The 124,977-nt window shown below is 57.6% G+C and overlaps 2 protein-coding genes across 8 annotated transcripts; one reads left to right on the top strand and one right to left on the bottom strand.

Moving 5' to 3' along the window:
* Positions 1-5,037: 5,037 nt before the first annotated feature.
* Positions 5,038-36,341, bottom strand: ZBED4 (zinc finger BED-type containing 4). 2 transcript variants are annotated; one of them, XM_042948155.1, is made up of 2 exons: positions 36,320-36,341; positions 5,038-10,197 (listed from the first exon to the last, which is right to left on the bottom strand). In XM_042948155.1, exon 2 carries the CDS (start codon positions 9,848-9,850, stop codon positions 6,347-6,349), a length of 3,504 nt encoding a protein of 1,167 aa, XP_042804089.1. In that variant the 5' UTR covers positions 9,851-10,197; positions 36,320-36,341; the 3' UTR covers positions 5,038-6,346. The 2 variants fall into 2 exon arrangements, with proteins under 2 accessions (XP_042804089.1, XP_042804088.1); XM_042948154.1 differs by lacking the exon at positions 36,320-36,341 and adding an exon at positions 35,517-35,628.
* An 11,929-nt stretch (positions 36,342-48,270) lies between these two features.
* BRD1 (bromodomain containing 1) lies at positions 48,271-90,999 on the top strand. Of its 6 annotated transcripts, XM_042948150.1 has the most exons (13): positions 48,271-48,305; positions 51,549-52,929; positions 65,648-65,804; positions 71,619-71,750; positions 72,004-72,132; positions 72,582-72,894; positions 74,641-74,901; positions 80,173-80,670; positions 87,069-87,204; positions 87,548-87,675; positions 88,120-88,229; positions 88,518-88,672; positions 89,817-90,999. In XM_042948150.1, the coding sequence occupies exons 2-13, from the start codon at positions 51,563-51,565 to the stop codon at positions 89,998-90,000; spliced, it is 3,570 nt and encodes a 1,189-aa protein (XP_042804084.1). In that variant the 5' UTR covers positions 48,271-48,305; positions 51,549-51,562; the 3' UTR covers positions 90,001-90,999. The 6 variants fall into 6 exon arrangements, 5 of the variants coding, with proteins under 5 accessions (XP_042804084.1, XP_042804086.1, XP_042804083.1 ...); XM_042948152.1 differs by lacking the exon at positions 48,271-48,305 and having other exon boundaries at positions 74,641-74,844; positions 80,566-80,670; XM_042948149.1 differs by lacking the exon at positions 48,271-48,305 and having other exon boundaries at positions 74,641-74,844.
* The last annotated feature ends 33,978 nt before the right edge of the window (positions 91,000-124,977 follow it).

Raw genomic sequence — 124,977 nt, 5'->3', positions numbered from 1 at the left:
GCCCCGAGCCATTTCTTTTTTAAAAAAATTAATGAATTAACTTGTTTAGTTTTCATTTACATCCAAGGTAGTTTATGTAAAAATGACTTCAGGAGTAGAATCCAGGGATTCATCCCCTACACATAACACCCAGTGCTCATCCCAACCCATGTCCTCCTTAATGTCCCTTACCCATCTGGCCCATCCCTCCACTCCCAACCTCTCCAGCAACCCTAAGTTTGTTCTCTGTATTTAAGAGTCTCTTATGTTTTGTCCCCCTCCCTGTTTTTATATTACTTTTGCTTGCCTTCCCTTCTGTTCCTGTTTTGTTTCCTAAAGGGCCCCACTCCGTTTCTAAAGAGATCAGAAGTAAACAGTACAAAAAAGACGTCGTCTGAAGTATACCTATGACACAATTATGTGCCCCAAATTGATCTGTAAATTCAATTAAACAATCAAAATACTGTTGGGATCTTTCGTGGAACTTGGCAATCAATTTAGAACTTTTAGAGCATAAAGTACCATGGAAAATTGAAAAGCTGAGGGGGAGGCGTGGCACTCTGGAGATCAGGCCACGGTGCCGGGGGCAGGGGGACAAATGGGAAGAGACCGGCAGAGTGGACAGAAGCCGACCGGGGCGCGCAGGACAGTCGGTCTCTGGAGAAGCTTTCAACCCCGGAGACCACGTCTGAGTCTCGAGGGGAGCGGCAGCCTAGGTGTCCCCGCTCGGGACGCGAGCACGAAGGCACGATGCCTGGGTCTGTGGCAGCTGTTTGGAAATGGAGGGAGGACAACTGGAGGTCCAGGCCCGGGGCCCTGTGGCCCCAGAAGCCTGTGCTCGAGACCCGGGCCCGCCAACAGTGGTGGGGTGGCCTGTGCGGGCAAGCGTGTTCCTGGAGGGGCCGGCACGGGCGCCAGGGCCAGCCCGCCAGCAGTGGGGCCCGGTAGTGCCCACGGCAGGGGGCTGTGTCCCCGCACCCACCTCACCCTGGCCCCCACCCAGCTGTCGCTCAGCGACTCACTTCCCGAGGTTAAAATTCAGTAGGTTTATAAATACAAGAAACTCCTTTCACGGTTCTGAATTGGTGACCGTGACAGAGTGCTTACTGAACTGTAAAACCCCAGCGCCAACTGAAAACGTCACGGGAAAAATTCCCGGGTACAAGCCCAACCTACGTCACAAAGTATGCAAGCGAGGATGAGGCGCCACGACAGCGCGATGTGTCCGCCCCGAAGCACGGAGGGGGGACGGCCGTGCCGCCGGGAGGCCGCGCCATCGGAGCCTGGGCGCGACGGCCCAGAGATGGGCCCACGGGAGGAGCCGGATCTTTGACAGCGACAGGAAGACGGGGCTGCGACACTCGTGCGTGTGGACGCTCGCCTCCCTCCTCGACGCCCTCGGCCTTCACCCCACCTCTCCCTCCACCTCTCCCACCTCCGCTTCTCCTTGACCAGCCCGGCCCAGCAGTGCCTCTGCAGGGTGGAGGCCGACCCCTCGCTCCTCCCCTGCACCGTCCTCGTCCCCTGGGGGCCACGCACCACTGCCAGTGCCCGGCCCGGGTGAGGGGTGGAAACTGAGGCAGCCCAGGTGGGGGGGAGAGGGGGCGGGACCCGTTTCCACACTGAAGCCCACGGCCCATGCCGGCCGTGTTCTGGGGTTTGGGGGTCCGAGGACGGTGTCGTCCACCGAACGTGCAGCTCTCTGGAAGCGCTTCCTGCCTGGAGCCCGCTGACTGCTGTGCACAACCCAGCACGACCTGACGGGCTCTTCCCTAGCGGCCAAACGCCCCCCCGTTCTGGGCCGAACCCGCCCCCGTTTACTGTTTGCTTCTTGCTATCTCATGTGTTCCTTCCTTTCCTTCTTTTGGATTAAAGCGATTGTTAAATTTCTTTTTTTTAACTTTATTTATTTGTGAGAGAAAGAGAATCCCAAGCAGGCTCTGCACTGAGCCCAACATGGGGCTCGATCCCACGACCCTGGGATCATGACCGGAGCCAAAACCAAGAGTTGGACACTCAATGGACCGAGCGTCCCAGGTGCCCCTGAAGTATTGTTAATCCATTTTTCTCCTGGTCAGTTTCTTAAACATTTTTATTGCCTTTAGTGTCTGTCTTTGAGAGTATGTGCATCTGAGTCTTTAGAATTCGGGTTCCTACCTTTACCGCCTCTGGGGCCGCAAGGGCCCCACACGGTCCCTTCTCTGCTGCTACCTGTGTGACACGCTTTTAAGTCTGGCTGTATTTCAACCCTGGAAAGATGTTCCTGTTTCGGAGTCATTTCGATCTCCCCACTTTTTACCCAGAAACGTTCTCCCTTCTGCCCTCTGTCTGGAGGGCTCCCTTTGGGGCATCTCAGGGAAGGGCTGGTGGTGACAGATTCTCTCAGGCTTGTTTTGTCTCAACGCCCGAATCCTGTCTCATCTTGAGGCCCCTTTCCAGGAGCATGAACTGGGCTGGCCGTTACTCCTGAGGACCCTTGGCAGACGCGCTCCACAGCGACAGCCCCCGCGGCTTCTGTTAGAAAAGTCTCTGAACGTGAACGTGTCTTTTTTCTCTGCTTTTCAGATTTCCTCTTTGTCTTTGGTTCCCGGCACTCAGCTGTGATGTTTAGTTTTAGTTTATCCTGCTTGGGGCTCAAGGCACCTGACGCGGACGGCTGAGGTCTGGGTCAACCGGGCACAGCCCCGGGCGTCCCCACCCTCGACGGCCTCTGCTGTGCTTCCTCCGGCACCCACCGGGTCCCTGACCTGTCCCGTTTCAGTTTAAGATGTCCCTGTGTTGACGGATTGTCACTCGCTGGTGACAATCCCTACCCTTCCGTCAACTTTCCCAAGTGGATTAATCACAAGTCCGAGTCTGAAAACTGGATTGGGTCACCCGTGACTCTTATATTTTCTCAGCAAGAGTCCGAATGAATTACGTAAAGTCACAGAAGCTCTGGATCTTTTCACCGAAAGAAACAGAAACGTTCCTCTGGGCGGAAAGGTTACCTTGGTGCGGTCGAGCCCGCTACGTGCAGGCTGGCCTCCCGCTGGCCCGCCAGCTCCCGTGGGGACGCTGTGGCTGCAGGGCCCACATTTAAGCTGGACTCTTCCCGCAGATCCTGGGTGCCTGCCCTCTGCAGTTCTCAAAAAGCCCTTTTTAAAACCCTGCTTCCTCCGGCCTGGCTGGTTCTCAGGGAGCCCTGGTCTGCCACCAGCTGCTGCCTCAAAGCCAGAAGTGGAGGAGAAGGGAATTTTAACTTTAAAGAAGGCCCAGTGTTTGTTTAACATACATTTATTCACTGAAATGAGATCCCGAGCTCATTTCATAAGGGCTTTCTCTTACGAGTGACTGGAGAAATCGAGCAGCATCTGAAACACGCAGCTCACGATCTGGGTTTGCGTGGAGAGCAAAGGCGGGAACACGGGAGGACAGACCCACTTTCCTGAAAAGTCTCGCCACGTCCCCCTCGCTCACTGCTGTCAACGTGGGCCGTTCCTTCCTGCAGGACCGTCAGCAGCTCAGGAACACACACGGTCTGCTGTTCCCACAGTGCCCGCGGCACCCAGTTCCATAAACACCTGCCGGCCCTGGCGCAGGACGAGCACACGTGCTCACGAGGTGGTGAACCTCCGTGCGGCCGGCACCCGGGGGGCCGAGCTCCGTCCCCCAGGATGAGCCCGCGCTGTCCGCAGCCCCTCTGAACGCCCCCCGTGCACACGGTCACTCGGCCTCACCGGACAACAGCAGCCCGGCCCACGTGAGTTAAGGGCTGGACAGAAAGGCAGACGCGCTGAGAAGCAGGAGAACAAGTCTGTCCTGTGGACGCTGAGCTCTGTGGGCCAGCGGCTCTGCCATCGCAGCTCAGGGGCGGGGTGGACCGCCGGGCTGCGCTCCAAGAAAACCTCCCTGAGCAACAGCGCAGACCGCCGGCGGGCTCCGAGGAGCAGGGACCACGACCCCTTTAAGCACCGCCACGCGCCAGCGGCCGGCCTGGGCCCCTCGGTCCCAGAGCGGACCGGTTACATCCTGCAGGTACGCTGTGCTCCCTTGATTTGGGGGCACAATCCACGATGCTCGGCGTCCCCCGATTCTCACGATGTTCCCTCTCGGGACAGAACCTTAAGAAAAGCAGGTCAGCGGGTTGCCCCCTCCTGCGCTCGGGCAGCCCCGCAGCCAGGACGGCTGGGCTCCAAGCGCCTCCGGGGTGCAGCCCTGCTCACCAAACTGGGAGGCTGTCCCAGCGGGGGCCGGGGACGACAGGGTCCATGGTCCTTGGGCGGACCCTCCCACACGCGGAGACCGGAGTCAATCCTGGAAGCGCGAACAGAGGAGGAGGAAAGTGCGCCAACACCCGTCCCAGACGCTCGCCTGCACGCAGAGGAGCACACGGAGCCTGCCCTGGCCCCGACCCAGCCCCCCCCCGGCCCCCCCCCCGCCCCCCCGAACTCACTAGCAGCCGCGCGCTGCTCTCCGTGTCCCAAGTGGGGGGCGCGAGAACTCCTGCGGGGAGAGCCGGGGGCTCCAACTGAACTTGGCAGCATCCGTCCTGGCCTCCGGGACTCACTTGGTGGAGCTTGGTTAGACCCCGGGTGGGGAAGACTGGTGAAAGCCTTCCATACGGCATCGCTCTCGACACCTGCGGGAATTCGTGCGGAAACCATGGCAGCGCGATCCCCTGCTGTGTCCTTGGTTGGCGCTCCTTGGACATTGGCACAGAGGCTGCCATCGGGAGACGCGTGCACCGCCACACGGCAGAGACGCGTGGGACGGGCGTGCACGCGCGCTCAGGCTACACGGCGGAGGCGACCGTGTGCTGCCCACCAGGTTCTCCCGCGCGCCAAATGCGTAACAGGGCTCACTGTGGACACAAGACCCGGAGGTCTCGCCAGGTGGTTCCCGTTATCAGAAACGCCACTGTGAGAACTGTGTCTCCACCGCACCCCGCCCCCCCTCCCCCGGCCCCCGCCGTCTGGGGCCAGGATGGAACCAGTGTCAAAGGCTGCACGAGTGTGGTTCCCCACAGAGCAGGACCCTTCTGTCACCCTAAGAATAAAAAGCCAGAGTCCTCCAGCAGAAAATTGCAAATAAAAAGTTTAATTTCAGAAACTGAGTTCGCCGTTTATAAATACACTAAAACATAGTCAATGCAAATCCAGATTAATAACAGGTACAGGTTTTTAACAAAACAATTTTTCTAAAAGGTCACAGGCAAACAAGTGACTTGCTTCATCCAGAACATTTAATTGGTTTGACATAGGAAAATGAACCCTTTTCTGGACGTTGCAGCAAAAACTGTGAAGACGTATCATTGTTCAAACAATCTGACAACTGACGCTTCATTCTGATGTCCTTGGGATTCTGAAACGCCCCCGTGATGGCTGACTCTTCCCTATTATATATAAAAAAATCTAAACACCTAAGGCTATTCTTACAACTGCGATATAACAATCTTCTTCCCTGTTAATAAGCCATCTCTTCTAAAAAGAATTTTATACATAATTTGATCAAAGTGGGGTCAGCGGGGTCAGTGCACAAATTTCAAAGGATAGCTTCGTGGTGTCGCGACACCAGGTCCGAGGCTCGGGGCGTCCCCGACAGGACCGCCGTGAACTGGCCACTGCGCGCGGCCGACGGCAGGCGTCCGGGGGCTCGTGATCAGCGGTCGGGGCATCTCGGAGCGAGCCGACCGTGTAAAACCTGAATGAAAAGCATGAACCGGAACCCTCTCTTTACCACATCACTACACAACCAACATCGCGGGACACATCTAAACTTGGTTTTGTCTTCAAATGCCACACCTCTGTTGCAGTAAACAGGTATGTTCCAGAATATTCTCTGTACTCCTCGACATACTTTATAGAGCCTGCAGTTAAAAACTGCTCAGCCAGGATGGCTTGAACTCCACCTCCTATTTACAGATTTCATTAAACAGCCACAAAAGCTGTTTTGTTGAATTAAAGCAATTTTTTAACTAAAATACAGTACCTGATTTGTGGTTTTTACATAATTGAATAAAAAGCCTACAGGATAAAATCGTTTGCATCTTCTCTGCCAGTCTAGTAAAACAAATTACTAACCCCCAACTTTTAAAAAACTTTACAGTTACGAATGAAACCCTAGTCATCGTATTTCATGATCGGCAAGACAGGCTCTCTGTAGCGGGCCGAGAGCCCGCGGTGACACCCGGCCTGCGGTGCTGGGAGTAAGGCACACGGAGACATTACAGTGAAGCTGGACGGTGAGGCTCGTGCCACCTCAGGGTGCCGGCCGCGGTGTCCCACGCGCCCCCACCCCCACCCCCCGAGCGCGCCACCACCCGGGGACAAACAGCTGGTGCCTAGTAACCAACAGTATTTTCCGTTCGGTGGCTCCGCGGTGAGTTTCAATACTGAAAGTATATTAAGGGAAGATTCACTTTCAAAAAGATGAGTTTTTCGAAGTGTTCCATCGTGAGCCTGGACTGGCCAAAGCCTCCGTTCTCGGTGGGTGTGCCGAACAGCCTTTCGGAAGGGACGATGCTCGGGGGGCAGCCCAGAAACCTGACGGCCAGAGCGGAGAGGCCTGGCCAGGCCGACCTCTTCAGGCTCCAGTAGGTGAGGGGGTCACAGCTGTGTTCGAGCACCTCCTCCTCCAGATACGCAAGCACCATGTCCTCGGGCACCTTCGTCTTCTCCTTGGGGCCCTTCCTGGTCATCTTGGCCACGAGCGACCACAGGTCTTCCTCCCCAACCGAGTCTCTGGAGGGGGAGCCTGGGTGGCACCCGTTGGAGACGGGCGCGTCCTCTGAGGTAGAGTTGAGCTCCTCCAGTTCCCTGATTAGATCCTGCTTGTACTGCGTGGCCTCCTCTTCCGAGAACAGGGAGGCCTTGTAGCGGGGGTCCAGCAGCGTGGCAAAGACGTACCTGGGGTCGTGGAGCGTGGCGGCCAGCCGGCTCACCATGGCCTCCTTCAGAGACTTGAGCATGGTGTCGATGCCCATGGTCTCCTCGAAGAGCATCTCGATCTTCCTGTTGAGGATGTGGATCATGGGGATGACCTGGCCGAGCGTGGACGCGTGAGCGCTCATCTCCCGGCTCGCGGCGTCGAAGGGCTTCAGCGCGTGGCACACGGACTGCATGACCTCCCACTGGTCGCAGCTGATCAGCTCTCTGAAGTTGCACTCGACGGACATCTCGTTGATCGCCCGCTTCTGCTCGATGAGCCGCTCGAGCATGTGGAAAGACGTGTTCCACCTGGACGGGACGTCCTGAATGAGGTGGCGCTGGGGCAGCGCGTACTCCTTCTGCAGCTCCGCCAGCTTCTCCTTCGCTTTGGGCGACCGGTGGACCCGCTCACATATCTTCCGCGCGATGCTAAGCAGATTCTGGACCATCCGCTGGCTCTTGATGGCCTCGCCGACCACGAGGTCGACCGTGTGGCTGAAGCACTGCACGCTCGCTCGCTCCCCTTCGCTCAGCGTCTTCCCTATGCTCGGGTTGTCGGTGACCGTGATCCCGACCTGAAGGCCGGGGGACGTCACCCAGGCCTCCCACCAGCACTCGAGCTGCTTCCTGATGCCGTTGCCGCCGTAGTCACAGTCGACCTGCGACACGTCCAGGAGGGCCGAGCAGTGGCGGTCCTCACGGTACGGCCGGGACGACGACGCGAAGGTGACCCAGTGCGCGGTGAGCGTCAGGTACTCGCGGGTCTGGTTACTCATCCATATTCCCGACGTGAAGTGGACCACGCCGCTCTCCGCCTCCTTCAGGTGGGACATGACTATCTGCTTCACATTATCGTACATGCCTGGGATGGCGGTCCTGGAGAAGTAGGAGGGCGAGGGCAGGGAGTACTGAGGTTTCAAGTATTCGAGCAGCCTGTTAAAGCCAACATTGTCTACAAAAGAATATGGCTGGAGGTCAAGTGCAATCATTTCGGCTATGAGACTTGTGATTTTTTTGGCAACCGGGTGGGAATCATAAAACTTCTCGGCGGTGTCATCCAAGGAAGAAGCCCCCGACAGCTCTGCGCCCGGGGGCCCGCGGAGGCCGGGCGAGGAGGGCCGCGCGGCCCTGGGCGCGTCGGCCTTCAGCGCACTGCCGTGGAACCTCTGCAGGTGCCGCAGAAGGCAGCTGGTGCCCAGGTTGGTGGGCTTCTTCCCCCTGCTTATCGTGCGGCCGCAGTGCAAGCACACGACTTTCGTGGGGTCTGCGGAGCAGACGGAGAAGTGGTTCCATAGCTTGGAGGTCTTTTTGCTGTGAATGGGAAACATAACTTGACTGTGTTTGGAAACCGTCGCTGGCAGGTCCGTCAACCTGGAGGAGGAACCCTCCGCGGAGGCCAAGGTCGCGTACGGAGCATCTGCCAAACCCGCACCCAGCAAGCCCTTCTGGCTCCCCACGACCTCGGGGTGGCGTCGGTAGAGGTGCCTCATCAGACAGCTGGTGCCCACGTCGCCCCTCTTCCCCCGGCTGATGACACAGGCGCAGTGTCGGCACACGGCCTTGAGGCTGTCCGTGGGCGCCAGCGAGAAGTGATGCCAAACCTCCGACTTCAGCCTCTTCATGACCTTCTTGTTCTGCTGGAACACGGCGCCGGACTCCAACAGGCCGGGGCTCAGCCCGTCTCCCTGCGGCTTCTCGGGGGAGGACGCCAGCAAGGCCTCGCCCACGTCGTCAGAGGACAGGGCCGACGCGTCCTCCGGGAGCGCGTCCCCGGGGTTCGGACGCCCCTGCGAGTCCTCGGCCGGCCGGTCGGGGGACGCGGAGGGGGACTCCTGGGCCAGCGCCCCGGGCGAGGACGACACGGAGCCCGGGCCCCCCTCCGGGGGCGGCAGGGCGGGCAGCAGGGTGGGGGGCGCGGCGTACGGGGGCGGGATGCCCGGGCCGCCCCCGTTCTCCTGCAGCGCGATGGAGCGGTGCGCCCGCCACATGTGTCTGATGAGGCAGCTGGTGCCCAGGTCCTTCCCGTTCTTCCCTCTGCTGAACTCGTTCATGCAGTGGATGCACACGGCCTTGGAGTTGTCCAGCGGCGACAGGTAGAAGTGCTTCCACACGGCAGACCGCCGCCGGGACCCGGACGCGCTCTTCGGGAGCGGGGGGTTTCTCTCCGGGCCGTTGTCCGAGGTCTCCTCGCAGTGGAGGGTGGGGAGGGGCGGCGGCCCCCCCGGGGCCTCCTCCCTGCCCGCCTTCTCGGAGGCGGACGCGTCGGAGGGCACTTCCTCGGGGGAGACCGCGGACTCCTCCGCCGCGTCGTCGCGGGAAGGGGCCTTGGACGCCAGTCCGGGGGCGAGCTTGGCGGGCGAGAGCACGGCGCCCGGGTCCCCGGCGTCGGCGGGCGCCGGCGGCAGCCGCGGCGGAGGCGGCGAGAGGGAGGGCGGGGCCGGCACGCCGCCGTTCTCCGGGACGAGCACCGTGGGGTGCGCCCTCCTCACGTGCCTCATGAGGCAGCTGGTGCTCAAGTCCTTCTCGTTCTTCCCGCGGCTGAACTCCTTCATGCAGTACGTGCAGATGGCCTTCGTGCTGTCCCGGGGCGAGATGAAGAAATGCTTCCAGGCCGGAGACTTCTTCCGGGAGCTCGCGCCCCGGCCGGAGAGCAGGCTCTGCGTCACGGCCTCCATGGCCACGTCGTACAGCGTGCCGCTGTACTGGGAGAACAGGGACCCGTACTCCTCCTCCTGGTCGGCAGGGAGGCGCTGGCCGGGGGGCTCGCGGCCCCCGCCCGCCCCCCCGGCCTCCGCCCGCTCCCCGCCGCCGCCGGCCCGTTTCCTGTCCTGCTCGCTTTTAAACTCCACTCCTTCCAGACCGTGATTCGGGAGTCGAACATCTTCCCCTTCTATTTTAAAATTTCTTTTAGCAGAAACAAACTGGCCATCCCCCTTGGGACGAGGCTCCTGGTTATTCTCCATGACTGACCATAACTATTCTGGCTGCTTCGTCGCGTCACCTTAGGTGGGCGTAAACCTGATCCAAAGGCTCATCCGCACCCCCAGACGTATGTCGCCTTCAGCTTTTTCAAAACGATGCCGTCTTCCCAGACGCGCATGAGTGTGGCCGACCGTCAGTCTGACTGGAGAAGAGGGCCTGTGACCGGCGAGCGTGCCGTCTCATCTCAGGGCGCGGAGCACCGCCTGCCAGGGGCCCCGGCACGGCCCGCCGCTCGGCACAGACACCAGCTGACGCAGCGCAGACCCGCGTCCTGTCTCGGAGACCGGAGCGCCGTCATCCCGACAGCACGATGACCCTTGTGCATGATCTATCAAAGAAGACGAGACGAAGGTTAGCTCTGACCTGAATCATACATTTCAAATCTATCCTATTGCTGTGAACAGATCGGCAACGCGCAAAGAAAAGATTCTATGACGGTGAATTAAAATTAAAAAACTTGTTCCTTGACGTTTTACAGTCCCCTTATACGAGGCAAATACCTTAAAACTGCAAAATAAGCACAAAATAAAGACATGAATTTAAATTCCAACTGCCTATTCATAAAGGGTTGCAGGACTGAAAGCACGCTAACATGGCGTAAGAGGCCGCTGGGTCCCCGGTGTAAGGAGCCGCCGGAGACCCTCCCTCTTCCCGCCCTGCCGTAAGAGCCAATACGCAGAGCAGGGACTGAACCCAGCTAACCTGTCAGGTCATCAGGTCACAGACTCAACACCGAACAGAACAGAGAAAGCGGGGACTCCCAGCATCTAAGAGGGGAGCCAAGTCCACGAGGGCCGAGCAGCATCCACCCCGAGTGCCGCGGTGCCGCACGGGCACCGGGCACCGGGCAGGGGGTGGGATCGGCCCCTGGGAACCCGAACGCTGCGCAGACATCAGGAGCCGGTCTGCAACCGCGAAGGCAGGCGCGTGGGCAGGATGGGTGGGAACAGGAGGTGGGGTCAGCACACAGGGACAAAGTGGACACGTGGGGCTCACGTGGGGCTCACGTGGGGGAAGGAGCAGCTAATGGGAAAGTACAGGAAGGGGGCACAAATACCAGCACCAGCGCGCTTGCCAGTGAAGAGTGGACCCCGGCAAAGTACAAGAAGCTTACTTTTTTTGCTACAACAACCAGGGGTTTGTTATAAATACAACCTGCACAAAAACTTAAAACTATACATAAATCAAAACCAGAATGGCCCACGGGAGGACAAAAGGCTGATGTCTGACGCTTTGGCTCAGCCAGCCCCCAAATAAAGACCAACAAGGAGAAATCGAGTATGCGCGAAGCGAACAACCTGCGGGAAGAGAGGGGTGTGTGTCACACGGGGTGGCCACGGAGGCCCCGGGTCAGGGAGGACAGGCCCCCTCAGCGACACTCGGCCAAACCCGAGCCGCCCGGGGCGCTGGGGCCCTGCCTGGCTGGGAGGCCGTGCCAAGCCCAGAGCAGCGCTCGCGCGCCAGCCCCGTGGGGTCACTTGCTGGCTGCCCGGGCCTGCTGGGCTGGGGTCTGGCCCAGGTGCTGCCTCAGCATCCGAGCGGCCCGGGGAGAGGACGCGGTTACTGTCTGGCCCCAGACTTACTCCGTGGCCTCCAGCGTCTGGGCAGACACAGCGTCCTCGGCCACCACGGGCCCACCCGGCCCACCCGGGGCCGGCACGGCCTGGATGAGGCCGCCAAAGGGCACCGGGTGCCCAGGGCCGACCATCTGATGAGGTGCCAGCCGGCGGGGCCTGCGTCCCAACACATGGTGAGGAACACTTCGTCCTCGTCACAGCAGCTGCAGGACAGCCCGGGCCCTGGGGCTCCAGCTCAGGCCCTGCCAGGGCCAGCTGGCCATCTCGGGTCTGCCGGAGCCAGCGCCAGCCAGCCACTCCCCGCAGGGGCGGACGGCCCTCCTGCCGGGGCCTCTGGCCACGGGCGGCGGTGCTGGTGGGATGTGAGTGCCGAGAGCCACCCGGTCTGTACCCCTGCCCGTGCCCCTGCCTCGGCCAGCTGCCCGGCCCCTCGACCTCACCCGTCAACGTGTGGCCGGGCACACAGACACGGACGCCTGAGCGGGGGCTGAGCCGGGCCCTGCCGCGCAGACCGAGGCTGTCCACGGGCAGTGCCCACCGGCGGCCACACCGAGCAGGCGAGCCATCGCCGAGTGCAGGAGCCACAGCGGCGACGCCGGCCCAGAAGGCGTTCCGGACCAGCGCGCTTCTGAGAGAAGGAAGCACGGTCGATGGTGATGCCGCAAGACCTGCTCACGCGAGCCCGGCGGGCAGAGCAGGGTGGACGGTCGCCCTGACGCACTGTGCACGCCTTTCAAAACGGCTACTCTCACCAGAAGCAAACACAGGTTCTTCAGAAGGCATCCCAAAGAACGAACTCCACAAAGTTCGGCCACATGGTCAGAATAAAAAATAAGCTTGTGAATCCCTATCAGTAAGCACACAGGAGCAGGCCACCAGGGGCGGGAGTCGGCAAAGAGTGCAAGATCACTACACAAACTGCATTTCCAGAACACTGCATGTAATTACACGGTTCACACGTATAATTACACAGAGAACACAGAGAACGAAGAAAAATGAGCAAAAAGTATGACGCTATAAAAACGAAAACCCAGATTTGGAGGAGACTTTTTAAGAAGTAGAATTACGAGTATATACAAAATCAAAACATCAATGAGACACCCACCAGGACGGCTGAAATCAAAAAGACAGCCAGTGACAAGCACGGACACAGATGTGGAAAAACACTCATCCACCACCGGCGGGGATGAAGACGGTGCGGCCTCTTCGAAAACCACTCCGGCAGCGTCTCAAACGTAAAGTCGCCCGTGACCCAGCAATCCCGCTTCTGTGTAAATACGGAGAAGTGAAGATGTGTGTTCACTCAAAAACCTGTACGTGGACGGCATCAGACAAAAAGCGGACACGACCCCCCCACCCCACACCCATGAGTAGATGAAAAACGTGACGTATTCCTCTAATGGCAAGACCGTGCTCACCACGACACAGACGAACCTCGACGAACCTCGAGGTCATCGAGCTACAGGAACCAGACATAGAAGACGGCACACCGTGTGCCCGAATTCATACGAAATGTTCAGAGAGAGACAGAGGAGGGGAGAGGAGGCCAGGGGGTGCGGGAGCACAACGGCAATACTGCTGACGGGCTGGGGGCTTCCTTCGGGGCGATTACAAATTCTGGGATCAGTTGCAACCTTACCAATATACCGCAGAAAGGTTTACCTGTGGTGTGTGAATGACATCTCAATAAAAAGAAATTATAAATGCGTAACTACAGAATGAAAATAAAGGGAAACGGGTGATTAAAAGCAGCTGAAGGAAAAAATAATCAACTGAAGACGGAGCCAAAGAAGTTCCCAAGAAGGCAGCGCTGCCACGGGAGCAGACGGGAGACACGGCGCGCCGGCTAGTCACACGGTTGAGAAGCAGGCGGGGACGGAGAGGTGGCATCTGATGGGCTCCCGACAGTGTCCAGAACGACGGACAGATGTGGAAATACATGCAAGCATAAAATACACCACACAGACCGAGGGACAATTATCTGAATCTTGATCCAAACTGACACGTTAATGAAAGCGAAGAACAAGGTGGGAGAGAGATGTCAAGCGGTGAGACGAGCTGGAATCCAAAAAACATAAATCTAAAAAATTATGAAGACAACTGGAGAAACCTGAACACTAAGTGAGCCTCTGAATCTATTAAGAAAGTATTTATGTGGAGAGTGAAAATGGTGTTTGGTCTTTTATGTTCAAGTATTGACAGATGAAGCGATACGCTGCTGGGGTTTTGCCTGAGAATAATCCAGTCTGGGGTGGGGGCAGGCAGAAGCTACAGATGGAACGAGACTGACCGCGTATGGACGATCATGGAGCAGGCGCAGGGTGGCGGTCACTGGGGGCACTTTACGGTTCTCTCTACTTGTGGGTATGCTCGAATTTTCCATAATGAAAAAGATATCTTGTAATGTTTATTTTTGAGAGAGAGCATAAGTGCAGGGGAGGGGCAGAGAGAGAGAGAGAGAGAGAGAGAGAGAGAGAGAATCACAAGCAGGCTCCATGCTGTCAGCGCAGAGCCTGACATGGGGCTTGAACCCACAAATCCTGAGATCATGACCTGAGTGGATGATCACGAACTGGATGTTTAACTGACTAAAGCCACCCAGGCGCCCCCTTAAAGAAAAAGACTTTAAAATCAAAGACCAACAACTCTCCTAAAAGTAAATGAAAATTCCTTTTAAAATTTTAACAAATCAGATTCAGTAGTAAAAACGTGTAACACACCAGGACTAAACAGGGCTAATCCAGGACTACAGAGTTCATTTAACATTTGAAAATAAGTCAATACAATTCACCACAGTAAGGAAAATGAACAAAAACCATACCATCATTTCAGTAGACGCAGAAAAAACATTGGATATAATTCAACACCCAAGGGCGCCCGGGTGGCTCAGTCGGTTAAGTGTCTGACTTCAGCTCAGGTCATGGTCTCACGGTTCGTGGGTTCAAGCCCCGCGTCGGGCTCTGTGCTGACAGTTTGGAGCCTGGAGCCTACTTCTGATTCTGTGTGTGTGTGTGTGTGTGTGTGTGTGTGTGTGTGTGTGTGTCTCTCTCTCTCTCTGCCCCTCCCCTGTTCACTCTCTGTCTCTCAAAGGTGAATAAATGTTAAAAAAACCTTTTTTTAATTCAACACCCATTCATGATAAAAATTCTCAGCAAATGAAAACCAAAAGAAAACTTTATCAACCTGATAAAGGACATACAAAAACAGCCTGGAGCCAATATCACGCATGCTACTGACAGAGGCGGAGCGCCACCCCCCCAAGATCAGCACAGGACAAGGGTGTCTGTTCTCCTTGCGTCCAGTTGGCACCACACTGGCAGCAGGAGCCAGGGTGGTGAGTCAAACAGAAGAAACAAAAGACATACGAACTGAAAACGTAGATGTAAGACTGTCTTCATTCATATTAAACATGTTTGTGTGGGTAAAATCATAAGGAATCTACTAAAAATAATAAGTCATTTAGAAAATTATGAGATACAAAGCAATTGTTTTTGTATAGAGAAATAATTGAAAGACAAAAAATTTTTAAATTCTACATTTAACATACAAAAATATAAAATGTGTACAGATAACGTGAAAATGTGCGTAAGACTGTAGGCTGAACAGTGAAACAATACTAAATCGACGGAGTTCACAATGTGGAAAATCCAATATTGGTAAGACATCAGTGTTTCCTGAACTGACCTATAAATTCAGTACAATTCCAATCAAAATCCCCCAATTTCTTCTTTTTTTGCCATAGCTGATAAGCAGAGCTGACAATTTATATGGAAATATAAAGAACCAGGAATAAATAAAATAATAATTTACTCTTGTGTAACACAGGCAGGTGCGGGGGGCCGAGCCCCAGTCAAAAATCTGCATGTAACTTCTGACTCCCCCAAAACAACTACAAACAGCCTACAGTTGACCAGAAAAACACAGTGACCCTGAACAACATGGGTCTGAGGACTCCTTATACACAGATTTGCTTCCCAGTAACCACAGTACAGCGCTGTAAGTGTATTTTCTCTTCCTTAGGATTTTCTTAACATTTTCCTCTCTTCCTTAGGATTTTCTTAACATTTTCCTTTCTCTAGCTCACCTTACTGTAAGAACGTGGTGTATGATAAATGTAACACAAACAGCCGATTAACACACACTTTACAGGTTATGTGTATTTTGAAGAAGAATGGAACTGGAGGACCTACAGGGAGTTCTGCTTCTGGCCACGAAGGAGGGGGGCTTACCCGCTCACATTCGACAACTAGCGCACCAGATAAAACACCCAAAACGATGTTTTCCAGACGTGGGACGAGAGGCAAACTGGAAGCACCGGACGGCGATCCAGGACGCGGAGAGCGACGGTCAAGCTCGCCGCCTTGAGCACAGCCTACCGTGCAGGGAGCGGGACCCGACGCGGCCCTGGTGCTCCCCCTGCGTAGTCTGGCTGGAACCTGCACACAGAGCCCGGGAGATCCGTACAGGGTTCCCTTGTCCCAGGCTGATGGATCTGCGTCAATTTAAGGAAACCGTTCTTGGAGGATCAGTGGGAAAAGCCGATGGAAGGACCGCCTGGGCTCCCAAGAGGAAACAGCAAGAAACCCAGCAGGAGGCTGAGAAGAAAGGCCGCCCGAACAAGCCAAAGAGGGGCACACTGCAGCTAACGTAGTCGTACCCCAAAACAAGCCTCAGCGGCACCGAAAGGAATGTATGGCGTCCCGCGCCCAATAAAGGAAATGAGTGTTCAAAATGGCCGACATCAAACAAAAATTACCAGATGCACGAAAAAGCGGAACATGACCCCTAACCGGAGACAACCATCAGTAGACAGAGACCCAGCTATGACATAGATGATAAAATTAGAAGAACGTTAAAACAGGTATTATGAATATATCATTTGAGGTAAACAAAACGATAAATGTGATAAGGGGAAACTATAAATGAAATTTCTGGAGACGAAAATACGGTATTTGAAATGAAAAATATACCAGATGGGGTTAACAGCAATTTAAACACAACAAAAGACCAATAATTATGAAGACACAGTGATAAAAATAAAACAGGATGGGGGCGCCTGGGTGGCTCAGTCGGTTAAGCGTCCGACTTCAGCCAGATCACGATCTCGTGCTCCGTGAGTTCGAGCCCCGCGTCGGGCTCTGTGCTGACAGCTCAGAACCTGGAGCCTGCTTCTGATTCTGTGTCTCCCTCTCTCTCTGACCCTCCCCCCGTTCATGCTCTGTCTCTGTCTCAAAAATAAATAAATGTTAAAAAAAAATTAAAAAAAAAATAAAACAGGATGAAACAAAAAGAAAAACAACTGAGAAATTTAAAATTTGTGCATCAGGGGCACCTGGGTGGCTCAGTCAGTTGAGCATCCAACTCTTGTATCACCTCAGGTCGTGATCTCGAAGTCATGGGATCGAGCCCCACATTGGGCTCCATGCTGAGCAGAGCCTGCTTGGGATTCTCTGTCTCTCCCTCTCTCTCTGCTCTTCCCCTGCTCACGCTCTCTCTCACAAAATAAACTTAAAAAAAAAATCAAACAACTTTGTGTATTAAATGAGATTATTGGGTGAACAAATGCAGAATGAGAGAAAATATTTGTAAATCATGTATTTGAGAAGGACTTAATACCCAGGAGAAACAAAGAACTCCTACAACTCAACAAGGACCCAGTTCAAAAACGGGCAGAGGGCTGGACTAGACTTTCTCCAAGGAAGATACACAAAGATGCTCCGCACCATCAATCGTTACGGAAGTACAAACCAAACACACAGGGAGAGATCACTTTGTACCCACCAGGAGAGCTAGCACTAAAACACAATAGTCAGAAAGAGATGAAGAAAAAGTGTTAACGAAGATGCGCAGAAATCGAAGTGACGTTCCTCAAAGCCTGACAAGGCTGCGTCTCTTACGTGCCTTTCTGCCCTTTGCGTCTTTGTGAAGTATTTGCCTGAGCTTTTACTAGGCTGGGTGTTTTTTTTTTTTTTTTTAATGTCTATTTATTTTTAATTCTTTTAAATGTTTGTTTATTTTTGAGAGGCAGAGCATGAGTGGGGGAGGGGCAGAGAGCGAGGGAGACACAGGATCCAAAGCAGGCTCCGGGTTCCGAGCTGTCAGCACCAAGCCTGACGCGGGGCTCAAACTCACGAATCGCCAAGATCGTGACCTAGGCCGAAGTCGGACGCCTAACCGACCCAGCTACCCAGGCGCCCCGAGTGTCTTCTGTTTTTTTTTTTTTTTTTTTAATTTTTTTAAAATTTATTTTTGAAAGAGAGAGAGAGAGAGAGAGAGCATGAGTGGGGGAGGAGCAGAGAGAGAGGGAGACACAGAATTCGAAGCAGGCTCCAGGCTGTGAGCTGTCGGCACAGAGCCCGACGCGGGGCTCGAACTCAGGACCGTGAGATCATGACCTGAGTCAAAGTCGGACGCTCGACCGACCGAGCCACCCAGGCGCCCCGAGTGTCTTCTGTTCCAATGAGGCGACTCTGGGTGGGCTCCCGGGTGGGCACTGGTCACCAGAAAGACCACGCCATGATTAGAAGCTGGGATTTTCACCCCTGCTCCCCATTCTCCAGAGAGGGGGACGGGCTGGGGGATCCAGTTAATAACTGATCACGCCGATGTGACAAAACCTCCATAAAAATCCCCGAAGTGTGGGCTCCAGGGAACTTGTCGGTCGGTGAGCACGTCCGTGTGCCGGGAGGGTGACGCGCCCCAAGTCCACAAGGACAGAAGCTCCTGTGCGCGGGACCCTCCCCGCACACACCCTGCACCTCTCCGTCTGCTGTTCGTCTGTGTCCTTCGTCGAACCCTTCCCTACGCGATCGACGGACGAACGGCGCCAGCGTTCCCCTGAGTTCTGTGAGCTGCTCGAGCAGGTTACCGAACCCCAGAAGGGGCTCACGGGAATGCCATCTGGAGCCGAGTCGGACAGAAGTCGTGGGCAACCCGGAACCTGCCAGTTGGGAATGGCGTCTGAAGAGGGGGGCAGTCTCGTGGGACTGAGACGCTCCCTGGGGGATGGGACGCTGACTCCGGGCAGACGGTGTCAGAACGGAGTTCAGCTGTAGGACACCCCGTGGGGGCTGGAGAACAGGTCACTGCGGGGAAAAGCACCCACACATTTGGTGGCCAGAAGCGAAGTATTCTGTGAGCTCAGAGTAAGAGTAAAGGACAAACCGGAGAGCCTCCCTAGACACACAGATAAAAAGATGCTTTCGAAAAGGCAGGGATTTGGGGCGCCTGGGCGGCTCGGTCGGTTAAGCGTCTGACTTCGGCTCAGGTCATGATCTCACGGTCCGTGAGTTCGAGCCCCGCGTCGGGCTCTGGGCTGACGGCTCAGAGCCTGGAGCCTGTTTCGGATTCTGTGTCTCCCTCTCTCTCTGCCCCTCCCCCATTCATGCTCTGTCTCTCTCTGTCTCAAAAATAAATAAACGTTAAAAAAAATTAAAAAATAAAAAAATAAAAAAAAATAAAATAAAAGGCAGGAGTTGCCAGATTGAATAAAAAGCAAGACTAACTCTGCCTACAAGAAACACACTTTTTTTCTTTTTTAATATTTATACTTTTGAGAGAGAGAGAGAGACAGAGCATGAGCAGGGGAGGGGCAGAGAGAGAGGGAGACACAGAATCCAAAGCAGGCTCCAGGCTCTGAGCTGTCGGCACAGAGCCTGATGCGGGGCTCGAACCATGAGATCGTGATCTAGGCTGAAGTCGGACGCTTAACCGACTGAGCCACCCAGGCACCCCAACAAGAAACACACTTTAAACATAAAGACACAAACAGGTTAAGAGCCAAAGATGGAAAAGGCATACCACGCTGATACTGATCCACAGAAAGCTGCAGTGGCCACATTAGCCTCCAATGGAGACTGAGAGGGACGTGCCAGGGACAACAGGGATGCTACGTAAAGTGACAGAGGGCCAGCTCATCAGACGTGCACACCGGACAGAACTAAAGGGAGACTAGAGTGAGTCACAATTACAGAGATTTCAACACGTCTAATGCAACAGTTAGCTCAACGAGCAGTCAGTAAAGATAACAGGAGTTTTACGGACACTATATCACATGCCCCGAGTGACATTTATTGAATGTCCAACCAACAAAAACAGAACACATGTTATTTACAGGTACACAGAACATTCATCAAGATCAACTGTTCCAGGACAATAAAGCAAACCTCCGTAAATGTGAAAGGTCTCCGATAAGAGGGGGACTGAACGAGAAACCAACAACAGAATGATATCTAGAAAAATCCAAAATATGTTCAAATCAATAACCCTTCTATATTAAGCAAAGGGTCAAAGACAAAAATCACAAGGACAGTAAAACAAATTTAATCGCAAAGGAAGCAGAGAGAGAAGAAAACAATAGAGAAAAGACATGAAATCAATGAAACCAAACACTGGTTCTTTGGAAAATCAATACAATTGACAAACTTCTACACAGACAAAGACAGACATCACCACCACCAGGAACGAAAGAGGGGTGCCACCTTAGACCTCGCACATGGTCAGGATGATAGGGGAATACACAAGCAACTGTATGACTACAAAATCGGCAACTTCTAGGAAACCAACAAACTCCTGGAAAGACACATTACCGAAACTCAATAGAGAGATGACCCGAATAGCCTTTAAGAAATTAAATTTGTGGGGCGCCTGGGTGACTCAGTTGGTTAAGCATCCGACTTTGGCTCAGGTCAAGATCTCACGGCTAGTGGGTTCGAGCCCCGCGTTGGGCTCTGTGCCGACAGCTCAGAGCCTGGAGCCTCCTTCGGCTCCGTCTCTCCCTGTGTGTCCCTCTCTCTCTGACCCTCCCCCACTTGTGCTGTCTCTGTCTCTCTCAAAATAAATAAACCTAAAAAGTTTAAAAAACAAAACAAAAATACCAGAATGATGAAATCAGCAAAACCCAGATTACAGGAAATTCTTCAGGAAACAACCCAGTTTCCTTAACAAACAAATTCCACTTGAAACCTGACCTGAACTAGCAAATCTATATAAAAATATTTTTTAGACAATGTGGGAAATTTGGATACCAGGTATGTGATATAGAGATTACTATTAGTTTTAAAGCTGTGATAAAGGTATTGCAAATACAACTTTTGAAAGAATGCTATCTTTTCTTTTTTTTTTTAACACCTTTTTTTTTTTTTTTTTTTTTTAATTTATTTTTGGGACAGAGAGAGACAGAGCATGAACGGGGGAGGGGCAGAGAGAGAGGGAGACACAGAATCGGAAACAGGCTCCAGGCTCCGAGCCATCAGCCCAGACCCTGATGCGGGGCTCGAACTCACGGACCGCGAGATCGTGACCTGGCTGAAGTCGGACGCTTAACCGACTGCGCCACCCAGGCGCCCCATGAATGCTATCTTTTCAAGACACTTACTGAAACACGTCCAGGTAAAATAGGATTTCTGGTGTTTGCTTCAAAATAACTGAGGGGGGGATACAGCTAAACGAATGGCCACGAGCGAGCAGCTGCTGCAGCTGGGTGACGGCGCGTCCTAATCTCTCACTTCCGTGACAATTATTTTAAGAAGGAAAAAAAAAACCCCAATTAGACGGACTGCCGACTCTTCAAGAGAAGCAATGTGAACCAGGAGACAAAGGAATGGTACCTTCAAAGTTCTGAAAAAAGGCCAAACCAGAATTCAACGCTCAGCAAAAATATTCCTGCAGAAACTGATCTAAAATAGAAACCCCGTCAGACAAGGCAAACGCCGGATGTGCCTGTACCGAAGGAAAGGCGGACGGGGTTCCTTCAGGCGGGAATAACGCAGCCCCGCAGGGAAGCTCAGTGACGCGGAGACGACGACAAGAATAATAAAAATAGGGGCGCCTGGGTGGCACAGTCGGTTAAGCGTCCGACTTCAGCCAGGTCACGATCTCGCGGTCCGTGAGTTCGAGCCCCGCGTCAGGCTCTGGGCTGATGGCTCGGAGCCTGGAGCCTGTTTCCGATTCTGTGTCTCCCTCTCTCTCTGCCCCTCCCCCGTTCATGCTCTGTCTCTCTCTGTCCCAAAAATAAATAAAAAACGTTGAAAAAAAAAAAAAAAATAGTGGTGGGTGCTCGGTACGCCCCTCACACCTGGGGACCCGTGCTTCTCGAAACTGATCAGTGGAATCAACTAAAGCCATCAAGACACCCGCAAACCTACGCGCATGTGCATCGTGAATAAAAACCGTAGTTCACCCTGATAGCTCCCACCTCAACCCAACACCACAGATCCTTGAGTCTCCCCCTTTCTGCATCTGTGGCTTCTTTTTCTGGCTCCCGCTATCCTTAAAGATTTGCCCATTTGCTCAATCCTACAACATCCAGAAAGTAGTTTCAGAATACTAACGCGGACCACCGAGGAAAAACAAGCGTTTGAAGTCGAGACGGTGATTTATAAACGTTTGTGTCCGGGCTTGTGGGTTTAGCACTGGGTCCAAGAGTTTCTTGGGTCGGTCTTCCCTCTTAAACGTAGTTATTTTATTCCTTTGAAACACAATTAGGTTCACTTGTTTCTGTCGATAACACAGCACAGAACTAGAACAGCAAAACCAAGATCTCGAGGAGGACATCACCAACGAGGCAAAACCAACAAGCAATTTCCTTCACTCCAAAACAGAAGCACAGAGAACAAACCAAAAACGTGTCCAAGGCCTACGTGTACGAGGTAGCAGCCCTGCACGGGACGGAGCCGCCCGGGGTGACACGATGGCAACCGCAAAGCAGCCGCAGGTATTCACTGGACGTCCGGAGGACGGCGTTTCCCGCCCCACGATAAAGCTGATGTGTGTCGGCGGTCCGAGGTGAGGTCCAAAGAGGCTGGAGTGGAACAAGCGGCCAGAAACTTCCTTCCGGGGCAGAGAGCTGCGTGGAACTGCTGGGAACAGACTAAACGGAGCAGCTTGGGGAGAAAAGCAGCAAAGGGTCGAGAAGGGGCCTCCGAAAGCCAGCCGCTGCTCCAGAGCGTCAGGACGAGGGCCTCTGGAATCCGCGTCGTCCGCGTCAGACCAGCCAGCGCTCCAGGGCGGGACCGGAGGCTCAGGACACAACTTGTGGCGTCGGAACTGCCATCCCCCTTCCCCGCGGGAGCCATGGAAGCACCGGCCCTGCAGAGTCCCACTCGGCAGCTCGACCGCTACCTGACCTCCGTCACGGGTCCCTCGAAAAGCCCCGTTCACAGGGCACGGCTGTCACCTGAGCCGATTCAGAGCTCGCTTTGTGACAAAAACCCTTTCCCCGGGGAGTCTGTTGAAAACAGCTGCCAAGGCCGCAGGGCCGGCTGGGGCCAGCAAGCGCCTGGTCACAGGTGTAAAGGGAAGATCCGGGGAACAAGAGGTCTACAGGGAGCTTTGAAAAACTCTGGCCAACTCCCAGGGATGCAGAGGACACGCATGTGCAGAACGGTGCACGAGCCCAGGAAAGATGTGAGCGGCCACCCCAACCCCTGCCCTCTGGCCGCAAGCAGAGGGTGAAGGTGACGACAGAGTGCTCCGGGACAGACGCACACACACAGCCCCCGGCAGGGACGGCAGACACACCGATTCGAGGCGTTTAAGGAGGTCTCGGACCAGGGGTGGGGGGTCGGGGGGAGGAAGTCTCGGACCAACTGACCACTAGGCTCACCAAGCAGAGACAGCAGTGGCCAAACGCTACAAAGAACACAGACTTTCTAGAATTAGTTCGGGAAAGCCATGGAAGAAATAGACTGAAACAAAACAAAACTCCAGCCACAAAAACAAACACGAGAGGGAGGAGGATCTGATGTCGTTTTCAACAAAATCAAAAGTATTACAAAACATGCAAAGAAGCAGGAAAGCATGGGCCATACACAGAGGAAAACAGTCAAAAGAAACTGTCCCTGAGAGGACCCAGATGTTAGACTTTCTAGACAAAGGCCTTAAATTGGGCATTATAAATGTGTGAGCTGAATTAAAGGAAACAATATACACAGACGATGTATAAAACATATAACATCTCATCAAATAAACATCAACATACAGAGAAAAATCATAAAAGAGAACTAAGCAGGAATTACGGGATGTTGAACTGCAGGACAATGGACACATTCACTAGAGGAACCAGCACACTTGAAGGCAAGTCAGCGAGAACAGCCACGTGGAAAGCCAGCAGGGGAGCACGGCCCTCGACACACCTGCCCAACATGGCCCACGTGGCCAGAAAACACGGGTTACACTTCAAAGGGCCAAAACTATACAAGTGTCCTTCACCCACAATGCCGTTAGGTTATAAAACAATAACAGAAGGGAACTTGAGAAATCAATAAATATTTGGAAATAAAAGCACATTTCTAAATGATCCGAGTGTCAGAAAGAAATTACAAGGGAAATTAGAAAGTATTTTCATCCAAATGAAAGTAACACACCAAAATTTAGATGTTGAAGGGCTCAGAGAGAAATTTATAGCTTTAAATACCTGTATTAGAAAAGAAGAGGGGTGCCCGGGTGGCTCAGTCGGTTAAGTGTCCGACTGTAGCTCAGGTCATGATCTCACGGTCCATGGGTTCGAGCCTCGCGTTGAGCTCTGTGGGGACAGCTCAGAGCCTGAAGCCTGCTTTGGATTCTGTGTCTCCCTCTCTCTCTGTCCCTCTCCCGCTCACACTCTCTCTCTCAAAAATAAATAAACATTAAAAAAAAATTTTTTTTAATCTTCCCATAAAGAAAATCGTAGGCCCGATTAATAGCTTTACTGGTGAATTTTATCAAACACTTACAGAAAAAACACTACCGACACTCCATGAATTCTTTGAAAACAGAAGAGGATGGAAGCCTTTGCAGTAGAATGAGCAGAAAGAGGCCACACCACCTCCATACCAAAGTCAGGCAAAAACAGCAAGAAAGAACAGCTCACTACATACGCAAAGGAAGCCCCACGTTTTTTCCCACAGTACAACAGGACTGCAGAGGGGGGGGCACCAGGAAGCTAGAAAACGTCATGTGAGTCGTAGCTCCTTACATTTCAGAAAAGCCAGTATTATATAAAAATAAACGTGGCAGACAGAGTGACAGGGTATGCCGAGTTACACGGCAAGGAGGAATTCTTAACCAGGCTGCACGTGGAGTTCAGTAAGATCATCCTGGATTGTTTGGATGGACCCAGTGTGATCGCAAGGGTCTTTACAGCGGAAGGGGCAGGAGAGAGACAGGGAGTGACGCCTTCAGAAGGAGGGCCGCGTGACGTGGCCCTGTTGCCTCTGACGATGGGTGCCCATCGGCCGCGGAATATGGGTGTCCTCCAGACAGCGTAAAAGGTGAGGAAACAGACTCACCACTAGCGCCTCCAGAAAGAAAGGCAGCTTGCCGACAACACCTTGATTTCAAGCCCAGTGACACCCGTCTCAGATGTGACCTCCAAACTGATTTCAGCCAAGTTTGTGATAGTCTGTTAAAGCAGCACCAGAAAACTAACACGATAAGCGACAGAGAGAATTATGGCCAAATCTCACAAAAGGATGAGAGAAAAAATAACAAAGAGCAGAAAGCATCCCCTAGGAGGCTCAGGTGGTTCACCTCTGACTCTTGATTTCAGCTCAGGTCATGATCCCAGGGTCACGAGATCGAGCTCCATGTCCGGCTCCATGCTGACAGCACGGAGCCTGCCTGGGAATCTCTTCCTCTCTGCCCCTTCCCTGCTCATTCTCTCTCTCTTTCTCTCTGGGGGGGGAAAAAAAAAAGGCAGAAAGCATCTCTACAGATAATGAAAGCACATCAGAAAAACATAACCTCAAATCAAACTATATGAAAACTGTAATGTATTTCAAAAGAAACTAAAGATATTTAAAAATAAAACAATGAACCATCTAAGTCAGGATAGGAGAATACAGAGATGAGATTATGGATCCTAAGAAAATATTACAGGGCGCCTGGGTAGCTCAGTCGGTTGAGTGTCCCACTCTTGACTCCAGCTCAGGTCACGATCCCACGGCTCGTGGCTTCGAGCTATGCTGACAGCATGGAACCTGCTTGGGATTCCCTCTCCCTCTCTCTCTCTGCTCCTCCCCACTTGCCTACATACTTTCTCTCTCAAAAATAAACAAACAAACATTAAAAAGAAAAAAAGAATAAAAACTAAGCTAGAAGCACCATCAGAACAAGTAAACTCCACAAATGATCACTTAAGACAAACAGCAAAGAAAAATAATTTTTTTTTAACGGAAAAAAAAAGAAGGACTAAAAAAGACTAGAGAAATGGACTGAAAGGCTGATGAGAAGATCCAACAACACACGTAATGAGAGCCCCTCTCCTCCCCGTAAAGTCGGAGGGGACAAAGCAAGGGAACAGAACACTGAAAACTTAAAAACCTTTCCTGAAGTAAAACTTGTGAACCTACATATTGACAGAGCAAGCCGTGTGGATGAGAATCCATGCCCAACAATTAACACTAAAAGAGAATGCCATTCTGGCCAAAAACAGAGTCACTTATATTGGAAAGAAAGTAAAATTATCATGCATTTGACAACAATGTTTTATGCTAGAAGAGAATAACATATTTAAGATATTCAAAGGAAGAAAATGTGAGCCGAGGACTTTATATCCAGTCAAACTGACTTTTTAAAAAAATCTTTTAATGTTTATATTTATTTTTGAGAGCGAGAGAGAGAGAGAGAGAATGTGTGTTGGGGGGGGGGAGGGGCAGAGAGAGAGGGAGACACAGAATCGGAAGGAGGCTCCAGGCTCTGAGCCATCAGCCCAGAGCCCGATGCGGGGCTCGAACTCACGGACCGCGAGATCGTGACCTGAGCTGAAGTCGGACGCTTAACCGACTGAGCCACCCAGGCGCCCCAAAAATAAAATCTTTAAAACGCATTTAATATGCTTAAATCTGAGTTCATGGGACGCCTGGGTGGCTCAGTCAGTTAAGCATCTGACTTCAGCTCAGGTCATGATCTCATGGTTTATGAGTTCAAGCCCCACATTGGGCTCTGTAATGACAGCGCAGAGCCTGCTTGGGATTCTCTCTCTCTGTCTCTCTCTCTCTCTCTCTCTCTGTACCTACCCAATTTGCATGCTCTGTCTGTCTGTCTCTCTCTCAAAAATAAAAAATAAATACGTCAACAATAAAATCTTCAACTGGTCACCTTTGGAGGAAGATAGAAGATGGATTATTTTGAAACCTGGCAGAGAGAAGAGCCAAGCATTTATCTCGGGTGTCCTATGTGAACCCGAGCCCTAGATAACCAAACGACGATGACAGGGTTCTCTTACTGGAAGTCCAGCTCATACACGCAGCTGCAGTAACGGCAGGAGCATCACCGCTTTGTCACTTGTCTGGAATTAACGCACGTCGTCCGTGCGTCGTTGGCTGCCAACATCGAAAAAGAAAGACATTGCGCGTTAGGTGTCTCCTGATGGACCACAACACCCCCGTGAAGGAGCCTTGCCGAGTCAAACCCGAATCCGATCAAACCTCTATATCCAACCACCCCTTTCCAGGAAACCAGGGAGAGATGACACTACACGGGAGGACCGCCATCAGCGAAATCCAGACTGTGAGAACCACAAGCCCAACCACAAAAAACTTCCACGGGAGGTGGGGGGCGAGCTACAGATAATACTGAAATGCCATCTAAGTCAACAGGCAGAACTTAACTAGGACTTGGAGGTACGTGATTCGGTCACAAAACTACGAAGAAAAGCAAGGACGGACTTGCCACAAAAGCCAGGCTGGCAGTTACTTCAGTCAGGACGGCGGGGGGCGGTGGGGGAGACACGGATGAGGGGTCTGGGGAGCCAGCAGAAGTCCGTTTCTTGACCCAAGTGATGGTCACAAAAGTGTCCACCTTATAACAACCCATCAAACCACACGCTTACTTCCTGGTTTCCGCGTCTGCGCTATACTTTAAAAAGGTTTAAAAACCCAAACCGTATGAAACCATGTTGACGAGGGTGCTGTGGTGTTGGTTCCAGGGGCCAAGAGACTGGCAGAGACTGGAGAGCCCGGGGACAGGCCCACGCACAAGGTCTGCACACGGCAGACTTTTGACGCTGGAGACGCTGGAGAGCAGAGAGCAAGGAGGATCTTTTAAATACATGGGGCCACGACAATTAGATCTCCGTGTGGAAAAAATGACAGCTGACCCTAGTTCACGCCATCCCCCAAATCGACGGTCACGCTAAAGGCAAAACAATAAAGAACGTAAGATGGAAAAACATTCTTACGACCTTGACTTAGAGCAAAACAGAACTACCAAGGGAAGATGGACAAACCAGGCCACATTAAAATTAAGAAACTTAAAAATCAAGGAAATACAAATGAAATCCAGAACACCATACACCCTGTAAAGCGGCCACACACACACACACACACACACACACTGAGCCAACAGTGCCAGGGGCCGGACTAGGACACGCAAGCCCGGCCACCCTGGAACACACTGCAGCCCCCCACGCTATCGTGTGACCAGTCACAGGGTCACGCCCACAAGATGCCTGGAGACCTGCAACAAAGGACAAATCCAAAAACGTTTGTGGCAGTAATCACAGAGGTGTGAGTGGCTCCCGACCGCAGATAACATGTTGCGATAGATCCGTGCGTGGGATAGCCCACAGCCACGACAACGAAGAAACTGTCCTAATATCCAGCAACCACGACAGTGAGCAGAACACGCGCTGCATGACCCCCGTATATGAACGACAGTGGCACAGGCCCGGAAAACAAGGGACTTTGGGACTGGGGAGCACGGGGGTGGCGTCCATCTCTCGAGCTGGTGACGATTCACAGAGATGAGCACTTGTCCGCGTGTCTTATGCTTCACGACACAAGACTTACACTCTGGAAATCACCCACACAGCCCCGGCAGCTGCCCCCAGTGCCCACCACGGTTGCCTTCCTGGCGCACGGGAGGTCGGCCAGGACCGTGCCCGGTGCAGGTGGCCGCCCACACAGACACACGTCTACAAGGGGATGCGCAACTTAACTGCAGTCATCGTGAAAGGCTTTCACTTTCTATTTTATACAGTCCTCTGTTGCTTGACTAATTTTGTGCATATTATTTCATAATCATAAGTAGCAATGATATTGCTAATTTAAGAAAACCACTGTCATCTGATCTAGCAGCTTACTACTAAAGAAAATCAGCTTTTCCTACTATTTTGGTACAAATTAAAGGGGAAAAAAAGAAGCGTGTTATCTTTGGTTTTCAAACCACAAAAGGATTATGCTACTGTGGCAGTTTTGATCAGTCTGCATAGATAAAAAGGACCAGTAGGTTTTTGCCACCTACCCCTGGAGAGGATTTCTCTGGATGGTTCTGACCCTACTCTCCAGCAAACAGAAACAGGGTGACCAATGACAACGTGTCAAACCCAGAATCCTTCTAGAACAAACTTCATCACCCTGTCCACGGCTGGCTGCCGCTGCTTGCAGCCCAGGGCCCCCGGGCCCCCGAGATAGGAGGCCGTCCCAGGTCTCTGCAGCCCCTGGGGCTCCCTGATGCTGACTGAACATTGAACGATTAAGGAAGCGATGGCCCCCTCGGAAGGTGCGACAGCAATCTCAACTTCCAGAGCGATGAAGGGCGGGGGGGAGACAGAAAGAAGGCACCCCAAAACCAAAGTTCCTTCAACTTACGGTACGTTTCTTAGCTTCAAAGACAAAAATACCAAAAAGTAAACGGTAGCTTCAGAGGTTCCTTTCCATAGGCTAGACAAAGTAAGACGTATGGACGTGCTCGGACTCAGAGAAGTTGCTGTTCTTTTACCAACGGGACGAAAGAAACCACCTTCCAACTCCACGGCGCTGAAGTCCAGAGCAGAGTCAGCGTCCGGGGGGCAGAGCTGCCCGGCTGTCACCCCGGGGCCGCTTGCTAACACAGCCGTCTGTTTACCGATCTCAGACACTCTGGGCGCCAAACAGCCATTTTAGTATTTTTCATTTCTCACAGCCACATCGAAACATATTAAACGAACACCCCTCCGAGATACCAGGTCTCACTGGGTCGGGCCGGCAAAGACCGGGTGCCGGACACACCCTCCGTCTGCGGGGCTGTGACAAGCCTTCAGGGGACCACACGCTTGGAGGGGAATCTGGGAACCCCTGCTACAGTGACATCCTTGGACGCAGCAATCCCACCGCGAGGACCAGACCCCAAAGACAGCCCTCATGCAATATAAAATAACACCTGCCAAGGCTGGTGACTGCAGCGTCCTACCGAGGCCGGACCGCCACTCCAACACCCGTCGGGAAGGACGGACACATTCATAGGTGCCGAAGAGAACAGCGAGGCACACACGCAGTGTAAGAGTACCTGCTACCTTTTATGAAAGACCAGCCGGGAGCTACACATAGACGTGTCAATACTTGGCTTTGCGGGACGAAGCAGACACAGAGATGACCGCCTGTAAACAGTAGAGGAAACGGGACGGGGTAGAATTTCTGACGTCTTCCATAGGATTTTGACTTTTGAGCCGGGTTATTATTTTGAACGTAAAAATAAAATCTAAAACTTCCTCATCTGAAACAAACAAACCGAATTTTTTGTATCAAACGAGCAACATAATGACAGACAAAAGAATATCCATCAAGAGGCTTGTTTTAAAACGCACTGTTTTATTACTAATACGTACTAAGAACAAAAGGAAAACCCTCAAAAACAAAAGCACCTTATGGGGGCCTGGCTGGCTCAGCTGGAAGAACACGGGACTCTTGATCTCAGGGTTGTGAGTTCGAGCCCCACATTGGGTATAGAGATTACTTAAAAATAAAATCTTAAAAACAAACAAATGCGAAAGCACCTTAAACTCGGCTAAGTAGTGTCGTTAGTAGTAACCCAGTATTGTAACATCACACCCTATTTTATGTATACTTGTCCATAAAACAAGTAATTATGCCAATGATATTAAGAATCAAGATTTTTGGGGCGCCTGGGTAGCTCAGTCGGTTGAGTGTCCAACTCTTAATTTCGCCTCAGGTCATGATCCCAGGTTGTGGGACTGAGCCTCGCACTGGGCCCCAGGCTGCGCATGGAGTCTGCTTGGGATTCTCATTCTCTCTCTCTCTCTCTCTCTCCATCTGCCCCTCCCCACCCCACAAGCCTGTGCACGCACGCTCTAATTTAAAAAATGTATGTATATAAATCAAAGAAATTAAGTAAAACTTTAAAATAATTTCAAATCTGTACTGAAAAACTCAGGATGATCTTACAATGTTTTAAAAAAATGTTTCATAGTTCTGTCCACGAGACAGGTGCTTAGAGCAGCAATCATGCGCAAACACAGTGAACACATCCAACACCCAGGTCTCGGCTTCTAAACACTTTTCTGCACTAACAGGGAGCAAAGCACTTTGGAGCAGTGGCTGATGGCAGGTCGGGAGAGGGAAGGAAAGGGCCAGAGAGGTGCTCTCACAAAGATGCCGAGTGAGGGGCAGGGGCCACATCGCGGGGGCTCACAGCTGCTCAGCTATCACCGCGTGAACGCCGAAACACAGAAGACATTAATAGACTCTAATGCAATGAGTAAATAAAAATCCATCAGTCTGCACTGATACTCAAAACAGAAAAAGGAAAAACAAAAGTGTTTGCCACGGTGAAGGTATGACTGTCTGCCCCCCTGACGAGCGGTGATAAAGGGAGAGGGCCCGGCGTCTGTCCCCTCTTCCCAGGATGCCCGGGTGAGAGGGACACGGATAAAATACACAACATAAGGAAGCCGGCCTCGGTGGCAGGACGGCCTCCGAGAACGGCGCGGCAGGCGGCATCCCCCTTGGGAGAACGTGCCGCCCGACTCCCACCCTCTTCCCGCCAGATCACAGCACACGGGGAGCCAAGTTAAATGACACAGTGCAAAACAGATCCCGAACACGAGGCACTCACAAGACGACCGTCCTAGCCTCTTCAAAGAGTCAATGTCGCGGAAAACAACTGGGGTGTGGGGGGTATTATTCCAGAAGAACAGACACTAAAGAGATATGACAGCCAATGCAATGACACAGAGTAGGCTCTGGTTTGGAGAAATCAGCTACTGGTTTCAGAGCGGCCGGCCCACGGGTGCGAAGAGACCACTGTTCCACGTTCTAGACGTGATCAGCGATGGTGCTGCTGGTCACACAGAAGAGTCTCCTTTTGCCTCTTCTTGGGAGAAAAGGGCATTTAGGGGTGAAGCGCTGGAAAACACGCAATTGCCTTTGCAGAAGTGCAGCCAGCGCCAGACGGGCCGAAGGTGGCGGTGATGGCGACACGCCGCCAAGCGCTGTCAGAAACTCCACATGTAACCTTGAAAACACTGAAGCGTATTTGCATCCAGCCCTCCGTGAGCCGTCCAGCGCCCAGGGAATCAATGAGCCACAGCGACAGCCCGCCCGGTTCACACCTGGACACGACCGTCTTCCCACAAGGTCATAAACCGGGACCAGGTGCACGTGGGCGAGTCACTTTACACACCCCGAGCGGGAGTAACCGTAACCGACACGTTCTAGGGCTGGACACAACACCACGCGCCTCAAAGCCGGAAGTTCCACCAGGGCCGCTGCGCTCACACAAAGGAAAAGGATCATCCAGTACCAGCTCCACGGATGTGGGGGACAGATCCGAGAGCACAGACAGCTGCTAAGGGTTAACCTCAGAAACCCAGAACCAGAGCCCTTCCCGTGAGACGCGGTCAGACACGGCGATAAGGCTACCTTGGAAACAAAGCACATTCCAAAGCAAGCAAACAGACTGTGCTAAGGTCAGCCGGTCCCCGTGCTGTCCCTGAAACGTTCTGGGTGGCAGACCAGGGCTCCTTGGTCGGTTCCGCTCACTCGTCTCGTGGGTCCCCTTTACCCAACACCAGCACCCTCGCTCGCTGCCTCCCCCTTCCCGTGCGGTCCAGGGCGGTCCCGCGAGGGACAGGCTGAAGCTGCTAAGAGTCCTGAAAGCGTCCTTTTACCTACAGGATGTGGAACACGGCCTCTGTGACAGGGAGACCGGAGGCGTCCGGGAAGAGCTCCCTGCTCCCGACGCCGCTCCCGCGAGTGGAGAGCAAGCGAGCAGACCCCGAGGGGACGGTCAGTTTGCGGCGGCCGTGGGTAAAACGCAGCCCCTCACGCTTCACCTCTGTGGGGGCGCTGAAGCAGGACAGAGCACGTGCGGGGCCACCCAGACGGAAGAGCCATCGCACGGAGGGCACTCGGGTGGGCCAGCAGGGCACAGCCCCCTCACCCCGCTCCCCAGCCCAGGAGCAGCGGTTTCCAGGGCACTCGGACCGCTGGGGAAGGGCCGGGTGTGGCCGCGGACAGGCCTTCACACGGCAGGTGCCCACGAGGGGCGCAGCCTGCCGCACACCGGGCGGGACCCGCGGGACTTGGGCTCAAGCAGACGGGTCAGCCTCTCCGCCACACTGCCCCTTCTTCCTCGGGGTCTCCGTCTGTAGCCCCCAGACCCCTGGGCTCGGACTCCGTCCAAGAAGGGGTCTTCCCGGAACGTACTTCTCAAGCAGAAACTGCCCTCACCTCTGCCTGCACCTGCCCGTATTTTCTTGGCCGGGCCTTCTTCTCTGGTGTAAGTCTATGCCCAGCGTCACCGCTCAGGTCTCCTTTTCAAAACCACTACTGCCCCCCGCAGGTAGAACCCTGCTAGGTACCGCGTGAGAGGCCGGCATACCTCACAGTCAAGCACCTGTCCCTCTCAGGAACCCCTGCCTCAGAAACACGGAGCACGAGAAGGAAAGGCTTTATTTTTCTCCCGGCAACGCTTCCAGAATTTGAACTACCCACAGCTCGTTGTCAAATAACCGGCAAGGAAGTGATGTGAGCTATTTCAGAATGAAGAAAAATCCGGGCGATGGAAAGCGGGGTGAGGGAGAAGGGCAGGAAAGACAGGGCTGTACCAAGGGTGAGCCCCTGGAAGGGGAGAGGACCGGAACCCCGTGGAGTCCAGACCCCGAGGCCGCAGGACGGTCGGGGCCGGCGGCGCACTGTGACATTTCCGCGCAGCTAAATTCAGTAAAACGCAGAAGGTAAGTGAGAGCCACGGACTCCGGCTGCTTCTGTTCTCAAGCCCCGAGATTCAAGTAGTGTCTTCAACGCCAAACAGTAATTAGAAGAAAGGCAGTCCGGCCTCGAAACGGTGTGTCGTGTGCAGAGAATGCTGGTGAGGAGGAGTCCAAGGGGCCGCTGGCCACCCGTCCGAGGCCCCCCGCACCAGGTCCGCGCCACGCCCGGCGTCACGCACCTGCTTCCCTCCCCTCACCACGCGATCATCGCCGCAAGGGAGTCAGACCGCAGTCTGGAGACCACAGGAGCTGGCGCCAGGCAAGGAAAACCGCGACACGAGGTGCAGAGAGGCCTCCCCTGCCGCTCAGTCTCCAGACTCTGCGCCGTGGGGACGGGGTCCGGATGGCAGGTCCTCGCGCTGCCTCTGCTCCGTGAACCCTGCGTGCCGCTGCACCGCAGCGGAATGGGATGCAATCAACCGCTCCAATAACTTACTTTAAATCTCCCTCCGAGCTGTTAGGACGTTCTTTCCGCAGCCTGTGTTTTGCGCCAACCTCCTTACTTGCACGCAGGGACGTTAGAGAACAGTGTTTTCACACCCAAAATACCAGGAATAGCCAGAACGGTATCAGGAAGGGGTAGCTGTCAAGGAGACTACCTGTCAGGTAGACTGAGTCCAAGCTCCCTTCTGACACAGGAGGCTGACCGGGTCCCATGGAACTTCTGAGGACGCCCAGAACTTCTCTTACCCCGTGCTAGGTCTTTCAGTGAGAAAACATTAAGCAGATATGCCCCGAGCAAGGGTCAGGGAGGTGAGCACAGGGATGGGCGCCAACACCCCACAGGAAGCCCTCCAAGGAGATAGAGTTCAGCTCCTGTGAGCACTTTCCTCTCAAAAGAAAACTTTGTTGAGTGACCAAAATTAACTCCTAAGTGAAATCTGACTTAGTCAAAGCACTTTTTTAAAAACTCCAACTAACTCCTTCCAAGCCTCCCAATTTTATCACCACAATACAGACAAAACAAACATTAATATTTCTAATAAAAAGTCACCAGGATGCCCTTGCCCTAACGAACTGGCCTCGTTCAAGCCTGAAAAGCATTTTTTTTTTTTTAAACCATGCACTCGATTTACTCAGAGTTGACTTCAAAACAAATAACTTCCCTTTTTTACAAAAAGAAGAATGCCAACAGAAGCTGGTCCTGATGCCTGGCGGAGACCTCTTCCAGAGAGGCGCGCGGGGTCCCCGAATGTCACCCCAAACCCGCCACCCGCGGAGGGCGCCAGGGGGTCGCCAGGGCTGGGCTGGGGGAGCCCCCGCGCTGCAGGCGCTGCGGGACAGAGACACAAATGCCCGGGTCCGGGTCCAGACCAACAACCACAATTGAAACCCGTGTGAAATTACGCTTTGCCATTTGATTCCTGCCTTACTGATTAAATCTGAACGGCGGTGCCCAGAGGCACGACGACCGAGGGCCCCGCAAGCGTGCGCCTCCTAAGACACTAGGACGACGGGCCGTCTCTTCCTGGAAATACCCCTGAAGACGAGCTACACCGAGAAAAAACCCCAAATGCGATTTGTAGGGCAACTCGCTGTGGTGATGGGGGCCAAGCGCTGGGAGAAGGCGCGCCCAGGACCCCCGGCCCCCGGCCCCGCACCTCGGGGCTCCGCACCCCGTCCCGGCCGCACCAACTTTCTACCACTTGAGATGTTTTGTCAACAAAATCCTGCCGTCCGGAAGACGCGTCTCGGGCGCAACCGGCGCGGCCCGCCACACGCCAGCTGTCAGCCGGGGGGCCGGGGGGCGCAGGGCGCGGGCCGGGGTCGCGGGGCCGGGGCCGGGGGTCCCGGGGGCGGGGGGCGGGGTCGGCGTCGACCCCAGCCCTCCGGGCACCGCGGCCGAGTCGGGGGCGCGGGCGGGGTCCAGGCCACCGCAGGCCGCGCCCCCAAAGCCGCCCCCGGCCCGGCGCAGACAATGTCGCGGCGCCCCCAGCCCCCCAGCCCCGCAGCCCGACCCCGACCCCACTTCGACCCCCGTCCCCTGCCCCCGTCCCCGTCCCGGACCCCGACCTCCGACGGCGCACCGGGACGGTCGGGCCCGGGGCGCGAGCTCGCGGCCGAGGCACAGCCCGCTTCGGCCGCCCGCCGCGCACTCACCGCGGGCGCTGGGCTCGGGGCGGCGCGGCTCCCGCCCGGCTGCGGACGACGGCCGGCGCGGGCGGACGCTCCCATTCATTAGCCGCGGCTTTGTCTGCCCCCGCCGGCCCCTCCCGCCGCCGCCGCCGCCGCCCGCCCGCCGCCCGCGACGCCGCCGGACGCTGCGCCCCTCCCAGAGCCCCGCGCGGCGCGGGGCGGGGCCGGGGGCGGGGCCGGGCGGGCGGGCGGCACCAGGGAACCCAGGCGCGACTGTCGGGGCGAGCCCGAGCCGACCGCGCAGGCGCGGTCTCCGCCCCCGCACCCGGCCGGAACGACCACGCAGGCGCGGCCCCGCCCCCAGGCCGGAGCGGGCTTGCCACGCAGGCGCAGTCCCCGCGCGCCGGCCCCGCCCCCGGGCTGCTGCGGACCGGCCTCTGAGGCGCCGATTCCGCACGCCGGCCTTGTGCCCGGGCCCGGCTGAGCCAACGGCGCAGGCGCAGTCCTCTCGCGCCGGCCCGGTCCCCGGGCCCGACTGGGCGACGGCGCAGGCGCAGTTTGGGCGTCCCGGCCCCGCCCCCGGGTCGGCTGGCGGGTGGGCGGCTGGAACGTCTGCGGGCGGTGGCGGGTCTGGCGGCCTGCGCCGCATTCCTGGGTCGCCTGTTGGCGGCGGCCCGCTCGCGGTGGCCCGGCGCCCGGCCCGTCCTGCAGCAGAGCCGCGGAGCCTCGGGGCGGGGACCCCCCCCCCCCCACCTGCGGCGGGCGCGGGGCCGACCTTCCCGCGGGGCCCACGGTCGCGGGACGGCCGCGCCGGGAGCCCGGCTTACCCTGAAGCCGCGCCGAGTGTCCTCCTTCGTGCATGGTGCTGCGAGGGCTGCCGCGGCTTCGTGCGCCGTGCGTCTAAGCCCTTAATTCTAAGACGATAAGGTGCTTCCATGCGCGGCCTCGCTCACTGCAGCACGGGGATTAAAACTTAAGCCCTGCGGGGGGCCGGGGAAAGACCCTCTGTGCAGCGCCCGGCGCCCCGGCGACCTCGTCCTGAGCAGCCCCTCGGGGGAAGGCCCGGCGCCAGCAGGTGCTGAGCGCGCGGGAACGCGGGCGGGCTTCGGGGTGTGTACGCCTCTGGACGTGTAACGTGCAGTTGCCGAATACAGACTTGTGTGCGGGCCGCACAGATGGTGCACACTGAATTTACCTTGTGTTGTGCGAACGTGAGACAAGCGTGCACTTTACAAAGTCTGAACGATTAGGTGAGTAGGCTGTGCCCGCTCCCGCCCAGCGCCCGGCACGCCTCCACGACCCTCTCCTCCCGGGCTGCGCCCTCTTGGGCCGTTCCTTCCTCTCCAGCCTCGGCGGGTGGGGGCTTGACTTCCGTGACTGAGCGAGGCCGACTGGCCTTAGGACCTTCACAGACCCGCTGTAACGCGCTTGTCTGCTACCAAATCCCAATGGCAGCGACTGATTTCTTCTGTTCTCGCTGATGGGTCCCACCTTCTAGAATGCTGCTGGCACAGAGTCCTGGTGGACCCTTGTCATACAGCTCAGGGGGCAGCATACGTATTATGGCCACCGTCCAAATCCAGCCAGCCGTCTGGTTTGTTTGTTTTGTTTTTATGGCCTCGGAGCTAAGAATATTTTCTCACTTTTCAATGGCTGGGGGAAAATCAAAATAAGAATAATATTTCATGACGTGAAAATTACAGGAGATTCAAACGTCAGTGTCCTGATGGAGTTGTACTGGAACAGGACCAAGCCCGCCCACTCACGTCCTGCCTACAGCAGCTTTCCCAAGGCACAGGCCAAGTTCAGGAGTCCAAAGAGACACGTGACCGCAACAGCTATGAATACCTGCTATCTAGCCCTTTGCAGAAGTTGCGGACTCCTGCTCTGGATGAATGAACAGCCTCCTGCCTCATCCCTGCTGTGGTCACCTGTCTACTGACACCCTCGGGGGGCTCTCTGTTTCCCCCAAAGCCAGAGTTCTTACAGTCGAGGTGACCAGGCCCGCACTGCCCTCCCTCGCTGACCTGACTCCAGCCACACTGTCCTCTGTGCCCCACCTCAGGGCCTTGGCTCTGGCTGTTCCCCCCAACCGGAAAGCTTTTCCTCAATTGTGGCTGCCTCCCCCCTCACCTCTTCAGGTCTTTGCCCACATGTCACTGTACTGGGGAAGCTCTCTCTGACCACTCTGTGAGGCACGTCCCTCCCCTCACCCCCTCTCCCAGCTTCGTGGCCGGCCTCCCTGACTACAATCAATGCTCCGAGAGCGGAGGGCCTTGTTTGTCGTGTGCACTGACGTGTGCCACCCAGCACGAGAAGACCAAGCACGTCCTAAGTCGTGGCAGATGTTGACTGAGTCCCCACGACTGCCAGGAACCAAGCTAGGTGGGGACGTGAAAGGTTTGCTAGCAGAACGGCAGCGACTCTTCGTCCCTCCTACAGGTCAGCCAGGTGTGGCCCGCGCTGACCCTTCGTAGGAATGATTGAGTCCACATGGCGGCCGTGTAACTTAATGCCTGAACGGGGCACTCTGGGCACGAAGTGGAGTGCTACTTCTAGTGGCGAAGCCAGCACCAGCACAAACTGGAACCGTCCCAGTGAGTCGGGATGCACGGTGACTGCATCGAACGGCTGTGTCCATCCATTTAGTAAATCTTTGATGAGCACTTTCCACCCTGTGCCAGACTGGGGCAGGGTCGAGAGGTGAGGGCTGGCGGCAGGTGGACGCCAAGCCTGGCCTGGGAGGGGGAGCTGTGGCCGCCGGGGTGCAGTTGGACAGTGACAGCAGCTGAACCCCAAAGCTCTATACTCCGGAATCGACGTGCTCTCAGTACTCCCCGCATCCGGGTGTCTCCATTGCTGCTCTCCCCGGGACCTCTCAGGCCTCCTGGGGTGGGGGCTGGAACGGAGGCTGCAGGGCCCCCGGGACCAGCAAGAGGGAGCGCCCCTGCGGCCACCACCTGTGAAGTGTTTCATCTTCCCTTCGCTGTTAGAGGCTAGAGAACTCCAGACCGCTGATGTAGATGTGTGAGGGTGTCCCCACAGTTTGCCTCCGGGGACTCTTGGCCTGGAGTGACCTTCCTTTTTGGGGGTAGATGAGCTTCCGGAAAGCCTGCCATGCAGCCCTGAAACCTCGGAGCTGTGCCAGATCGTTCTTGCCTTGGTGACGTTGATGTCATGACGCCGCCAGCCTGGGGAGTGACGCGGCCAGAAACAGGAAGGTCCAGAGGCCCCTGGCACAGAGTAGGTGTGCCGTGAACACTGGCTGCCTATAGCTGACATCAGGACAGGCGACCCAGTGTGCCCGGGGCCACCGCCCCGCCCCCAGCCCCCAGTCCCCAGCCACAGCCCTGCCGCTGAGACCTCAGGGCTTCCCTTTCCCCACCTCTCAGGTGATGTAGTGAGGGGCATGAGGACGGCGTGAAGCAGGAGGGTAGGAGTTGTGCCCGCTGGAACCCCCACACCTCCAGACCTGCCCCTCTGCTCCGAGGGTGGACGGGTCCTGTTCAGGTAGGGGCCCAAAGGGGGAGGCACCTGGCTGGCTGGGAAAGTGAGGACGAGGAAGCAGCTGGGAATAAGCCCTGGGAGGCTCCATTGGGGTTTGGCCCCTTCCTGGGGTGTGGAAGAGGGGAGTGGAGGAGAACTGGGGATGACCGTGTCAGGTCGCTCATGGTGCGGGGAGGTGCTGAGGTGATGGTCCAGGGGGTGGACCGTGGCATCTCCAGCAGACCCTGCAGGGACCTAAGGACAGAAATGCCAGAATTGGCAAGGGACCCAGGCAGACAGGAGCTGCAGATGGGGCACCAGCAGCAGTGATGACCTCAGGGGAAATGGAGTGAAAGCCGGAAGCTTACAGCAGCGCCTACCTGGAGGGGCCTTGTGGCTGGGATGGGGTCCTAGGGAGCACACAGGGCATCAAGCACCAGGGCCCTGGGCCAGGAACCAGCTCCTGTGGTTCCTTACAGCTTCCTTACAGGAACCAGTAAGCCGAGCAGGAAGAGGCCAGATCAGGAAGGGGCTTGAGGGTCTTCCAAGGTTGGAGAGGGCAAGGGTCCAGGGAGGAGGAGAGGCGGTAAAGCCAGACTGGATGGTGACATAACCCCGGGGGAGCAGCTGTGGCTGCTGCTGGAAGGAGCCGAGGGAACCCAAGAGGCGTCCTAGATAAGAATTCGGAAGGGATGTGCCGGTGGGAGCAGACCCCGAGTGGTGCAGGGACTCGGGTGGACGCCCGCACTGGCCCCGGCCTTCGCTCGGGAGGACACCAGCCTGCGGCAGCTGGCTCCATTTTATCTTCCAAGGTGGAAATGGCTTTGCAGTTTATGGCCATTTCTAGGGTTGCCGGATGTAGCAAATAAAAGTACACATGTTGTGTGGGACATCTTCACACTAAAAAATTACTTATTTGAAATTTGAAGTTTATCTGGGTATACCGTATTTCCTCTAGCAAATGTAACCATAACAGGTATAAATAATCCAGCTAACACGAAAATAAAAAGTGAGAACTCTACAATCCCACCCCAAAAGGGTAATCTCAAAAGCAATTTGATGTGTATCTTGCCCAGGTTTCTTATTTTTTTTTTTTTTTTTTTTTTTTTAATGTTTATTTTTGAGAGAGAGAGACAGGGCGTGAGCAGGGGAGGGGCAGAAAGAGAGAGGGAGACAGAGAATCCGAAGCCAGCTCCAGGCTCTGAGCTGTCAGCACAGAGCCCAACACGGGGCTCGAACTCATGAACCGTGAGATCATGACCTGAGCCTAAGTTGGATGCTCAACCAACTGAGCCACCCAGGCACCTCTTACTTCCCCGTTTTAAAAGTTGTATTTAGTTGGATGTACAGAGAGAGATGAGTGCACATCATCTACTCTTGAACCAGAAGTCCCTGGTGTTATTTTTTCGTTTTACTTATGTAACTATTTCTTCAACGTATTTTTACAACAGCTTTCTTAAGATATAATTCACATACCATACAATTCACTCATTTAAAATGTACGATTTAATGGTTTGTAGTGTATGTGTGGGGTTGTGAAACCCTCACCACTCAATTTTAGAACACCATCATCCCCAAAGAAACCCCATACCCATTAAAAGTCAGTCCCCATTTCTTCCTCCCCTGAGGCCCGACAACCACAGATATGCTTTCTGTGTCTATAGATTTGCCTATCATTGACATTTCACATAAATGGAATCATTCAATATGTGGCCTGTGGGCATCTTTCCTTTGCGTAATGTTTTCAAGATTCACCCATGTAATTTCAGTACTTTGTTCCTTTGTTTGTGGACACATAACATTTTATCCGTCTGTTCATCAGTTGACGGCCATTTGGTTTATTTTCACTTACTGACTATTGTGAATAACATTGCTGTGAATCTCCCTGTACGAGTTTCTGTGTGGACATGTGTTCTCATTTCTCTGGCGTGTATGGCCAGGAGTGGAATTTCTGGGCCATATGGTAACTCTCAGTTTAGCATTTTGAGAAACTGTGTCCAACCATCTTCCAAAGCAGAGGTACCTTTTTGCATTTCCTCCAGCAACATGTGATGGTTAGTTTCCCCATATTCTCACCAACACTTGGTATTATCTGACTTTCTTTTTTAAAATTTTTTACTTGGGAGAGAGAGAGAGAGAGAGAGCATGTGTGAGCGGGGAAGAGGAGCAGAGGGAGAGAGAGAGAATCCCAAGCAGGCTCCATGCTCAGTGTGGAGCCCAACATGGGGCTCTATCCCACGGCCATGAAATCATGACCTGAGCTGAAACCAAGAGTTGGATGCTTAACCAACGGAGCAATCCAGGCGCCCCATTATCTGACTTTTTGATTCCAGCCATCCTAGTGGGTATGAAGTGGTTTCTCTTTGTGGTTTTGATTTGCATGTCCCAAAACACCAATGATGCTGAACATTTTTTCATTTGCTTATCGGTCATTTGTGTATCTTCTTTGAAGACGTGTCTATTCAAGTTCTTTACCCATTTTTAATCTGGTTTTGTTGTTTTTTTTTTTTTTTTGGTTGTTGAGGACTTTGGCTTTTATTTTGAGAGAGATGTGGAGCCGCTGGAACGTTCGAAGCACAGAAGTGGCAGTATCACTTGTGCTGCTGTGTAGAGAAAAAGTACATAGTTTCACAGGTAAAACGGACACTAGTTGAGATACTGAGATAATCCAGGTGTGAGATAATAGTGACTGGCCCTGGCATAGTAACAGGAAGTCCTGACACAGGGCTGGTTCCAGACACATTTTGAAGGGAGGGCCAACAAGATTTGCTAATGGATCAGATGTGCCCAGTAAGGCAATGCCTCTCGCGCAGGAAACACGGGGTTACCGTTTACTGAGAAGGTGGGTTAGTATCCTGTGGCTGCCATGACAAAGTGCCACAAACTGGGTGGCTTAAAATAACAGAAATGTATTGTCTCATAGATTGGAAGCCAGCACTCCCTCTGAAACCTGCAGGGCGGGATCCTCCCTGGCCTCTTCCGCCTTCCAGTGACTGTGAGTCTTGGCATTCCTTAGGCTTACAGCTCCATCTATCCAGTTTCTGCCTCTGTCTACATGGCCTTCTCATGGCCTGTGTCCAAACTTCCCTCTTCCCATTTTGACACCGGTCATTGGATAAGGACCCACCCCAGTGACCTCACCCTCCCTTGATCATCTGTAAAGGCCCCATTGCCACAAGGCCCAATTCACAGCTACTGGGGTTGGGATGTCACCGTATCTTTTGGGTGACCCAGTTCAACCCATGAGAGACGGGGGAGGCAACAGAGGAGAAGTTTGGGGATGAAGGCCGGGAGCTGAGTATCAGGCGTCTTGAGTTTGAGATGCCTATTAGACATTGTAGGGGGATACTGAGGGGAAGCTAGATATAGGAGCCATCAAAGCATTAGTTTCAAAAAGTTAAAAATATGACTCCACAGCTCTAAAGTGAGAATGCGTCAAAGATTTATTTAAATCATTAATGAGGAACCCGGCGCGATGATGAGGCTAGTTTCAAATACTGAAGACGGAAGGAAGTATTGACAGTGGCTGAAGACGAGCTTGCTTGAGTAAACCTGCTGATTTAGATTAAAACCGGGTTAATACTCTGTAGGGCCGTAAAACTGCAACCTCTTCTAGTTGTAATCATTTTCACCAGACAGAAATCATTTCTATCACTTACTACTGAGCAAAATTCATTTGCATTGTTATCAGACAAGGATCATTTTACCTAGCTGTGTGTTTTCTACAAGGTGAAGTCTACCCTCAATGAGTTGTAAAAAAAAAAAAAAAAAAAAAAAAATCATCATCGATAGTAAATAGCAAGTTGAACAGGTGCACATTCTAGAGAATAAAAACAAATTTCCCTTGGCAGTTCTGCCAGACGACATTCAGCCTCCCACCAAGGGACCCGCCACCATCCTTCTTACCCATTCTTAAGTTTTGGAAAAGTTTTATTAGTCCCTACGTGTGATGATAAATTCTCTACGAGGGTTATTCTTGACCACACAAAGCTGGTCTTCCTGTGTTTGGCCTTGATTCACCTACACAGGTGCTGTAAGATGTGGTAATTAACGTGTATGAGCCTCCTTTTTGGGCTGGCACATCTAAGTCATATGGTGCTACCCAAAGATCAAGGCCAGAAAATCAACTTCTGTTTGGAGATGTCATCATTAGGAATGTGAGGTTGAGCCTCTATTATGCCTGAGATTTTTCTCTCATTTGCCCTTCTATTCCTAGGTTAGGAAATGGAACCAAAGTAATCTCCCTCTGATTTGCCTGCAATACCTGTGCAAATAGGGAAGTTCGTACCTTCTCAAAGACCACGGTGTCTGTCATAGTTCCCATTTTCCTTACTACTTGTACGATTAAGACATGGTACACTGTGGGACAGGCACCTGAGCAGTGCGGGGCAGAGGATTCTGTGGGCATTGACCCAACACAGATGCTACAACCTTGTGCCTAAGGTGGGTGGGTCATACTGAACGTATTCTCAAATGAGACACCCGCATAAAGCCTTGGTGGCAGTTTGTTTAATTATATCTTGGTAAAAAGGACTGATTTTTATTGAAACTATGCAAATAACTAAATTTTATTAAAAGCGTCAGTAGAAACTATTTTTCCTGAGTTCTGAAGTGAGACGTTCTGAGTATGTTGTGTTTGTTTACGGAAGCACAATCTACTATAGAGATAGATCAAGCACAAAGAGAAAGGGTATTATCTGACTTCTGCCAGAAAACAGAACATGACAAAATAACACCAATGCCCTCTCCTTGCTTTTGTGGGGCTCAGGCTTTCGGCTGTACATCTTTCGGAGGTGCATCGAACAGAGGCGGGGTGGGGGGTGGTGGTTGGTGTGTCTTGGGCCAACTTTCCGGCTGGTACAGCCTCAACACACGTGGAGACAGCTATGAAGTGAATGCGTAGGTTTTTCATTGTTGAAAGAGTTCAACAAAAAGAGGATGGAATGAAATCTGTTGGATTGGAAGTGGAGCTACCAGTGTGAACGCCAAGGTTTGTTAACAGGTATCAAAAAAGATACGGGGTTTGTGGGTACATACTCAGCCACATATTTCCTACCTCACTCTGTTTAATCGTAAATGGAATCACACTCTACATTACGGTCCTGAGTTACTCCCACTCGGCATCGTGTCTGAGATTCAGCCACATGGCTCAAGCGGTACAGTTCATTCACTGCAGCCATCGTGTGCTGTTCCATTATATGGACGTACATCACTTTGTCTTATCGTCCAGGGACATTTAAGGTATTTTCCCTCCCAGTATTTTTGCTACTAAAAACAATACTGTTTTGAACTTTGATGCACATCTCCCCATGAACAAGGGCAGGTTTCTTTGGCATACTTTCAGGCACGGAAGTACCTGGGAATATATCAGCTTAACCCTCGAGCTGGGAATTGGTGTGCACATGTGCTCATGTATTCCTTCCTCTTAAAATAGGACTTTGACACTTCTATCCCCAGGAAGCAGAGGTGTCTCTTGAATCCGGACAGGCTTGGCCAGAAGTGATGCTATGTGACTTCTGGGGCTATGGTATGAAGAGTGATAACAGGTCCTTACTAGTTCTCTTAGAATTCTTGCTCTTGGAACTTGGCCACCATCCGGCTCAGCCCATAGCCTGAACGGGCCTACTGGCCATGCATGCACCATCTTGGACATGGGCCCTCCAGTCCCCAGTAGGGATACCCTAGTACCCTAGGAGATCTGTGTGTAAAGGGAACGACTATTGTTGTTTTGAGCTATGAAGTTTTGCAGGTGCTTTATTATGCAGCGATAGATAACTGATACACGTGTCCAACTTCACTGGGTAATGCCTTATTTTTCACTAAGGTAATGGTACCACCTGACATTCCAGCCAGCAGGGTATGCATATTTGTTGATCTACCTTCCTGCCATCCCTGGGTTTAGTTTAACATTTGTGCTCATTTGGTGGTTTTAGTTTGCATTTTTGAAATTACTGGTGAGGTTATCGGCCCTTCCACATTCTTCTCTGCAAGGACCCTGATTATGGGTTTTCCCCGTCATTCGATTGGCTTGTTTTTTTCTTTAAAAAAAAAAATTAATTTTTTAAAATTTTATTTTAAGTAGGCTCCTCACCCGATGTGGGGCTTGAACTCACAACCCTGAGATCAGGAGTCATACACTCCACTGACTGGGCCAGCCAGGCACCCCTGGCTTGTTTTTCTCTAATGGATTTGAAAGTATTCTTCATATATTCTGGACACTGAATAATTTGCAAGGTATATATGTTGCAAATATTTTCTAGTTTTTGTTTTTGTCCATTCTCTTATGGTCTTTTGAGGAACAAGAGTTGTATGATACATACTTTCTATCCTTTTATTTTCAATCTGTGTGACTTTCTCAGATATATTTTTCTGTAAATAGTATTTAATGATATATGCCATTTCGAGAGTCTCTTTTAATACATGAACTTAATGTAGTCATGTTTGTGATTACATGAATGCTTGGATTTCTTCTTGTCATCTCATATTATCTTCCTTTCTGATCATGCATTTATCTTTTTCTCTTTTCTGATTTGTTGATACTGTCAGTCTTCATTTCAATTCCCCACCAACTCTGAAGTCTTCTAACAATACAAGAAATTTAGCGTGCTTTTTCCTTCCTTCTCTGACCTCCCCTTGCCATATGTCATGTTAGGCTCATCTGGGATTTTCTCTCCAGCTGTTATATGATTTTCTTTCAACCATTCCAACTGGTTTCTTTGCTGGCATCCATGTCTTACTCTTGGATACGCTTTTTGTTTTGCTAGAATCTATCTTCCAGCTTTTTTTTTTTAATAGACTTTGTGTATGGTGAACTTGGATGTTCAGACTGTGAAGACACCTTTATTTTGTGGTTCCACAAATGAGTTTCACTACTAGGAGTTCTAGGTTCAATTCTCTTACAATTTTGACAATTGTGCTCCCTTGCCAGTTGACAATCAGGTTCAGTCTGATTAAAGAAGATCCTTCTTCTCTGCAGGTTTTTGAGTTACTCTCTTTACCCTTTGAATTCCAGAATGTCACTCTGACGTGCCTCTGTGGGTGTTTTTTCTCCACGTGTCCTGGGCATTACTTGTCATTTGAGAAGTTTCCTGTGATCATTCTCCGTGTCCTATTCTGTGAGGTTCTCGTCGTCTTCTTCGTGAGCCTCTTACTTTTGCTCCGTGTTGTAAGATACTCCAGCCTGTCCGTTTGCATCGGGTCACCCCAGGTTGAGGACAAGGGATGCAGGCCCAGCTCGCTTGTCCTCCACTACTGGATGCCCTGGTGAGTTCGGATTGCGGTAAGCAGACATCTGCAGAGCAGAGGAGGTGTTCGTGGTGCCTGGGTGCACATGTGGTTGCAGCCCCCCCGGCAGGCCAGCCCCTTCTCCACCCAAGGGTGTGTCTGGAGGGGACACCGGCTTCAAGGGGGGAACCTTGGCTGCAACCCTAAGCGACTCTCCAAGCCGTGGCCTCTCAACCTACAGGCTGGGTGCAGTGAAGCTCGAGCAGCAGTCAGCAAGAGGACACGTGGGTGGTCAGGGCCAGCCCGCCCACTCTTGGTAAGGCCTCTGATGGACCCTGCCCTGTTTGCCCATATGAGGAGAAGACCGTATCAGCTCACAAGGACCCAGCCTCTGCCCTGGGGGGGGGGTGTCCCTCTCTTCCTGGGGGGCCTCCCCTGCAGCCACAAGCTGGGGGGCCCCTGCCAGGTCCTTTCCCCCAGCGCCCCAGGGTCCTTTCATGGTCACTGTGCTGACCGCCTAGGCTTCTCCCTGGACACCTCAGGCTCACCTCTGCCCAGACAGTGCCCCTCAGTCACCTCCACCTCAAAAATCCTCTCCCTCCCAGCCCAGGGTCCCCGTGCCCCTCCGTCCGCTCACCCCTCAGGCCCCAGCCCAGGGTCCCCATGCCCCTCTGTCTGGTCACCCCTCAGGCCCCAGCTCAGGGTCCTCTCAGGCCTCAGCCCAGGGTCCCCACGCCCCTCCGCTCACCCCTCAGGCCCCAGCCCAGGGTCCCTGCGCCCCTCAGGCCCCAGTTCAGGGTCCCCTCAGGCCCCAGCCCAGGGTCCCCACACCCCTCCGTCCGGTCACCCCTCAGGCCCCAGCCCAGGGTCTCCGCGCCCCTCAGGCCCCAGTTCAGGGTCCCCTCAGGCCCCAGCCCAGGGTCCCCGCGCCCCTCCGTCCGGTCACCCCTCAGGCCCCAGCCCAGGGTCCCCGTGCCCCTCAGGCCCCAGCCCAGGGTCCCTTAGGCCCCCAGTCCAGGGTCCCCGCAGGCCCCCAGCCCAGGGTCCCCGCGCCCCTCCGTCCGGTCACCCCTCAGGCCCCAGCCCAGGGTCCCCGCGCCCCTCAGGCCCCAGTTCAGGGTCCCCTCAGGCCCCAGCCCAGGGTCCCCGCGCCCCTCAGGCCCCAGCCCAGGGTCCCCGTGCCCCTCTGTCCGGTCACCCCTCAGGCCCCAGCTCAGGGTCCTCTCAGGCCCCAGCCCAGGGTCCCCGTGCCCCTCTGTCCGGTCACCCCTCAGGCCCCAGCCCAGGGTCCCTTAGGCCCCCAGTCCAGGGTCCCCGCAGGCCCCCAGCCGAGGGTCCCCTCAGGCCCCAGCCCAGGGTCCCCGTGCCCCTCTGTCCGGTCACCCCTCAGGCCCCAGCTCAGGGTCCTCTCAGGCCCCAGCCCAGGGTCCCCGTGCCCCTCTGTCCCGTCACCCCTCAGGCCCCAGCCCAGGGTCCCTTAGGCCCCCAGTCCAGGGTCCCCGCAGGCCCCCAGCCCAGGGTCCCCGCGCCCCTCAGGCCCCAGCCCGGGGTCCCCTCAGGCCCCCAGCCCGGGGTCCCCGCGCCCCCTCCGCCCGGCCGCCCCTCCCTCCCCGGCCGGCGCCCCTCAGCCCGCCCCTCCCCCGGCGGCGCGCGTCATGGCGGCGGCGGGCGGGGCGCGTCTCGCACGCAGCGCGCCGGGCGGAGCGCTCGCCGCATTGTTTGCTTCGCTGGGGAGCGAGCGAGCGAGCGAGCCGGCCCGGGCGTCCGACCCTCCCCGCGCCCGCGCCCCGCGCCCCGCCGCCGCCGCCGCCGCCGCCGCCGGCCGAGCCCCCCCCTCCCCGCGCCGGGCCTCCCCGCCGGGCCCCGCACCGCCCGCCGCCGCCGCCGCCGCCGCCGCCCGCCCGCGAGACCCCGAGAGCCCGCGAGCCCGCGGCCGCCGAGCCGAGCCGGGCCGGGCGCCGCCGACAGGAGCCCGCGCCCAGAGCGGCGGCGGGCCGGGCCTGCGCGGCCGTTGGCGGAGGAGCCGCGGGCGCCATTAGCGCCGCCTTGGCCGCGCCGGCCCCCCGCGCCCGCCGCCGGGCTCCCGCGGCCGCGGCCCCGAAGGTGAGTGGGCGGGGGCCGGGGCCGCCGCCGCCGCCGCCGCCTCGCCCGCCGGCCTCTCGGGTGCCTGTGCCGACGCCATGTTTGGCGGCCGCGGCGGGCGGCGCATTGTCCGCGGGCGGGCGGGCGGGCGGGTGGGCGGCCTGAGGGCGGCCTGGAGGCCGGGCCGGGCCGGGCGGGGGCGGGGGGGAGGGAGCCGAGGTGGCGAGGAGGCCGGGGCGGGGGAGATCGGGGAGGCCGGGGCGTCGGGGAGGCTGGGCGGGGAGGCCCGAGAGTCCGGGTGTTGGGGTCGGGCTGTTGAGGAGGCCGGGGTGCCGGGGAGGCCGGGCGGTTGGGGCCGGGGTGCCGGGGCGCCGGGGCCCCGGTGTCCGGGAGGCCGCCCCGCGCCGGCCGCCGCGATGGCGGGCGGCAGATCGGGACCCGGCAGCCGGCCCCGCGTGTGGGCCGTGGGTCGGGCGCGGCGGCCCCTCTGCCCCAGAGTCGGCGTTTCAACGCGGCCGGGAGTCATTGTGCCCGAGCGGGTCGCATTATGTAACAGATACAGTCGGTTTGTTTTGCCAAGACAGGAAACTCCCTGTAACAGGGCCGGACTTTAAACGTTTCCCAGCAGAGAAGCCGGGGAAGCCGCGCGGGTCTGGCCGTGGGGAGGTGGGTGGCCCCGGACCGGGCTGCAGGGACAGTCGGTCATCCCTTCGTCCCTTCGTCCCTCTGACTGTGGGGAACTGAGCCCCGCTCGGCTCCCTTGGACCCTCGTAGGAGAAGTGAGCTCACCGAGGTGTGATTCGGGGAAGACACAGCCCCTGTTAGGGCACACTTGAGTTTTGACACAAGTACGTCCGCCCAGGAAACTGCCACGCCCATCCCGAAGGTTTTCGTCACCCCGAAGTTTCACCCCTGCCTGGGTGGGCTTGGGGAGTTAGGGTGGTATATGCCCTCACCTGCTCCGCCAGGCGCTGCCCCGAGCTCCTCGTGGGAGGTCGGGCAGTGTTCACACCAGCGGGAGCCGGCTCTGGTCCTGTTTCTGCTTTAGCGGGAGCAGGGCCGGGACAGTTGAAGTGACTTGTTCCCAGCCAGGCAGGAAATGAACTGATTTGAAGACGTTTGCTGCTCCTTAGCGTGCAGGCCTCCTCTCTGGCGGCCCACGCGGCTTTTCTGGGTGTATTTCACTGAATCACGGCTGGAAAGGCTTCTGGTCCTCGCTGACCACGTCCTGGTGGGACTGCTTGTCCCTCTGCAGAAGCGCCAAGTGTGCTTGGAGCCACATGGCAGTGACAGAGGGTGTCGGGAAGCCAGGAGGCAGGAGCAGTCGGTCACTCTGTGCCGCTAACTGCCCTCCTGCCCCGTCACGGTTCCGTCTTCAGACGCTGGAGCTGCCGGGACCGTTGTTAGGCGAAGTTCGTGTGCAGAGTGCTTGAGGGGCCCATCGGGAGAGCGTGGGTTGTGGAGGCTGGTTACAGATAGAGCTACCTGGTACTTTGGCGGCGAGGAGAAAATTACGTGTTTGCTTTTAATCCGCTGAGTAGCCGGTTGTCACTTGGACCCCGTGACCCCATCTCAGTAATGACGTGCATTAATGTAAAAATTAATGACGTCCGTCCCCGGGGGCATTAGGGTCCCCTCCGTGTAGGCTGTGGTGCTGACACCCCGGGGGCTGCACCCAGTCCCCTTCCGAGGGCACTGCTGGTGCAGGACTGGCTGGTCGGTGACTTTGTGGCCCATTTCTGGGGGGCCCGGGGTTGAGTGGGCGCCTGGAGACCCCTGCCACGCAGGTGAGTTGGGTTTTGGCCGGCCAGAGTGTTTTCCGGGCTTGCCCTTGCAGGGAATTCTTGTTAAATTTCAACGTAAAACGTGGGTTTGTATTTGACGAAGATCAGAAGGGTCTGTCTTAAAAAGCGCATTTAGGGTTCGCTGGGATTGCCTTTTGGGGCTTACCAAGCGCTCCTTGAGGACTTTTCCGGGAGATCAGCTAGGCTGCCTTGAGGCAGTCAGGTCCCGGGGGCGCCCCCGTGCCGGCTTTCCCAGTCTTGGCGTGTGTAGCAGTGGGCCTGGGGCTCCACTGTGGAATGTTCATTTGTAAGCCAGTCGCTTAAAGTCATTTTGCTTCCAGTCAGTACAGTGTAGTTGTTTGGAGGGAGGAGTCCTCGGTCCTCGGCATCATTTCCCAAGGTGACACTTGGCTTGGCGGGTGGTGGTCCAGACCCCGGAGTCTTCACATGAGGGAGACTGAAAATAGACTCGGTTACTGAGTCGGAGGGTGGAGCTCTGAGAAGAGCAAGTTCTCCTAGAGCTCCGAGGCCAAGATTTCAGGCACCTGAGCCCCTGCCGGCCACCCCGGGGTGGGGGTTCCCCGGGCAGCGTGTGGTTCTCAGGGGCGGCCCTCAGTGTGGCGCGAGGGCAGAGATGCCCCCTGTGGTATATGGCACGTCTCGTCTGGGTGTGCCGGAGGACGAGGAGGGCACGGCCCGGTGCCACCGTTGGGGCGGCAGCTGAGGAGTGGCCTTGTGGGGGCGGGGCAGGCTGGCTGGGCTGCGGGGGTTTCTGTGGTGGTCACTCTGGAAGCTGGGCGGGGGCCTCCCCGGGTGAGGTCGGCCCCCCAGACCAGTACGGGGCTCCTCTCTCTGGTCCCGATGTGCTCGAGTCGCCCTGTATCTCCACGTGGGTGTGGAAGGCGCGTCACGGAGAGGACGGACGGCTGTGCTCTGTGCTGTCACCGCCTAGGCTCCCGGCACCCAGCGGGGCTGTTGCACTGGGCTGCAGGGGAAGACCCTGCGAAGGGGAGTGCTGGTCAGGGGCGAAGGAGCCGCCGAGCACGCCTGCCCTGCTGTCCTGCCTTTGGCGCCTGCTGGGGTCCGTCCCTGTGTGTGGGCTTCTCTGGGCTCAGGGCTGGGGCTCCCTACTCGTGAGGGATGTTGCAGTCATCGTGGTGACCTGTCAGCTGGGTCCAGGAAGGTGCTCGGCGAGCTGTGGGAATCACAGGGCGGCCCAGAGGCTCTTGTCCCTCTCAGAGGCCCCTCCTCACTCCTCGTCCTCTCCTCTGGTCCGGGAGGGACCTGGTGGGGAAGGTTGTCGGACACGATCGTGAGTCCCGGGGACGAGTGATCTGGGACTCCGCAGAGAGGTGTTAGCTGGGAGTTTCGTTTTGATTGAGCTTGGGTTGGTCGGTTAGCTCTGCCCCCGGCGCGTCTGGTGGTTTTCTCGTCCTGTGTCTTCTGCACGGAGCTAACTTGGCCTTTCCCTCTGTTTTAGGGAGTCAGTACCAAATGAGGAGGAAAGGACGATGTCATCGCGGCGCTGCAGCGAGACACCCTTCCTCCCCGTGCAGTACTAAGCACTCCCCCACGCGAGAGACCCTGACCTACGCGCAGGCCCAGAGGATGGTTGAGATAGAGATCGAGGGGCGCCTCCATCGGATCAGTATTTTTGATCCCCTGGAGATCATACTGGAAGATGACCTCACGGCGCAAGAAATGAGCGAATGCAACAGCAATAAAGAAAATAGCGAGAGGCCACCGGTGTGCTTAAGAACTAAGCGCCACAAAAACAACCGAGTCAAAAAGAAAAATGAAGCCCTCCCCAGTGCCCACGGCACGCTGGCTTCGGCCAGCGCGCTTCCCGAGCCCAAGGTGCGGATCGTGGAGTACAGCCCGCCGTCCGCCCCCAGGAGGCCCCCGGTGTACTACAAGTTCATCGAGAAGTCGGCCGAGGAGCTGGACAACGAGGTGGAGTACGACATGGACGAGGAGGATTACGCCTGGCTGGAGATCGTCAACGAGAAGCGCAAGGGCGACTGCGTGTCGGCCGTGTCGCAGAGCGTGTTCGAGTTCTTGATGGACCGCTTCGAGAAGGAGTCCTACTGCGAGAACCAGAAGCAGGGGGAGCAGCAGTCCCTGATCGACGAAGACGCCGTGTGCTGCATCTGCATGGACGGCGAGTGCCAGAACAGCAACGTGATCCTCTTCTGCGACATGTGCAACCTGGCCGTGCACCAGGAGTGCTACGGGGTGCCCTACATCCCCGAGGGCCAGTGGCTCTGCCGACACTGCCTGCAGTCCCGGGCCCGGCCCGCCGACTGCGTGCTCTGCCCGAACAAGGGAGGTGCCTTCAAAAAGACAGACGACGACCGCTGGGGCCACGTGGTGTGCGCCCTGTGGATCCCGGAGGTGGGCTTTGCCAACACGGTGTTCATCGAGCCCATCGACGGCGTGAGGAACATCCCCCCGGCCCGGTGGAAACTGACGTGCTACCTCTGCAAGCAGAAGGGCGTGGGCGCCTGCATCCAGTGCCACAAGGCAAACTGCTACACGGCCTTCCACGTGACGTGCGCCCAGAGGGCCGGCCTCTACATGAAGATGGAGCCCGTGAAGGAACTCGCGGGCGGCGCCACGACCTTCTCTGTCAGGAAGACCGCTTACTGTGACGCCCACACGCCCCCGGGCTGTACGCGGAGGCCTCTGAACATTTACGGGGAGGTGGAGATGAAAAACGGTGTCTGTCGAAAAGAGAGCTCCGTCAAAACGGTCAGGTCCACGTCCAAGGTCAGGAAGAAAGCGAAAAAGGCGAAGAAGACGCTGAGTGAGCCCTGTGCGGTCCTGCCGCCCGTGTGCGCCCCGTATATCCCCCCTCAGAGGTAAGTGCGTGCCAGCGTGGGGTAGAGGAGGAGGCCGGAGGGGGGGCCGGGGCGCGGCGCGGCTGTGTCAGAGGATCTCGCGCCTTCTGCTTACGTGGCCCTCCGCTGGTCCCTGCCACGCGGGGCTCGGGGAGCCCAGGGCCACGCTGACTGCAGTAATTAGGGTCGGGGGCCCCGAGCACTGCGGGTGCGGTCACCACCTTTGACGCGGTAAGATGCCGGTCCTCGCTCCGCTTCCCCACTGAGTTGGAGAACCTTGTGGCGCTTTATTTGGCTTTGTTACTATTATTTATTTTTTAACCTTTGTTTTTATTTTTGAGAGAGACACAGAGCACGAGCAGGGGAGGGGCAGACAGAGAGGGAGACACAGAATCCAAAGCAGGCTCCAGGCTCTGAGCCATCAGCGCAGAGCCCGACGTGGGGCTCGAACTCAGGAACTGCGAGATCATGACCTGAGCCAAAGTTGGACGCTTCACCGACTGAGCCACCCAGGCACCCTTTATTATTATTTTTTAACGTTTACTTATTTTGAGAGAGAGAGACCGAGAGAATGAGAGAGAATGAGAATCCTAAGCAGACCCCACACTGAGCAGAGCCTGACACGGGGCTCAGTCTCACGGACCATGAGCTCGTGAGCTGAGCCGAAACGAAGACTCAGGATGCTCAACCGGCGAGCCACCCAAAGCCCCCGAGAACCTTGTAGCGTTTAAAATGAATCTGTCGTAAAGTGAAGGAGGGTAAGACAGGCGCGGAGATCAGAGTGGGGCTGACGGGAGCTTCACGGAGGGAGACGCTGGTCTCCTTCCTGTTGTGACAGCCTTTCTGGGTTTCCTGACCATTTCCTTCGCGGTGTGGATGTTGCCCGGTCCGTGTAGGGCTCTCCAACAGAGCAGTCTGCAGTGGTTGAGGATCGCAGCGGTGGGGGGGTGGGGCGCTGGGGGGGCTGGTAGTGGGGTCAGGCCCTTGGCCTTGCTCTTACACGTGTCACAGAGGCCAGTCCCCACCCAGCTGTGCCCACTTTGGTCCCTGCCCTTGTTTCCTCCTTGCTCCTCCTCCTGCTGCCGACTCGCTCTTACTTCGTTCGGAATGTGAGGTAAGTCGTTTGGTCTTAGGCCAGAGCCTGAGGGTGGGACAGCAGACCCCTCGCTCAGACGCTCCTTGAGCTTTGAGGCTGCAGCACGCTTGATAATAGGGCACGAGGGCTTTAAAACCCTTCGGTGAAGGAAGCGAAGCGTTGAGGTGATGAAGTCCGCCCCTGAGAGCAGCTTGTGGGGTACCTGTTGTTGCTGGACTGCGGATCGTTGGTGAGTGAGTCGCGTGGGGATCGAACCTGCGCATCTCACAAGTTGAGCGTGTGACAGACTCGCGGGTGTTTCAGTTGTTGAGAAGTAGAACGTTCAGCAAATTGAAGGGTAGCTTTTGGTGTCGTGCTTCTGCGTATCTGCGGTGGGAACACCGGCACGTTGCGATTGGACATCGTAATGTGGTTTTAACGGGTCCTGAGTTTCGTCGAGCTCACCGGTTCGGTTGTAAGGGGCAGTGGGACCTCAACGTTGGAGTGCTGTTCGATCCCAAGAGTCTGGGCACTTACTTTGTATTAAGAGTTAGAGGTGCGTTTTGTTTTTTTTTTTTTCCCCCAAGTGAAGTCTTCTAGAGCAGCACATACTTCTCGTAGAATCAGTAGATTCAGACAGAAGTGATCAAAACTGCTCGTCCTTCTTATCCGGAGGAAACCATTGTTGAAACCAAGGTGTGTCTTTGCAGATCAGTCAGCTGGACTTTTAAAAAACCATTTCACTTGCGTTTCTAGCTGTGGGGCAGAGAGTGTGAGATTTGCGTCCAGAGCTTCTGTGGAAGAGCCCCGGGTCTTAGCGTTTGCTGTAATGGAAGTAAATGAAAGGGAAGCCACGTGACCTAACAAATTGAGAATCCAGAAGGGTCTGGTCTCCCTTGGCCGTGCCCAGCGCCTCGTGGTTGCCCGCTCCTGATGAGCGGTGCTGAGGAGGGGCTGGCCTGTGGGGCTGCGGGGCCACTTGCAGGAGAAAGCATTTCCAGTTGGAAAATGTGGGCGCTCGCAGGTCCTGGGTGACCAGCCCGACGGACAAAATGCCGGCTTCGGATGTGAATCTTTGAAAGCGGGTGATATAGTTAGTAAACCACGCACTGAAAGTGTAGTCTGGCCCCTGTTTGTTTCTTTTCTTAATTTAGGAATAAAATTGGTTTCGGTTTGGAGTAGAGATAAAAGATGTGGCTGGGGAGAGATTCGTGGCCTTGCCGTGTGGATCGCCCAGACCTGCTGGGCGACCTTGATGTTGTGGGCCACAGCACCATCCTTGGAAGGTCTTCTGGTCGCCCTCGGCCGGTTGGTAAGCTGTTGTTGGACCACCCTGTGGGTGGTCGGGGCAGGTGCTGGGGTGGCCCGGGCTCGCCAGCCGCTGCGCTGATCCTGCCGTGGCCCACGGTGTGGCCGGTCTGGTGGCCCCTGTTCCTGGGGGTGTGCGCGAAATCCCACTCCCCTCCCTTTTTGCCTTCCCTTCCGAGAACGATCAGCGTCTTGGCTGTGCTGTTCTAGCTCTTGAGTAGCCGCTTTTCCCATTAGATCCTTCTCTGGTCCCTCCTCCGTTCCTCGCTGCTTCGTGGGGGAGGGAGGGACCGGTTGAGGCTTGTGAGGCGAGGGTGCAGGTGGGGGGGCGGTCAGGGACTCACTGAGTTGCCCCAGAGCTCCAGAGCTGGTAATTCTCTCTTGTTGCCCTTTGGTGGGAGTCGCTCTTTATGTGTGGAGGAGAGTGGCCTCTAACGAGCAGAGGCTGATGTGCGGTGTTGGTCCGGACGTTAGCCTGGTCCTCTCGGCCACTTGGGTCGTTTACATGTGCGTTGCTCGGGGCACGCGCGCCCCTAGTGAGTTACCTGAGTCAACGAGAAGGGTGGAGGGAGGATCGGGTCCACAGCCCGATTTCCCGGAGGGTGCTGCGCCCTCAGACACCGGGTGAGGACGGAAACGGGAGAGTGAATGCTTAGTAGCCATTCGACCGAGGGATTTTATGTTTGCTGAATAGAACTGTGGAAAGTCCGGACTTGAGTTTTGTATGTCTTTTTTTCCCCACGTTTCTGGCCCTTAGCGTGACTATGATTTAGAAAAGTTCTGTTGGGCTGTGGATTGGGGAAGTGAGGGAGGGGGTGGCTCGGCCCTTCCGGGCAGGTGGAGGCCCTGCTCTGGCCACCCCACAGCTGCACGGGCCCCTGGGTTTGCCTCCTGGACGTGGTGCCGGAGGCAGGTCACGGTGCCCCTGCCGGCATCGGGGGCGTCGGGGTCCTCGGGGGAAGGGCCTGCATGGTGTCTAAAGCAGCAGCTGCTCTGGAGAGAAGCACCGAGAACCAGACCGGAAAGCGAAGCGTTTGGTTTGTGAATCGAACGCTACATGGAAAAGCAGGGTGGTCGTCTTTGCCCCCCGCCGCTCGGAAGCTGGCACGCCGAGAAAGCGCCACGGTGGTGGGCTTCCCACGCGCTCTTCGAATATTCTCGTTCCCACCCGCCGTGACTTCACGAAGTGGACTTCCCCGCTTTCCTTGGAGGTGAATTCGGATGGAGGCGCTGGGCGTCTCATCCCGCGAGTACGTCCGCCCCGGGGTGCGGCTTCCCCCCGGCTCCGGGCGCCGCAGCCTGCGGAGGGTGCTCTTCCCGGGAGGCAGGATTGCGGCTGCCGTGCAGGCTGGTTCTGACCACGTTGCTGGGGCGGGTGGGAAGAGTTCTGGTGGGGACTCGGTGTTTCGCGGCGTGTGGGCAGGTGTTCCAGCACCTTGTGCTCGCGAGGGCAGCGCTGCGGGCCGCGGTCCACGGTCACCCGAGCGTCTGGATACCTCGGCCTGTGCCCTGTGCGGCCCCTGCCTCGCTGGCCCTCGGCCTGGGTGCCTTGCTCGGTGGTGGTCTCTGCAGGGAGCTGCTGTGCTCTGCGCGTGCGTCCTCGCCGTCTCTCGGGGCCTGGGTCTCTCCCTCAGCGTCCCGGGCCTGCAGAGCAGGCGCTCAGTCCGTGGGAAGAACCAGCCGGAGTAGCGACTTTGGTCCTTTCCGTTCACATGCCTTGTGTTTGCTCACTTTGGGCAGAAACAGGATTGAAACTTTTTAGAAGTTTTCTTTAATACTAGCCGTGGACGAATGCCACCCAGTGTCACCACTGCCGCAGCCTGGGTGTCACCTAGGCTGATAAAGTGCAAAATGTGAACGGTGCGCACGCCGAGTCCGGACCCGTTCACCGCGGCAGGTGGACGGATGGTGTCAGGACTGCTGATGGGGCCTCACAATGGCGCGCTCTCCACAGGCACACGTGGAGACTGGGTCGGGTTGGGGGTCATCATTTCGGTTTTTTATTTGGAAATAGCTCTAAATTTATAAAATGCTACAAAAATAAGAAGGAGAGAGACACTCAAATCCCAGGGTTCACCCTGTACACAGAGGTGGCCCACGTGTCCGCACGTGTGTGCCGGGACAGGGCCGGCCTCCGGGCGAGCACATGGTGAGGCTCGCCGTAGCCTCCCTGTCCTCCATTCAGGCCCCGTCCCGGTCAGGCTGGCCGGCTGTGATCTGGATGCTTCCGGAGCTACTCGAAGGTTCTGAGACTGGCCATTTTTGGAGAAGACAGCCCTTGTGCCTTCGCAGAGCCAGTGAGCATTGTTCTGGGTTTGTCTGGTGTCCATGGAGGTGCCGTGTGCCCCCCCTCCCCCCGGAGGTAGTGACATCCCCCGCTTCTCAGTGACCAAGGTGTTGCTGGAGCCTCCACGGGACAGTTTCTGCTTTTGTGTTCTCCCGGCTCGCGGCCTGAGGTCTGGGAGGCCCTTGGAAGTGGCGCCAGCTGCCCGGTACCTCTTCACACTGGCCCAGGGTCCCGCCTGTTGGTCCTGTTCCCCAGGAGGCCCGGAGTCGACCACCTCAGCCCTCCAGTTTCTCGTCAGTGGGCTCCTTCCCCTCTCCTGACCTTGTGATTTCAGAGGTCTGTCCAGCAGGACCTGGATGGGTGGGAGGGGAGCATCTGGTGGGTGGCCCAGCTGGCTGTCACTGGCAGCCTGACCTTGGGGGACTCGGCTCTTGGTTAGTTAGCTGCAGACGGCCACCTCACCGTGACCTTGGGTGACACATGCGCCCCAGCCATTTCTGGGCTTTGCGAAGGGGTCCTGAGAGGGGTCTTGACCTGTGTTGAACCGTGCAGGAGCTTCTCCTGGGAGCCACATGGTGCAGAACCACTTCCCTCCCAAGGCAACTTCTGGCCTTTGCAGGCCACAGGGGTTGGATTTCACTCTTGCCACCTTGACCTCCATTTGACCTCTGAGCTGTTGCAAAAGTGAGTTGTGTCCCTCGTAAGGACTCAAGACTGTGTTCTTTGGGAGGGTGGGATCTAAAATCAGACTCTTCAGGGATGGCCCCAGGGCGTCACGAGCACCGTCTTTCAGTGACTGCCACGTGGAGCTTTTTAGTTGCATTTTTTTTGTTTCCCACAGTTTTTATATAAAAAGTTTTAAAACCAAATGAGAGGGGCACCTGGGTGGCTCAGTCGGTTAAGCGTCTGACTTCGGCTTAGGTCATGAACCGGTGGTTCATGAGTTCGAGCCCCACGTCTGTCTCTGCTGACGGCTCAGAGCCTGGAGCCTGTCTCGGATTCCGTGTCTCCCTCCCTCTCTGCCCCTCCCCTGCTCATGCTCTGTCTCTCTTCTCTCTCTCTCAGAAATAAACATTAAAAATAATTAAAAGAAAAGTGGAGACTGACACGCGTGTTTATCAAATGTAGCATTGAAAAAAAAAATGCCGTTGAAGGAACACTTCCAAGTCCCTTTGGGCCCTTCCACTTCCGCCCCTCACGGCCGCCACTCACTGTGAGTCGGGGTGACTTCCTCCGGTCCGTATTCTGGTCTTGGTGTGCTTGTGCCTATGCGGTCTGCTGCTGATTTACACGCTGACTTTGAACACAGTGCTGTCGTGCGTCTCATATTTTGGTGTCACCCTGGGTCTGGAGGTGGGTGGGTGGCATCACGGACGACCACGCTGCTGGTGTGGGAGTTCTCTTGGCTGGCTTCAGAGCCAGGCGTTTTTGGGGACTGATGCGAGCTGGTGTGTCCTCTCGGCTGCAGCCTGCGGGGACGGTGGGGGTTGCGCGCGTGCGTGTGGCCGTGGAGGCCTGCGTGGCGAGGCGGCTACGCTGTGCTCATCGCGGATCTCCACTTCTCTTTCCCTTGACTTCTCATTCTTATTTAGGTCTGTAAAAAGTTTTTTTTTTTTTAAATGTTTACTGATTTTTGAGGGAGAGAGTGTGAGCAGGGGAGGGGCAGAGAGAGAGGGGACAGGGGATCCAAGACAGGCTCTGAGTTGTCAGCACAGAGCCTGGTGTGGGTCTCGAACCTTGAACCCTGAGATCATGACCTGAGCCAGAGTCGGATGCTAAACCGACTGAGCCATCCAGGTGCCGTTGTCTGTAAAAAGTCTTCTCAAATTTGGAAATCTGCAGAGCAGGGAGAGCCTGCCCCCAACAGTCACTGTACTCGCGGCCACCCTTGCCTGTCTCTTCCTTCCCATCGTTTGGAGACAGACCCCGGTCATCTCGTTTCATCCATTAACACGTCCGTGTAGAGAACAGGTAAGAATCCTTAAGAACACGACCGTGACGTGCGGTGTCTTGATGAACTGAACTTTGTTACTTTTACCGTCTCGTCCTGGGTCTGGCCTGAGGACTCCCTCCCCACCCCTGGACGTCCTCCAGCAGGAAACCCTCCGTAGCCCTCCTGCAGCCTAATGTTGGGAGCGATGGGGTCTGGTTTTGGGTCTTCCCCCAAGTACGAGTCCTTCCCGGCTGGTCACCGGGGCCAGTTCTGACGGCTCCCGGCGCTCACGTCCCGTCCTTGGACCTCTGGCCGTCCTGCCTGACAAGGACACCATATCGCTGCTGAACCCTGATCCGCGTAGGGCCGGCCCACTTGTTACTCAGTACCCTCCCCACGTGCGGGTCCAGGCCTAACTTCTCGGGATGGCCACGCCCCTGCTGAAGCCTGGACTCCGTGCCACTGGTCTCCCGTAGACACGAGCAGGCCTGCCTCGCTGCCTCACCAGGGCTGCTTTAATGTCTTGGGGGAGTTCATGGTGTTCTCATAAAAAATGTAGTGTGGTTTTTTTTTAAGTTTATTTTTTGAGAGAGAGAGAGAGCGAGCGAGCAGGAGAGAGAATCCCAAGCAGGTTCCTTGCTGCCGGCACAGAGCCCGATGTGGGGCTCAAATCCGTGAACTGTGAGATCATGACCTGAGCCGAAAAAGAGTCCGAATGAGCCCCCAGGTGCCCCAGTAGTGTGTTTTTTCCAATTAGCTGTGTTTTTGCTGTTTGTATAGGTCCAGGTTTTTGTTTTTTTGTTTTTGTTTTTTGTTTTTTTTTTTTTTAACTCTTTTGGATTAGTATAATATGTTGTGGTTTATTAGATTATTTTTGTGGACAGCGTCCGAGAAGATGACGGTGTGAGCAGGCTTTGCCACCCGTTGGTTTTTCCGGTCTTTATCTGACTTCGGTGCAGACCAGGTCCGCCAGCCCGGAGTTGATTTGAGGGGGTTGGAGCGGACATGCTTGCCTCGGTCCTGGCACTTTACAAGGGTTTGACTTTTATTTTCCATCGGTGTGTATTTGCTTTGTTTTATGGTTTGTGCCGTCATATCTTGTTTAAATAACCCTTCATTTCCCTGGAGACCTCGGGGTTTTCTTCTAAAAGCTTCCACACGGCTTCCCTGTCCATGTCCCTCCTGTCTCCTCTGGCCCCAGCGCTGACCAGTCTCCTGATTTGTTGGCTGTATCTTGGCTGTGCTTGGCCTCCCTGCAGGGGGTCAGCGCCCAGGGCGGCCAGTTCCCCGACGTGTCCCAGCACGTCCGTCGAGGCCTGGGCCACCTGTCGGATCTGTGTCTCTCAGTCCACGTCTTCAGTCACTTGGGGGTGCGTTTCTTAACGAGGTATGTGTGTGGCTCGATTCGTCTCCGTGGAGAGCTGAGTTCTCGCTCGCCGTTGAGTAATTTCTCCTTTCCCGAGAGGTCCGTGAGCTCTTCCAGCCCCGGGCCGGTTTCCTCCGGTGGGCGGGCAGCTCTGCTCCCTCGGCCACCTGTGGCTCCAGGGCAGGCTCTTCAGATGCGAGTGTGGCTCTTGGTCACCTGCGGTTCCTTCGTGCACGGTTTGGAGGCATCTTGTCAGGTTTCCTGACGGAGCCCCTCGGGATTTGGGAATTCCACGGAGGGTGCAGACCGGTTTGGAGGCGATCTGTGTATTTCTTATGCCTCGTCCTTCTCTCGCCAGCACTGCTGATCGTTGAGCGTCTCCGCGGAAGTCTTCCTCGATGCCGCTCAGTGACGTTTTACACTTTTCTTCCCTCGGGAAGGCTTGCACTTCCGGTCCTTCGTTTGCCTCTCGTGCCCGCTGTTCTCGCGGGAGCCGGTAGGGTGGGCTTCTTGGTCTTGGTTCCCATCCTGGGAAGCATCTCCCTGCGTGCCTGTCGCTCCGGGTCTGGGGAGGAGCCTCTCCCAGCCCTGCCGGCGGGCCCCTCGCCCCTCGCCCCTGCCCCTCACTGTGAGTCTTGGGTCGTGGGTGGTGGTTGACCTGCTGCTTTTCCGCACCTGTTGAGATCGTCATGTTCTGCCCTCGAGTCTGTCGCTGTGTGAGTCCTGATAGAACTTGTAATCTCAAGAGCACACTGGCTTCCTGGGACAGACCCCCTTGCTCGTGGCGGGCGGTGTCATTTTATACCCGAACGGACCCGGTTTGCTGCGTCGTTTCTGTTTCGTGAGTGTGTTCGCCCGTGAGCCGGGCCTCTGCCTTGCCCTGCGTCCCTGTGTCGGGACGTCCGCGTCCCTCGCCCCCGGCTGTCGGCAGGGGCTGCGTTGCCTGGTCCTCCAGTGGCCGAGCTCTTCTGAAAAACTGTCTGCTTTCCTTTTCTTTTGGGGGCGGGAGGAAAATGTGAAACTGTCAATTCCGTTCCTAAAATCAGTACTGCGATCGTGCTGAGGTCGTCTGCGTGCTTCCGCTCTGTTTTGGGGAGCTGTGTTTTCCTGCGGGTGCTTTTCCCACATCCGTTGCCACGATTGGCACTTTGACCGGGTCCCGGCTCCCCTGCCCTGTGCGCCCTCGTGCCGTGCCCAGGCCCTCCTGTGCTGGCCGGGCCGCCGGGCACATCCCCCAGCCGGGTGCTTCGCGCCTTATGAGTCAGCCTTTCTCCTTTCTGAGGCGTATCACCCGCCAAAATAGTTCTGAAGAGCATTGTAGTGCCGTCCACGTTTTTCAGTTGAAATCCAGCGTTTTCACCCTAAGAACGAACAGCAGAGAGGTGCCACCTGGCATATTCAGCGTAGGCGCGTGTTACGAGGCCCATCATTTCTGAAAGTGAGTTCAGTGGAACCTGGGTCGTCGGGCCTCATGCGTCGGTATCTTCCCGCCAAGGGTGACTGCCGTCCCGCGGTTGTCGCCGGGCCTCGAGCGTGGAGGTTTCTTCCTGATCGGCTGGCGTCGCGTCTGCCAGCACGCGCTTCAGCGGGATTCTTCCGTGAGCGGTATGTGCTGGGCGCAGCTCTGAGGAAATGGGCTGAGGTGACTGGGTGTTTCATGGAGGGATGTCCTTCCTGCTCCGATGAGACACGCTCTCCCTTAATTCTGTTCCTGCTTCCCGCTACCGTGGACGGGAGTCTGCTTCCTGGTCACATACGTAAGTAGATGGTGTAAGAGCAGTTTTATCGTAGCAAGGTGCTCACTTTATTTATTTAAAACAAACTTTTTTTTATTACATTTATTTATTTTTGAAAGACAGAGGCAGAGCACAAGCAAGGGTGGGGCGGGGGGGGGGGGGGGGGGGGACACAGAATCCGAAGCAGGCTCCAGGCTCCGAGCCGTCAGCACAGAGCCCGACGTGGGGCTCAAACTCAGGGACTGCGAGATCATGACCTGAGCTGAAGTCGATGCTCAACTGAATGAGCCACCCAGGCACCCCCGAGGTGCTCACTTTAAGCTGATGTTTCGTCATCTGCCCTTCGTTGGGTCCTCCCTCAGTTTTTCCAGAAGCCTGGTTATCTTTCATCTGGAGGCACGTTGTGTATGAGATCTGTTCAGAAAGGCTTGAGAAGATCAAACTTTTGATCCTTTTGATTCCCCCTTGCCAAATACCAGATTTCTTAAAACAATATTCAGAGTAAAAAACAAAACAAGAAAGAAACGTAAAACAAGTGCATAATTACAGGGTAGACACCCTTGTTACCACCGTGTGCTGGAGAAGACAGAGCAGCCCCCCAGCCCTTCCCGCAACCCCTTCCTGTCCCCGGGTCTACCCCTGTCTTCACCCGTGTGGTACTCAACTTCTTACCCTCTTTCTGAACCCCAGGCTGTGCTGTGCTTTCAAAGTCACACGAGTCCTTTCTGTCTCTCCTCTCGTAACGGCCCTTTTTGGTCTCTTTCCCTTCGGAGTTCCACTGTTGAGGGAGGGGGGCCCCGTCCCTTGCAGGCTTGCGTGGGGAGCGTTTCTCGTGTGGTTTAGCGCGTCCCTCCGCCCTCCACTTGCTGTGCGCCGGTCGTGGGGCCGGGGGCTCGCCGGGTGCAGGCCCGAGGGGGGTCTGCTCGGGGCTGGCCCCGCTGCGTCCTAGGAGGCACGTGCTGGGTGCCTGTGCCGCTGCCTCGGTGCCCCATGCCTGCCCTGCTTCTTTGGAGCTCGTGAAGCAGAATCTGCTCAGATTGCGGTTTTTCGGCAAATACCCTGGGACGCCTTGTGATAGGTTTTCATCAAAGCCTTGTTGCTCAGGTCTGTGAGCTGATTGTGGCTCAGAAATCCTGAGTCTGGTGGCTTGTTTCGTGAAGTTCAGAATCTTCCTGAGCTGTTGTTAAACAGCATTTCTTTCTGTTAAGAAATACTCTTATTTACGTTGCCTCGTTTGACCGTTGAAATAACGGAGCGTGTGCTTGTGTCAGAACACCTGTCTGCGTATGTACAGATCCTCTGAACTGTGTCCGTCCGGTCCGTGCACCTCACTGCATCGGATCATGCCTCAGCTAAGGGTGGTGAAGCAGACAAAGACCCCGCCCAAGACGGCACCCACGGGGTGCCCGGGACTGCACGGGACTGCACAACCCCACCTGCGGACGAGGAGCGCTGCGGGTAGGGCCTTGAGCAGAATCCAGGTGCCCCCCAGAGGCTTCTGCTGGCACCCTCGGCAACGTCCGAGATGCTCTGGGCTGCTGCCGACAGCTGTCCTCCTCCGGCCTCCTGCTGAGGCCGTGAGACCCAGCGTCCTTGAATGTGCAGACCCGTGGCCCCGTGGTCACGGTCAGGCCGTGGACAGACCCGAGCTCGGGTTCTGCATCTGCTCCCAGAAAGCTCTCGGTGTCTTCCTCTGGGATTTGACAAGGCCGCTCTGGCAAAGCCCCTGGCCTGTGTCTGACACAGGGTCCCACACGGGGACCCGATACCGGTCCCCTAAGCCGGTTCCTTGGTATCGGGTCCCCATGTGGGACAGACACTGGAGCCGCGCTTTGCAGTCGACACGGTACTCGTTCTCCGCATGGCGTGTGGGTCTTACGCCAGGAGGAGGGCAGCCGTGCAGGAGGCGTGCCCTTCGCCACCTCGGCACAGAGGCTGACCGACAGCGTGATTTGGAACGGTCTTGGAAATGAGCTGGAACTATTGTTTTTTTTTAATTTTAAAGTTTATTTATTTTGAGAGAGAGAGTGGGGGAGGGGCAGAGAGGAGAGAGAGAATCCCAAGCAGGCTGCATGCTGTCGGCACAGAGCCCGACGTGGGGCTTGAACCCACAGACTGTGAGATCATGACCTGAGCTGAAACCAAGAGCGGGACCCTTAGCCGACTGAGCCCCCCGGGTGCCCCGTAGAGCCATTGTTTTTAAGGGAAAGACCGTTGTGGGTCTGGACACAGCAAAGCTGGGGGTGTTCTGACTTTTTGTCGTCGATTATTTTGTAAAACTTAGATTTGCATTCTCTAAAAAATGCAGCCTTAAAATTTCTCGTTTTCGTCCTGACATTTTGACGTTTGGTGTTCAATGAGGAACATCTTGTTTCATTTGTATTTTCATTAAGTGTTTAGTTTATGACCGAATTTATATTCTCTTTTGGTGTCCTTGTGAGTCAAATTGATGAATCATTGCTTTGATTCAGCAGGAAGGATAACAGGGCTGTGGAAACGCTTTGGCTGGCCTTTGAGGGGTTTTGAAGTGAGCACTCCCTCCACGCAAGTGTTTTCACACACCCTTTGCATTTTACGGCCCCTGCAAGGGTCCTGTCTCCCGACGGTCCTGCAGATGCCACCGTCAGCCCTGGCCCCCAGCTGTCCCCTCTCTTTCCCTCTTGAGGTGACTGGAGGGGACACCCGTGCCCCCCTCACCCCCGCCCTTGGCAACAGTTTTAATCGGTCGCTGGATGCGGTCGGCACGCGTGGCCTACATAACGCGTAAGGACCTGAGAGGTTTGCTCGGCGTATTTCCGTGTCTGGTCTGGTAGGCCCTCGAGTGAGTTAGCAGCGGGTGGAGGCTGTGGGCGGCTGCAGGTCGGGCTGGGCCCAGCAGACGGGGGACAGCATGAGACGGCAGTGTGCGTGGCTGAGAGTGGCCGCGAAGGTGTGGACGGCGGTCTGTGAAGAGCGACCCCGTCATTTCTGGTTTCTACGATGAAACGTTCATGCGCTCCTTTGAAGCTAAACTCTGAGTTTTTCCGTGTTTTAGATTAAATAGGATTGCGAATCAGGTGGCCATTCAGCGGAAGAAGCAGTTTGTGGAGAGAGCCCACAGCTACTGGCTGCTCAAAAGGCTGTCGAGGAACGGCGCCCCCCTGCTGCGGCGACTCCAGTCCAGCCTGCAGTCCCAGAGGAGCACGCAGCAGGTACGTGGTCGTCCGCCCTCAGCGTCGCCTGCCCTCCTGATGCGCTGAGCGGTCCCTGCGACCCCCGGGAGCAGCGCCTGCTGGAGGCTGCGCGTGTTGCCAGCCCGTCAGGCCCCAGGCCCCAGGCTCCCCGTCCGCGAGCCCCGGTCCGGGCCGCTTCTAGAAGTGCAGGAGGACCCTGTGTGCCCTGGGCTGTCTCAGCTGCGGGTTGTGCGAACGACTCTCCTCTGTCTGTGTCACCTCGTGTGTCTGGACATGTTGGGGACGCCCAGGGAAGTCATTACCGTGCTGGCCACGTCGGGTGGGAGCCACGGGAGGTGAGGCCTGGGCCCCTCGGACGCATGCCTGTGTGCTGGGCTGGGAGTTGGGGTTTGGATATGTGCAAGGAGTGGTTCGTTTTCAGGGCTTTGCTCTGAAGGCCGTTTCGCGGTGACCGCAGTGGGCGGGGAAGGAGAGGAAAGCTGGGTGAGCGAGAAGAAACGGGGCTTGCTTTTTTTTCTTAAGCTTCTTAATTTATTTTTTGGAGCGAGACAGTGCGAGCAGCGGAGGGACAGAGAGAGGGAGAGAGAAGGAATCCCAAGCAGACTCCGTGCTGCCAGCATAGAGCGCGATGCGGGCCCCCAGCTCAGGAAACCGTGAGATCATGACCTGAACTGAAACCAAGAGTCTGACTGGGCCCCCCGGGCGCTCCAGGAGTTGCTTTTTTTTTTCTATTTATTTATTTATTTTTAATTTTTTTTTAATGTTTATTTATTTTTGAGACAGAGGGAGACAGAGCATGAACGGGGGAGGGGCAGAGAGAGAGGGAGACACAGAATCGGAAGCAGGCTCCAGGCTCTGAGCCATCAGCCCAGAGCCCGACGCGGGGCTCGAACTCACGGACCGCGAGATCGTGACCTGAGCCGAAGTCGGCCGCTCAACCGACTGAGCCACCCAGGCGCCCCAGGAGTTGCTTTTTAAAAGCAAAATGAAACAGGCCATTGAATTTTAGTAAATTTGGTTTGTAGAACCATCTGATAGTGTGAAGCAGTTCTGAAAGAATGAATTTAGAAAGTAAGAAATTGGCTCTGTGAGATGTCACAAAAATAAATTGAATACAAAAATGGCTTTTCGGCGCATCGCCCAAAATTTTGGGTTGGCGCACTTGATGTTGAGGGGAGCGGGCGGCTCTGTAGGGGGGAAGAGCTGTGTCCGCGATCGGCCTCGGGCTGCGAAGCCCGGAGGACGCAGCAGAGAGCGGGCCCCCCGCGTTGCCTGTCCGCCCCTCTGGGCACGTGCGGGGACTGTCCTTCCAACACATTCACGCCGGATGGCTGCGGCTGCCATGCTGCCGTCACCTCGGAGGCTGTCTGCATGCTCGCTCTCTCTCTCGCTCTCTCTCGATCCTGGGTTGCCAGGTGGCCGAGTGTGTCGGAGGGGACGCAGATGCGGTTGGACACCGGATCCACCGGGGTCCCGGTCGGTGGGGTTCTCCGGGCTGGAGTCAGCCCCTCTGCTGTGCTCTGGGCTTGGGCCACAGCTTCCCGGAGGCTGCTCGGCCGTAGCAGGTGCGAACCCGTCCCTCCCAGTGCGGCAGAGCCGCGGCCCGGAGAGCGTGCGGCCGTGGAGCGCGCGGACAGCTCGTTCGCCCCCTCCCCTCCGGGGAGAGGCCCTCCCGTCTCTGCCGATCCCCCTCCTGGTCACGGCCGGAGACCCGGGCGAGCGTGTCCCTCTCCACCTCCCTGCCCCTGGCCTGGGGGATGGGGCCAGCCCTAGGGAGCCCGTCATCTGGACTTTTTCTGATCCTATGGTGACACAAAAAGGTGAAACGTGAACGTGTTTAAATGCTCGGTTAAAAAACCTTACGCATCTTAACATCTTTTTTATACTTTCGAAAACCACAGCTAAATCGAAGATTCTGGGCCTCTCTGGGGTTGCTCTTGACCCTCTTCCATCTGGGGGAAGGAAGGGTGTGCTTCTTGGGCCCGATGCCCTTCTGAGGGTGTGGTGGTCCGGGCCAGTGCCTGGTGCCCGCAGCGCCATCCGAGTCACGTCCATGGACGGTCCCGCGTGGCTGGGGCAGAGGTGCTGGGTCGAGCATTCCAGTACACTGAAGGGGGCCCACTTAATCTGAAGTCTTGGCTACGCTGGGCGCATGTGCACGTGAGGCCCGGCTGTGCGAATGTCCCGAGGTGCACTGGGGTCGCGGACCGCTGTGGATACATCCCTTGTGTCTTAAGCGTGCTGCCCACCCTGGGGACCGTGTGCATCCCACACACGCTTGGGTCTGGGGGTCAGGATCCCCGGTTAACCTTACGTCACACTGGGGGTCTTTGTTAGCGACGGCTGCTTCGATCACATGCTGTGTGTCCCTCCTCCCTTTGGGAATGGAGTCGGTGTTCCCCTTCGGGGCTTTGTGCCCATGGGACGGGTGAGCCAGTGGAAGCGACCGGCCTGGGGCTACCACGTATGAAATCAGTGTGTAGGGACAGGAAGAGGACATGTGGGAGTGTTCGCGTCCTTGGCATGAGGAACCGCGTGGATTTGAGTCTGTATGACTCCAGCGTTGACCCCCTGGAGCGCACCTGGCTTGGCCCGCGGGGGCGAGTTAGTGGCACGGTTGTCGGAAGCTCCCCCGTGTGGCTTGCACAGGCACCCCCGTTTGCCTCCCTCTGCTCCCAGACGGTGCTTTCCTGCATCACGCTGTAGGGGCTGACTTCTCTGCAGGGTCCGGAACAGTAATGTTCCGCACGGAACATGTGGGGCTTGGTGTGATGTTCACGTGGTTTTGAAAATTCAGAAATACTTGATGTCAGGGTTTAACTTTGTATTTCTGGACAGCCGCTCTGAGCTGGGCTGTGGAGGAGGTCGGGGCAGCCCTTCCCTCCCGTGGCTGACCTGGTGGGGGACAGATGGGTGGACGGGACGAGCTGGTTTGAGGGTGAGGTCGCTCACGTCCGGGCAGACGAGGGGCGTCAGGTTGGCCTCCCGGGTGCTGCTGGGCACGGCAGTCTTCGAGGATCCGGCCGGGCTCTTCTGGGCTGGCCTTGAGCGCAGGGTCCCTGTGGGCACCTTCCTGGGGACCTTCATGGCGACCCCCTCCAGAGCCTGTTCTCACCGTCCTGAGATCCTGGTTTGGGTGAGGGTCAGTGGGCAGGGGGAGGGCGAGGCTCCTGTCTGTCTTGTTCTCAGGCCCTGGAGCCAGCAGTGCCTCCTGCTGTCACAGGTGCGTCTCTGGTTCCTCTCTGCTGGCTTTAGGACAGCACAGTCCCCCTCCTGTGCTGGGGGCACGGCTTCTCGCCACCCACCCTGCTGCTGCAGGCGTGAGGCTCAGCACTGCGACCTGGTTTCCTCCGTGCACCCTGCCTTAGGGGCAGGGAGCCCTGCCTCTTTGGGGTCTTACGTCCTTGGTAGCACCCTGGCTCGGGTAGATGTGCTGGGGCCCTCACCCCTTTGGGCTGGCCTGGCCTGCCCCCCTCCCCCCCCCCAGGCGTCCTCCCATTTGTCAGGTGGAAGGTGGCTAACGTGATCTTCTAGCATTCTCTTTCCTGGTAGCATTTCGGTACCAGAAACCACTTGGCCTTTCTCCTGCTTTCCGGAGTCTTCCGGGATAGGTTTTTATGTAGGAAACAAAGATTGCTGAAGAGCAGAGTCCAGAAACTCAGGCCCTTTTATGTAGGTGAAGCCGTGCGCATTGGGGTCAGGTCCTGTGCTGCAGGCCGTCGTGTGAGGAGAGCGGCCCTCGGCGGCAGCCCTGTCGTCCCCCGTGCGGGGCATGAGTGCAGCAGGGACACGGCAGGTGGCACCCACCAGCTCTCTCCTGCTGCGTAGGGTCACCAGGCTGAACACCCTTTTGGTTGATGTTTTCAGACTGTTCATTCAGACTAATGGACAAGGTGATTTTCAGATGCTTTTGGGGGGATTTGGTTTTCTAAATCTACTTTTTTATTTACTGACCAGCTGTTTATACAGCTGCTGTTAATGTTAACTTAATGCCTGAGATTTTTACAATTTTTTTTTTCTTAAAGTAGGCTCCAGGCCCCACGTAGGGCTTGGTGGAACCCACATCCTCAAGAAGAGACTCTCTTTCTACCAACCGAGTTACTAACTGCCCTGTTCCATGCCTGACACCTTTATTTAAAGTTTCTTTATAATCTCTACACCCAACGTGGGCCTTGAACTCACGACCCCGAGATCAAGAGTCGCACGCTCTTCTGCCTGAGCCAGCCATGCACCCCCACCTGAGACTCCAGTAACATTAAAAGAGGTTCTGTGATTCGCATCTGGCGGATGGATGGTGAGGCAGCCTCTCCCTAGAGCCAGAGAGCGCCTGGAGGGGAGGCTCCGGCCCAGCCTTCTTGTCCCCTTGCTAGTGGGGAGAGTCTGCGTAGCCTGGTTGATGGTCGTCTGCCCACAGGCCCTGTGGTTGGGGCATCGTGTCGCAGCCCCGTGCTTGTGGCCTCAGAGGCAGGTGCTCTGCGCTCGGACAAGGAGGGAGGGGCATCCAGGGGATGGAGCCCTGCCTGGTGGGTGTGCTGCTTTAGCTCTGTCTGGGTGGGGGGGCCTCCAGGGGCAGAGTGGTCCAGAGAGAGCGAGAAGGGGGTTCGATGAGCGTGGAACACGCTCCGGAATCTGATGGTGAGCACCCTGCCCGAGGCCGTGGGTGTGCGTCCGTCCGCAGGAATGGTGAGGTGATGCCAGCCGAGGTGGGGACTTTCTCTCGGCCCAGGTCACACGTATGCGGTTGCAGTAGGCGTCCTGGGCTGCTGTGGCCTGGGGGCCCCAGGCAGCTGTTGGAAGCCCGCATGGGGACAGATGGGAGCGTCTTAGTGGAGCTGAGGTTCGGGGACAGGTGGAGGGGTGCCCTCGCCACGCCCCGACCACCTCTTCCTCCGCCGCCTGCCCCGGGCCTGCCCGAGAGCTGTGATCTTCAGCTGAGGCGCAGACCGAGAGGGGTCTCAGCTCCTGGCACGTGGTGGTGCTCGCCGTGTGCCGCGGTGGAAGGTGGGGTCTGTAGGTGAGGACAGGAGGCCGCCGCAGGAGCAGACGGTGGCCCCTCGGCCTGGGCAGACCTCGAGGGACAGGGAGGGAAGGGTGGGCTGCGGGGGAGCCTGGAGGAGGGCCCGGCGCCGGGCCAGGCAGTGAGGGACACTTGGATGGGAGCACGGGGGGCCTTGGGTTGTAACTTTCTGGAGGTGGCGTGTCCCCCCACCCCCCGTGCGGGGAAGTCCTCTCTGGCCGTCACGGGGACGTCCTCGGCTGCCACGGGCCTGCTCACTGGTGGCCCTGTCTGCTGTCGTAGCCCGAGCGTTTCTTCCTGGCGCTGCGGTCGGAGGTGCGCCGGGCAGGGCTGCCGTCGGTGTGCTGTCTGCCGCCTTCCACCTCTTTGCGTTTTGGAGGTGGCGTTTCTGTGTTTGAAGACGCCGGAGTAGGGATGGTCGTCTGAGGTGGGTGGCACGTGTGTTCCTCCAAGGAAGCACCGAGTGGCGACCACGGGCCGCCGGTTTCAGAGCCGTTGGGCGTGGGCGCCCCCCCACTCCCCTGCAGCAGTCTCGGCCCCGGGCTCTGCTCCCCGGGCTGTCCCGGCCACTCCCGGTTTCCCATGACCCCTGCTCCGGTGCCGGGGTCGGGATGCCCGTGTCCGTGCGCGCGCGCGCGCGGGGTCTCCCCCTGGCCCAGCGGGGCCGGCAGACGCCCCTTTGGCCCGCGGAGACCCCGTGGCGCCCCGCGGGGCGAGTCCGCGCTGGGTGGGCGCCCCGGCCGGCTCGCGGGGCCGGCACGGTCGGCGGCTCCCCCCGGGAGGGTCTGAGGCCGACTTCCGGTTAATTTCCTCAGAGAGAAAACGACGAGGAGATTCAAGCTGCCAAAGAGAAGCTGAAGTACTGGCAGCGGCTGCGGCACGACCTGGAGCGCGCGCGGCTGCTGATCGAGCTCCTGCGCAAGCGGGAGAAGCTCAAGCGGGAGCAGGTGAGGCCCGGCGCCCCTCGCAGGGTCCCCGCGGGCAGCGTGAGGGCTTCCGGGCGGCGGGGCGAGGGGGGGCGTCGGCCCCCAGCCTGGAGGCGGGGGGGGGGGGGGGGGGGGGGGGGGGGGGGGGGCACCGCGCGGGGCGCGCCTGGGGAGAGGCCGCGGTGGGGGGTGGGGCGCGGCCTTCCCCGGCGGGCGGTGCGGGGAGCGCGACCGCGTGACCGCGCGACCGCGTGACCGCGGGCCGTGTTCGCAGGTGAAGGTAGAGCAGATGGCCCTGGAGCTGCGGCTGACGCCGCTCACGGTGCTGCTGCGCTCCGTGCTGGACCAGCTGCAGGAGAAGGACCCGGCTCGGATATTCGCCCAGCCGGTGAGCCTGAAGGAGGTGGGTGCTCACGCGCCGGCGTCGGGGTCGCCCCGCGGCTTCTCCGGTACCCGTTCCCTAGGTAGCGCGTTAGCCTGCTCAGCCGCTAGGCGTCGGTTTCTACTGGACGTGGGTTTAAGCTCTGTCTCGTTAAGACAGTGAAAACGAGAGGTGAAAGTCGCCTCTCAGCGAGCAGCCGGGCAGCAGCCGGTTGGCGGCTGTCCGCGCAGATGAGCGCGCCGGTTGCCGTGTGTTGGGTTTAAGGAGCTTGAGTGAGCGGGGCCCCTGGCGGGACGTGGGGTCTGTACGTGGCGCCTGTCGGCGCCGCCCCCGGGGGTGCGAGAGTCCCCAGGGCCGTGCGCGTGTGCGTGCGCGTGTCTCGTGTGTTACGTGGCGGGTGTATTGCTTGTGTAGGATGAATAAGCGTCCTTCTTTGTTTGTAAACGATTATTTTTCCTCCCTGAAATTAGGTACCAGATTATTTGGATCACATTAAACATCCCATGGACTTTGCCACAATGAGGAAACGGTTAGAAGCTCAAGGGTATAGACACCTCACTGAGTTTGAGGAGGATTTTAATCTCATTGTAGATAACTGCATGAAGTACAATGCCAAGGACACGGTGTTTTATAGAGCCGCCGTGAGGCTGCGCGATCAGGGCGGTGTTGTTCTGAGGCAGGCCAGGCGCCAGGCCGACAGCATCGGCTTCGAGGAGGCCTCGGGGATGCACCTGCCCGAGCGGCCTGCTGCGGCCCCTCGGCGGCCTTTCTCCTGGGAAGACGGTAAGCACCAGCCCCGGGCGTGGGCGCAGGCGGGCGAGTGTCCTTCCCCGCAGGCTGTGTCCGCGAGGCCCGGCGGGGCTAGCGCGCGGGCCGCACGCGTACTGCACGTTTGCTAGTGGCCTTGTGAGGAGGGGAAGGAATTGACTTCCTAGACGTGTTTTTAACCCAGCACTCCCGAAGTACCGTGCTTTTAGCACGCCATCCACGTAAAAATTGCCGAGCATATTTTTCACGGGCGTTTACTTTGTCTTTACCACGTGCTGTGTATTTTGCACGCCTAGCACCTTTCTGTTCCCAGCGGGCACGTTTCGGGAACCTAGAGGGACCCGTGTGGGCAGTGGGGACAGCCTAGGTCTGCCTGCTACAGGCCGAGAAGCAGGTCAGCTGGGGTTTGCACCCTGGGCGGGCCCCAGTCTGCTTCCGAGGATGCCTGTGGCTGAGGAAAGGCCTCAGGAGTGGCCGTGTGCCGAGCCCGCTGGACTCCGGCCGCGCGGGCTTCCGAGCGCGGGCGTGTGGCCCAGGTGCGGCACGGTGGTCTGTCTGTTCACTTGTTCCCGTCCTTGGGGACGGGGGCTGGTCCCTGTGCCTTGCTCTGGCCACCACGCCGCAGCCGCTAGGCCACCTCCCTGGAATAAGAAGGGGCTCGCAGGCTGCCGCGGATCGGGTCTTTGAGGAGACGGGCGAGTGGGTGACTGGTGTTTCCTCAGCAAAAGTCTGACAGTCAGGTTTCACTAGGGGTAAGTTCATGGCTGAGAAGTCCTAATGTGTCTCCTCAGCGTTCGTGCGGGGAGATGGCCGAGCTAGCGGGATGCACGTCACATCCAGTCTGCTTGGGCAGCGGCCGATTTCACGCCGTGCCGACGCCCACAGGCCAGGCCATTATCTTTAGGGCTTCAAAGGACGTGATTTTTGTTTACGTGAATGGTTTTGAGGCTCTGTCATTTGTGAAGTGGTGCTGGAGACAGCAGGGCTGCAAGCCGGCTTGTTGTGCTTCAGGCTTCCTTACGTATTTATTTCACGGTACCGGTGTCTCGTTACTTCGTGAAAAGCACAGATACTTTAGCAACACTTGTTTGTGGAGGAAGGTGCCGCTTGCTCCTGGTGGTTGTGCCGTGGCTTCTGTCTCCCTCTCGCTCCCCGTTTTATCTTAGATCTAAAGAGTGGTTTCTTTCTTGGCCACCTTTCACTGATCTAAGGTAATTTTGTGCTTCATAAGTTTTGTCGTTTTGTTGAAACCAAGAACCCTAGGGATTTTTGTAGTAAACGTGCCCGAAATGGAAAACTACCAGCGTATGGCGTGGCCCAGTTTTAGTAGAGCCACACGGCGGTCTGGGTCCAGAGGTGAGCTCAGACAGGAGCTGCGGTGGCCAAACAGAGTCTGCACGGGTGGCCCCGGGCTTGTGGTCAGCGGAGCCCGCCTCCCTTGGGGGCGGCCCTGGTGGGCCTCTTCCACCGGTCTTCACCAGACAGCGTGGTTCGGGCGCGCGCCGGGAGAGGCGCTAGCCCTCCTTCCGCGCACTGTGGCCCTGTGTGCCTGGCCGGCCAGCCACAGGCGTGCGAGCTTTCCTCCGGGGGAGTCCGGACAGCCACGGGGTGAAAGCTGGTCTCCCTGTGGCAGTGCCCGTCGCGGGTTTGGAGTGAGCGTGGAGGGGCTCGTGGGGCGCCCCGCGGGCAGGGCCTGTGCTGGCGAGGTGGTCTCGGGGGGCACCGGTAGCCGATGACTGACGGGGTGTCCTTCGACTTCAGTGGACAGGTTGCTGAACCCAGCCAACAGGGCCCACATGGTCCTAGAGGAGCAGCTGAGGGAGCTGCTGGACAAGCTGGACCTCACGTGCGCCATGAAGTCCAGCGGGTCTCGGAGCAAGCGGGCCAAGCTCCTGAAAAAGGAGATCGCGGTCCTTCGGAACAAGCTGAGCCAGCAGCACAGCCAGCCCCCGCCCGCGGAATCAGGTATTGGAAGCTTTGAAGAGGAAAGTGCTCAGCTGGGGCAGGAGACGGGGGAGGAAGGTAAGCACACGCTCGGTGTCCGTCCCTCCCTGCCCGGGGTCCCCACCGGGCTGGTTTCCTGTCACAGTCGGTGCCACCGTGCTGCATCTCGGCCTTTAGGTGGTCACAAAGTTGAAGACCCAGAATAAGCCCTCTTTTTCCAACTCGTTGCTGAAAGACTATTTAGAAACGGTGGTCTAGGCCTCGTACGCCCCCCAGAATGGTCGTAGGGTAGACGTGGCTTCTGTGACAAGAGCGATGGCTGTTTTCGTTGGTCGTAGCAGCTCCCGAGAGGGCCGTGATGCCACTGTCACGTGAATCCTCCCCTCTGGCGTCCACAGGGTGGACGGTGACGCACACGCCGTCGCCAGGGAGCGGGGAGCTGACCTGGAGCTGCCTGGTGGGCCTCCGACGTGTCACACCCCCAGCGGTGACAGCTGGCGACCTTAACTGGGGCCTACGTCCGGGAGAGGAGCTGGACACTGGGGACGGGTCCGTGGATAGGAAGTAGTTGGGAAGAAGCGCGTCCCCCCCGCCCCGGTGCTCGCGTGAACCTCCGCCCCGGTGGCTGTAGGTGGCGGGCCTTGTGCTCGGGACACGCGCTGTCAGTGGTTTGAGCACCTGGAACCTGGTGGAACCTGCTAGAAGCAGCTCCTCGCTGTCCTGCGCTCTCCTGATCGTAGAGTCCGCCCCGTTCGGTGTCCCGGAAGGGAAGGCGCAGTGAGATCTCACACCGGCTGCTGGCGGTTCGGCTCAGAGTCCGAGCTTTCTCTCGGCGCGTCCAAACTCGGACCGCAAGAGCAGCGGGACAGGCGCGCGAAGTTGTTCTAGTTGGCTCGTGGGAAAAGGGCTTACGCGGGCCGTGGGCGTCTGTCGGCGGGGGCGGCCCCGCGTGCAGCCAGTCCCAGGAGGGGGCCGTTGGTGGTGACCTTCCGTCCCCCTGAACCTGACCCGGTCCCCCTGTGGCGCTGCCCCGCGGGGCGGCTCCGGCCCTCGAGCTCCTCTTTCTCCTGGGAGTGGCCGCTTGTGCGCACAGCTGAGACTTGTGCGGCTTCCCCTCACACCAGGCCTGGTTTGTTTCCGCTCACAGGGCCTTGGCCTGGGCCCCCCGAGTGACAGATGCAGGCTCTCGGTCCTCCCTTGTGGGGGACGAGAGGAGGGGCCGCGTTCTTCGCCGGGGAAGGAAGGACAGGTCTGAGCACTTGCTCGCAGGGGCTTTGCCCCCCCCCCCCCCGCCCCGTCGGCACCCACATTGCCCTTGGGGGTCAGGGCAGCCGCAGTCATTAGGCCTGCAGTGGGGTGTGTGTCTTCCTCCCTTCTGTCCACCCCCTCCCGCTGCCCGACAGGCGCTCCGGCTGAGCTGCTCTTTCGCTCGTCGTGGAAAAACCACTCTTGGCACGTTACTTGCCCTGAACAGAGTGAGTTGGGGGAAAGCTGGTCGACCGGTCATTCACGGTCGTCGGGAGGGCTGGTCCGGACGCGGTGTCTTCCCCGGTCGTCCGGCCGTCTCGGTGCACGGCTCGGGGTCCCCGCCGGGCGGGCGCCCCCCACTGCAGCCCACGTTTGCTGCTCTGTGGTGCCGGGGTCATTCTGAAGGAAGACGGCGGTGAGGTCTAACAAAAGACGGCCTGGAATCCGTGTGGAGCATCAGGTCTCTTGTTAAAAGTGCGTAAACACGCAGAAAGGGTGTCTCCCTCGTGGCTGGGGGGAAGGGTGCTGGGGAGGACGAGGCCGCCTTCAGGGAGGCCCTGAGGAAGCAGCAGGGCCTCTGGACGGGGGTGGGGGGGTCCTCCCGCGGAAGTTGGAGAAGACGGGCAGGGCAGACACCGTGAGCGGGGGTAGAGGGCAGCTCGCCATCCTTCCCGTGAGGCCAGAAGCAAGCGTCTTCCGAGAGACCAGGTGCGGGACGTCGGTGGCATCCGCACACCTCAGGACGCGGTCTGCGTCGTAACTGGGCGGGGGTCGTGCCTGGGTCGGGCCCGCCGAGGCGCCCCCTCTGAAGGGAGTCCCCGGGGGCGTAGCCCTTCCTCCCACCCCCCGTTTTGGGGCCAGAGCCCCGGCCTCGGCTCTCCGTGCCGATGGCGCAGCTGGGTGGGCCCCGTCCCCGCCGCAGGCCCCGTCAAGGCGCCGGTGGGCTCGTGAGCTGCTCGGGGCGCTTGGCCCGCTTCTACCCGGAGTCTGGTTCCAGGTGACTGGCTGGGTGCAGAGCAGTGAAGACCGTGGCTTTGGGAGGACGAGCTGTGGGGCTGGCAGGGCTCAGGGCGCTGTCACCGAGCCGCCGACCGGGGCTCTCGTGTCCCGTCACTGGGATCTAGGCCGTACTTTGAGCTCTGTCGTCACGGGCCAAGGCCGTGCCTTTCTCTCTTCCCGAAGATGCAGCCGGGGTTCTGCTCGGCCGCGGGGTTGCGCTTTGCGGGGCCCTGCTTTCCCTACACGAGTGACACTGGAGCGTGCGAGGGCCCCGTCGCGTTTACGAGAGGTCTCCCTTGGTCTGCGGTGTTGTGTCTTTCGCTTTCTCCCTCTGGGATCGCGAGCGGAGGAAGCCTGAGGCAGGGGTGCTGGTCAGGCGGCGCGCGGTTGTGGGTCGGAAGCGGCCGATGCTTCACACTGGAGTCTTCCCGAGCTTCCCGTGGCTTCGATGCAGACGCGTTCGGTCGGTGTTGCCGGGGAACAGCTGGTCTTGCAGACGTAACTGCGTTTTTGCTGATTTTTCCGGAGTAGCTAGTTTCAAGTAGGCGTCCTGAACGGGGAGCCGTTGTGTTGTGAATGAGTGGTCGCTTAGGTTTACAAACGGAGAGGTGGATAGAGTTCATTCTAGAAGGTAATTGAGCATCTCTCAGATGCAGTAAGATGATACAATTCTTAGCAGCCCGTGAGCTTTCGTGAGAACATTCGTATTTGTTATTTTTTCAAAAGTTTGTTTATTCATTTTGAGAGAGAGCACGAGAGAGAGAGAATCTCAGCACAGAGCCTGACACAGGGCTCCAGTTCACGAACCGGGAGCTCATGGCCTGAACTGAAATCAAGAGTCGGACGCTTACCTGACTGGGCACCCCCCCAGGTGCCCCACGTTCGTACTTGTTACGAACTCCAGTATGGTTTCTGCTCAGGGTCCTGACTGGGATGCCGCCTCTGAAGGGCCGGGCAGCGCAGGGTGTTGGCTGATGGGGTGCCGTGGGGTTCACCAGGCACCGGTGCTGTCTTCTGTCTCACCGTACAGATGAGGAAAGTGAGGCTCAGGGGCTCAGCGACCCACCTGGGTCTCGCAGCTGGAGGTGGCGGTGTTTGTACCTGGTCATCTGAGTAGCCCTTGACCCCTGGCCCCCTCCGCCCGCCCCGTTCATACCCCAGAGATGCTTCCAGTGAGCTGCCCAGGCCGACCGCAGAGCAGGGACGATGGACAAGCAGAGTGGTCATGGCTGTGCCCCAGGCTGCCTTTGGGTAGAAGGAGGGGTAGGGAGGCCCTTCTGATGAGGCCTCGACCTTTGCTCCTGGCGAGGGACGCGAGGGCAGGAGAACGCCCAGTATGGGCCTAGCACGAGAGGCTGGAGAAGGGGTGGGTGACCTCGGCGGTCCAGGGCCCCTGTGTGCCTGGCAGGGACGTGGGCACTTGGGGTGGTGCTGCCCAGGCAGGAGCAGGCAGGCCGGGGGCCTGAGCCAGGATGGGAGTCCCAACTGGTAGCGTGGAGATGGCTCGTGAAGAGGGGCCCGGAGAGCCTGGCGAGGGACGACGCTCCCTCGGCCTCTAGCGGTCACCGCCTGGTGTCGCCGAGGACATCGGCCGCAGGGAGGGGGCAGGTGCTCTGGTGCAGGGTCAGGACGGGGCCTGGTGTGCGGGCCCCAGGAGAGGCTGGAGGCGGGGACGGGAGGTGGCGGGTGAGCCGAGGCGGTGCGCGGGGAAGGGGTGGCCGAGGCTCCTCGTGAGAGTGCCCCGCCCCGGCTCCCGGTTGTGGGAGCAGCTTTCCCGGAGCAGCTCTTTGTGCCATGCGGGTCCCGTTTGCTGAGCGCCCCCTGCGGGTGGGGGGTTTGTAAATGCTGTTTGCCTAAACCTGTTGGTGACTTTGAAGTGACGAGCAGGAAGGCTCTCACTTCACGCCAGCGTGCCTCGCGGTTTGCTGGGCAGCGGTGCGGCCACGGACCCTTAATACGGCTTTCTGCTGAGGACACGCTCCCGTGGTGTTTGGGTCACCTGTGACGTGCCCGGCAAGCTTCGAGTGGCCCCGCAGAGCTGAGGCACCTGTCACATTGTTAAGGGAGGATTCTCAAAACGTTTGCTCTGAGACGGAAGCGGAACTTAGTAGCTTCCCGTTTTCAGGATGACTGGATTGGATGTACTGACTTGTATTTTTTCAAGTGGCCTTGGGGCAGTTTGCAGGTTCAACGAAATAAAAACTATACCTAGTGATAATATATCGACTTAGGTCGTATGAATTGTTATTCTTGGTTGTAGCCCCAGGCAGCGGCTGGTCCTAGAGGCTGTGCCCTTGCCGGCCAGCCTGCCTCGCCGCCGCCGGAGGGCCTCCTCTCCGGGCCCTGGTGGCCAGCAGACCGACCTCCCAGGGCCAGGTGATGAAGTCGTGTTCTCTGGGCTTTTCAGGCTTCTTGTGTTTATGTCGGTAGCGTCAAGAAGCCTTTTAAATGAGGCTAAAATAGTCATCTTCTAAAGACTTCTTAGTTTTAAAGTCAGATTCTAGAAAAACTGCCCAGAGTAGAACATGGCAGAACGTGGCATAGAGGGTGAAGGATCTGGAGAGCTGAGTGCGGGTTTTCCTGCTTCCCTGAGCCGTTCACAGCCACTCGCCACTCGTCAGATGGGTTTATCATCGACTTAGGACACCCCGGTCAGAAATCACACGGACACGCTCGTGTCCTCCTGTTTGCTGACCGCGTGACCCAGGTCAGGACTGTGTGGGAATGCCGCGTTAGACTCCCTAGTTGAGTGAACTGTTTTTCTTCCTCAAGGTAAGTGAATTGTTGGTCGCAGAAATTGTCATGAACTCGAATGATGTGTTACTGTCGACATATGTGACGGAGTCGTTCACAGTTGTTTTCAGAGAGGAGCTTTCTACACCTGCGCACCCGGACCCGGGCGCCAGGCCACCGCAGTCTTTGGTGTTAGGGAAGCGCACACAGTGTGACCCGACGGGCCCTTCACTGCTTGCAGCCAGTACGTGTGATGCTTTGTTTCCTAATTGAATTAGTGTTTTGGTGGACTTCACATTTGTAGTAAGTTTTATAATAGATCTTATAATTATCAGTTTTCAAAAATCACTTTATTTATAATTTTTTCAGGAGATAAATCTCCCCCTAAACTTGAACCATCAGATGCATTACCTCTTCCTTCAAACTCGGAGACTAATTCAGAACCACCAACCCTCAAACCAGTAGAACTGAACCCAGAGCAGAGTAAACTATTCAAAAGAGTCACATTTGATAATGAATCACATAGCACTTGCACTCAGAGCGCACTGGTAATCGGACACCCTCCAGAGCCCACCCTCGCCAGTAGTGGCGATGCGCCGGCGGCGGCGGCCTCCGCGGTGGCGGAGCCATCAAGCGATGTAAACAGACGCACTTCTGTTCTCTTCTGCAAATCGAAAAGTGTAAGCCCCCCAAAGTCTGCCAAGAACACTGAAACCCAGCCAACTTCTCCTCAGCTAGGGACCAAAACCTTTTTGTCTGTAGTCCTTCCGAGGTTGGAGACTCTTCTGCAGCCAAGAAAAAGGTCGCGGAGCACCTGCGGCGACTCCGAGGTGGAGGAGGGGTCCCCGGGAAAGCGCCTGGACACAGGTAAATGCCACGGAGCGCCACGGCGCCGCCTTCTCTCCCCCAGGGTGTCGCGGAGCGGCTGGGCCCTCGTTCGCAGCCGACCGTCCAGGGGCCTCTTTATCCCCAGACGAGAAGCCAGACGCCGCAGCGTCCTCCAGGGTGGCGCCGTCACGGGCTGGCCGGGGGGGGGGGGGGGGGGGGGGGGGGGGGGGGGGGGGGGGGGGGGGGGGGGGGGGGGGGGGGGGGCGGGGCGGGGCGGGGGCGGCCCGGCGTGGTCGCGTTGCACGCCCCGTGCACCCCGGGAACCCGATGGTGCGTGCGCGGCGGCGTCTGGCTCACGGAGCCCGCCCGGAGGGACGTGCGCGGGGGGTGCCGGTGGCGCGCGCCCGGGGCTGCGAGGGGCCTGCCCGTGGGCTCCAGGCGCCCCTTTGGGCAGTTGCTCAAAGCACGTGGTGACGTTTCTCACTGTTCTGTGGCTCTGTGGGCGCGTGGAGGGGGAGGACCGCTGTCTGCGGAAATGACGCGAGGTCGCGTCACTGCTGAGCTTTTGCAACTTCAATTTGTCGAATTCACCGGGAGGTTCCCGCTCACGTGCCGCGGTAGTGGCTCTTTCGGGGTCTCCCCTGTGCTGGGTTGGAGGGAGGCGGCCTGTGTTCTGGCACAGCCTCCGTGTCCCCTCCAGATGAAAGCCGAGGAGGCCCCGCCAGTTCCGCTAGACCGCTGTCACCCTTGCGTCGCGCGAGGACGCTGGCTGTGCCTCTGTCGCCTCTTCCCGGAGGTGGGACTGGACGTGCCTGTCCTCTGGGCTCTCGCCGCGGACCGAGGCCTGCGGTGCGTGCTGGTCCACCCGTCACATCGAGACGCGGGAGCGCCTTCGGCCGCCCGAGCGTCAGCGTGGTTTCTGGTGCGGGCGGGGGTCGCGCTTCCTGCTCCGTGGCGCACGGTTGAATTCTTTTTGTTGCCCGAGTGATGGTTTGTAAGTTCTATCTCGATTGCACCTTTAACTAATTTTATAGAAATTCTGCGTTCACGTGCTTGTATTTGGATGGGTGGATACCGAGCCGGTCCTTTGAAAATAATTTGTCAAAGCCTGTTTTGTTTCTGAGCGACGTGCGGCCGCGCGGGGGCTTCGTGGACGGCGGACGGAGCTCGTCTCCCGCGTGCGGTGCGGTGCGGGGGGGGGTGGGGGGGGGTGGGCACCGGGGTCCGGTCGCGGCGCGAGGAGGCGAGCCGGGAGCGCGCCGGGCCCGGGGCTGAGCTGCCGATCGGGCGCGCCGTCGGGGGGGTGGTCCGCGGGGGCCCCGCGGCCGCCCTCGTGTGCCAGGCGGGTCCCGCCGCGGCCGCGCTGCCGGGGGCTTCGCGGGCACCGGCGCGGAGCGCCCCTCCTTCCGCCGGCCGGCCTCTGAGCGGGGCCCCGCAGGTTTCTGGCGCTGCCGCGGCTCCCGCAGGAGCGTCCGCGAGCCGGCCGCGGTCCGGAGCCTGACTGACACGGGGGTGTTTGCTTTCTTGTTCCAGACTGGCAGTAGATACGGTGGACGCGGGATGAGCCCTGTCGCCCTCCCGTGCGGCCCGGGAGTCTTAGTAGCACCAGGACCTGCTCCGCACGCGGGCCTGACGCTGCGCATCCGGCTCCCATTTCTGGCTCCACCTCACCTCCGCCTCCGCGCTCTCTGCGCGCCCCGGATCGCTCGCTCCGAGCGGCGCTCTCCGCCATCTGAGGACTCGAACTGTTCCGAACCTTGTGATTTTCCCAAAGATTCATCCGTGCGCTCTGCCTTGTAGGGGTTCTTCTGGCGTCCCACAGCACGCCGCAAGATTTCCGAGTTAGAGTGAACACAGATCCCTTCGTTTGGAGACACTCGGCCCCCCCCCCCCCCCCCCGGGGCTCCCTGCTCTTGAGCTGTGGGCGGCGCCGCGGGCCGGGGTTAGAGCCCCCGACTCCGCTCTTCCGGTGCCACGTCGCCTGGGGCCTGCGCTCCGTCCCCCGCTTCCTTCTTCCCTGACGCTTCTGTGATTCCCAGAACGGGCTTCCGGGCCGGCACTTTCCTGCTTCTGGTCTCTGCTCCCGAGACTCCCGCTGTGTGCACGTGGTGTGTGTGTGCGTGGGAGAGACAGAGAGAGGGACAGAGTCAAGGAGAGAGAGAGACTGAGGGACAAGGAGAGACAGACGAGACAGGGAGAGACACAGAGACAAAAAACAGTCAAAGAAACAGACACAGAGACGGAGAGAGACGGAGACAAGGAGAGACAGACAGTCCAGGAGAGAGACACAGAGACAGGGACGCAGAGAGACCGAGAGGGAGTCGCGTTCCTCCTCGGCTGCTCAGGGCGGCGCCCCCGGTCAGACTAAATGGCTTTTTCGCTGTTTTCCAGGTTCTCACTCTAACTACTAACACGCTGGGTAGCTCACTCTTTGGACCCTAATCACTTTCTCTTGTTCACCTCGGACGGAGTTCTGCTAAGCGGTCATTTTGGAACGCAGAAAGATCGCTGCACCCTTGTGTGTCGCTTAACTCTTGTGGAGGAGCTGGAAGCGTCGGTTCAGCCTTTTTCCAAACAAAAGCCCAAACACCAACACGTGGAGGAGATGTGCCCCACCCTGCCCACCCCCTCCTGTAAGTCCGAGCCAGACGCCCCGGGAGGAGCCGCCCGGTGCCCCTCCTGGAGCTGGCTGCAGCTGGCAGGGACGCCTCCCTGCCCGTCCCGGCCCCGTGGGTAGGTGTGAACGATGCCAAGGGCGGCCGCGGGGCAGGGTACTTCGCCTGCGGCACCTGCCGATGACTTACATGGACAGAGATTCCGATCCCGCCTTCGGCAGGCACAGTACCGGCCCAGAAGGACCGGGGGTCTCGGGCCGGGCACGGGCGCAGGAAGGAACCCTGTGCGAGGCGCGCGGCCCAGCTGGAGGGTGTGTGAAGCCTCCTTCGCTCGTTAGCATCTTTCTTTTCTGGGTTTCTACCCGGCCTCCCCCCTCCCCTCGCTCTCTCTTTCCCTTCCTTCCGGCTGGTCGGCCCTCAGGGAGAATTGAGCGAGCTGGGCAGCTCGGTCTCTGGTCACCGTGCCCACTGCTGCTGCAGCGAGCGGGAGTCCTGCCCGTGGGGCCTGGAGGTGTCCTGTGGGAGCTTCCCCTGCCGCGGCTGTGCCTTCGAGGAGTTGGTCTAGGCAGAAGCAGGGTGGTTGGCATCTTATCTGCCGTGTTTTCACGGAAAGGTTGAGAAATGCACAGAAATGCAGTTCTGTCGCCGGTAGTGAGGATAAAGACGTAGAAACAGGTTAACGGATGGCCCCAGCACTTGAGGAGGCCCAGTGCGGTCACCGTGCCCACCCGGCCTCTGAGGCCGGTCCTGCGTCGCATCCCCGATCGTCCTGTTTGGGGAGCCAGGCGGTAGCCTGGGTGGTGGCGGGGAGATCACTGGTGTCTACGCTGCACGGCCTGTAGTGGACAGCAGCGAGTGCGGCCCACCCTGCTTGCTCGGCCTCTCACCGGGTGCCGGCCGGAAGGTTCCTTACGGAGCAGCGAGGCTGTGGCAGGTGTGGGTCTCGGCTGCCTCTCACCGGGGGAGCCGCCAGCGGCTTCTTGCCACCTGGCTGATGTGAGCCTTTCACGGCAGAGCTCGCGGCCTCAGGAAGCTTTCTGTAGGGCTTTGCTTCTGGCACTGCTGGTCGGCTGTCTCAGGAGGCCCCTGGGGCCCCCCCTCGCCACGCGGCCCAGCCCAGGGGTCCCCTGGGAAGGCCTCGACTGGGTGGGGAGCGGCTGGGCCAGGGCCCCCCTGGCTCGGGGTGTGGTGCCTGTGGGGCGGAGAGGGAAGGTCAGCGTGTCTTTTGCCTCCTAAGAGGTCCTCATGAGGCCCGGGTGCTCCGGGGGCACTGGCCTCCTCCAGATGGCCACCTGTCTTTCAGTTTGGTTTTTGTGGTGTACCAGTTTGACTTACGCCATTGAAAAAATTACTTCTTGTCGAAACAGTTTTGTTAAAAGTAGGTTTTAGGCTGGGGCCCAGGCGCCGTACGGATGCCTGCTGTTTGCACGTGATCCGTGGGCCCGTCTCTGTGCTGACCCCCAGAACCTGATGTCATTGCAAGTCCTTGCAGGGTCTCCAGGGCGGGGCCGGTGGGCTCCCTGGGCCGCAGCCGGCAGGAGGAGTCTGTTTGCACAGGGAGCCTGTCGGCCTGTCGAGGCCAGTGAGGGGGCAGGGAGGCGTCGGGGCGCCCCGGCCACCGTGAGGCCTGCTGCTTTGGGTCTGTCTGTGGTGCCTGCCGTTTAGCGGGTGTTCGGTGACGTTTCCTGGGCACCGGGAAGAACCGTGTGTAGGAACTAGTCACCGTGGATGTGCGTGTCCTCCTAAATCCTGAGGGAAGTCGGGGGAGACGTGGTCGTTCTCTGGTTTCTCAGACCGAGCACTGAGCCGCGTTTTCATCTCTCCCCCTTAGCGGCGCGTGGGGAGAGTGGCTTCAGCTGGCTCTCGCCAGGCATGCTGTGCAGGTGCCAGGTTCCGTGGTTTGGTTCCGTGGGTGCCGGGCGTCCTTGGCCGTGGCTGCCGCTGCTCGGGCTCCCGGCCTTAGTCGGACCTTTGCCAGGTGCGCTCTGGGTGCCGCCTGCTCGTCCTCTCGCTTTTCCGAGCGATCACGGCAGGACAGGAAGAGGCCCCCTGCAGGACTCTTCCTGGCGCACCTGGTCTCCTCCGGGCCCCGCTCCCCCCCCCCCCCCTCCCCCCGCCAGCTCTGCTCGGAAAGGCTCGGCTTTGCCGGCTAAGCGAAGCTGCCCCTAGAAGGCTGAGGGGGTTTAGACGCGGAGTGAGGCCATCGAGAACCACTAGGCCTCAGCTCCAAGTTGATGCTGCGAGAGGTGTGGCCTTGCGGCCGAGCCTGCTGGTTGCCACAGGGTGTGTCTGCACCGGCCAGTCCAGTCGGTGCCGTCCTTGGGCTTCCCCTGAGGGCGCAGGCTGCGTCCTCGTAGCCTCGCTGGTTCTGGGTGCTGGACACGCGCCTTCCGGACTGCTGCCCCTTCTCTCGGACCTGGATCCTGCACCCCGGGCTCCCTCCTTCTGTCGGCGTGTCTGGCTTGGGCGGGCTGTCTCTGACTTGCCTGCCTCCGAGTTGGGGTCTGTCTGCTCTTGGGGACCTGCCGCCTTCTGCGTCTCCTGAGACCTCTTGGCCTTGGGGGACCCTGGGGGTCGCTGTACCTCTTTCTGGTCCCCCGGCCTGCTGGCGAGTGTGGCTGGAACCGGCTCTCGGCCCTGGGCCATCTGCTCACCTGCTGCATTTTACGGGCCCACGGATGTCCAAATTCCACAAGTGAGTGTGGCACCCCCAGCCGACCACAGTTTCTGCTAGGAAAATGTGAATTAGATTTACGAGTGAAAAATAGTAAGTTTTCTTTAAAGCGGGTGCTGTTGAGTCTAACAAGTGGAGCGAGATGTCTGATGAATTTACTTCAGGGAGACGTGGCTTCAGTCTGTGAGCAGCCGCCGCGCTCAGCCACTGCTCGCGTTTTCATTTCTTAGCCACCGTCAGAGTTGGTTCGTTGCCCTCGTTTAACATGTGTTTTTGTCACTGAGAAAACACAGAGAAGCACGTGAGGCAGATGAGAAAATCCTGTAATCTGGCCTCAACTTCTAAAGAACTGGGTTTAAATTTTTTTAAGTGTGGGAACGGGATTCTATTTGGGGAAAGAAACGTGCACGACTGTCTGGTTGTGGGACGCGGAGGGGGCGGCCCGGCTCCCCGTCACCACCCCGTCCCATCCCGGCGTCGAGGGCGGGCGCGTGGACAGACGCCTTCTGTTGCCCGACGTGAGGCGGGGCTCTTTTGGAGGAAGTGGTTGGACTCTGAGACGTGCCTTGAGTTTCAGACACTTCCCAGATCGTGAGTCGACGGGTTCTGTTCGCTCCCGTGGGCTGTGGGAAGGAAGCCCGGACGTGTGGCCTCGGCCCTGGGTCGCGCGCCCCCCCCCACCGCATGCTAGTAGCTGCGGTGCTTTGGGACGAGGGCGGCCCCGGCTAAAGAGAGCGCGATTTCTGCTTTGGAGGGTCTCGGGTGTTTGAGGTTCCTGTGTTCCTGGCGACGCGCCCGCGAATGAACCCGCTCTTGGTGGTGGCGTCACTGCCCCGGGAGGGGCCGGTCCCCCCGCGGCGGGGGCCGGTCAGGCGAGTCTGCGGGTCTGGGGAGGAGTCACCGCACGCTCTTCGCTCTGCGGGGCCTGTCGGACGTTTCGTTTCCTGGGAAGAGCACCACCCTCAGACCGGGCTGCTCTGAGCGCCGAGCGAGATGTGCTGCGAAGCACTCGTGTGTGTCCCGTGTCGTCGGCGCCGCGGGGCCGGGGGGTCAGGGAAGAACCGCCGTGGGCCCGCAGACGGGGAGAGCTGTGGCGCGTCGTGGGCCCCGGGGTGCTGAGCTCGGGGGCCCGCGTGCCTGTGTTGCAGGTCTCACCAATGGCTTTGGGGGCGCACGGAGTGAGCAGGAGCTGGGGGGCGCCCCGGGGAGGAGAGCTGCGCCCCGACGACGCTGCGCCTCGGAGTCCAGCATCTCGTCCAGCAGCAGCCCTCTCTGTGACTCCAGGTGGGCACGGCTTGGGGGGCCCGCTCCCACCCGCCCCGTCCCTGGGGGACTGCCCTGTGCCTCTTCACCAGAAATAGGAAGTGCAACCACAGAGGAAATTAATCGATTTTCAGCCTGTGGTGACGTTTATTCTGTCTTTCCCTCCCGAAGTCTTCCCTTACCAGAAGGGTGGCGAGCGCGGCCCTGCCCGTCCGCCCCGTGGACACCTCTTTGTAACCGGGGCCCCGTGTGGGTCGCCGTGGGGCCCTCGGCCCGGCTTCTGCAGGGCCCGGCTCCGGGGCCGCCGCCGGAGGGAGGGGAAGGGGCAAAGCTTTGTGACCCTGCTCCACTCTTGTTCCCAAAGCTTCAGCGTGCCCAAGTGCGGCCGGGGCAAGCCCGCTCTGGTGCGCAGACACACGCTAGAGGACCGCAGCGAGCTGATCTCCTGCATCGAGAACGGGAACTACGCCAAGGCGGCCAGGATCGCCGCAGGTGAGCCCGCCTGCCCTCCGTGTCCGCGTCTCCGCGAGGTGGCCGTGGTGTGGGGGCCGTTCTGCCGGGAGGGCTCCGGCTCCCCCACTCCCTGGGCCTCCATCCCGGGGTGTCTGTGCGAGACGCCCCTTCCCCCGCCCCCGACGGGGACAGCGGTCACAGGGGGACAGCGAGAGTTTCATCCCGCGGTTTGTCATTTTTTGTGTGGAATGCTCCATTCCTCTGTGCAGGCCACCCGCACCCGACGTGAGGCTCGCCTGTCAATTGCAGCCGGATGTGGGACCTTGCGGGGCGGGGTGGCTCCCCCAATTGCAGCACCTAGAGGAGCACCGAGGACGGGCTGGTGCTGGCTTGTCAGTGTGGGGGGAGCTCTCACTGCAGGAGGCAGCCCCGGGCCGCGGTCGGGCCGGCAGGTCCCTCACGGCGCCCGTTCTCTCTGCCCAGAGGTCGGTCAGAAGAGCATGTGGATTTCCTCCGACGCCGCGGCCTCTGTTCTCGAGCCTCTGAAAGTCGTGTGGGCCAAGTGCAGCGGCTACCCCTCGTATCCGGCCCTGGTGAGCCTCGGGGTTGCAGGGCGTGGGGTTTGGGTGTGGGGGTCCGTGGGGCCGCCCTCTGGGGAGCCGGGGCACCGAGCGGTGTGGCCTTTGTCCCAGGTCCGGGGCTGTCCCGCTGCCCTCGTGGGACAGGTGTCCCGTGAGCGCCCGCCGAGAGCCCGCCCGCACAGGGCGTTGGTGTTGGGAGAGCTGCTTCAGAACCCACCTCGAGTCGGAGCCTGGGGAGAGAGCTCCGGGGGCACGGTGGGGGGCTCTCAAACGTGACCCACACGTGTCCTCCCTCGGCAGATCATCGACCCCAAGATGCCGCGCGTGCCCGGCCACCACAACGGGGTCACCATCCCGGCCCCACCGCTGGACGTGCTGAAGGTCGGCGAGCACATGCAGACCAAGGCTGACGAGAGGCTGTTCCTCGTTCTCTTTTTTGACAACAAGAGAAGCTGGTGAGTGCGGGTGCCCGGGTGCCGAGCTGGCTCACAGGCCGTGGGGCGCGTGTGGTGTGCGGAGGCCACGGGGGGCCGTCCCCCTCCGCCTGTGAGCCTCTCACGGAGCCGCGTGCGAATAGCCGGGCCCGTGGGGTTCTGCCGCCGGCCCGGCCCGGTCTCTTCGCCTCTTGTGTGTGTGGGTCCCCATGCTGCTGTGGGGTGTGGGCTCCGGACCCCAGCGCGCTGCCTGGAGGCCCTCCCTGGTTCAGACCCCGACGGTCCCGGGTTCCGGTGCTGCCCCCCGAGCGCTCACGAGGTGCGCGTGGCCCGTGTCCCCGTTTCTCGGTCTGAAAGCTTGCTGTGCTGATGAGGGGCCCCCGGTGACCCCGGCGTAGGCTCTCTGCCCCCAGGACCGCGGCCCCTGCGGTGCCCGAAGCAGGGCTACCCGGTGTGGGTGGCCGTGGGGGCCCGGTGGCGGGGCGCGGGCCTTCCCAGCGCCCCGGGCACCCCCGGCGCTGGTGAGTACGGCTGGGTCGGGTGTGTGCGGCCACGCGCGGCCACCGCGCTCCGCGCCCCGTGTCTCTCTGCCCCGTGCCGCGCTCCCGATCAGACCCCGTGGAGGCCTGTGCCTGCCTTGTCTGGTCCGAGGCCCGTCGGCTGCCCCGCGGCCGGGCCCCCTGCCCACCCCCACTCCGTGCGTGCACCTGCAGCGTGTGCGTGCGTCAGCGTTCCTGCGCGTGACCCTCGGTGGCCACTCAGGGAAGGCGTGGAAGGCTGCTGGGTGGCGCCTGTCTCCCGCCAGCCTCCAGGATCCAGTGGCCCTGTGGGGAGTGTTGTGGATGAGAGGTGGGGACGACTTGATGGGGACGACTTGATTTTCACGCCTTCCCCGAGTCCCCCGGACTCTCCCGGGGTTGGCAGGAGGTTGGGCCGTGCCCCTGTCCTTGGCCCGTGAGGGCTGGCCGATGGGGCCGCGCCCTGGGGGGGGGGGGGGGGCGCGGGTTCCGGGGCACGAGCCTCTCTTCCCTCCCTTGGCCGCTGAGCGCCTGACGTCGGCTGCTCTTCCCCACTGGGGGCTCGGAGCTGCCAGGGCATCGTGTCAAGTGCGTCCGGGTAGCCGTGCGGACGGCTCCGGCCACTCCGGCTTTTCTCTTTTCAAAAGGCAATGGCTCCCCAAGTCCAAAATGGTCCCCCTCGGCATGGATGAGACCATAGACAAACTGAAAATGATGGAGGGGAGAAACTCCAGCATCAGGAAGGCCGTGAGGGTCGCCTTCGACCGCGCGATGAGCCACCTGAGCCGTGTGCACGGGGAGCCCACCAGCGACCTCAGCGACATCGACTGACCTGCCCGCCTTCCCGTGGCCTTGTCCATAGTGTGGATAAGCTGTATATGCGTGTATATTGTTCCAGACTTAACTTATTCTGATCTCTAGGCCTGGTTCTTTAATTCCCCCTCCCCGGGGAGGGCAGGTTTTATTTCCAAGTTCTCTGTGAAACCGTCCCCGTCTGGGCGCTCTGTGAATGGCGCGGGCGCGTCTGCTGAGCTCCTCCCGTGCCCGGCACGGGTCACGCCGGAGGCTGCACCTGCGTCACTTTCTTTGATCTGTAGCTTTTTTTTAAAGACTTTTGAATGTTTAATAATTTTGTAAATCATACTCTTTACACGGAGTACCACTATTTAATAAGACGGGATGTAAATTTACAATGACAAATGTGTATTTTAAGAAAGAAAATGACATTATTTTGAATGGTACTTTGTGGAAAGAGGTGGAGAATAGATTTATGCTGTGTACATCACTTGCAAATCACCAAAAACACTCCGCCCCCCCTGTGGGGGCTGGGGCAGGCGCTTACCACCCCCCCCGCCCCTCCCCCATGTCCTCACCGTCCTCGTCCGCCACCTCCGCCCGTCTGCCCCAGCGTTCCACGGGTGTGCCTCCAGCGGGTTATTTATTGTAGAAAGTGTATTCATTTGCTTTATAATGAAAAATAAATTTGCAAAAGTATATTGATATGCATTTTTATACAGGCACATACAGATTCGACTTGCTTTGGGAGCAGGATGTGTTGGTTGTCGTGTAAATGACTCTGGCTGTGTGTTCTTTGATTTTGTAACTTGTAATCTTTTGTTTACAATGAGGGGCTTTCTGTAACTTGTTTTAATTTAGAACACTTTGGTAGCAATAGAAACTTTGGATACATTTTTGTATGGTACATGTGATGTATATAGAATTAGTACTTTATTTTTATTTTTAAGAGGTAAAGCATTATGTTAGGGGAAAAGGTAGGGTGGGTTTCCAAAAATGCAGTTTTTATATTAAAAAATAAAGTCAAGATTTGGATGGTGTGGCCATTTCATTCCTCCATCGCTAGGATGCCGGGGCGGGCTTGCAGCCCGGAGGCCAGGTGAGGGTCAGGGTCCCAGCAGCCTGTCCCCGGCCACCTCATTGAGGCACGTGACATGCCTTCATCTTAAAATTGTCATGGATGGCATTATTTATTATTTTATCTAATCATATTTTTATTTTAAACTGGTAGTTTAAAATTTTTAAATGTCTTCCCCCCGCCCCGCCCCCCTTCAGTCTCCATTGTTTGTAACATCTCCATAGAAACTTGAAAAAATAAAATGTCTTCCTTTGATAGTCTTGTCCTGTGTCTGACAGACGCTTTCTACCAGCAGCGGCTCCCCCAGGACCACCGGCCCTTGTGGAGAGCCTGTCGGGGGGCGGGGGGGGGTGTCGCTGTGGACAAGGCCCAGGCTGCGGTCGGGGAAGGGCCGGGTCTGCCGTCGAGTTAGGAGCTGGGGTTTGCCCCAGAACTCCCACTGGTGATGGTGGCTGGTGGCCTGGAGTGACTGCTCTGTACTACCTCCTCCCACCCCACCCCCCCCCCCCCCCCGGGCCCGCTGGTCCCGATCCTGGTCCTGGTTCCGGTCCCGGTTCTGGTCCTTGTTCCAGTCCTGATCTTGGTCCTGGTTCTGATCCGGGTTCCGGTCCTGGTCCCGGTCCCGGTCCCGGTTCCGGTCCTGTTCCCGGTCCCAGTCATGCTGGAGGTCCCTGAGTCTGAGCAGAGGGAGCTTTTTCTTAGTGGCATCTCCTGGAGGGACTCTTGCCTCCTGGCGCCTGGCCGGTCACCTGGGACAGGCTGCAGGGGTGTCAGGGAGGAGGGCAGATGGTTCCCCCGTGAGGCCGTGCCCCAGACACCCCCACCCCCGCCCCGGGTGCTGCTCTGAAGGTTTCATTAGAAACCAGCCTGGCCCCCGGGATCCTTCCCTGGGCCACGCTCAGGGCAGGGGTCAGGGACGGGGCTGAGGGAGGTGAGGAGGCTCCTCCTGCCTGCCCCCTGCTGGAGCTGGCACCTGCCATCTCCTTGGGGCTCCGCCGGGCCACCTCCTGGGAGCGGCCCGCTCTGCACCCACCGGAAGGGGGACCATCTGCCCTGCTTGCCCAGGACTTGGGCATCAGCACCACATCCTGGGAGCCTCCTCAGTCCCAGGTCACTCGGGTGGTTGGTCCCTCCACACCTGGGACCCCCAGCAGGCAGCACTCTCCTGCCTGGGCTCTTTTGACCTTTTGCGGCGTCTCCTTGGAAGCCTCCCGGAGGGCCCTTAGCGGGGTGTGGCTGTGCCTTGGCCCAAACCTGGGGCTGGGTAGGGCTGGCGGTGACCAGCTGCCCAGGGCCGAGGGCACCGTTTGGGACCTCTGGGACCCCACTGCCTGCTTCGGTGAAGCACCAAGGGGCCCTGGGCTCTTGTGGCTTTTTTTTCTTTTTTCCTTTCTTGAGCTGTTTTACAACACAGGTACGATGTGTCTGTTCCTTCTCCCCCTCCTGGAGTTTATAAAAATGGGATCGTGGCGTCCGCTCTTCAGCTGCTCATTACCTTGTTACTATTTCAGACATGAATCCCAAAGGGAAATGATACAGACGCAAAAGCAGGTGCAGTGAGATCGTGCTCACCCGTGTGCGGGTGTCAGGCTCCTTGGTCCCTCTGCAGGCGTCCCCGGGGGTGGGGGGCAGTGGCACTTTCCACGGGTTCTTGCTCTTTTCCACAAGGGTGTGTGTGTGTGTGTGTGTGTGTGTGTGTTATCTCTGACCCACTTTTCAAGCTGATTTGAGGCATTTCTTGGATTCGTATCTCTTGCAGGGTGATTAAGGCGAGGACACCCGTGTCGGGGTCTCCTTTGGCTCAGGGCCAAGGGGGTTGGTGTCCAGGCATTCAAGTCCCTGTCGGGCCCTCTCCCTGGCCCCAGGGTCCCGGGTCCGCCCTGCACCCTTGGCCGGTGGAGACAGGCCCCGCCTGGGCAGGGGCGGTTGGGGGTGGGCTGCTGGGAGCTGCTGCTGGGGGCGTGGCCAGAGCTGGAGGACCTCTGGGCGAGCGGGCAGGGGAGTCCCCCGGGGCGACTTGGTGTGCTGGTGTGCAAGGGCCCAGCGGACGCGTTGGGAGCCCCGGAAGGCGGGGGCCTGGGCAGCCCGGGGTGGGTAAATGCAGGCACCAACCTCCCCTGGGAGCCCTGCTGGCCTGCTCTCCCGTTAACCCGGTGCAGGGTCCTGCGGTCTCAGCGGACACTGGCTGGACACGGGGGCATCTGGAGTCACGCCCGGACCCACTCAGCTTCTCCTCGCCGGGTGGTGAGGCTCTGCTCCGAGCGCGAAGGAGCAGAACCACGGCCCAGCCCCTCGTGTCGCGGTGGTGTGTGCGATGCTCACCGTGTGGCTTAGGGCTCCCGCGTCCCCTCTGCCCTGGTCAGGCCCCTTCCCCAGCTCCCCGTGGCAGACGGGGATCCCTGTGTCTCCTCTCCCCCTGGTCGTGCCCTCTCTGGGAGCCCCCCACCCCCCGCTCCGTCCTTTCTGGGGTCTCCCCCTCGGTGGGAGCAGGCTCTCCTTCCCACAACACCATAGCAATGCTTGTGGCCCAGATCCCAACTGATCCTCCCCGCCCCGCCCCGCCCCCCTCATTCTCTAGTGAAGCCTTTTGGAATAATGCCTAGATCCCCCTAGGCTCCCTTGTAGCAGGTGAGGCCGAGGAAGCGTCCCCGTCACCTCAGAGAAATGCCCTCTGCAGGAGGAGGAGTACTCCTCCCTACTGGTTTTTCTTTTCTACTGGCTGGAATGTGGACGTGGTGGAAGGCGCTGGGGCCGCTGTTTTGGGCCATGGAGAATGGCAGAGCCTGGGTCTTCGGGAGGCACGCAGAGCTTTGCTACCGGTCCTGAGACTTTTTTTTTCTTTTTGTGATAGAAACGTACATGTATACCCCTTTAAGGCCGCGATTATTTTTCTTTACAGCAGGTAAACTTCAGATGGGTCAAAATGAAATCATTAAAATTCCAGAAGAAAATCATGAAGTGTCTATAACCGTGGAGGGGTGCGATCTTCTAAAATATGACCGCACCTCCAGAAACTATAAAAGAAAATAGTAATATATTTAGCGAGGTAAAATCAAAAAATTCGTGCATGCATGGCCCTCCAAAAATCTTTTACAATGTCAAAAGACAATTAGAAAGAGTGTTTGCAATTCAAACCACTGGAAAAGGGCTTTCCTTAACGTATAGAAGTTTACAAATCGTGTTCAAAGGATAGAAAAAAAGGGGCAACTATGGACTCATTCCACAGAAAAGTATCTAACATGGCCCCAAACATCCAAGAAAATGCTCAACCTTGGCCTCCTGGGGCCCCTCAGCCCCCTGGGCTGTACCGTCCCCAGGACCTACGGACTCTGCTTCTGAAGATGCTCCCACTCGGCCCTTTGGGCACATCTACTGCCCCCCGTCGCGGTCCCACCCCTGGCCCCTGCCCCCACACGGCCGCACACCCCGTGCCCCGCTCAGACGCAAGCCAGGGCCCCCGGCTGCCCACAGGCTTCCCGCTGCCTCCAAGGGTGGTCCCTTCAGCGTCTTTGCCCTGGACACCCCCTCCCGCCTGGCCCCACTGCCCACCCCCCCTGCTCCGGGGCATCGGGGCGGTGCAGGTTGGGAGCCGCAGAGGGGAGCCGGGCTTGGGAAGCGGGCAGGAGGCCATCGACAGACCGCTGACCAGCCCCGCCACGGCCTGCCCGCCCGGCGAGGCCGCTGGGCAGGGCGCCTGCGGGCCCTGGCAGCGGGCTGGGCCGTCTGGGGGCCCTGGGGCTCAGTGGGCTGGGGTACGAGCCGGAACGGTGGCGGGCGCCGGCGATGGGGACTCAGCCCCTCACTGCCTGAGCCCGCTGCCAGAGGCCGCCCGCCTCCGCCTGCTTTCGGCCGAGGCCGAGGCTGGCCTGAGCTGTGGGGGAGGGGCTGGGGGCGGTGGCCAGGGCGGGAGCCCGCCACACGGGTCACCTCATTTCCTCTAAGGCCTTAACCGTTGCGGCCCTGGTGTTCTCACCCCCGTGTTCCAGATGAGAAACGGGGGGCCGGCGGGTGAGGTTACGTGCTCAGGGGTGTGGGGGGACCTCGGTGTCCAGTGAGCTCTCTGTGGGAGTGACATCACGTCACCTGGCCGTATTCTCTTTGTAGGAAGCGAGCCTCCAGGCCCGGCCCCGCGGGGGCCGAGCCCGAGCCCGAGCCCGAGCCCGAGCCCGAGGGCTCCCACGGCCGTGCGCGTGCTGACCCCTGCCTTCTAAGCCGAGCTCAGCGCGGCCCCCGAGAGCCCTCGGGCCCGTGTGGGTCGCTGCCCACATCCTCTCAGTGACATTTTCCAGACGTAGAGAAGCACGGGTTCGTTGCTTAGGTCGGTGTTGGGTTTAGAAGCCCCCAAGCTCTTTGTTCTGACAGTTAATTGGTCCCGTTGGTTTTCCGTGTAAACCCGCCACGTCCTGTGTGTAATGACGGGTCCGTCTTTTCCTCCAAATCTGTACTTCTTTTAGTGTTTTTCTTGTCCTATCGCTTTGGCCGGTCTTGCGCTGCCACGTCCCCCCACGTCTTGACCTCTCGGTGGCCAACGCCCGTAGGTCGTGCCCCCCGAGGGTTGGTCAGTGTGCCCTCGTCCTGAGCGGGCCTCCCCTGTCGGGGACCTCACCTCGTGTGTGCGACAAGCGAGCTCACGGTCGGGAGGGGCCGGCAGGGGAAGACGGGCCGGGACTGGCCGCAGCGGAGCCGTGTGGACGGGCGGGACGAGGGCTGGTGGGGGGGGGGAACACTGGTCACCCGGGAGGGAGCCCACGTCTGGCTTGGGGGCACCAGGGACACCAGTCACTGTTCCCCAGACCTGCCGGCCAGGTCCCAGGTTTTGTCTCTCCTTCTCCTGGGGGGGCTAAGCGACACTGTCCCTGCCGGCCACCGGCCCCAGCTCCCTCCCGACCCTGCCCACCCTCCACGCCTGCCTGTCCTGGGCTTTGTGTAAGGCCCACATCCTGCATAGTCTGGCCCCTGGCCTGGCTCCCGCCCGGGTGGCTCTGTCTCTGTCTTCTCCCTTTGACCTCCACCTCTGGCTCCTTCTCAAGTCTCCTATATCCCGAGACTCCCTCGCTCACTCCTTTCACGCATCCGTGCGGGTCCACAGGTGTTTCCTGTGACCTCCTGTGTGCCAGGCTCTGCGTCAGGACAGTAGATGGGGACAAAGGGTGAGCGTCCTCTGTCCCCTCCCAGAGAAGAGCTGAGCAACGAAGGAATTGCCAGCGTGCAGGGCAGGCTGCCTGGAGGAGGCGTCTTACAGCACGTGCAGGCCAGGGCTGCTCCTGGGCGGACGGCCTGAGGCAAGTGGACCGGCCTGAGGAGGACAGAGGGAGGCTGGGTGGCAGGAGCCCCTCGGAGAAGGCCGTCAGGCCCCCAGACAGGCGGGTGGGGCACCAGGCCGCCCCAGCAGTGGACACCGTCCTGCCACCACGGGGTCCCGAGGCAGAGGGGCTCGGACAACGCGGCAGAGGAACCACATGAGGGCGGGAGGAACCAGCCAGGTGGGGCTATGAGGGTAGGCATCTGGAAATTCTTAATAACTTTTGAGCCAGGGACCTTTTCATTTTGCACCTGGTCACGTGGCCAGTCTTGGGGAGAAGGCAGGCAGGTGCAGAGACCCCAGGGGGGACTGTGTTCGGAGCACTCGGCGAGGGGGCCGTGGGGCAGGCGGAGAGGGAGAGGGGCTGGCGGGGTGAGGCCGGGAAGTCACCTGCCGGGGCCCGAGCAGGGTGACACCATCTGAGTTCCGTGGGGGCCTCGTGGCCACGAAGAGATGGCTCCGGAGGGCAGGGGCTCGGGGGCGCCCGGGGGCTGCCGGGCCGCGGGTGTGTGACGGGTGTGTGGAAGGGTGGGGCTCGCGGAGGACGGCGAGGTTCTGCGAGCCGCCCTGCCGCCTGGGGGCCACGTGCTGCTGGCGGGCGGCGGGGCAGGGGGTCCTCGGGTTGACTTGGAGAGGGACGGGCCGGGAGGCAGAGCAGGGGGCGGGGTTAGAGGCGGTGATGGGCCCTCCCCCACTCTCCTGCGCACACGCATGGCTCCCCCAGCCTGGAGACAGGTGTGCGCCCGGCTGGTGCAAGGGCAGGCCCGGTGGGGCCCCCCTTCTCGACTCCAGGCAGTGTGAGAAACTGGGGCGCACCGGAAAGGCAGGTTTAACTGGAGCTGGTCAGCAGTGGGGCCAGAGCCAACGCAGAGACGTGGGTGGAGAATACGCTTGAAGGCGTTTGAAAGCGATCGTAATTCCCCAAACGATGTGCATCGTGACGCCTTCGTGTGGCGAACGTGGAGCGACGCGGACGCCTCGGCCGCCAGAGCCCGGCACCCCCACACGGCGCACTTCTCCATCTCACGGTCGCTATGCCTTCGTTAAGTCATGTCGGGGGTGGCGTTTGCTGTCAGGCTTACAGTGACTGTCCCAGGACGCGGTTCTGGGAGCTGGGAGGTGGGGCCGCGGGTGGCTGGGGATGGGGGGCCAGGCGCCGCGGCCTCGTGGGACCCTCACCAACCCTGCTGACCCCACGTGCGTCATTCCACTCACGGGGATGGCCCGGACCCGTTCTCTCTCCCACTTCCTTCCCGTAAGGTCTCAGAAGCCAGCCCAGCCGCAGTCCGCGATGGCTCTTGGTGCTGTGAGTGTCGAGTAGCGTCGAGGTGCCCCGTGGCATTGGCCAGGCTGTCCTCGACTCCACTGAGGTTTCTCAAAGGCCATCGGAGCCCTGGACCTAGACACCAGCTGCATGAGTGGTGGTGCTCACTGTCCTTTGCTATGAAACCAAACAGCCACAGAGGCAGCAGCTCGGGCAACGCTCGCTTACCGTCTCGGGGTGTCTGCGGGCGGGCGGCCGGGCACACAGGCTGGGTCCCCCGCACAGGACTCGCGCGGCTGCCATCTTGTTGGGAGCTTGGCTGGGGAGGACGGGCTCCGTGCTCACTCAAGATGCTGGCCCCGTTCAGTTCCTCTCTGTTGTAGGACGGTGGCTGTGGTTTCTTGCCAGCTGTTGGCCAGAGACTGCTCCTTGGTCCCAGCATGTGGTGCTCCCAGTGAGGCTGCCTCCCTCAGCCGAGGAGAGAGCAACCCAGGAAGATGGGGTTGCAGTCCAACATAATGTGACCACGCGCACAAATCCGTGTACCCCCATCACTCTTACCATATTTTCTTGGTTAGAAGCAAGTCACGGGTCCCACCCACACTCAAGGGGAGGGAGTCACACAAAGGCATAGACACCAGGATGTGAGGATCTGGTGCTTGTCTGCCAGGCTCCTTCAGGCGAGGCTTACCACCCAGTGGTTTGAGCCCCCTGCACAGCTCCATATGCCTCCTGGGGATGGAAAGGCCATGGCACCCCTTGCTAGGTTTGCCAAACTGGCCTGAACCGCACCTCGCTCCCTGCCCAGCTCCTTCTCCCTGCCCTGCCTCACTTTCTGGGCCTGGTGTCTCTCCCTATAATGCCTTCCCCTCCTTGACTGCCCTACCTGTCAGCAAATGTAGACATGTATGCGCCTAACAACAGAGGGTCAAAATATATAAAGCAAACCCTGACAACACTGCAAGGAGAAATGGACCAGTCTGCTGTTAGAGTTGGAGATGGCCACAGCCTCTACCAGAAGTGGACGGAACCAGCGAGCAGAAAGTTGTAAGGGTAGGGTGGAACTCAACAACACCATCAATCAACTGGATATAGTTGACATCTGTAGACAACTTCATCCAACAACAGCAGAACACACATTTGTCTCAAGGTCACATGGAACATTCACCAAGATTGACCAACATCCTTAACACCTTAACAAAAGCCTAGAAATCACACAAAGCTTGTTCTTAGACCACGATGAAATTAAACTAGAAATCAGTAACAGAAAGATAGCTGGAAAGTCCCCAAATAGTTGGGGAATAAACAACACATAGGTCAAGGAAAAGTCTCAAGAGAAATTTAAAAATTTAAATGACAATGGAAATACAAGTTATCAGAATTGGTAGGATACAGCAAAAGCAGTATTTAGAGGGACTTTTATAGAAGAAAGCACATGTTAGATAAGAAAGAAGATCTAAAATCAATAATTAAGCTTTCACCTCAGGAACCTAGAAAAAGGAGAGCAAATTAAATCCAAAATAAGTAGAAGAAAACAGGAGAGCAAATTAAATCCAAAGTAAGTAGAAGAAAACAAACAACAAAAAACAGAGCAGAGGGGCTCCTGGCTGGCTCAGTCGGTGGAGCATGTGACTCTTGATCTCAGGGTTGTGAGTTTGAACCCTGTGTTGGGTGTAGAGACTACTTAAAAATAAAATCTTAAAAAAAAAACAAAAAAACACAAAAAACAGAGAAGTTAATTAAATTAGAAATAGAAAAATAAAGAGAAGATTAGTGAAACTCAAAGTTGGTTCTTGGAAAAGATTAATAGAATTGATAAGCCTTTAGGCAGGCCAACTAAGAAAAAGAGAGAGAGATTACACAAGTTACTAATATCAGAAAGATGGTACATCACTACAGATCCCATAGACATTAAAAGGATAATAAAGAAATGTTAATGAAGAACTCTATGCCACAAGTTCGAGAACTTTGATGAAATAAACTAATCCCTTGAAGGATGGGATCTACAAAAAGGCACACAGGAGAGGTAGACGATCTGAATAGGCTTATATCTATTAAAGAAATTAAATCAATAACCTATAAGTTTCCAAAACAGAGAGCACCAGCTCCAGATGACTTCACTGGTAGATTCTAGCAAACATTTAAGGAAGAAACTTTTATCAGTTTTCTACAATCTGTTCCAGAAAATAGAAGCAGAGAGAACACTTTATAACACATTCTATGAGGTCACATTACCCTACTACCAAGACAAAGTCATTACAGGAAAAGAAAACTCAGACCGATATTTCTTACCAACATAGATGCAAAATGATTAACAAAATATGAGCAAACCAAACCCAACTCATAGGCATGCGAGGCTAGATCAACATTCGATAATAAATGTACGGCATCACATCGTCAGGCTGGAGAAGAAAGACCACACGATCATACTTGTAGATGCAGAAAAAATATTTGACAGAATCCAACACCCACTTATGACAACAGCTCTCAGCAAAACAGGAATAGGAGCGATCCTCCCCAACTCGGACAAAAAACCCACAGGGAGCGTCATCCCTGATGCTGAGAGACTAGACGCTTTCCCACTTGTGTTTGAAGGCTCAGTGCAGAGTCACCACCTCCAGGAAGGCTCTGGACACCCTCTCCCTCTCCCTCGAGTGAGGGGCCTCTCATCTGGGGTCCACGGCGACTTGTCATCCGTATGTCCGCTGCTGCTCTAGGCTGTGAGCTCTTTGATGGTGGGCTCGCCGTCCCTGAGCCTGGCGGGGGACTCTGTGCAGCAAATGTGTGCTGAAGGAGGGGTGACGCCACCCCAGAGGAATGAGGTCAGTTCTGCAGGGCAGTCCAGGCAAAGAGTTTTTGGAAGGAGGAGCCAAATCTGGGTGAGGGGCAAAATTTAGGCGTTTATTGACCGGTGTCAGAACGCAGCATAAAGGGATTTATACAGCGCGTTGCCTTTTAAGTCTGGCTTCTCTCTTTCAGCACGACGCCTCGGAGACGCATCCACGTTCCTGTTTGCCTCGGAAGTTCATTCTGCTGGATTCCACCGTATGGACACCTGGGGTTATTTTCTCATTAGCTTTGGGTTGTTTCCAGCACTTGCCATGTGCATGTACAGATCACGTGCAGGGTGCGTGTGTTCATTTCTCTTGGGTCAACACCCAGGAACTGTTGGCTGATATGGCAAGTGTATGTTGAACTTCAGGAAAAACCGCCAATCTGTTTTCCAAACTGGCTGCCTCATTTTACGTTCCTGCCAAGGATGGAAGAGACTTCTAGCAGCTTCGCTTCCTTGCCAGCACTTGGTATTTTCAATTTTTTAGAGAAATAATGGTGGAAAATTTCCCCAATTTGATGAAAACTACAAAACCACACATTTAAAAATCTCAATAAACTCCAAGCACATGAAGAAAATCATGTCAAGGTGCACTGCTTAAAACAAATGCTAAAGAGAAAATCCCAGAGGCGGTAGAGGGATCGCAGGTAAAAACGACAGGCGATTTGTCTTCAGAAACAACGCAAGCCAGAAGACAGCGGCGCCACGTTATTAAAATGCGGCAAGACAAATGCTGCCAACCTAGGACTCTATCCTGTCAAAATATTTCTCGAAATTGCAGGCGAAGTAAAGACTTTGTAGACATATGAGACCTAAAGAATTCGTCTCTAGGACACACAACGTGGCCACGAGGCTGTCTGCTCATTTTGCGGCTGCCGCGGCTCCGACCTGGGTCTCAGTGTCCGGCGACCGTGGCTGCCCTCCTGAGGCATGGACGCCAACACACAGAGCCCAATAACCAGAAAGACGACCTTTCTTGGGGGAGCCAGGGACCCCGAGACGGTCCGTTCCCTGACCCGCACCCCGACACTGGAAGGTCCCACGGCACCGAACTTGGTCTCCTCCTGTTGGGCCACCAGGCTTGCTGGCTGCCGGCTCTCAGTTGTGTCCAGTTACATCCCTGTCCATCCTGCTCGTCTTCTGAGTATCCAGCCGTCTGCCCCCCAGAGTCCAGACAGCTGGCGGTTCGAACCTCCTTCTGGGCCCAGCCGCCTCCGAGCCCACCCACACAGTTCAGTGCTTGCCCTCCTGGGCTCAGGTGGGGGCTCCTCCCCACCCACCCCACCCCTCCCCATCCCTCCTAACCCCTCCCCACCAGTCTCCACACCTCCTCACCCCTCCTCACCCCTCCCAACACACCCCCACCCATATTCACCCCATCCCCACCCCGCCCCACCCCTCCCACCCACACCCACCCCTCCCCAACCCTCCTCACCCCTCCCCACCCCTCCCCATCCCTCCTCACCCCTCCCCACCCACCCCCACCCCATATTAACCCCCTCCCCACCCTTCCCCACCCACCCCACCCATATTCACCACCTCCCCATCCCTTCCCACCCCTCCTCACCCCTCCACTCCCCTCTTCACCCCTCCCCACCCCTCCCCATACCGGCTTCACCCAATTACCACCCCTCCCCACCCCCACACCCCTCCCCACCCCTCCCCACACCGGCTTCACCCCATTACCACCCCGCCCCACCCCTCTCCACCCACCGCCACCCCGCCCCACCCCTCCTCACCCCTCCCCACCCATCTCCACCCCTCCTCACCCTTCCCCACCCCTCCCCAACCCTCCTCACCCCTCCCACCCCTCCTCATCCCTCCCCACACCTCCCAACCCCTCCCCACCCCCCACACCCCTCCCCACCCACCCCCACCCCATATTCACCCCCTCCCCATCCCTCCCTACCCCTCCCCAACCCCTCCCCAACCCCTCCCCACCCCTCCCCACCCCTCCCCACCCCTCCTTACCCTTCCTCACCCCTCCTCACCCCTCCCCACCCCTCCTCACCCCTCCCCACCCCTCCTCACCCCTCCTCACCCCTCCCCACCCCTCCTCACCCCTCCCCACCCCTCCCCACCCCTCCTCACCCCTCCCCACCCCTCCCCACCCCTCCCCACCCCTCCCCAACCCCTCCCCACCCCTCCTCACCCCTCCCCACCCCTCCCCACCCCTCCCCACCCCTCCCCACCCCTCCCCACCCCTCCTCACCCCTCCCCCACCCCTCCCCACCCCTCCCCACCCCTCCCCACCCCTCCCCACCCCTCTTCACCCCTCCCCACCCCTCCCCACCCCTCCCCACCCCTCCCCACCCCTCCTTACCCTTCCTCACCCCTCCTCACCCCTCCCCACCCCTCCTCACCCCTCCCCACCCCTCCTCACCCCTCCCCACCCCTCCCCACCCCTCCCCACCCCTCCTCACCCCTCCCCACCCCTCCCCACCCCTCCCCACCCCTCCCCACCCCTCCTCACCCCTCCCCAACCCCTCCCCATCCCTTCCCACCCCTCCCCAACCCCTCCCCAACCCCTCCCCACCCCTCCCCACCCCTCCCCACCCCTCCTTACCCTTCCTCACCCCTCCTCACCCCTCCCCACCCCTCCTCACCCCTCCCCACCCCTCCTCACCCCTCCCCACCCCTCCCCACCCCTCCCCACCCCTCCTCACCCCTCCCCACCCCTCCCCACCCCTCCTCACCCCTCCCCACCCCTCCCCACCCCTCCTCACCCCTCCTCACCCCTCCCCACCCCTCTTCACCCCTCCTCACCCCTCCCCACCCCTCCCCACCCCTCCCCACCCCTCCTCACCCCTCCCCAACCCCTCCCCACCCCTCCCCACCCCTCCTCACCCCTCCCCAACCCCTCCCCACCCCTCCCCACCCCTCCTCACCCCAGCAGGAGCCCTTTCAGGCTCAGAGGCTGTAGTTTCATCTGAGGCTTTGGTCTTGATTCTTGTTCTCAGTGGGAAACGCACCCAGGTGAGCTTTGGAGCAAGCTGAGGGTGTTTGAATCCTGTCCGTTCCTCCGGGAGTCCTGCCAAGTCGGCCACAGGGTCTGTTTGCTTGTCCCCAGCACACGTGGGGCACACGCTGCCTGGAGTGTGAGATGGGGCCACATCCGGCTTGGCTCCCGGGGGCATCGGCATTTGGACCCTTTCCTCCTGCAGCTCTGGTCACCACCTGACATCAACATCACCCTTCGGAAACAAATGCTGCCTGTCAGGTCGGGCCAAATGCCAAAATGCGCAACGTTCACGGCTTAGAAAGTCTACTAAGACCCCAGCTCTCGGCTCCTCCCAGATCTTCACTTAATTTGCTCGTCTCGATCTCTGAGGAGGCGGTGAAATTTGCTCCTCTGCCAGTTCACACCTGTCAGGCCTCAACGCTCAGCAGGTGCAGACTTAGCAGGCGGCCCTGGGGCTACGGGGACACCCACCCTACAGCCCGGCCACTGCTGTCTCCGAGAAAACACTTTGAAGAGATTTTAAACACGGTGTGTCCGCCTCCTCATGAGCGGTCCACTTCCAGCTTTGTAGACAAATAGTTGTTTCCGTCTCTCAGTCCCCGCGCCGTGATCACAGGTGAATAGGGAGGTTCCAGCTCCCCTCGTCTGTGGGGACGTACGTCGCCACCTTCAAACACACTATCACTTTCCAAGGCATCCTGTTGGAGTGCGGGGGCTGCAGGGAGGCAGAAGGCACCGAGTGTGTGCTCGCCGGTCGGCAGGGGCTTGTGGGGGCGGGGGCCTCCTCGGATCCCTCAGGGCGCCGTGAGGGACATCGGGGCACTGTGGGGGGCGGTGCCCTCCGACACGGAGGGGAGCCTCTGGCTCTCTGGAAAGCTTGCAGCCAGCTGGGGAGCATCAGGGGCTCCCTCCCTCGGGGACAACCGGCTCCTGCTCCGTGTGTGGTCTTTGTGGCCTTCAGAAGCCACCACCCCGAGACAACTGTCCACTCCCAGATGTCCTCCCCCAGGCAGGCCCTGCGGCCCCAGCTGCAGCCAGGGCGCCAGGGCAGCCCCGGACTCCGCGAGGACAGGCTCTCCAAGGTCACTGGTGTTGCGTCGCTTTCTGCCCCTGCGGGCGTGTTATTTGCCCACTGGGTGCTGTGTGGACAGGACAGGGCCTCCCTGCGCGGGCCTCCCCGAGCCCTGAAAATGTCACTGTCACAAACGCGGTCGGGCTGCTTATCGTCAGATGTGTGCTTTGTGGGAAAGGTTGTGAAGTTGCTCAGGTCTGTTTAAAGTCGATTTAAAGAAGCTCCTTAATTGCTATGTGGACATGCAGTGAATTTTGTTAATAAAAATACTTTTTGCTTAAAAGTACGAAAATATATCAAAGATGTTCAGAATCTTGCATTTATGTGAAGCAGCTGATCTAAACACGAACCAGAGAAGAGAAGACAGTCAGGGTGAGTTCTGTGGGGAGGGACTGGGATTTCCGGGGCTGGGGGGCAGCTCTCTGGCCCGGAGCGGGTGCCTGGGCTGGGCTCTGGGCAGACCCCCCACCGCTGGGGGCCCCCCTGCGTCGCTCACGTGGTGGCTCTGAGCGGGGATCACGTGATCCCTTCCTCACGCGTTGGGCCCTCAGGGGTCGGCCCGGCCTCTCGGGGGCCCACAGACTGCCCCCCCCTCCCCCCCGTAGGCATTCAGGGCCGGCTTCGGGGACAGAGGCTCCAAGACCCTCTCCTTCCGGCCCCTTTGCCCGACGCCCCCCAGGCTCCCCGGGGCTTTGTCTCGCACACCCTGTCCCGAGGGCCTGTTCTCCCCGATTGGCTCGGGGCCCCCCAGGCTCAGGCGTCGTGGGAAGAGGCCCAGGGTGGGGTGGGCGGCCGGCTGGGGTCCCCCAGGTCCCTGGGGAGTGTCGCGAGCAGTGGGCGTTTACTGCGGCGTCTGAGAAGCTGGGTGTGGGTTCTTCGAGCCTGCCGGCCCCCCCCCCCCCCCCCCCCCCCCCCCCCCCCCCGCCGCCCCGGGGACGCCCCCACCTCCCCCAGGTCTGCAGGGTCCGCTGAGCCCCTGGCCCGGCAGCGGCTCCCGCACGGCCAGCAGGTGGCAGGAGTGCTCTTCGCCGGCCCTGCTCGGCTGCTTTGCCCAAACCTCCCACCAAGTGATTCTGCGAATCCCAAGTTCGGGGTGGGGAGTGTAAGATGTTTAACAGGAAAAGGCTAAATGATAACTTGGGCAGAATTGAAACGTGGCCTTGGACTTTGAAATGATGCCGATTATGGACTAACCGTTTGGGGAAGGACAGGGCAGCAAACCTGGGGGGTCTTGGACTCTGGCCTGAGGGTGCAGGTGGGGGTGTGGGGGCGCCCCCCACTCTTCCTGCCTCTTTTGAGTCTCACGGGCCCTGTGGGCTTTTCACACCCACATTGGGGGTGTTCTGTGCTAGGTCCCCAGGGCGAGTGGGGTGCTGCAGACCCAGGGGACACCCCCCAGCCAGCGACAGGGCTTGACCCAGGTTGGGGGGAGCAGGGGGTGGGTCGGCCTGGTCGATCACGGTGTCAGGGAAACTCCTTCTGCGGAGGGTGTGAGGCTGGGAGGGTGAGGACCCCGTCTCTGCAGAGCCTGGAGTGGGGGGCCTGAGGAGGGGTGATGCAGGGCTGGGGGCACTCGCGGCCTCTCTGCCCCGCACCCGTCCCCGGGGGGGAGCTGACCGCACGGGATCCTTCTCATCGTCATTCACCCCAGGAAGCCCGCCCTTGGGGCCCACATCAGGGGAGGGCGTCACTGTTTGGGTGGCTGATTCGTGTCCTTTGTTCCCCCCAGACTGCAGCCTCCGGGGCGAGGCCGCGCGGTGAAGCCCCCTCTGCACCCCCGGCACAAGGCCTGGGGCACAGAATGTGTGCAGTGAACACAGCTACGAGCATGGGGGGTCCCCGTGCCTCCCAGGTGCTGTGGACACGCCCACACGGTGGCCCCCCGAGAAGCTCTGTCCGGGGACCGTGGCTGAGGAGCGAGCCCGGGAGTCAGGAGCGATCCAGGAATTCCTGGTGGGGTCACGGGGACCCCGGAGGCTGCAATCAGCCTACCTCGGTCCCCCCACCACCCCGGCCCGGGTTCCCCCCTACACCTCTCTGGTCCCCCGCTCCGGTCCCCCCGCCACTCCTTCTGGTCCTCTCCCCCCCACACTGGTAACCCTCAGGCTCTCTGGTCCCCCCTCCACCCCCAGCCCCGTCCCTGCTCCATCCCCATCCCATGCCGCACACCTGCCCCCCAATTTGTCCTGCTTCCTCAGGATACACAGGAAGGTGACTCATTGCTGGTGGGGCTGTTTGCTAGAGAGGCTCCCGTTCTGCGCAGCTGCCCCACCTGGGGACCTCCCGCGCTGACCCCGGGTGCGCTGGGGTCTGGGAGGGGCTCGCTTCCCGGCAGGTTAATGGAGGAATCCGAGCGTGTGAACGAGGGAGGGGAAGGCGTCTTGGCCGCGCTGTGAGCTCACCGTGACCCTGTGCCCTCAACCCTCTGTGCCGCTCCCGGCAGCAGTCACACACCCCTGCTCACGCGCCTGGAGACCAGGGGAAATTGGCCGAGCTCATCAGGGAGGCCTCCGACAGGAATCCCTCGCGGAGGTGTGACTTTGGGTGTGTCCCGGGCCTGCTGGGAGTTAGGGGCCCCCTGGCTGCGTCCCGGCTCTGCGGGGGGAGCACCCGGCAAAGGGCAGGACCTGACCTCTGACCTCGGAGACCCCCGGGGGCCACGGCGGTCTCTGGCCCAGCTTTGCACGGGCCCCTCTGGGGTGAGGGCGGGCCCCCTGTCCCCCGCTCTCCACCAGACAGCGCTCCCCTCCGGGGCCTGAGTTGCCCTCCGGGCAGGGCGCGTGCGCCCTCTGCAGGCTCAGACCCCGGGCAGCCTCCTGCAGCCCGAGCCTGGTCGTAGTCACTGTGCACAGCAGGTAAGGCGAGCGTGTCCACAAGCATGTCCACGCACACAAGCCCGCCTCCTCTTGCCACCGCCTTCCCCGTTCCCTCGCCCGGGCTCCGTGCCTCAGCCGACCTTGCTTTGTTTGGGCTGTGTCGGGGCTCTCTTCCTCCTGCGACCTGCCCCACTTGTCCAGCTGCTCCGGCCGGACACCCGGGGTCTTCTTGGCCGACCCCCACGCGTCCCCGCCTGCACCGTCCAGACACGGCTCCTGCCTGTCTCCTCCGCCTCCCCCCCCACCCCCCCAGGCCGGGGCCACCCCTCTCCCGCACACGCGGCACCTCCCCGCGTCTGTCCCGTCCCTGCAGGCCACCTCCACAGGCCGCCCAAGGGGCCGCGCCAACCCTCCCCTCCGCATGGACCCAACGAGACTTCGCGGCCAGCGCCCTGACCCTGTGGCCCTGACGTCCGAGCCCCCGAGGCCGCCCTTGATCCTGCCCGCCACCTCTCTGTCCCCTTGCTGCTGTCCTTCACGTGGGCCCCACTGGTCTTCGTGTGTTTGCTCCTGCCGGGGCCTCCCGCCCCCAGGACGGTTCCTCAGGCTCTTTGAGGGGCCAGCTGCTTCCCACGCAGGCTGCCTCTCAGAGTTCACCCCGGCTCCGCTCACTGGTCTGCCTGCGCAGGGCCTGTCGCGGTGGCCCCCTTGTCTGTGGCCTCGAAGCTCCCCGGGGGCCGGACCTGGTCTGGTTCCCCCTGCGTGGAGCCGGGAGCCTGCGGGTCTTTAGTAAGTGGCCGTTGCAGTGAAGGCTTTCTCCCTTCGGACCCCAGAGGACCCCTGCCATCCACATAGCAGCCCCGGGCCACTCGTGTCTCCCCACTGCAGCGGGGTGCCCTCAGAGGTGGGGTGGGGCCCACGCGCCCGCTGATGTCAGCTTGGTTGAGGGGAGTCTGGCATGTCTGTGAAATACTACAGTGAGTCCTGGGGGTGGTGAGCCCTGGGGAGGGGGAAGTGAGCCCTGGGGAGGGGGAAGTGAGCCCTGGGGAGGGGGGTGAGCCCTGGGGAGGGGGGAGGAGCCCTGGGGAGGGGGTGGTGAGCCTTGGAGAGGGGGAAGTGGGGCTTGGGGAGAAGGGTGAGCCCTGGGGAGGGGGTGTGAGCCCTGGGGAGGGGATGTGAGCCCTGGGGAGGGGGAAGTGAGCCTTGGGGAGGGGGAAGTGAGCCCTGGGGAAGCGGGGGAGCCCTGGGGAGAGGGGTGAGCCCTGGGGAGGGGGAAGTGAGCCCTGGGGAGGGGGGGAGTCCTGGGGAAGGGGGTGAGCACAGATCCCGATGCTTCCAGGGGTTCTGGATGCTTCATGTGTTCTCTCTCCCTGCAACCAAAATGCTTCTAGTAGAAAGGAAAAGATGCCAGTCATTTACACCATAGTGTGAATTTATCACTAATAATCTTACATTTTTTTCCTTCTTTTATTTTTCAATATACTTTTTTAATGTTTAAAAGTTTTCATTTTTGAGAATGACAGAGATAGAGCATGAGCAGGGGAGGGGCAGAGAGAGGGAGACACAGAACCCGAAGCAGGCTCCAGGCTCTGAGCTGTCGGCACACAGCCCGGGGGGCATTTGAACTCGTGAACTGTGAGATCATGATCTGAGCTGAAGTCAGATGCTCCACCGACTGAGCCACCAGGCGCTCCTAATCTTATATTTACTTAAAAAGGCTAATGAAATATTTCAGTTATACAGAAGACTAGAGAAAATAATGTGAAAGAAACTCACATGCCCGCCACGCCTGTGAGCGGGTATGAACGCTTGGTCACATTCGCGTGGCTGGTTTGCCGCTTCTCTGCAGGGAGTCGCGCGTCAGAGGCCGGTCTCTGCCTCCTCGTGGGAACACCTTCTGGAGCGGTGAGTCCCTCCCACGCTGCTGCTCGTGGGGCGACCCTCGATGATACGGTGTTGTTTGTGTGATACACAAATTTGCATAAGTGGGATCACACCGTGTGATTCCTTTCTCGCCTTTTTTTTTTGCCACCCAGCATGCTGTTTTGGTGTTCACTCAGGGTAACGAGCGTGTTATTTTACGGCATGAGAATTACCGCCTCACCCACTGAGGGGAGCTGAAAGCCCCGGTCTCGGCCGTCCTGGCCGACGGAGCCAGGAGGCTCGTCCTCAGGGCTCCGCTCTTCAGGGGCGTGTGGCACGCTTCCAGCGTCTCCAGGAACTCGAACCTGGAGGTGGACGAGGCATTTCCTGGGCGCCCTCTACCCTCTTGCCGTCACGGGGACTCCTCCATTGACCCTCCAGTGTGAAAGGGGTTCTGACTGGTTCGTCCAGACCCACAGATTCCAGGGGCTCTGAGAAAGGGGCAGAGGTACGACGTGCTGACTGCCATTGGATGGGATCGGTCCGTTCCTAGAGGTCAGAGGCCAACGTGGGACAGCATGGGCATCAGCACGGGCATCCCCACCTCTGCCTGGGCCTCTTGGAGCAGCTGGGGTGGGAGCGTGGCCTCAATGAGTGCATACAGTTAGGTTGTTGGAGAGAGGTGACCTCAGGGCAGGGGGGAGGTGGAGAGGGTCTGGGCAGAGGTGACCCACAGGGTGGGGGGAGGTGGAGAGGGTCTGGACAGAGGTGACTGCAGGGCAAGGGGGGAGGTGGAGAGGGCCTGGACAGAAGTGACCGCAGGGCAGGGGAGAGGTGGAGAGGGTTTGGGCAGAGATGACCATAGGGCAGGGGAGGAGGTGGTGAGCGTCTGGGCAGAGGTGACCGCAGGGCAGGGGGGAGGTGGAAAGAGTCTGGACAGAAGTGACCACAGGGCAGGGGAGAAGTGGAGAGGGTCTGGGCAGAGGTGACCATAGGGCAGGAGGGAGGTGGTGAGGGTCTGGACAGAAGTGACCGCAGGGCAGGGGAGAGGTGGAGAGGGTCTGGACAGAAGTGACCGCAGGGCAGGGGAGAGATGGAGAGGGTCTGGGCAGAGGTGACCATAGGGCAGGGGGGAGGTGGAGAGGGTCTGGACAGAGGTGACCATAAGGCAGGGGGGGAGGTGGTGAGTGTCTGGGCAGAGGTGACCCCAGGGCAGGGGGGAGGTGGAGAGGGTCTGGGCAGAGGTGACCATAGGGCAGGGGGGAGGTGGTGAGGGTCTGGCATGGGGCAGGGGGGATGCAGGGAAGGGTGGACAGGAGAGGTTGGGGACGGGCCCGAGGGCCGAGGAGGCGGTCAGTTGGCGGACGGAGGAGCCCCCAAGGACAGGGAGCTTGGGCAGAGGGTTACGTCAGGGGCTGTCACGGGCTCATTCCCGGGGACAGCAGCGGGCCCCCCGGAGGCCGCCGCATGTACAGCCAGGTGGGTGGTCTGGGCTAGAGGGGGGAATTTTAGGAAATGAGAGAAGAATCCCACCTCTGGGCTGTCAGCGCAAGGGTCGCAGCGTGCCCGCCAGCAAACAAGCGAAGTTTGCCAAAGTTATAAAAACAAAGAAAGGCCCGTTTACAGTCTCCGGAAATCGTCCGAAGGATATGCAGCAAATGAGGAAACACGGAGTCAAGAAAACTCACTGAAACTTGTAAAGATCCTCTCCCTTCCTCGCGGCCACCGACCAGCGTGATGAAGCTCTGCTCTGGGCAGATGTGGCCGAGGGGGGCGGCGCTCGCCTTCAGCTCCCAGCCACAGGTCAGGGTGTGTCAGCGGGGGCCGCCCGCCAGCGCCCTCGCCCTCCCAACTCCAGTGGAGGGTGTCCCCCCGCCCCCCGCGCGTCCTCCTGTCCCTCCGTCATATGGAGGCTGTACCCCCGGTGGTGGGCTGGCCAGCCTGGGCCGTGTGACCACTCTTGGCCCAGCTGCTTCGTAGGACAGAGTCCACGCCGGGAGAACTGACCGTGAAGACCAGAGGCGACCATCCCGCCCGGTGCCCGGAGGAGCGGCTCAGAAACGCAGACCCGGGAGAGGCCGTCAGCAGGAAGAGAGCGCGCCAAGATGTCTCCAGAGGAACTGACTTCATTTGAAACAGAGTGAGGAAGCTCAAGCCCAAGTTGCCCTTCTTGGCCCACAGCAACGCGCTAAGCGCTGGGCCAACGGGCGCCCTGGCCGGGACCCAAGCAGGAGACACCTCCGAGACCCCCTGGGTCAGAACGGGCCTCCGAGTCCCCAAAACCCAGCCCTGCCTGAGTGTGCTGGGGTTATTCCCGGGCAGTTCCCTCCCAGCACAGTGGAGCGGCCGGCTGCTGATGAGCGGAGCCTGGCAGGCGATGGCGCTGGAGACGAGGCGGGCCGCGGGGCGGAGGGGTCAGGGGAGCCCTGCTAATCCTCACAAGGGTGACTGCCCAAGCCCGAGGCTGAGCCTCTGGGTGTGACACCAAAGTGGACGTCCCAAGCAACCCGGCCAAGACCACAAACGGACAGACGACAAACAATCTGAAATCCATGAACGTAATCTGCACCGTCAGTAGAACAACGGACAAAAAAACACACGATCGTGTCTGTGGACGCGGAAAGAACAGTTGACGAAATTCAAACCCCTTCACGATAAATGCACTTAACAAACAAAGGGAAGTCCTTCAACCCGACCAAGGGCATCTGTGAAAAATGTGCAGGACGCTGAAAGCTTGGACACTGACCGCTCTCCCCCTAAGATCAGGAGTGACAACGTCCTGTGCACTGGAGGGCCCCTGGGGGGTTAGGTGAGGAAAGGAAACACAAGGCATCCGCGTTGGAAAGGAAGAGGTAAGACCGTCTCCGTTTGCGGATGACGTGGTCTTGTGTATGTGAAACCCAAGGGATCCCCTCAACCCTGGTGGAGCTAATAAGTAGTTCAGCAAGTTGCCGGTTACAAGATCAGCAAAATAAGTCGCTTTTCTGTTTAGTCGCAATGAGCCAATAAAATAAGGACAACAATCCCATCTACAAGAGCATCAAAATGAACAAGTAAGGAATCGGGAATAAGTTTAACCACAGACATGCACACTTGCACTCTGAAAACTATAAAACATTGTTGAAAGGAATTGAATCTAAATAAGTCTAAAGATAGATCTAAATAATAATCCAGATTATCTAAGTAAATATCCACGCAACCTAAATTGGATCTTAAATAAATGGAAAGACAGTCATGTTTATGGGCCCGGAGATTTAATACTGTTAAATGTGGCAATACTTCCCGCAGTGATCTACAGATCCAACGTGACGGAAATCTAAGCTGACCTCTTTGTGTGCATAGAAAAATGCATCCCAAACTTTGTATGGGCACATAAGGGGCCCTAAATAGCTAAAACAATCTTGAAAAAGAAGAACAAAGTTGGATGACTCACACTTCCTGGTCTCAGAACTTACTATGGAAGTTGCAAAGGTGAAGACAGTCTGGTGCTGACACAGGACGGACGGCTGGTCAGGGGGAGAGAGTAAAGAGACCCACGACCAAAACCTCACGTTTAAGCTCCACATTCAAAGGAATAAGTTTGGATCCCAACCTCACACCAAATACAAAAATTGAGTCAAAATGAATCGGGGACCCAATTGTAAGAGCCAAAACTATAAAACTTTTGTTTCATCTAAAAATTTTATTTGGAAGTTATCTCTACACCCAAAGTGGGGCTCGAACTCGTGACCCCGAGATCAAGAGTCACATGCTCCCCCTATTGAGCCAGCTGGGTGTCCCCAAACTATAAAACTTTTAGAAGGAAACATAGGTATAAGTCTTTGTGACCTTGGATTAGGTGGTTTCTTAAACATGACATCAAAAGCATAAGCAGCAAAGGAAAAAATAGGTAAGTTAGATTTCATCAAAAGTAAAAACTTTTGTGCATCAAAGGAACTATCAAGAAAAATGAAAAAATAGCCCAGAGAATGAGAAAAAAATTTGCCAATCATACATCTGATAACAATTTGTATCTAGGATATATAAATTATAGAACGTGCAATTACAACTCAGTAATAAAAAGGTAAATGAATTTAAAAATGAGCGCAGGATCTGAACAGACATTTCTCCATCGAAGATACGTAAATGGCCAAGTGCAGGAAAAGACACTCGACGTCATTAGCCATCAGGGACACGCACATCAAAAGCACAAAGAAGTGAGCGCCTGGGTGGCTCAGTCAGTTAAGCATCAGACTTTGGCTCAGGTCATGATCTTGTGGTCTGTGGGTTTCGAGCCCCACATCGGGCTCTGTGCTGACGGTTCAGAGCCTGGAGCCTGCCTCGGATTCTGTGTCTCCGTCTCGCTCTGCCCCTCCCCTGCTCATGCTCTGTTTCTGTCTGTCCCCAAAATAGATAAACATAAAAAAAATTAAAAAAAATAAATAAAATCTTAAAAAAAAAAAAAGCATAAAGAGGTACCGTTTCATACCCACCAGGATGACTGCCGTCTGAAGGACAGGTGATAAAAAGTGCTGGCCAAGGCTGTGAAGCCATCGGAAGCCTCCCCCCTTGCTGGTCAGAATGGCATGTGGGGAACCCACTTTGGAAAAAAGTCTAGCAGTTCCGCTGGTTAAACGTAGACTGATCGGATGGCATGGTAATTCCACTGCTAGGTATTTACGGAGACAAATGACAACATGTCCTCACACAAAATCTTGCACATTAACGTTCGTAGCGGTGTGATTCACCCTAGCCAAAAAAGCCGAAAAATCAGATGTCTGCCAGGTGTAAGAAACGTGATGTATCCAAACAATAGAATATCATTCAGCCATAAAAAGGGTTGGAGCACTGACCCACAGGACAGCCTGGTGAACCTTGCAAACGTGAGTGACAGATGTCGGTCACAAAGGGCCATGCGGTGTGTGGCTCAATGGACAGGAAATTGCCAGAATGGACAGATCTGTGGATATGGGCGTGAATTTGTGGTTGCCCGGGGCTGGGGGCAGGTGGAGGGTTGGGGTGAGGGCGAAGGGAGCAGGATTTCTTTCTTCTTCTTGGGGTGATAAAAATGTCCACCTCCGATCGGTTGTGGTGACGGGTGCACAGCTCAGTGGATGCACTAGGATCGTGCACTTTAGATGGGCGAGTTGTAGGGACGTGAATTATATCACAATAAAGCAGTTAAATAGCATGACAGACCAAAACCGTTAACCACAGTAAGAGCTCCGGCATCCACCCCACTGGGAGGCAGGGGCAGGAGGGCACGAATCTGAAGACATTCAGCTTTTGGGTCCCAAAGATGAAGGCCATGTCCATGCCACATGGTCTTCCTGGGGCCCGAGCCAACTTATCATTTTTATGGAGTTGCTTTTCCACTTATGGCCATATTTGTAATTAGTTTGGAAACCATTAAATGTCTTATGACTCTTGTTTCTTTTAAGTCAAAATCCTCTGCTAATTACTAACCATAATTTTAAAGACAGAAGGGCACAAGCCGAGACTTGGTGCACGTCTCTCTGACTCGTGCACATGTGTATGGACTTTTCATTAGCCTGGCGATGAGGTTATGCATATGCATGAACTGGATGTTCTCTTTTCTCTTGGCAGGGATGCTGACCTCCTACCCCAGAGCCTAAGACAAAATCAGACCCACACCAGGCCACGCAGGGCTGTTTGGAGAAGGATCCAGGTGTCTGCATTTCCACTGCTGTAGAGGCGTCTGGGCTTTAGGCGATCTACGCCCACTTGCCTCTCAGCCAGGGGACATCTCCTTCGAGGGTGCTATGACTGGATGGATGGGTTCAGTCCAGCCCATGAACCAGGGAAACTGGTGCCAGATGGGACCAAGGGATGTCAGGAAGAATTGGCCGAGGTAGGAGGAGGATCCAAGTTTTCTGAATCCCCGACAAGTTCTTCTGCCACCTGCCCTTCCCTGGCCATGGCACAGGCCTGCCTGTGTCCAGTTCTGGCCACATGTTAGGACTAAACTCCTTTGGCCTTGTTCCCTAAAACTAAGAGGGTGGCTGATTCCCTAGGAGACCTTGGTGTGAAATGTTGTCTCTTTGATTCACCCATCCATCCATCATCCATCCATCCATCCATCCATCTGTCCATCCATCCATCCATCCATCTGTTCATTTATCCATCCACCCACCAATCCATCCATCCATCTATCCATCATCCTTTCATCAATCCATCCATCCATCCATCCACTCATCCATTCATCCACCCATTTGCCCATCTGTGCATCCATCCATCCATCCACCCAGCCAGCTACCCAACCATTCATCCAACCATCTATCCATCCATCCATCTGACTGACCATCCATCCATCCACCAATTCATCCATCCATCTGTCCATCCATCCGTCTATCCATCCATCTGTCCATCCATCCATCTATCCACTCATCCATTCATCCACCCATTTGCCCATCTGTGCATCCATCCATCCATCCACCCAGCCAGCCACCCAACCATTCATCCAACCATCTATCCATCCATCCATCTGACTGACCATCCATCCATCCACCAATTCATCCATCCATCTGTCCATCCATCCATCTGTCCATCCATCCATCTGTCCATCCATCCATCTATCCACTCATCCATTCATCCACCCATTTGCCCATCTGTGTATCCATCCATCCATCCATCCATCCACCCAGCCACCCACCAATCCATCCATCTGACCATCCATCCATCCATCCATCCATCCATCCATCCACTCCGCCCCCCCATCCATCCATCCATCTGACCATCCATCCATCCATCCATCCACCCAGCCACCCACCAATCCATCCATCTGACCATCCATCCATCCATCCATCCACTCCGCCCCCCCATCCATCCATCCATGCCACATTACTAAGGGCCACCGGGGCAAGAGGGGGATTTGGGCCCCTGTCTGGGTGGTTTTCTCCTGTATGACACTCCCATGGTGGTGTTTTACCCAGTGACTCTTCCGGGACTGAGTGAGGAGAGATGTGACCCGCAGGTGTCTGACCACAGTGATGCCTCTGGGATTGGAGGTGGCCACGGTGGGGGATTCAGGCCTGCCTGGCTCTGACGGAGGGGATGGGGAGGGGTGGCCATCTTGACTTGGAGGACAGAAGCCAGGGCTGTGGAGGCCTGTCTAGTGTGTTTGGGGGCGGGAGGGTGGTTACAGGCCCTGGGGTGAGGGTGGGGAGAAGGGAGCTGGGCCCTCTGGCCCTGTCTCCCCCGCGCTGACACCCTGGCCTTGCCCCCCAGCCCTGCCACCCCCTGCCCTGCCTCCCCCTGTCCCCCACTGGAAACTCATGTTCCCTTGATCTTTAGAATGTGGGGAAACTGAATTTTCCTGTCTTTGGACAACTCAGAGACGGCAGATGAGCTCCAGCCCGCACCTGCTAGGTAGCTGTAGCGGAAGCCTCAATGCTGAGTATCCTCCTGTGAGGTCTGGTCTCCTGGTGAGAAGGTGCTCCTGTCTCAGTAGTCAGGAAAGTGTTGACTGAGCCCTGATCTCCACAGGGATGCTCAAAACGATTCCACTTAGGGGCATACGCTGACGTGTTCTGAGGACAGGACCGCTGACACAGGAGCCGGGTCAGCTGTTCGCTAGGGTGTAAGTGGGGAGATCCTGGGGCTCCCGGGCTCCGATTCAGTCGGCTGAAAGGCAGGACGCAGGGAGCCCCTCCTCTTCTCAGGCGTCAGCGCCTCATCTGTTCCGGCCGCTGACTGCCCCCATTGCCCACTGAGCCTCAGGGTATCTTCTGTCCAGTGGGGAGGACGGTCCACCTGTGTGCCCACAGGCCCAGCGGGCCACCGAGTCATGACCCCCATGACTCGTGTGAGCCCGAGTTCAGACTGTGAGTGTCATCTTTATACTTCCATGCTGAGACCTGCACCTCCGGGAAGCCTTCCCAGGTTAGCGTCCTCTTGGGGCTCTGCTGGCCCCTGTCCTGCGTGTGCGGAGGGAGAGGCAGACACGTATAACAGCAATCCCCGGACGGGAAGCATGCCTGGTTGGGGCTGGCGGGTGAACGGGTGCGACCGGGTGTGGCGGTGCCCAGGCCTGCCAAGGGAGGCTCCTAGGAGGCGGCGTGTGAGGGGACCACTGGGACGGAGGAGGCAGAGGGGCAGGAGCAGGGCACCGGGCGAGGGGTCTGCGAGGAGGGGCTCCGGGTGGGGGAGGCAACAGGTGGGCGACCTGACGACGGGCAGCCCACCTGCAGGCAGGTCCCCCCGCACCCCCCTGCCAAAGGCGACCCGGACAGGGGGGCTGGGGGCTGAGCTGGTGGCGTGGGGGGAGCGGCGGAGGCGCGGCTTGCCCGGCTGTGGGGGCCCCGGGACCTCCACGCTCTGCGGCCTCGGCCCGGGGCGGGCGGGGTCCTCAGCAGCCTGGGGGTGGGGCGGGGCTGTCCCTGGTGGCTGCGACCTCCTCCTTGCAGGCAGAACACGGACTCTGGGGGCTTTACACCCCCCTCCAGAATCTCAGGCAAAGGAATTTGTCAACATGCAGCTTCTTTTTACAAAACAAGAGATTTCCTCTGAATGGTATTTGCAGCTGGACGTGAACTCGGGTTTTCGGGTCTGTAATCCACACGCGTTCGGAAACCGGTTCCCATTCAGCCTCATCCTGTGTTGGGTGAAATAAAGTCAAAATTGCTAACACGTTTCCTTGTATTTCCGTCTGGGAAGGGATATGAATAAGCGGCTGGGCCAGTAGGACACACAGCTGCTCGCTGCTCTCGCAACGGCGGCCGGAACTCAGCCCCCAGGCGGCAGGACCTGCTCAGGACACTAGCGTGACTTTGGGCTGAGGACACAGTGGCCGGACAGGGCCCCGAGGCCACCCAGCAGGGCGCCGCGAGGTCTGTGTGGTTCTACAGGCAGAAACCCACACTCCTCTGTGATCCGACGTGGCTGCACCTGCCCGCTCGGGGCTCTCACCCCTTCGCGCCAACACTGGTCCGTTTCTGAGCAATTCTGCGTTCCGGAAAACGCTTTCTTCCATTGAACTGAAGCCCAGCACTCTTAGCTTCCTCCTCCCCTTGCCCCCGGGGCCACCGTCCCGTGCTCAAGGACGCCCTGCTTGTTCTTCCGCTCCCCCGGCTGGTGCTCCGTTTGGGCTGGCTCGAGCCTCGTGGGTGCCCAGCCTGGGTGAGAAGGAGCCAGGAGCCCGGGGGGTTGGCTGGGGGTTGGTGGCGGTGGGCAGGGACAGCCCCCGCAGTTCCTACACCCCTTCCGGCCCCTCCGGCCCCTGAGAACCCGGGTCTGTGCAGGAGCCCCGTCGTCTCCACCTCTGTCCTTGCAGAAGAACCCCTTTTTCCTGCGGGCAGCAACTGCCTCTCCCCGAGTGCTTGGCTGACGGACCCGGCGCTGGTCGGGGACTCAGACAGCGCCCCTCCCGCTCTGGGAGCCAGAATGCCGAGCTGGGGCCTCTGTCCGCCCTGCTCTCCCGAGAGGCCCTCAGGGTTGGACACCTCCTTCTCTGGGTCCCTGGCACAGACACTCGGCTCCCTCAGCAAATCACCCGGATTTATTCTGTGCGATGAGGTCACCAGCCGAGGGCGGGCAGGGCTCGAGTCCTACAGGACAGTGAATCTCTCTGCAGTGGGGCTCAGGGGTGGACGGCCAGACCTCAGTTTCCCTGGGGGAAGGAAAACTGCATCCCAGACGGGAGCCAGGCCTGCCGTGGGCGCGGCTCTGCCCTAACCCTCACCTGTCCGTGCCCTCCCCGGACCCGGCCATGGCCGCCCCTCCCTCCACGTCAGCGTCTGTTCATGTTTGTCACAGGTCTGGTCTCCCCTCGTCCCCACGGGACACCTCATCTGACCTTCCTCAGGAATGAGGCCGGGTCTTTCAAACGCAAACATAGCTTCGGACGCACAGAAAATGGGCAGATGCCCACCTGGGCCCCAAGCCGAGCACTTGACGATGGTCGCTGGGGCGGCCGCTCCGGGGTCAGCAGAGCAGAGCAGGGGTGCGAGATGCCAGCGAACCTCACGGGGGCGTCTCCCTTCTGTTTGTCACCTGTGGATAAAGACGAGGACGCCCCCCCCCCCCCGCCCCGCTATGGGGGCTCGAGGTCAGCATGAGTTACGCCCAACGTCAAGGACAGCACAGCGTCATTTGGGGGGGATGTGCAAGCTCCTTCCAGAAGCAGAACTTCCTTGTGGGTTGTGGCTTCCTGCCGAGAGCTGTGACCCCCCCCCTGCCCCCCGTGGAGACGGCAGCACCTTCCTGGAGGCACACCCTTGGCAGGAGCACCACCTCACCCGCCTGCACCCGGCGTGAGGCCGCCCCCCACTCTGTCCTCACCTCGGATGCCGAGACTCCCCCTTCCCTCCCTCTGCCCCCTCGGGCATAGCACGGCAGGGGGTGGTGTCCTCGCCCCGTCCGTCCATCCGGTCGCCTCCGTTCCAGCCAGATCTGATGTCTCCTGTGGGGTCTCTAGGGTGTGGGGCCCTGAGGAACGTCTCTCAACTCCCCGGGTCTCCCGTCCCAGACCCCGGCAGTTAACTCTGGGGCAGGTGGCAGCTGGGGGCTCCCGCTGGCAGAGAGGCCAGGACAGGCTCCAGGGGACCACGTGCACAGACCCAGCCGGAAGGTAGCAGGAGGGTCCTGGGGGTGTGAGGGGAGAGCCCTGTTTCCGTGTCTCGTTCAGGTGGAGGGAGGAGGGGGAGGCAGGTGCAGGTGTGTGTGTGGGGGGTGGAGAAGCCCACTGGGGTCGGAGCTGCTGTGAGGGTCTCTCTCCAGCTCCTGCCCTGGACCCTGGGGACGCTCAGCCCGGACAGGGCTGGGTAACCCTCGTCTGTGCTGTCCTGGCACCTGGGCAGACTGGAACTATCTATATCTTACGGAGGCACAGAGATACACAAGACATACGAAAGGAATCCAAAAATATGTATTTGGTATTTCTGAATATGAATGGAACTAAACTAAACAGACAAGTGTATTTAAAAATGTAAGGGAAAGCTTGGGGCACCTGGGCGGCTCAGTCAGTTAAGCGTCTGATCTCCGCTCAGGTCACGATCTCACAGTTCCTGAGTTCGAGCCCCGCATTGGGCTCTGCACTGACAGCACGGAGACTGCTTGGGATTCTCTCTCTCTCCCTCTCTCTCTGCCCCTCCCCTGCTCATGCTCTGCCTCTGTCTCTCAAAATAAATGAACAAATAAAACAAAACAAAATAAAACAAAACAAAATAAAATAAAATAAGTAAAATGTAACGGGAGGTTCAACAAAGCACCGAAGTCAGCAGCTCATTTAAAGGATCCCACACCAGGACCACATGGGAGTTGTTCCTGGGACGCAGGGACAGATCCACCTCTGACGATCCAACGTCACACAGATTAACAGGATGAAGGAAACGTTAAGCACACAATCGTCTCAACTGATACAGAAAAAGCATTTCCCAAAGTTCCACACACTTTCATGATAAAAACAGTCAACAAACTAAAAACAGAAGGAAACTCTCTCAACGTAACGAAGGCCAGATACGCAAAAACCCACAGCTAACATCGCAGTCAGCGGTGAGGGGCCGAGAACTTTCCCCCAAGACCAGCAGCGTGGCGAGGACAGCCGCGTCCACTGCTTCCATTCAACATGGTACTGGGGGTTTTAGCCAGAGCAACTGTCAAAGAAGAAGTAAGGTTATCTCTGTTTGCAGGTGACATGAGCTTTTATGTAGAAAACCCTAAAGATTCCGCAAAAAAACCTGATTCGAATTAATAAATAAAGTTAGCAAAGTCACAGGAGATAAAATTAACACACAAAAATCAGCTGCCTCTGTCTACACCGATAACGAACCATCCAAAAGCAAATCAGCAATTGCACTGACACTCGCATCAGAAAGAGTAAAGACTTGGGAATTAACTTAACCAAGGAGGTGGAGGGCTTGTACGTGAAAGCTACCGACACGGCAGAGGGAGTTAGAGACCCAAATGGACGGAAAGGCATCTGTGCCCATGGATTGGAAGGCTTACTATCGTTAGGGTGTCAGAACTACCCGAAGTGATCTACAGGTTCAAAGAGATCCCTATGGGAATCCCAGTGATGCTTTCCTTCTGCAGAAATGGAAAATTCCATCCTAAAGAAGCAATCTTGAAAAAAAAAAACAAAGTTGGAGGGCTCACTTTTCCTGATTTCAAAACTTACCATACACACACATGCACACACACATAGAAAACACGCACACACACATGCACACACAGATACACGTGAACACATAGAGAACACACACATGCACACAACACATAGAAAACATGCACACACACGCACACACAGAAAACACGTATGCACACGTACACACAGGCACACACACATAGAAAACACACGCACGCACACACAGAAAACACGTATGCACACGTACACACAGGCACACACACAGAAAACATGCACACACACGCACACACAGAAAACACGTATGCACACGTACACACAGGCACACACACACAGAAAACATGCACACACACGCACACACAGAAAACACGTATGCACACGTACACACAGGCACACACACACAGAAAACATGCACACACGCACACACAGAAAACACGTATGCACACGTACACACAGGCACACACACATAGAAAACATGCACACACACGCACACACAGAAAACACGTATGCACGCGTACACACAGACACACGCACATAGAAAACATGCACACACACGCACACACAGAAAACACGTATGCACACATACACACAGGCACACACATAGAAAACATGCACACACATGCACACACAGAAACACGTATGCACACGTACACACAGGCACACACACATAGAAAACACACACGCACACACACGTGCACACGCACACACACACAGGTCATCAAACCGCGGTGCTGGCGTGAAGGCAGGGTGTGGACTGATGGACCAGAATCAAAGTCCCAGAAACACACCCGCACGTCTGTGGCCACGTAATCTTTGCCAAGACCGTTCGATGGGGAAAGGACAGTCTCCACCAGACGGTGCCGGGGAAACGGGAGGGTCCGCGTGCAGAGCAGGGAAGCCGGATTCTCACCCGACGCTGCACGTGAAGATGCCCTCACAGCGGACCCAGACCTAAACATCAGAGCTTAAGCCATAAAACGCGGAGGGGAAAACCTGGGGGAAAGCTTCACGACGTTGGGCTGGCGACGATTTCTTGGTTATGACACCAAAAGCACAGGCAATAAAAGTGGAAAATACGTACGCCGGGCTTTGTCGAGACGTAAACAAATAATGTTCTTTGTGCATCAGAGGACATGCGCAACTGTCAACAGAGTGTGCAGGCAACCCACGGAATGTGAGAGGAGATTTGCAAATCGTGTATCTGATGAGGGCTTAACATCCAGAATATATAAAGAACTTCTACAAGTCAAAAACAACCAAACAAGCTGATTTGAAAAGGGGAAAATATTTGAATGGCGATTTCTCCAAAGAAGTCGTAATCCTTACAGGAAAGCAGATCAAAGCCACGAGCGACACGGCTTCACTTCCGCTCCGACGGTCGCCCCAGGATGTAACAAGTGCATCCTGAGGTGAGGGCGTGAGATGCGGGAACCCTCGTGCGCTGCTGGTGGGGTCTCAGTGGAAAACAGCACGCGGTTCCCCAAAACACTAAACACAGAATCACCACGTGACCCAGGGTGTGTGGGTATATGCCCAAAAGACTGAATGCGGGGACCCGGACAGATACTGCCCCACGGATGAGCCTTGGGGACGCTGCTCGGCGGAGGAAGCCGGCACACGAGGACGGATCCCCTGCGGACCCGTTTCACGTGAGGTCCCTGGAGGAGTCAGATCCACAGACAGAAGGCAGAACGGGGGCGCCAGGGGCTGGGGAGGCAGACGGCGGTGAGAGTTCACTGGGTGTCGCTATAGGGAAAGGGGAAAGTTCTGGGACGCATGGGGTGATGGCTGCACAACCACGTGAATGGGCTTGGTGCCCCCGAACCGCACACTTACCGGTTATGGCGGTAAATTCTGCGCTGCGTCTGTTTTACCACGATAAAGAAAACATAACGGAAGGAAAACGTTGGTTGAATTAAAACACTGGAAGAGCCCGGAATGACGAACATCAAGTCAGCACGACAGCAAAACGTGGCCACCTCGGGGAGGTCTCGGTGGAGCGGGCGCTGATGGCGAAAACCCGAGCCACGTGAGCGGCGGTGTTCTTGGTGAGACGCGGGCGGGGAGGGGAGAGGCACGGACTGTCCTCAGACTCAGCGTCAAGGGTAAATATATAGCCGCGTAGAGTTGAAAATAGGGAATTCCAAGGTCCTCCGGACTTTTAACATGTTTTTGTAATTTCGACTCCCTACCTCAGTTTGGAGGGATTTTACAGGAGCCTTGTTGGGGCCCCTGGGGGGCTCAGTCGGTTATGTGTCCGACTCTTGGTTTTGGCTCAGGTGGTGATGTCCCCGTCCTGAGATCGAGCCCCGCGTCAGGTTCTGTGCTGACAGTGTGGAGCCTGCTTGGGATTCTCTCTCTCTCTCTCTCTCTCTCTCTCAATCTCTCAATCTCTCACAAAACAAATGAATAAAAAAATAAAGGAGACTTGGTGAAGGAATAGCTCATTTCAAGGGAAATGTAAACTTCTCGATGGAAGTTAACACACATTTACGTGATGTTACTTTTACGGAACTCGTTGTTCTCTGACTCCAGTGGGAGCTGTTCACCCGGTGTTAGCAGATAGGAACTTCGCATGGCGAGATTCTAAGTGTTCATGCTTTCCTTTTAGTTTGTATTGCCTTGAATTTTTACAACAGGCACGAACTATTTTAAAAATCTAGGTAACCTATTTTTTAAAATATCTATCTGGCTGATACCCAGATCAGAAAATAAACGGCACAAAAGGGAAAAAGAAAAACGTAGGGTCTAATCTCATTGAAAGCACAGAAGCAAAATCCTAAAAAAATATTAATACTTCAAATCTAGCAGGCTATTATAACATTTAATGCTTGTAAATCAATCGATTATACATCGGTGTAACACACTGAATGAAAACACAGAAACAGAGGTTCATGAATCACTCAGGACGATTTTAAATTCCGTCCCTGATGAGAACCAATTTGCATGATAAGCAGAGAGGAAACATCTTTAATTCGACAAAGGGTGTGGGCACCTCCAGCAAATGTCTGTCCTCGACGCCCCCTGAGGCACTCTGGGAAGCGATGGCTTGTGGCTTCCACGGAAGTTTCTAGCACGAAAATGACGCCATCATTCTTGCCAGCACGGGCATTCGGTACTAGAGGGCGTCTGGCTCCGGCCGTGGAGACGCGTGCGGGGGACCCCAGTCCTGGCCTCGTGTCCACGCGGGAGCAGCGTTTTGTAAACCCAATAGTTTGCAATACGAGCAGCATTTTTTTGCGAAAAGAACCGTATTTTCTGAAAGAAATAATCGAGAAGAGTGCTGTTAGTTTACCCGTCTGCTAACCCCTGTCTTGCCCCGGAGTCTCCTGCAGTCAGACCCTCAGGGTGGGTGTTTTTGATTGAAGCACATGAAGAAACCCTGGCCTCGCTCAGCAGTGCTGGTAGGAAAACACGGCCATCGAAAGAGCCTTTCTAACCACAGAGAACCTTCTCGAGCACTACATCGAGACTTGATAACCGATGGTTTCTTTCTTTCTTTTTTTTTTTCTTTCTTTTCTTTTTTTTTCATGGCAGTTTTTAAGTGTTTATTTTGAGAGAGAAAGACAGAGCACAAGCAGGGGAGGGGGAGAGAGAAGGAGACACAGAATCCCAAGCGGGCTCCAGGCTCCGAGCTGTCAGCACAGAGCCCGGCGTGGGGCTCGAACCCACGAACCGCGAGATCGTGACCCGGGCAGAAGTCGGACGCTCAGCCGACTGAGCCCCCCAGACGCCCCCAGACTG

This window comes from Panthera leo, chromosome B4 (genome assembly GCF_018350215.1).
Source record: "Panthera leo isolate Ple1 chromosome B4, P.leo_Ple1_pat1.1, whole genome shotgun sequence".
NCBI classification, from domain to species: Eukaryota; Metazoa; Chordata; class Mammalia; order Carnivora; family Felidae; genus Panthera; species Panthera leo.
This window is presented reverse-complemented; position numbering and strand designations above follow the sequence as displayed.

Excerpts from the sequence above, each read along its gene's own strand:
- ZBED4 (XM_042948155.1), bottom strand. The coding sequence starts at position 9,850 with ATGGAGAATAACCAGGAGCCTCGTCCCAAGGGGGATGGCCAGTTTGTT.
- BRD1 (XM_042948150.1), top strand. The coding sequence starts at position 51,563 with ATGAGGAGGAAAGGACGATGTCATCGCGGCGCTGCAGCGAGACACCCT. Across the intron at positions 74,902-80,172 it reads GCAGGAGACGGGGGAGGAAG|GAGATAAATCTCCCCCTAAA; the intron begins GTAAGCACACGC and ends TAATTTTTTCAG. Across the intron at positions 87,205-87,547 it reads AGCCCTCTCTGTGACTCCAG|CTTCAGCGTGCCCAAGTGCG; the intron begins GTGGGCACGGCT and ends TTGTTCCCAAAG.